General features: G+C 38.6%; 4 protein-coding genes across 4 annotated transcripts; 3 read left to right on the forward strand and 1 right to left on the reverse strand.

Moving 5' to 3' along the window:
* LOC109227754 (ammonium transporter 3 member 1-like) lies at window positions 24,344–29,195 on the forward strand. Its single transcript, XM_019392950.1, has 5 exons — window positions 24,344–24,626; window positions 25,551–25,918; window positions 26,839–27,124; window positions 28,020–28,268; window positions 28,906–29,195. The coding sequence occupies exons 1-5, from the start codon at window positions 24,344–24,346 to the stop codon at window positions 29,178–29,180; spliced, it is 1,461 nt and encodes a 486-aa protein (XP_019248495.1). The 3' UTR covers window positions 29,181–29,195.
* On the forward strand, window positions 38,061–73,290 carry LOC109226782 (translation factor GUF1 homolog, chloroplastic). Its single transcript, XM_019391635.1, has 22 exons — window positions 38,061–38,429; window positions 39,116–39,292; window positions 51,693–51,779; window positions 52,787–52,843; window positions 53,025–53,090; window positions 54,702–54,764; window positions 55,137–55,181; window positions 55,336–55,436; window positions 55,732–55,828; window positions 61,286–61,357; window positions 62,425–62,579; window positions 62,681–62,738; window positions 63,200–63,280; window positions 63,381–63,467; window positions 66,263–66,334; window positions 66,433–66,567; window positions 66,891–66,964; window positions 67,910–67,997; window positions 68,994–69,071; window positions 71,415–71,490; window positions 71,858–71,898; window positions 72,801–73,290. Exons 1-22 carry the CDS (start codon window positions 38,190–38,192, stop codon window positions 72,894–72,896), a joined length of 2,046 nt encoding a protein of 681 aa, XP_019247180.1. The 5' UTR covers window positions 38,061–38,189; the 3' UTR covers window positions 72,897–73,290.
* On the reverse strand, window positions 74,211–78,620 carry LOC109226783 (pentatricopeptide repeat-containing protein At4g31850, chloroplastic). The gene is made up of 2 exons (XM_019391637.1): window positions 74,953–78,620; window positions 74,211–74,670 (listed from the first exon to the last, which is right to left on the reverse strand). The coding sequence occupies exon 1, from the start codon at window positions 78,393–78,395 to the stop codon at window positions 75,027–75,029; it is 3,369 nt and encodes a 1,122-aa protein (XP_019247182.1). The 5' UTR covers window positions 78,396–78,620; the 3' UTR covers window positions 74,211–74,670; window positions 74,953–75,026.
* Window positions 113,530–116,992, forward strand: LOC109226784 (receptor protein kinase TMK1-like). Its single transcript, XM_019391638.1, has 2 exons — window positions 113,530–116,087; window positions 116,233–116,992. Exons 1-2 carry the CDS (start codon window positions 113,771–113,773, stop codon window positions 116,760–116,762), a joined length of 2,847 nt encoding a protein of 948 aa, XP_019247183.1. The 5' UTR covers window positions 113,530–113,770; the 3' UTR covers window positions 116,763–116,992.

Here is a 127,120-nt window from a genome sequence, read left to right on the forward strand (position 1 = left end):
ATGTTCACCACTTTTTTTAAGACAAGAAGGCAATACATACATCGCCTAGGCAAGCTTTAGGCCCAATAATAATAAAGATGATTGATTTTGTTTTACTAGTTTCAAGCTACTCAACCTTTTAACTTTCCCAACTCTTTTATCCGTCTCTCTGAAGTCCACTCTTTTACTGAAAATCTCTTTATCTGGAAACCTGTTTCGTATTTATATGCTCTCACTAATTTCCTGATTCGTGCTCTATTAAGCTTTTAAATTACTGGTACCTTTCCGCCCAGGATCACGTTATTTTGATACTTGTTTACTTAAACTATTGTATTTTCAAATCCTTTTTTTTTAAAAACGATGTTTTAACAGTTCCCTCACCTTTACTTACTTAACTATTTTCTTAGTTGTATTTCTGCAAGTCAAACACTCTTTGGATCACTCGGTTGTGGTTAAACCTTCTGCTAAAACTGATCTTTAAACTTGCATTCTTTTAAGACCTTAAATGTGTTTGAGACGTGCTAATTACATGTTTACTTGTGAGGGATATGTGAGCCTCTTATTTGCCTTTGTATGGTTCCTTTATGTGTAGTCCTACTTGTTATGTATGTCGCCTAGCATTTTGTCCTTTAAACCTAAGGGTTCAGCCTAGACCTTACCTTGTAGGAATAGTGGTCCTAAATACCCTCTAGGACTTATAGGACGGGACGGGTAATAGCACGCAATAAGCATTCGTGACCAATCCACACATTTAAATAACCTTTACAGGGTGGGAAGGGTAGAATACGAAGATGATGACCGATGCGCTAATATCACGTGCGACCCCTCTTTGAGGAGTGATTGCTGGGTATTGCATTGAAGTGATCCATATTAATCATAAACCTAGGATCCCTTTTCCTTTGTTTGTCTTTGTTGCTCTCTTTAGAATTGTTTAGACCTTTCAAATCTCTGCTCTCTTTCTACTTACTTTCACAAGTTTCAATTTAATTGCAAGTCCTTATTTGATCCTTGATTGATTATTTGTAAAGTCACAACATAGCATGGCCGGGAACCACACTAGTGGATCTTGAGGGGTGCCTAACACCTTCCTCTCAAGATAATTTCTAGCCCTTACCCGAACTCTGGTTTTCAAATTCAAAACCCTTAGTATCCTAATGCATTTATTATTAGGTGGCGACTCTTCAAATCCAAAAAACCAATTCCCAAACGGGAATAGAGTTGTCTTCCCGAATGTCGTAAACCCGATTTCGCCTTAGAAAAAGGGGGCGTAGACATATAGGATTGTTCTAATTCTGCATATTCCAAACTTCACCTAGAAACCATGCCTATAGGAATGTTTTAATTCGAGTTCTACATTAGATACCATGTCTATAAGGCTTAAAACAAGTCTGCATTTAGATATCATGTCTATAAGTCTCAAAACAAGCCTGCATTTAGATACCATGTCTATAAGGTTTTCTGCATCTCGACACCATCGGCTATAAGGTTTTAAAATTTGCAACGTGTAGAAAACATGCCTATAGGAGTTTCTAAATGAATCTGATTCGCTTCACTCAATGTTAGATGTAAAATCAGCAATAGTATACAGTATCACCTGCAGAACCTGTAATCAATTGGTTTAATTCTGCATCTCTGTCTCTTATTTGACAAAGTTTAGCAAGCATGCCTATAGGATATCAAATAATTCATTTCGAGCTTTTACTACCTTATTATCTTCAAAATTCAGTAGATACCATGCCAATAGGATCCCGTCTGAGCACTTAGGCAAGCCTTAGAGTAATAATTGAAAACTGAATCTGCTTCTATTAATTATTACAGCCAGCAGGCAGGCCTGATTCGGGCTTCTTATCTAAATTATGTAATAAACCAATCTGCCCCAACTCTTTTAAAACTCCCTCGTATTTAATTCTAATCAGACCTAAGCAGTACGTGCAAGACATGCTATTATGTGCTTTTCTGTTCAAGGAGGTATAATTGAGCCTTGTATGTTTATATGTCTCCCAAAATATGCAGTATGTATTTTGACTATCGCCGTAGAATTTTACCTTTGAAACCCCAAATAAGCCTAATATCCCTCCCTTTAGGATTAGTAGTCCTAAGTGCCTCCGGGACTGATAGGAGTGGGACGGATAATAGCATGCTATAGGTAATCGATACTAGTCCGCGCTTTAAATACCTTAACGGGGTGGGATGGGTAGATATGGATATGATGACCAGGCGATAATGTCACGTATAGCCCCTCATTGAGGAGTGATTACCGGAAATTGTGTGGAGTGATCCATATTATTAATAAACCTAGGACCCCCTCCCTTTATTCTTTATTTCTTTTCTTTAGCATTTTAACTCCTTTTAAAAAAAATCAGCTTTTCTAATTGCTCTTTCAAACCTTGTTTACTTTCAAACCTTTATGTGTTGAAATCCCCTCTTATTTGAGTCTTATCTGCCTATATGCTAATTGCATCTCAATTCACAATAATTGTCTGGCCGGGAACCACACTAGTGGATTCTGAGGGGTGCCTAACACCTTCCCCTTAGAATAATTTCAAGCCCTTACCCTATCTCTGGTTATTCAAATCAAATTCATTTGGTGTCCTAATACACCCTAATTATTAGGTAGCGACTCTTCAATTGTAAACCCAGTTCCCAAAAGGAATGAGTTGTCCCTCCAAATGTCATAAACCCGATTTTCGCGGAGGAAAAAGGGGACGCGACAAGCATCTCCTAACTCTATGGTCAGGACATCCTTATCATTAACAAGACTATAATATGCATCATTTAGAACATTTGCTAATGACATCAATTTCTTAGAAGAGTAGGACTTCATATTTCTTTGAATATCCCTGAAATTTGCCTCATCATCTTCACCTTCTTCATCATCATCAGACTGAGCCATCAGCGCGAACAGTGAGTCATACTTTGTCGCTTCAGTTTCCACTGCCATCATGGAACTGTTTTCTGCATCTGGTTCCCTTTCTGATTCACTGGAGGAGTCTCCCCAAGCGGCAAGAGCCTGCTTCACAATATTGTCGGGTGCACTTTTTTGACTGAATCATTTGTCTGGAACCAGGTTCCTTTTTGCTGCTTTGTCACGGTTTTGTTTGTATTTCTCCTGTTTCACAAGTGGACAGTCTTTGATGAAATGCCCTAGCTTTTCGCATCTGTGACAAAGATCATTGTTCCATGCCTACTTGAACTGCCCCTTTTTGGTATACCACCATTCCTTCGAACCATCTTTTGAAATCTTTTAGTAAGATAGGCCATATCACTATCTTCTTCACTTAAGTCACTGCTTTCAGCCTTGATTACCAGGTTTTTTTCCTTCTTTGGCTCTCTCCTTTCACTGTCTTTCTTTCTTTTCATCTCGTAAGTCTTCAGATTACCAATCAGCTCATCCATGGTTAGAGTTTGTAGATCTTTAGCTTCAGTGATGGCATTTACCTTACTTTCCCAAGAACCAGGTAGAACACTGAGGATTTTCCTTACAAGCTTGTTTCTGGGAATAACATCTCCAACTGAATGAAGCTCATTTATGATGGATGTGAATCTGGTGTGCATATCCTGTATAGACTCATCATCCTTCATCTTGAAGAGCTCATACTCGGTGGTGAGCATGTCAATCTTGGACTGTTTAACCTGAGTGGTTCCTTTATATGTCGTTTGCAAAGCTTCCCATATTTCCTTGGCAGAATGACATGCTGAGATTCTATTGTACTCATCAGGTCCTATACCACATACCAATATTTTCTTGGTACGAAAGTTCTTTTCTATAGCTTTTCTGTCAATATCACTGTACTCTTTTTTCTGTTTTTCGACACCATTGGTCTAGTTTCTCCCAGCTTCTTCATGGGAACATGTGGACCATCACAAATGACGTCCCACAGCTCTGAGTCTTCTTCCATTATAAAATCATGCATACGAGTTTTCCACCAGCCATAATACTGACCATTGAATCTAGGGGGTCTGTAGGTTGATTGTCCTTCCTCAAAGTTAGGTGGAGCAGCCATTGAGATCCTTTCTAGGTGTTAACATTTTAGAAAGAACCTGCTCTGATACCAATTGTTAGAAACTAAGCGTCCACCTGACTGTATAGAGAATCAGGTTCTATATGAGTTTCCACTGAAAATACTAATGAACCAAACTGTATATCGATCTGGTCCTATATCAGTTCCCACAGTGCTAACTACTGAACCAATATGTAAATGAGACACATGATAAGTTCCTACTGTATAGAGAACCAGATTCTCTATCAGCTCCCACTGTAAGCAACAGACTGTAAAACCAACCAGTATAGGGAATCAGGTTCTCTAATTGTTCCACAGTAGCTCGGCAGTAAGTAAAGAACACAGAGGATTTTTACGTGGAAAAATCCCAATTCAAGGGGACCAAAATCACGACCAACACTTGTAGGCTTTCAACTTCACTAACTTGTAAACACTTATTTCAAGCCACTTTGTAATGACTCTATTACAAAGGATTCAACTCAACAAACTTGTGGTACTCTCACCACAAGCCACTTTGTGACTCTCTAGTTACAAAGACTTTAACTAACTTGTGATATTCTCACCACAAGCCACTTTGTAATAACTCTACTACAAAGACTTCAATCACTCTAACTTGTAATAACACTATTACAAGCCACTTTGTAATAACTCTATTACAAAGGATTTACAACTCCATTAACTCTAGCCAAGACACAAACTTAGAGGGTTTGTGATTTTGGGTTTCCTAAAACACAGCTTCTAAGAAAGCAAGATAGGAGTTACAATTGAAGAACAAATAACAAAGACTCAACAAACCTAAGGACTTACGATATCTTCAATCTTGGATCCGGTCCTTGAGGTTGCAGTAGCTTTGTTCTTGAGAGAGGTTGTGGCAAGCACTTGAGAGAATATTTTCGTTTCAGATTTTGCAAGTGTTCAAAAATGATCAGATCCCTTGCACCAGGTTGTTATACAACAAAAGACATTACCATATTGATGTCAATTCACAATGGTGATGTCAAATCTTGGTTAGTACATGCTTTTTCTCAATGGAAAGTGACTGCTGCACTGTTGCATGTACAGTTGCAGGCAGTCACTTTCTGCAGTTGCTTTCCAGCTGTATAGTTGACCCATACTTCTGTCAAAGAACCCTAAGGAACCAGGTCCCTGTTGTGTTCCTCTTTGTACAGTTGCGAACAATCACTTTCTGCAGTTGCGTTCACTGCCCAGATTATCTTGAGTTGATTAACTTGAATGATTGTACCAGGCATGCTTCAGGTCTTTTATCTGGTTCTATGCAGAAAGTTTGTTAGAACATCAAAACATAGATTAAAATACCTTAAGCCCATCATCTGTTATTTCTTCTCAGCAGAAAAAATGAAAATAAAAAGTCTGTCTTTACAAAATAATATTTTCCCTCTATATATGGGCCAGCCCGTAACAGACTACAAAGACTAAAAAATAAATACATACAATGTGGGCTCAGGGCCCAATAGTAAAAGAAAGACAACCAACTAAGTAATGGCATTTTCTTGTATCTCAAAACCCCCCGGCAAGTTGGAGGGTGAGATAACCCCCAACTTGTGAAGATGCAGATAATGAAGAGCTCCTCCCAACGGCTTAGTAAACATATCAGCGAGCTGATTGGCACTGGAAGAATGAAGCAGCTGAAGCAAACCTTCATTCAACTTGGTGCGAACAAAGTGGCAATCCAGCTCAATGTGCTTTGTGCGCTCATGGAAAACAGGGTTCTTAGCAATGTGGAGGGCTGCCTGATTATCACAAACAGAGTAACAAGAGAAGAAGAAAGAATACCAAAATCAGAAAGAAGCATGCAAAGCTAAGTGATCTTAGCAGCGGCCTTACTCATGGACCTGTATTTAGCTTCTGCAGATGACAAAGATACCACAAATAGCTTCTTGGATTTCCATCCAACTAACCAACCCCCTAGAAAAATGCAAAACACACTGATGGACTTCCTACTGACCGGGTAAGAACCCCAATCACTATCACAACAGAAACTGAGGGACAAATCAGAAGAATTATTGTAGAAAACCCCAAAATCAAGAGTACCCCTGAGATACCTGAGTAAACGCAAGGCAGCTTACATGTGAGGAAGGCAAGGATGCTGTATAAATTGACTTAAATGCTGCACTGCAAAGCAAATATCAGGTCTAGTGTGGGTTAAGAAATTGAGTTTTCCCACTAAACACCTATAAGTCTCAGGATTGGGCAAAGGATCACCGTGATTAGCCTGTAGCTTGTCATGCATTTCAAGAGGGGATACAATTGAGGAGCAATAATAGGAATGAAACTCTTTGAGAAGATTATGCACAAACTTTTTCTGATGCAACAACACCCCTCCCTTAGAATACAGGACCTCAATGCCCAGAATGTAGTTAAGGTGGCCAAAATCCTTGATCTTAAATTGATCATGTAGGAAGTTTTTCACAGCATCAATCTCAGACACATCTATCCCAATGATGATGATATCATCAACATAGACCACTAAGAGTACTAAAGTATCACCAGAACCCTTAGTAAAGAGTGAATAATCATTGAAAGAGTGTGAATAACCTCTAGAGGACAAGGACTGAGACAACTTTGCATACCATTGCCTTGAAGCTTATCTGAAACCATACAAAGATTTTTTGAGTTTACAAACTAAAGTACTGGGAACAGAAGCAGTGAATGCAGTAGATACTGAAAGTCCAGGTGGGAGTTTCATAAAAACTTCTTCATCCAAATTCTCATGCAAGAAAGCATTATTAACATCTAATTGAAACATTGGCCAATTTCTTTTAACAGCTACAACAATTAAAGTTTTAAAAGTAGACATCTTAACCACAGGAGAGAAAGTTTCATGAAAATCTATGCCTTCAATTTGTGTATCACCCCTAACTACAAGTCTAGCTTTATATCTTTCTATACTCCCATCAGCTTTGTACTTGATTTTGTATACCCATCTGTAGCCAATTGGCTTATTGCCTTTGGGTAACTCAACTATGTCCCAAGTTCCATTAGTCTCCAATGCCTCAAACTCCTTTCTCATAACAATCTGCCACTCAGGGATAGCTGCTGCCTGAGAATAATTAGTAGGCTCAAATGCATGATGCTCACTAGAAGTAGACACAACAGTTGAATTAGCAGAATTGGAGCCAGGATTAGGTATTACAAACATAACTCTACAAATATGAAGGAAGATTGTGAGGTCTAGAAGATCTCCTTAAAGGAGAGGATCAGATTCAGAAGGAAGGGACAAAGGGAGATTAGAGTAAACATGAGAGTTGTTTAAAGATAGCTCAGGATCAGAAGAAACAGGGCTAGAAGGAGCAGGGGATGCAGCTGATGGTGCAGGGTAAAACAGATCATGGGACAATGAAGAATGTTGTTGAGTATTGTGATCAAAACATGCAAAAAATGGCAAATTTGACATGATATGGGAAGAAGATCCAGATTTAACAAATGGAAAAACATGCTCATGAAATATATCATCTCTGGAGACAAGACAAACTTTATTTTGTAAATCATACAGTTTATAGCCCTTCTTCCCAAATGGATAACCAATGAACACACAAGGAATGTCCCTAGGCTGTAGTTTGTCCCTATGAGGTTTTGGAACAGTAGAGCAACATAAACATCCAAAAGCTCTAAGATTTGAATATGTGGGATGTTTGTTATAGAGGATCTCATAGGGTCTTTTGTTCTTTAACACACTAGAAGGGAATCTATTTATCAAGTAAGTGGCTGTGAGTATGGAGTCTCCCCAAAATCTAAGACGAAGACCAAATTGGAAAAGAAGAGCTCTAGCAGTTTCCAAAAGATGTCTGTGTTTTCTTTCCACAACCCCATTGTGTTGTGGAGTGTGAGGACATGTTGTCTGATGCAATATCCCTTTCTCAGAAAAGAAGTTTGATCCAAGAATGCTGGACCCCAACTCTAAGGCGTTGTCACTTCTTACATGCTGGACTTTCAATTGAAATTGAGTTTCAGTCATGGCAACAAAAGCTTTTAGGAGGTCAAAAGCATTGCTTTTGGCTTCCATTAGGTGGGTCCAAGTGGCTCTTGAATAGTCATCAACAATGGTCATAAAGTATTTGGATCCAGAATAGGTAGGAGAATGATATGGACCCCAGGTGTCAATGTGGATCAGTTGAAAAGGTTTTATGGATTGTATGCTACTATCAGGAAATGGCAATCTTGTTTGTCTGGATAGTGGACATATTCGACATGAAAAAGACTGTTTAGAAGATAATTATGACCCAAGCATAGGGATATGTTTCATTCTAGAAAATGGGATATGTCCAAGTCTATAATGCCAAACCACATCCATTTTATTGATATTATTCAGAATTGCATCAGTATTTACAAGTGTTTCAACAACATCAGGAACATTTACATTCTTTGCATTTTCTTGTATCTCAGGAAAAACACAGACAGGGGAAATAATAGGGGGAACAACAGGGGAAAAACACTAGAAGAATAGCTGGATGCAGTACTGGGAGAAGAAATAGGAGGAAGTAGGAGCTTGTAAAGATTGTGGTCCAGTTTACCAAGAACCAGAGGCATCTTCAGAGAAGGGGCCTGTATAGCACAAAGAGTTCTGGTAAACAGAACAATCCCATTGTACTATTCTAACAACTAATGAACAGAAATAAGATTGTATTGAAAAGAAGGAACATACAAAACATGATGAATTGTGAAATTTTGAAACAAGTTTAAAGAACCTACTAAATGAACTTTTACTTTGTAACCATTTGGTAGAGAAAATAGACAAGGTATAGTTAGAGTCCGTAGATTAAAAAGTAAATCTTTATGAGAGGTCATATGGTCAGAAGCTCCAGAGTCTATTATCCAAACAAAACTATCTACTTGTGAAAGCATGCATGACTTAAGCAAAATACTTTCTGATAACAGCTTACCAGCAAAGTTAGCAGAAGCCATTAGAGTGGAAGTAGAGGAGGAATCAGCAGATACATAGGACTGTTGCTGTAACATCATCAGTTGGTTGAATTGATCTTGTGTTAAACCAGGAGCCATTGAAGCATTACTAGAGTCAGATGACTAGACAGAATTAGGAACCACATTAGAATCCACATTAACAGGAGTAGAAGTAGAGTTCACTTCAACATGAGCTGCAGTTTTCTTACTACCAGACCCTTTTGTGAATTTAAAGTTTGAAGGATACCCATGTAGCTTTTAGCACTTGTCAATATTATGACCTAGTTTCTTACAATATTTGCATGTAAGAGGTCTTTGACTTCAAAACTGACTCTGGAAGGAAACCCTTGCTTAGAGACCCCAACATTGAAAGATGCAGATGTAGGGAGAAACTGAGGAGAGGTAGAGACCTGCCTCTGCTTCTCATCTGACAGCAATATACTATAAATAGTGCTCACAGATGGAAAAGGTTTGATCATGAAAATATTGCTTCTAGTTTGCACATATACATCATTGAGACCCATCAAAAATTGATACACCTTTTGAACATCATCATCTTTCTGATAGTCAGATTTGAAACCACAGTTACTACAAGACCTGACTCTATTAATTGACAAGGCATCAATTTCATCCCACAATTGCTTGATTTTGTTGAAATATGAAGCAATATCAAGTGATCCTTGTGAGATGTGAGCAAGTTCTTTCTTAAGCTCAAATATCTTTGCAGCATCTTCTTGACCATATCTTTCCTCCAACTCACTCCAAATATCTTTGGCAAGTTCAGAGTACTCAACACTACGAGCAATGTCCTTGGACAAGGAGTTGGTTAACCAAGAGACAACCAAATCATTACACCTCTGACATTGTCTCGCCAAGGGAGAACTGACAGGAGGCTTAACTGAAGATCCATTAATGAAGTCCAGTTTATTTCTAACAGATAAAGCCACAAGGATGGTTCGTCTCCAACTCCCATACCCAGTACCATCAAAAAGTACAGAACTAAAGAGGACCTAAAACATCATATGGATGGACATAAAAAGGATGACATGGATGCGTATAATCATCCTCATGAAAAGCAGAACGGGAGACATGTGGAGTAGCAGTTGGTAACGCAGATGTAGAATCATCATTATTCGGCATTGTTCTACATAATTAATCAGGAAAAAATGCACACACAAAACAAAATAATGAGGAGATATAACTAGGGTTACCAAATTTTCTTCGCGGCCGGAAGGAACAACGGCCTTGTAACTAGTTGAATGAGCAAAAGCAGAAACCAGCCAAACCCTAGGTCGAAAGAAAACCTTCAGATAATACTAGAAGAAGATTGATGAAATCATCAGGAAAGCTGAAGTGCTACTAGGAAGGCACTCATCTCCGTCATTAACACCGGAAAAAAAAAACTTCAAAACACCGATGAAAACTCGCCGGAAAAACTCAAATAATCGAAGAGACGGCGGAACTTCAAAACTCCGATGAAACTGAATGAGGGTAACATCGTATGAGAGATAATTTCCCGTTCTATCTAGATCTGGACTCTGATACCATGATAAAACTCCATTGTTGAGCAAATCGAAGAAGATGAGATGGTGAGATAGAGAGAGAGAGAAAGAGAGACGGAAGTTTCCAGATCTGTTATTTCTTCTCAACAGAAAAAATAAAAATAAAAAGTCTGTCTTTACAAAATAATATTTTCCCTCTATATATGGGCCAGCCCATAACTCACTACAGTAAAAATAGCACGGTATAGCTAGTTTTCGGACTGGTTAATCAAAAATAGCCAGCGTTTACCAAGTCAATGAAAAATAGTCATCGTTTTGCCGTAATAGAGACCGGTCCAACATAATATACTGGAGTTCGGTGCACTTGTGTATGAACTCCAGCATATTATGCTGTACCGGTATACTTTGCTGGCTCCAATATAATATACTGGAGACTGGAGTACTGATGCTCCAAACTCCAGTATATTATACTGGACCATTATACTTGTTGGAACTCCAGTATATTATGCTGGAGTTCTAGTGTACTTATGCTGGAACTCCATCATATTATGCTGGAGTTCCAGCATACTATCCTGGAACTCCAGTATAATATGTTGGAGTTCAAGTATACTTATGCTGGAACTCCAGCATAATATACCGGAGTATTTTCCGGGTTTTGAACAGTGTTTTCGCTCAGATTTATCTTTACATAAAAAGTGGCTAAATTTCGATTACTTTTGAAATTGGGCTATTTTTGAACGACCAGTTGTAAATCTGGCTATTTTTAAAAATCTCCCCTCACTACAAAGACTAATAAATAAATACATACAATGTGGGCTTAGGGACCGATAGTAAAAGAAAGACAACCCAACTAAGTAATGGCATTTTCTTGTATCTCAACAATACAGCAGCCAAAAACGCCTAAAATCAAGACAGTCCAGCTCTATGCGCATGTATTCACATGTATTCATGCCATGTATTCATGAATACAACAGCAAAAAGCTCCTAAAATCAGGGCAGTCCAGTTGCACGCGCATGTATTCACATGTATTCGCGCTGCTATATTCATGAATACAGCAGTAAAAAGGTGCCTGAAGTCAGGGCAGTCAAGTTGTACACGCATGTATTCACATGTATTCGCGCCATGTATTCATGAATACAGCAGCAAAAAGCGCCTAAAATCAGGGCAGTCCAGCTGTACGCACATGTATTCACATGTATTCGCGCTGCTGTAATGAATACAGCAGTAAAAAGGCCTAAAAATCAGGACAGTCCAGTTATATGCGTATGTATTCACATGTATTCGCGTCATGTATTCATGAATACAGTAACGGCAATCACCTTAAAAATAGGTATGTCCAGCTGTCTAAGAGAGAGGAAAAACATAAATCGCATATTTAATGCCTTATTTCATGCCTCAATGGTAAGTATATACCCATAAATACTTATTTTGCTATAAAATATAAAAGGTAGATATAGAATATTAAATTTTAAAATGATTTTAATTTATAATAAATAGGGTGTATACCTTTGGTATATGAGGTAAAATTTCATTTATATTTCCCTTGTAAAACCTGGAATGCCTTGGGTTCGATCCATTTGAAGACATTGTTGTAATTGGCCCACTTACATTTCAGAGAAAGAGGCCCATTAAAATTACAAAGATAGAGGCCCATTTTCGTATCAGGGCTACATTTTGAAATACAAAGAAGCTGCACTCATTCCCCTAATTTCAAAGAAAAAGGCCCATTTAAAATAAAGAAAACTACCTCTCTATAGCCCCTCAAAATTTTAATAACCCATAATTTTGCCCATTGGCACAAAATGACCTTCTGGCCCAAACATATTACATCTAATAGCCCGAAATATCTATTTTGTATATTTTTTGTATAGTGACAGTCTATTTTGTATAGTGACAGTATATTTGTATTTTTTTGTATAGTGACAGTCTATTTACTATATTTTTTGTATAGTGACAGTCTATTTTGTATATATTTTGTATAGTGACAGTCTATTGTATATAAGTTGTATAGTGACAAGTCTATTTTTTATATTTTTTGTATAGTGACAGTCTATTTAGTATATTTTTCGTATAATGACAGTCTATTTCTGTATATATTTTGAATAGTGACTGCCTATTTTACATAATTTTTGTATAGTGACAGTCTATTTTGTATATATATTTTGTAATATACCAATATTCAAAAGAAATGTTCTCTAGTCTAATACATAATCTAAAATGACTTTTAAATATTAGCCTCATATTCAATTTTTTATGAAAAAATTGGTCCAAAAAAGAGATTGATAAAATATTCATGTTTGATATGCACGAGTAGCAACAGAGGATAGGGAGATTAAGGGATTAATAGTGCAAAATATTTTATTAGTTAACTGAATAATTTTGATTTTTAACCAAATAATAAACATTAATTTCGAACAGTATATTTCCCCTCTATTTGAAGCATTCTTGAAGAAGAAGAAATTTTTTGGGAACGCCCACTATTTATGTAAGCAAAGCGAAACAGTGGGCAGAGGTTCAATTATAGAAAAACAAAAAAGTGATATGACGACGGTCGTCAGGTGAAGGCGGTCCCGTCGGGAGTGGATCACGACGGAGGGCGCTGATTGGTGGTTCAATACGGAAGTTTGCTCTTTAAAATACAAAGATAGAGGCCCATTTTCGGATCAGGGCTACATTTTGAAATACAAACTGCACTCTTTCCCCTAATTTCAACATCCCATATACAATAATGCCGATATATACTAATTAAATTCTTAAAGTTGAGATTCAAAGAAACGACCTATTCTCATTATAGAATTACATCCACGTCATCTATTATGGGTGCTAAGCACCCATCGCTTTTTTTTTTGGTAATTAACTTTCTTTGTATTAATCACCAAAGTAAACCATTACAAAACTATAGTCAAGCATCACACTCTACTGACTATTTCAACTACATCACTGCAACAATAATCTACTTAAGAGGACTATACAAGCTACTACTCACTATACTAATAAGTATTTCTGTAATTGGATTCTAGCATTAGGCTCAACTCTAACATTACTAATATAGGCTATATCTCGTAGTAAACTTTCATAATTACGATATCTTTTTTCAAAGATACGATTATTCCTTTCCAGCCATAACACATAGGATGCTTCTGTGAATACCAATCTGAAGATGTTGGCATGGTTAGATTTCCCTTTTGCTTTCTTGATGATCCACTGAAGATGATGTTGCCAATTGTTGTTGTTTCCTTGATCTTCTTGAATCCATTTCCATATTCTACTCCATAATTCTGTTGCATATGAACAATGTAAAAATATATGATCTCTTGTTTCTAATTGTTCCTGGCATAATACACAACTCTGATCAATGTTCAGCCCCTAGCTTGCTACTCCATCCTTGGTAGGTAATCTCCCATGCAACATTAACCATAGACTGAAAATAGCCTTTGGTCGAGCAGAATTCTGAAATACCAAGCTCTTCCAATTCACTCTTGGTAAGTCTCCCAGTAGTTGTAGATACATATGTCTGATAGTCTCTTTGTCATCCCTTGTGCACTGAATTTGTTGTAGAACATCTCTGGAAGCTATTATTCTTCGAACCATCCAACTATCTTGCTTTGGAATAGGCATGGTCTGAATCTGTTGCTGCTTGATGTAGTAGGCATTGATCCATCTAATCCATAGTTTGTCTTCTTTATGAGCTAAATCCCAGCAGACTTTAGCAATTGCAGCCTTGTTCCAGAGCATCAGATTAATTATATTCATACCTCCAGTTGATTTTGAAGTACACATTTTGTCCCATGCCACATAGCTCTTTCTAGTAATAGTATTACTACCCAACCATATGTAGCTTCTACACATAGCATCTATCATCTTTAACACTTTCATAGGCAGAATAAACAAATGAGCCCAATAGGCTTGAATACCAAAAATAACAGATTTGACTAACTGTATTCGACCAGCTAAGAGAGCTTCTTTGCAGTCCAAGATAAAATCTTTTCTATGATTCTATCAATTAAGGGCTGACATTGGATCAATGCGATTTTCTTAGAAGATAGAGGAATGCCTAAGTATTTAAAAGGTAACTCCCCTAGTACAAATCCAAGATAGTTCAATATCTTCTGCTTAACTTCCTGTTTCACACCCCCAAAATACACTGAGCTTTTACCCATATTAGCTTGCAATCCAGATGCCTTTGAAAACTGAGAGAAGTATTGGTACAGGGTAGATATAGAAGTAAGATCACCTTTAGAAAAAAGAAGAAGATCGTCAGCAAAACTCAGGTGAGTTATGCCCAATTTTTTGCACCTAGGATGATATTGAAACAACTTGTCCTTTCCCATTTCAATGAATGATCTGCTCAAGTACTCCATGACAATAGCAAACAGGAAAGGTGAGATAGGATCTCCTTATCTAAGACCCTTAGCAGCTTCAAAAGGTTTAGTAGTTTCTCCATTAATAAGCACAGTGTAGCTGACTGATTTGATACATTCCATGATCCACTTTATAAATTTGTCAGGAAAACCAATCTCCTCCATCACCTGTTGTAAAAATATCTATTCTACTGAATCATATGCCTTTTGGAGGTCTATCTTAATCATGTATCTGGGAGATATTTGGGCTCTAGTGTAGGACTTTACTAGCTCATGGGCCAATATCACATTATCTGTAATTCTCCTACCAGGAACAAAACCAGCTTGGGATTTAGAGATTATATATGCCATGATCTTTTGAAGTCTAGCAGCTAGGACCTTTGAGATCACTTTATATAACACTATACAACATGCAAGTGGCCAATATTCTTTGATTGTGGCAGGTTTAGCAACTTTAGGTACTAGAGTGATAGTGGAACAATTGATTAGCTTATACATCTTAGAAGTTAGGAAGAATTCCCTAATAGCATCTGTAACTTGTTTACTGATAATGCTCCATGATTTCTTGAAGAAGACAATATTATAGCTATCGATACCAGGTGCTTTATCATCTCCTATAGCTTTGAGGCTCTCTAAAATTTCCTGATCAGTAACATCTGCACAGAGATCTCTTTTTTGTTGTTGAGTTAGTCTGGGACTATTTGACATGTACAATCTGTTTATGGCTGGAAGCGATCTTGTTGTTGATCCCATAAGAGACTTAAAGAAATTCAATATCTCTCCTTTAATACCTTCAGGATCAGTGACTCTACCTCCACACCTTGTAGTGATTTCATTGATATGTTTCCTTTGTGATCTATCTTTCATAACAGCTGTAAAATATTTGGTATTAGCATCTCCTAGTTGGATCCATTTAGCCCTTGCCTTCTGCTGTAGGATACTCTCTTCAATCATTGACCAGTTCTCTAAGTTAAGTAGAGTCTCCTTCTCCCTTTTCAACAGACTGTCTAAGTACTTACTTGAGAGTTGTTCTTGTATATCTTTAAGATCCATTCTAGCTGCTTCAGTTCTCAGATTAATTCCTTTAAACTCCTTAACATTCAAAGCTTTTAAGGGAGCTTTTAATGCTTTCAATTTATACCATATAGATTTCATAGTACCATTAGAGTTCTTTGTATTCCACACTTCAGCCACTATCTGAGTGAATTCCTGGTGATTAGTCCATACATTGAAGAATCGAAATGGAACTGTCCCAGCCCAAGATGAGCTTGCTAGAGTTAACACCATAGGGGCATGATCTAATATTTGAGGAAGATCATAGACTATCTCCACATGATTCCAATTCATCATCCATTCATAATTACCAAAAACTCTATCAATTCTGCTGCTAACCTTATCAACTCCAAGCTGCTTGTTTGTCCAAGTGTAATACTCACCCTGCCAAGGTAGTTCAGACAAAGTTGTATGTTGCAGACATGAGCTGAACTCTTGAGTTTCTGCAAAGCTAACAGGATTACAAGACAGTCGATCACTAGAATATAACACAACATTAAAATCACCTGCAACCAACCATGGACCAGTAACAGTTGTAGAAATTTGTTGAAGATTCTTCCACAATTCTCTTCTTTGTTTCAGCCCATTAGATCCATAGGCAATAGTCAGATAGCACTTAATATCCCCATTTCTACTTTGTACTAGAGAGTGAGGATTACATACCTCATACAAAGGCCAAGGAGTGAAGAATACTACATTATTTCCTTGGGCCAGTTAGATTCGTTCCACCGCCCCATGACCATAATCATAAGCTTGAATCAAAACTTGGGGTTCAATTCATAAGCTCGAGGTGGAGGCAAAAAGTGATTCGCATAATGCCGCGACGTTAAATCAATCGCTTGTTGGGAGGCAACCCGGCTTTATTGATTTCTTTTATTTATTTTTTAATTGTGTTATTTTTGTAGTGTAAATTATTTATTTTCTAGGAGCATGGAAAGCAAAGGTATTGGAAGGATGCAACAGCAAACCAAATGGTTGGAACTAAGTGTGAGGTACCCGCACGAAGGACCAAGCTTGGGAGAAGTCTGAGTACCCCATGAGCTGTTAGTGCTTCGGCCTTTGGCCTAGCAGGGAGTCTCTTTTACCCTTTTATTAGTTATGTTGTGCATTGGGGACACTGCACAATTTTAAATGTGGGGTGAGGAGATTGTCTGGGTGACTTTCTATGCTATTTTAGTTGTGTTAGTGTAATTGAATAATTTTTTTTAGAAAAGATTGGACTTTTCCCGACGATGGATCTATTAGACAATTTTCTTGAGGGATTTAAGTCTAAAGAAAAAATAAAATAAAAAGATTTTCTTTTGTTAGGTAGTGTAGCAATTCCCCCTTGGTTTTTCTTGGTGTCGCGGTTCTTTTCCAAGGATTTTGTTTGAACCGGGTGTAGTTAGTTTTTTTTGGGGAGTAGGAGCCATTGTGTTGTGTTTTGAATTGAAGCAATATCTCTTGACTTTGTTATGCCTTGAGAATAGTGAGTACTTTGGTTGTGACGCTTAGGCTCAGTTTTTTACTCTTGTATAAGTACCTTAAATTTTATGATCTTAAATTTGCTTAACTGCTTTGACTAGAGTGTCTTGATGAAACCAATCCTGAGTGAGTTATGTGCCATGTGTGTGTAAGGATTTGTTATATTCTGTGCATTGCATTTGATGCCTAGAACTTGCTCTGTGTGTTTGTGAAGCGAAATAGTAGTTTTGTTCAGTCTTAGAAGTGATATAGGCGTTTCTTTGTTGAGCCAGATATGTATATTTTACCCACCTAATTGTTATGTATCGTAGTTAACCCCTTTGAGCCTGTAATCTTGTTTCTTTGGCAACCACATTACAAACCTTACCCATTTGTTTGAATTAACCATCTATTTGAACCATTGTAACCTCTCATGAGCACTTGAATTATTTTGAACTGTATAAAAGTTAAAGTGTGGGGTGACTGGTTTGGCTTTTGAGTGCAACTAATGAAATAAGGAGAAAGGTGCACTGTTTTGAAAAAAGTAAGAGCCACTTGAATTGAAAAAAAAAAGAAAAAAAATAGTTCGATTATTGTGGAAAAAAAATATTCCTTGATAAGTGGTGGTTTTTGATGTAAGTGTGCTTAAAGAAGAATGGGGTAATATACATTGAAGGTGGGGTTTTGGTTTAACATAAGTATGGGTTGAATGTTAAAGTATATGTATTAAAGTGCTTAGGGAGGTCTGGTCACTCTTATCTAAATGTATCATACCCGTCCCGTAGCCTACATTATAACCAAATAAAGTCTTAATTGATCCTAGATTGAATGAGCTCGATTAGTGGAGTAGTACACTACGGGCAAGCTTATGGTGCATCTTTTGTGGCATATGAATGTTATTTCTGAGAGTGAGTGAATTCTTTCTATCTTGAGTTCCTAAGTGTTCTTAAATTTTATTGTGTGGAACTACTCTCTTTTATTGTGTGAGGGCACTTGATTCATGAAGGAAAGGTAATGTCAGTGACCTCTATGTTAGAGTAAGTGGGTGAGTTGTGAATAATGCGTGGTACTTGTGAGTCAAATCTTGAGGTGAAGATGTTACGCTTTTGTGCTTAGTCTATTTTAAATACTCTTGGTGTGATGAGTTAGGAGAATTGTTTAAAAAGGTCGTGTCTATAAAAAAAATTGTAGTTTGATTGCTCGAGAACGAGCAATGCTTTAAGTGTGGGGTGATGATGATAGGCTATAATTACGTATTTTAGTCGCTTATTACACTCAAATTTATTGCACTTTAATTGAGTTTGAGCTTTAATCACTAGTGTCTTGCACTAATTGTGTGTTTTATGCCTTGTAGGAGTGATTCCGAGCTTTGTAGATGTTATGGAATGAATTCAACTGATTTGGAGCTTTGAAGTCTGAGTAAAAGTCCAAGAAATTAAACCGGGATCGTATTCGGGGATCAACGGATGATAGAGCAACAAAACGAAGAATCGAGTAGGCATATTGCGCACTGTCTAGTAAAATGTACATAACTTTTCGCTTTAGAACTCCATTTGGGCTCCAAAATATATAGTTGGAAATTTAACTCAAAGGGCTACAACTTTCATGTTTTACGTTTTTCCAAATTCCAAACGGAACAGGGTGAAAAACGCGGTCGAAACCGCGACCGCGGACCTGAGGCGGGCTGAGGCAGTACACTTGCCAAATACCGCGGCCGCGACCGTCCAGACGTCAAAAATTGTCTTTTTTCGCGTAGGAGAAGGTATAATTATTTGGGCCCGACCCTACTTGGTATATATACATGGAAAATGGTATTTTTGAGAGAAGAGATCAATTTTTGACACAGATTCGATCTAAGGAGGCAGAGACACAATAGGAGCAAGGTGGGGAATTCTTCTACGAGTTTTTCCTTCCTCTTCCTATTTTTTCATCGTTGGTTATGACTTTTAGTATTGTAGTTTTACATACTATTATGAATAGCTAATTTGTTATCTAGGGTTTTGATAGAACCTTTTGTAGGATAAATTCTTGTTATGTTTTTATATAATCGAGCCGTTGGATTTCTCTACTTGTTCAACTACTTGTTTGTTGTTGTTGATTGAATGGTCATCAATTGACTGTGCCTATTTAGTGTGTAGCACTCGAGAGAGAGTACATATTTAGGTAGTTGTTGAACAACGTCACTCCTAACATATGTGAGAAATCAATACAATGGGTTTAAAGGCAGGTTTAGAAATAACAAGCCTTGACGTGGTCATAATGAGCGGTTAGATAAAGCCAACTAGCGTAGTTTGAGAGAATATGTCTAGTAAATTGTTGTAGTTGCTCGAGAGAGAATTACGACATATAAAGTGCTCACGATCAGTAGATAATACATTGGCAAAATTGTAGGGAACCTAGCTAGAAGGATTCCGACAATTGGGGAAATCATAACTCTAGACCTCCTTAATTTAGTCTTCAACCCTTTGTCTCGTTAGTTGATAATTTTACCGCTTTATAGTATTTGCTAGTTAATTAGTTAGAAATATAAATCTCAATCTTTATAATTTAGAAAATTGTTCAATCTTGTCTTCTTAGTGATATTAAACAGATACAGCTAAGCCTTAGTTCTCTGAGGGATTCAACTCCGGACTTATAGATCGGATTATATTTGCAGCTACCGCTTATCCTTTTTAGAACTAGAGTTGGGCGTGATCAAGTCATCACTGACTCTAGTAACCATCAGATGATTAGTATCCCATAACAGCCACACTTTACCATTCTTAGCTTCTTTGTAGTTAGTCAATATACCCCATCCAGACATAATATACTTCGATATTTTTTGACATTTTCTTCTTTAACCTTGGTTTCTGCTAGTGCTACCAACTTTATTTTATTGCTTCTAATGTATTTTCTAACTTCCTTTTGATTATATCTTTTATTTACACCCCTGATATTCCAGAATAATCACTTCATCAATGAGTACTTGTTCCACCTCTATCACTAGGTGGAATGTCATGTTTGCTATTAGACACTGGCTCAAATCTATTCCTAACAGGAATAGGTGTTAGTGGAGGAAAGTTTATGATGTTGAGCTCTGGACTCTGTATTGCTTTCCCTTTATCTTCCTGTCCTGCATCATTATGATCAGCCCTTGGTTGAGTCTTCTCCTTAGTCTTCTGAATTTCAGCTATCTTGGTACTAGTATCATGCTGAACTTCCTGCATTTGAATCTGTACAGACTCTACTTGAGTAGCAGGAGCTGGTACTTTAGTTCTCCATTCTTGAATAACTCTACCCTTCTTAGTAGGCACTTGGTTACCAATCGTTCTCTGAGTTGAACATCTGTGTCCCACTACTAAGCATTTCTCACAATAGGCAGGCTTCCAGTCATAGATTACACTCTGTAGAAACTTTTTCCCACTTGGATCCATCACCCACACTTCACTTGGTAGTTCCTTAGTAACATTAACCTCAATAAGCATCCTGGCATAGGAGATTCTAGTTTGTTTTGTTGTACACTCATCAGCAAAAATAGGCTTCTCAATCACACTTGCTATTCTTCTTAAGGACCCCACACCCCAACATGACATAGGTAATTTAGGGAATTTAGTCCACAATGGAATGGATGTAGGAAATTCCTCTGTAAAATCAAACTCCGGGGTCCATGGCTTCAGAATGATAGGTTTACTAGCTATGGAATAAGGTCCTGCACATAGGATTTCATGAGCATCATCCATATTCTTAAATCTAATTATATAGTAGCCTTCCTCATGGTAAAATAGGTCAGGTTCTGGAACATGAGACCAGTGAATACCAATATATCTTTTCATCGTATTATACCCCGCTCCATCTCCTAAGATATATGCAATCAAAGCACATTTCCATTTAGATTCTTCTTCTTCCACCTCTACCTTGTCTAATTGGACTACAGGTTCTCCATCTACTAATAATGGTGCTATGTATGAAAGTGACATACCATTAGAAGCAAACCTGTTCTTCTGGAAGAGTGTGTCCATGGAGGCTTAGCATCTTCCTTTCGATCATTCCTCACTACTGGTTCTTCCTCTTTATCAGCTAGGTCACTCTGCATCTGGATTGGAATCTGCATAGTTACTGTTCCATTGGATTGCACTTCCATCCCTTCTGAAACTATTCCTTTAGGAGCTGTAATTGTCAAATCTAGCCTCTTAGCTACGTTTGATTAACTTGAAGTTGATCCAATTGCACATGCAGCTGCTCCTTTACAGAGATCTGAATTTTGAGCTGAACTCTGAATTGAAGCTGGTGGAGTGGTTAATGAAGGAATTTTCTCCATTAATGGCTGATTCGTAGTTAGTATCGCTTCTAGTGCTGTTAATGGGTATTTCCGAGGTCTTCCCCTTCCCCTGCCTCTTCCTTTCGCCATGGTTATGAGCTCGGCGTACGTTTAACTAACGTGCGCCGAGAGCATTTTGGAAGAAAGAGTCCACCCATCACTTTTAAAAACCAGCATTATTACTCTATAGAAAAATTAGTAATTTATACAAATATATATTAATTAAGCACCCAGTCTAAGCATTAATTTTCAAATTAAGAACAATTCAGTGCCCGTAATTTAAAAATTTGGATATGCCACGAACATAACGTGCCACCATGTTGTAATATGTCAATTGAGAGAACAAGAAGATCGTTCAACTTTTATCTGATTTAGCGATGTCCAGTTTTTGTAGGTTAGTGGGAGAATTTAGTGACAGGAAATTAAAGAAAAAATTGTAGATATCCTTTTTTTCCCCAGCCATATGAATATGCCAAAAAAAGAAATGACAAAAAATAGCTTTGCTATATTCTTGACATTGGTGATACTGATAGGTTTTTATGGTATTGACTTTAATATTTGGAAATTCCATATTATTATATTCTCTCCGCTTGGACGTCCGATAATAACAAAGTTTTTCTTAGTTTTTCTAGTTATAGATCGTCTACAGATTAATTCATCACCTTTTTTTTTAAAAAAACTAAAAAATATAAATATTGTTTAAGAATACTTCAAAATAATAAAATTTCTGGTTAAAATACTTCCGAAAATATTAGGTTCAAGAAGTCTAAGAGCCCGTTTGGACATAAGATTTTTTTCACTTTTTTTCGAAATCAGTGTTTGGCGATAAAATTTCTAATTTTCACTTTAAGATGAATTTTGGAATTTTTCGAAAATTTTAAAAACTCCAAAAGGTTATTTTTCAAATTTTCACTCATATCACTCATAAAAATTCAAAAACAACCAAAAAAAATTATATTCATGTCCAAACACAACTCTAATTTTCAAATACCATTTTCACTTGAAAAATAATTTTACTTTTTTTTGGAATTTTACAATTCTTATATCCAAACGTCCACTAAGTTAACAATACTTTGATGCCACAATCAAGGAACGGACAAATATAACGCGAAATTGCTCTAAGCGAAAGAAAATAATTTGATGCCAGAATTGTGGAGTTAGATTCTTTCTGATTGGTCCAAACACGTAATTTTTTTTAATAAATTGAGATATGTAACATCAAAACTTGAATTATAACCCCAGCCTGCTCTAATACAATGTTAATATAATTTCTTTAACTTATATATAAGAGGACAACATACAATAAATTCTAATATGTATATGCAATTATGCATTAACAGAAAGAAAGAGATAATATGAAAGGAACACATAATAATAATAAAAAACTAAGGGGTCATTTGGTTGGAAAACAAGTTATCCTATGATTAATTATCCCGGAATTAGTTATCCCACCCCTCCCCTAGGATAAAAAAAAATACTACAATCCATAATTAATCCCGGGATTAGTTATACCATGATTTTATCTCAATCAAATATGAGATAAGCTCATCTCAAATTTAATCTCGAAATTAATTATCCCTTATCCCTCTTGCCAAACGAGTTAAGAAACAAAAACAAGTTTTGTCCATCTTTTATCCTCCAAACTCCAAATTAGTGCTATCAAGCCTGAGACAGTTTTATGGAATCTTCGAGAATCTCTACAAAATCATTTAATATTTTAATTATTTATATTTTTTCCTTGTTGCTACTATAAGTTCTCAAGGAAATATTATATTGTTTGCCATACTCTCTTGCTCAAGGTGCATGATCCTTAGCTTGACTTGCTAATTATATGTCTTTTCTAAACCATTCAGTATTCTAAACTCACTTGCACAATTGACACGTTAAAGAGAAAGCGCTTTCTACTAAAAAAAATTCTGTAGTGCTCATTTTTGACGTGTCAGATTTAGTGAAAACAAAGGGGAAAAATATAAATTCCCACAAATTCTTTTCCTGAAGGGTAGTCTTTGAGCAATGATAAATTAAAGTTGATTTTGTGTGACCTATAAATCACGGGTTATTCAAGCCGTGAAAGCAGCCATTAATGCTTGCATTAGGATAGGTTATCTACATCGCAAACCTTGGAGTGCGACCCTTCTTCGCACCATACGTGAATGCGGGATGCCCTTTTCCTTTGAATTAATCCCTTCCCTAACAAAATAAAAACCTAAATAATTATAGTAACATCCGAGAGAAAACCATAAGCAGACAATACAAATAAGTCTGTGATCTTCCTATATATACAAACAAAAGCTGGCCATAAAAACTTCACATCATTCTCTGTAGTTTCCAAAGAAAGTATTGTATACAATTTTCGCGGACAACTGTTATCTATATACATCAGATAATCAAATACTAAGGGCCCGTTTGGCTCATAAGAAATTTTTTTCTTTTTTCCAGAATCGGTGTTTGTCCATAAAAATTATTTCAAATTTCACTAGAAGTTGAATTTTGAAATTTTTCGGAAATTTGAAATACTCCAAAAAGCTGTTTTTCAAAATTTTCACATCAAATTACTCACAAAAATTCAAAAACAGCTTCAAATTATATTCATGTCCAAACACAACTCTAATTTTCAAATACCATTTTTACTTTTAAAAAAAATCACATTTTTTTTCTAAATTTTACAATTCTTATGCCCACTAAGTAAACTAGCTAGTCTCCCTTGTGTTGTATATATAAAAACAGCTCCTATGTCTCAACTGCCCAAAAAGAGTTATAAACAGATATACTGTGAATATACCAATATGGATACAGTAGTGCCACAGGCATATCTAAATAACACATCCACAGCACCAGATTGGTTGAACAAAGGAGACAATTCATGGCAATTGATTTCAGCCACTTTGGTTGGATTGCAGAGCGTGCCCGGGCTGGTAATATTGTATGGAAGTATAGTGAAGAAGAAATGGGCTGTTAACTCTGCTTTCATGGCTCTCTATGCCTTTGCTGCTGTGATCATTTGTTGGGTTGCATGGGCTTATAAGATGTCCTTTGGGGAACAGCTCCTTCCTTTTTGGGGCAAAGCAGGTCATAATCGGATTCAGAATTTGAATTTGATTTGTTCAAACCTTTAATGCTTTTAGTACTAAACTCGTCAAACATTTAATATTATGGTTCAAAGTTTAATATTTGTTGAACTTTAGTGAGTTTTCATGAAGGTGAGTCTTGGCGTAACTGAAAAAGTTGTTGCAATGTGACCAGGAGGTCACGGGTTCGAGCAGTGGAAATAGTCTCTTGCAAAAATATAGGATAAGGCTGCGTACAATAGACCCCTGTGGTCCGGCCCTTCCCTAAACTCCCCGCATAGCGGGAGCTTAGTGCACCGGACTGCCCTTTAATTTAGTGAATTTTCATGCGTATATCTAAGCTTCATATTCAAAAGGAGGATGTAATGCATAAGTACGGGTGTAGGACTTAGTATAAACCGTGGCCTCGAATATTGTAGATGCGTAAAAAGATTCACCAAATAAGTACAAATCATATAGAGCTTGGACCCAACAAATAGTGGGCTAGGTACAGTGAAATTGCGAATTCAAACTCATAATTTTCAAATTTTGGAACCGCCTTTATTCATGTTGAAAAATGTCGATTCAGCTGAACCTATTAGTCAAAAGGTCTATGTTCCACTAAAGCAAGTCCTATTAATTTATGTTATCATTTTATCTAAAAGCTTAACCGGTTAGACAAAATATACTTTTATTTACTTAATTATATTTTTGACACAATACCCTTCACGTGAGAGCTTAAAACTTCATGGGCCAATCGGATTTTTTTTTTTTTTGATATTTGGTGACAGTAAGACTTAAATCAAGAACTTGACAGTAAGATTTGAATCAATAGAACCCCTGCATGCACTAATCCTGTATTAAATTGTGCGATAATTTCATCTAAAAATTTAAATTGTCAGACATGAGACACTTTAATACTGTAACTTAATTATATCTTCAACAGGCCCGGCTTTAGGCCAGAAGTTCCTCATCAAACAAGCCGCCTTACCGGCCACTACCCACTACTTCAGTGACCACACAACAGTGGAAACAGCCATGGCGACGCCATTTTACCCAATGGCGTCCATGGTTTGGTTCCAGTGCGTGTTCGCGGCGATAGCGCTGATTCTGTTGGCTGGATCTTTGCTTGGGAGGATGAACATAAGGGCATGGATGATGTTTGTGCCTCTATGGCTGACTTTTTCCTACACAGTGGGTGCATTTAGCCTTTGGGGTGGTGGATTTTTGTATCATTGGGGTGTGATTGATTATTCTGGTGGTTATGTTATTCATCTTTCTTCTGGGATAGCTGGCATTACAGCTGCTTACTGGGTTAGTATCTTCTGCCTTCTTTTCTAATTAGTTGCTTTTTCCACAGTTTACTGAGGAAGACTCTCTCTAGACTAAGATTGATTGAATACGGAATTTAAGAAACACTAAGAGATAGAGAATTTTCTAAAGGGAAAATATACAAATATACCCCAAACATTTGTGATTTTTCTGAAATATGTTTTTCATTTATCTTTCGTGGAATCCCACGCTATCTTTCAGTCTCAAATATTTCCCTCCTACTAACGATTTTTCATCCATGACGGAGCCACATGCACTTAAAGAGTGTCAACCAACACCCCTTTATTGAAAAATTACACCGTATAATTAGGTAATTTTTTTATAATATATATATATATATATATACTATGTGTTGACACCCTTTGACTTCTTAGTGAGTTTATTTTTTTATATTTTGGCCCCCTTGATGAAAATTTTGGCTCCGCCACTATTTTTCATCGTGAAAAATTGACCAAGTCATATGTAGGAGTATATTTGGACCTCTATAATTGTTTATAAGTATATTAATTCTAATGTTTTCAATTGATCAGGGGTATACTTCAAATTATTGCACAAAGTATACGTAAACTAGTTTGATAATTTAGGGATAGGTTGGATTTTTGTTTGTATACGTAGCTCTACTAGGGCAAATATCAGGTCAAGCTAAATGATAGCTAAAAAAATATCCCGCGTTCATGAATGGTTGGAGAAAAATGCCGCATCTCTAGGGGTATGATGCAAACTGCCTACCCTAATGCAAGTATTAGTGGCTGCTTACGTGGTGCGAACCCGTGACTATAGGTCATATGGAGACAACTTTATCGTTGCTCCAAGGCTCCTCTTCAACGGTTAATTAAAGAAATGAGAGCAAATATAAGGCAAATCGAATATTCTTATTCATTTTCTTCTTCTTTGCCTTTCAGGTAGGTCCAAGGACAAAAAGTGACAGAGAAAGGTTTCCACCAAACAATATCTTATTGATGTTAGCAGGGGCAGGGCTACTGTGGATGGGTTGGGCTGGTTTTAATGGGGGAGATCCCTACAGTGCAAATATTGATTCCTCCATTGCTGTACTCAACACTAACATCTGTGCCGCAACAAGCTTACTGGTTTGGACTTGGCTTCATGTTATTTTCTTTGGAAAGCCTTCCGTCATTGGTGCTGTCCAAGGAATGATTACTGGCCTTGTTTGTATCACTCCTGGTGCAGGTAACCTCGACACCGACAATAATAACTGCGCTTCAATCCCCTATAGGTTGGGTTGACTCTATGAATTCTCAATAATAGCCTTAATACCAACAATAATAACGGCGCTTTAGTGGCGTATAAGTTGGGTTGACTCTATGAATTCTCAATGGTCGTCTCCGTCCTGTATAAGTTGGATTGACTCTATGAATTCTCAATAATAGCCTTAATACCAACAATAATAACGGCGCTTTAGTCCCGTATAAGTTGGGTTGGTTATCTGAATTCTAAATGGTCGTCTCTTCATTTAAATTCATGGGCAAACATTATACAAAAGAAAAATAAAAAGTACTAGAAATTCTTTCTATATTTTTTAGTGTTATAAAAATCCCTAATATGACGAAAAGGTTCCAGGAAAGCATAAGACTTAAAGTAAACATAATCATTAACATGACTAAAACATACTTTCCACTAATTGGTATAGCCTATCCGGGGCGAAACAAATGAAAAAGTTGTGGGTTCATCTGAATCTAGTAACTTCGGCTTAGGCCCTATATATAGGTTAAAATCGAGCTAAATAAGTGCAAAAATAGATTTTGAACCCATTAAATTAGACACGACGTTGTAGAATTTTGAAATTTGAACCCATAAAGTTTAAATCTTAGATACGCCTCAATCGCCTTATAAATCTTTTTCGTCCATTGTGCCTTATCTTTTGGTAAGATTGCATTGTCCATTGTGTTTAAGACACTTTGAATGTACTTTAGGTGTCTAACATGTTACAATCTCAATTATTGAAGTGTCTAAATGAAAAAAAAAGTGACAAATTTAAGGCACTAAATTATGTATTTGGCCTTACTTAAAAGCTACATCTAAATATTTGATTATCTGTCGGCTTACCCTGTTTTTACAATTATAGGTCTAGTTCAAGGATGGGCAGCTATAATAATGGGAATCCTATCAGGAAGCGTACCGTGGTTCACAATGATGATCGTTCACAAGAGGTGGCCATTGCTCCAGAAAATCGACGACACGCTCGGCGTCTTCCACACGCACGCCGTTGCCGGTTTACTTGGCGGCACGCTCACCGGACTCTTCGCCGAGCCGGTCCTCTGCAGCCTCTTTTTGCCCGTGACCAACACGAGGGGTGGCGTTTACGGCGGTTTAGGTGGTATCCAATTCTTAAGATAGTTTCCTGAAAGTGCCTTGCCTACAATACACACTTCATATTTTTCATAAAAAATCTTTTGCACGATTTGACAACAACAGTAATCTCACGAGTGGGGTCTGGGTAACGTAGTATTTGTGAACCTTACCCCTACCTTGAAACTTGAACGATTGCACTCTTTTAGATTATTTTCAATAGTTCTACAACACTGGTTGCATCTAATTCCTAAGATAGTTTTCTGATGGCGCCTTGCTTATCATCATTCCATATTTTTTTTATAAAAATTCTTTTGCGAAATTTCATTTTTTAGATAATTTTTTTCATTTTTCTACAACACGTGACATTCAATTCTTAATTTTTTTCTGCTTCATGAAAACGCCTTGTTTACATTCATTCAAATTTTTTCCATAAAACCCTTGCTCATCCTCATTCCATATTTTTTTTTCTAAAAAATTCTTTTGCACAATTTCACTCTTTTAGATAATTTTTTCAGTTTTCTACAACACAGGTGACATATAATTCTTAAATCTTTTTCTTCCTGAAAACGCCTTGTTTATATTCATTCCATATTTCTCATAAAAAAATTCTTGCACAATTTAACTTGTTTAGATTATTTTTCGATATTTCTACAATACAGGCGGCGTCCAATTTATGAAACAAATTGTGGGTGGCGGATTTATTATCGGATGGAACGTCGTTGTGACTTCAATCATTTGCTATTTGATAAGCTTGTTAATGCCATTGCGCATGTCGGAGGAGCAGCTGAAGATAGGAGATGATGCAGTGCATGGCGAAGAAGCTTATGCTTTGTGGGGAGATGGAGAGGTTTATGATCCAACTAAGCATGGATTTTCATCTCCAGATAAAACTACACATGGAAAATTAGCCAGAGGGACTACAGAATTGATATAAGAAAAAAAAGGAAAATTGGATATTTAAGTATATGCATGGTCGAGTGAAAAACTTATGCATCGACGTTTACACCAAAATAAAGAATGCAAAACATGTCTTTTTTATATACACATTGTTCAGATTAAATTACTTGATTTAGTGGGAACACTAAGTACGGGTAAGTTGTACCGAGCTTTTATTACTGGTTATATTTATTGTTTTTCTATTTATTTTTGGGCTCTTAGGACGTTGTTATTATTTTTCTGCCTTTTGTTATTGCTAGTTATCTATTGTCTCTTTTCGTATTCTTTAGCGGAGGATCTACCGGAAATAACCTCTTATAAAATTTCACTACCCTTCCCAGGTTCACTTGTAAAATTTCAATGAGTTTGTTGTTATTGTTGTACTAAGTACGAGTAGGTATATTTAGGACAAAGGGTGTGTTCAATTTGCATTCTGTAACAAGCAAACAGTCTAAACTGCATGCAATTAATGTCTTGTAATAGGTTCGTTTTCTGCAGGTGATAATGGTGTATGCTCATGTATCATATCCCAAAACCTTTATAGATGCATGGAAATTAAAGGGGTTAATACATTAATTTCCGTTTTAGCTTGTTCAGAATTTTAAGTGACGCTTGTATTATGTACTTATAAAATAGGCAAAATACATAAACAGACGTTTAAAGTTGGTCTCAACTGGCAGTGAATATTTTAACATTCTCAATAATCATCTAGACACTCCAACTTAACACAAGTATGTCTTGTGGACATCCCGAGCTGACATGGCAAAATGAGTGTTTCACACTTGAGTGCGTGAAATCTCTAACAATTATATTTTTCTCCCCCCTAAATTAACATCCTCCTACTTTCCACCAACATCTTTAATTACGATTAAAAGAAAAAATTTCAAATAGACCAAGATTTAATTTCAGGTTCAAAAGATTATCTTTCTATCTCTTGCATCTTCATCTTTTCAAAAAGCTCAAATAATTTATTTTTGGAAAATCAAATTTTCGGCTTAAAATATACAAATGATTTGAAGATAATACACATAATGATCATTAAATTTAACATTTTGGTAATTTATATTTTTGAAACAGTTCACATATATATTGGTCACAATAAAAAATAATTGTACAACATTTATATTTTCTAAACAATTCACACATATATTATTAGGTTTGATTTACTCATTTACTTTCGGATATTATCTACATTTAACCTCTGTTATACTATTCTCCCAAATTTACCTCTGCGGTTTACTATTCGACCAAATTTACCCCTACCATTAAAAATTATCTCTCAGTCCGTTAAGTAACCCAAAATCTTCCAAATTCATTTTATTTAAATCACTTGTTCTTCATCTTGATCCACTATTTTTAAAAATTATTATTAATGTGAATGCTAAAGGTACTAAACTATACAAATTATTTATGGATTTTTTTAGTTACCATTGCACCCACCACTCTTCTTGTGATAATGGTTTTGAAATCAATTTAATATTTTTATAATTTTTCAAATATACACACAGTAAAATTCTATGGGTCCATTTGTTATGTATTATATGCGCCTACTCCATATATATTCGAATAAATTTTGTAATTGTCTAATTAATATAGAGTTTGGTCGACTAACTTAAGAGTGTACAACGTGTAGGCATTTGATTAAAGCAAAGTTGAATTCGGCAACGCAAAATCTCCAAGGAACTTCAACTTCTATCACTAATTCTTGTAAAGTCTTCATACCATATTTGGTGGAACGAATTCATTAAAGCTGGGGTATTATAAATACTTTTGAAAATTTGAAAATAGTGGATCAAGAAAAAGAATAAGTGACTTAAAATAAAATAATTTGAGAGATTTTGGATCACCTGACGGGCTGAAGGGTAATTTTTAAAAGTTTATTGATGGTAAGGATAAATTTGGTCGGATAGTATAGTGGTAGGGGTGAATTTGGCCAAATAATATAACGGAGGTTAAATGAGGACAATATTCAAAAGTAAAGAGGTATATTTGAACCTTTTCCCTAAAAAATAACTTTATAATTGTACGACTATAGTGGGTAAAATTGTCATACCAAAAAACAGAAAAGGGTCATATATGCCAGTGAACTATGCGAATTAGGACAGATATGCCCGTCGTTAATAGTTTGACACAGATATGCCCATTCCGTCCAATACTTGCTCATTCATGCCCTTAGTTTAACGGAATCACTATTTTGTCTTTCTTAAGTAATTAATAACCGCCCGAACCAAAATCTGCTGACTCGATCCGTTAGGACCAGACCCACCCTTATTTCAAAGATATTTTTTGATATATTATTTTGTTTGATTGAGAAATTGTGTGACAATCATATTTATTTATTTGAGTAATTTGATAATCGATTTTTTTTTTTGTTACACGTCATTTCGGGAAGTAATCCTACTAAAAGTAGTAATTGATATTTATTTATTATTTTAAAAATAGAATATTCGAATTAGTTTGTGTTTTCTTCAATTATTTTACCATCAATCGATACCCTTTGCCAACAAATTACATTGTGTAGCTAGGTTAATTTTTTTTATATATGTTAACACACTATATGTTAAATTTCCTTAACTTCTTCTTTACTTCTTTATATTTTGATACCCTTAATGAAATTCCTAGTTCCGTTACTAATATTAGGCATAAACTAATACAGAAGTGATGTATTAAATTATATCAGGATTAGCGATACAAGTTTCAGAAAATAGAAACCAAACACTGGAAAAAAGCAATCCCAAATTTTACACCCTATCCTCCACTTTTACAACTACCATATGTCAGCTACCTTTATACACAACTAGACATTGAAAAAATCTGTGAATTCCAAAGTAAACCATTTCTCAAAGTACAAAATATTTTCTATGGAAAAGGTTCCAAATTTTCTTATAAAACAATAATGAATTAATTTTATCTAAAGTTCATCCAATTATATGGAAAAAAGAAATTCCGAGTGACAAAGACTAAAAAATAGTAATAATAAAAAGGAGAAAGGAAAGACCTTTGAAGATTATCGTTTAAGGTTGGAACTAGCTAATTTGAAGATTATAGATGGTAAAATGATTGAAGAAATTATATTATTAAAATAATAAATAAATATCAATTACTATTTTTAGTAGAATTACTTTCCGAAATAATGTATAACAAAAAAAATAGATTATAAAATTACTTAAATAAATAAATAAATATGATTATCACACAATTTCTCAATCAAACAAAAATAATATATCAAAAAATATCTTTGAAATAAGGGTGAGTCGGGTCCTAACGGATCGGGCCAATAGATTTTGGTTGGGTTCGGTTATTAATCTATACTATATTAAAAGTACGAAGGCCATTAGCGAAATGTCGTTCGCCTTTTTTATTCTTTAAAAATATATTTCACATTAGACAAAATCGTAATTTAGTTATTTTCCTAATATTTAGAACTTTAAAATCAATTAGAATTTGGTTATTGAATCTTTCCTTCTTTACCTTNATTTGGGCCTTGTGCCAAGCTGTTTGGACCCTTAGGGGACTTTTCGTATTATTTCCTCACTGTTTTAACTTAAGGTTTGTAATCAGTCATGCTATATTTTACTGATTTCATAACTCAGTCTTTATTACTCCGTTTTGATGCATAAAATGATATTTTGGGCTGAGCACCCTATTTTACTGATAGCCCGAGTGGCTTGAGAGATTTCTGACTGAGTGAGGCCGAGGGCTTGTGCCTTCTCTAACCAATCTTGCATGGAAACTCTTGACCAACACCAATGCCCCATTGTCCAGAACTCTAATTCAAAAATATGCAACAAATACTCCCCAAAAATACAATTCCTTTGTTTGGAAAAGCATTCTCAAGGGATGGTCTATTTGTTCCAAATGCATCACATGGAATCCATGCAAAAACTCTAAACTAAATATTTGGACCACCAACTGGATTCCCAATTGTACATCCCTAAGACAATTAATACAAGGTCCTCTCAGAAGAGAAGAGACTACCTTAACTATTAAAGATATCCTCCTCCGTAACCACTGGAACTTGGCAAAAATATCATTCTCTATTCCTAAGGAGGTAAAAATTAACATCAAAAAAGTTCCCATGCCTTTAAATAATAGAGAGGAGACTCCTATTTGGTCCCTTACCTCCAATGGCTGTTTCACATCCAAATCATGCTCCAACCTATTACAAGAAACTACACCCCATCAACACAACTTCATGTGGATCTGGAAGCTTAATTGCCCTAATAAAATTAGGTTTTTTCTATGGCAATTTCTTCACAACAGAATACCTTGTCGCCAATACCTGCATCACATTGGCATTAATATTGATAACAGCTGTGCCATGTGCCATAACGAAGAGGAATCACTAAGGCACATTTTTCTGACATGCACCATCGTTCAAAATTATGGAATGATCTAGGAGTAAATGTGTCCTCCCTAACAAACCAACACTGGCTGCTTGAAATAAAAAACCTTACAACAAACTTCAAGAACGCCTTCATTAACTGGCAACAATTTTTTCCGTTCTTAATATGGGAAATTTGGTTAAACAGAAATAGTAATAACATTAACAATACTACTCTGAGCCCCTCTATCCAAAAATTCACAAATCACGCCTTAGAATTTCACTTCATGACCTTTACAAATCATCTTTTTAATAATATGAGGACCATCAACATTAAATGGCATGCCCCCCCAAAAGGGATGGATAAAACTTAACATTGATGGTGCTTATGAGAATCTAAAAAGTGATCTAGGCAGAATATTCAGATAACAAGGGGAACTGGATAATTGGATTCCAAAAATTCAGTAATGCTCTTTGTCCACTTCACATTGAATTACAAGCACTCTATGAAGGTCTCCAGCTAGCTCAAAGATTCAATCTATTTCCCTTAGAAATAGAAACGGACTCCAAAGATGTGATCAAGGCTATTACAAACGGACACGCCATACTAAACAACTTAATTCATGCTTGTAGGTCATTAATGCACCAGGAGAAGGGCCTCCTAGTGAGCATAATTTTAGGCAAGGGAATGAAGTTGCGGATGCGCTAGCAAAGGATGCAAAAAATCACAAAAGCAACCAATACCTGCATGGAGAAGTTAAGATATTTGCTACACCGCCGTTTTTTGTGAAAAATATGCTTACCATGGATATGAGCGGAAAATATAATTTATCTAAGAAGCTACCTATTAATGTATGTAATATGCTATCATCTCTAGGTAACCAAAACATTGTTAGTGACAGTGTCCTTTTGAATATAGGGTCTACGCACCCGTTCCCTACCCAAATATCACCCCAGGTGACCCCCTATGTAATAGGCAAAACTCTGTTTATGTAAGTAATATAAATATTCCTATTACTGATAAAAAAAAAAATTAAAGATGGACTTGACTTTGAACAAGAACCGAGGTTGAATTCCAATGAGAGACGATACTAAGGGAATTCTCACTTAAAATTTCAGCGTTAAAGCAATAAGAGTTGTGATGGAGTGATAATTACTCATTCATATTTAACCGAATGTCTCAGATTCGAGCTTTGGGTATAGAGTCGCCTTTATTAGGAAACACTTTACCCTCAATGTAGGACTTCTTGGTAAGAATCTAGATTTAGTTGCGCTCCAACGCGAGTATCAGTGCCAGATGGGAAACCCAAAAAGAAAAAGGTTGCACGTTAAGTTAACTAGGACAACATTATTATCTATATCTATACTATATTAAAAGTACGAAGGCCATTAGCGAAATGTCGTTCGCCTTTTTTACCCTTTAAAAATAGATTTCACATTAGACAAAATCGCAATTTAATTATTTTCCTAATATTTAGAACTTTAAAATCAATTAGAATTTGGTTATTGAATCTTTCCTTATTTAAATTATATAGAAAGTATATTTAAGACTTTAAAATAAATATTATTTGGGAGAAGTAAGAGTATTACATCCTCTTTTCCTTATACTTGCTCACGGCGATTTCCATATGAAATATGTTTGACGTTCATTGTTCTTATAGGGCAGGCATAATGCCGGGGAAAAGCTTCTATATATTTCTACTATATATTAAAAGAGAGAGGTATGTAATTAATTAAATATTTTTCTTAACCGTTGAATGTAATTTTCAATATTATACAAAAATCGATGAAAAGAAAATGTTGTTTGATTAGGAAGGCGTTCAAAAATATCTATATTTTTTATATTCCCAACACAAAAATAAATAATTAGTCTTTGAATTAAATAATTAGCAAAAGAATTCAACTCAAATCGTTTTCGAGATCATTATGTGAGTAAAATTATTTTTTCAACTTGATAAAACTCCTTAGGTTCATAAATTTGTTTTCGCATGAAGAGTATTGGTTGTGAAAGAAATAAGAAAATAAAGAAAAATTGATTATTTATTATAGTATTAATTTAATTTGTTACTTGTTTTCAATATTAAGTAACAGTTGACCAAAAAAATTATATTAAGTAACAAAAATAACAATAATTTTCATAAAAAAGTTTTCACAGAAACTCTAAGAAATCACAATAAGTCATATGAGAACTTTTGTGATGCGGATTCTTTTATTCAGTACTCTACTAGTGGTTCGGCTTGGTCTCGCTCCCTTCCCGCACTATTCCTCCCCACTAAAAATACTAGTTAAATTGGATCAATATTCATTATATTTAGGAACTTATATCTTTTTCTTTAATTTTTGTTCAAACACGAACACATTAATTTAATAATAGCTATGTAATCTTTTAAAATTATATATTCATTGATAGAGTACACGCGCAAAGCGCGTACCCTAAGACTAGTTTTTTAAGAAAGACAAAATAATGGTTTCGTTAAACTAAGGGCATGAATGAGCAAGTATTGGACGGATTGGGCATATCTGTGCCAAACTATTAACGACTGGCACATGTATCCTAATTCGCATAGTTCACTGGCATATATGACTCTTTTCCGCCAAAAATTAACCGGATTAATTGAGATGATAATTAATACTACGGAAAAGGGTCAAATGACTATCAAAAATTAGTTATTAGTACCCTCCGTTATACTATCCTTCACTATCTGCCCCTAGTGTTACCCATTTTAATATTTCTATCCCCACATCTAACAGACTCTTTCTTTAAGGCACGTGGCACGATCTTAAACAATCTAACCATCTACCCTTTTACCCTACCCGTTCAGCCTCGACCCGATATCCAAACCCACCCCAAAAGAACCTGAAATTTAATCCATTCATATGGTTCTTCTCCATGGTTTATATGGAGGAAACTGTTTCAGCCCATTTAAGGCTGCTGGATTCAAAAAAAGAAAAGAAAAAGAAATCAGATAATCTTTAGCTTCGGTATTTGGGGAAATCCGTTGTAGAAATTTTAAGTTTGAGTTTTAAGAGTTGGTTGTGTTTCAAATCGGGAGCTGAAAACTTAAACTCAAAATGTGGCTCATTGTTTGGACGATTTGGTATTCGAACACTTGAATAACTTTCAAGTTCTCTGTGATGATAATAGTTTGAGTTTGTGCGAAAATTTTAGATCCACCATTGATGAACAAACTTTGAATTTTAGAAGTGGGTTTGATGTTTAAACTTGAAAAAGACGAACTGGGTATTTTAATTTCGTTGATGTTTGTTCGAATTGGCTCTTTCTATTGTAATTAGTATTGTTTATCAAGCTTCAATTGTTAGTACATTGTTGAAATTTGGATTGAAGAAGAAGAATCTTATTGCTAAAATTTCGAGAGCTATTGGTTCACAAAATTTAAAGAAGTGCCATTGTTGAACCTTGAAGGTCTTGGGATTGAACTAGATTAGATGGTTGTCTGAGACAAATTTGAACTAGATTTGGTCGACATTTGAGAGCTGAAAATACAACAATTGTTTATCTTCAAGAACTTTGCATAATTCTGAAAATTGCTGCAATTTTACAATTGCAGTTTAATGTGTTCTAACTTCATTTCTTTGTTTACTCATGGCTAGATTAGCTTAGCATTAATACATATTAATTAAAATTCAGTTTTTACTTTCTTAAATTGTCTGTGCTAAGTTTGATCGCACTAGATTAGCTTAGGCCGGTGAAAAATATTTGTTTTCAAGGAGAGAGAATTTTGTAAAAGAAAGACCTAATGCAAAGAAATAGTTCACTGGTAATGTAAGTGGGTCTGGAGTTACGGGTATGGATACTAGGTTGAAATGGAAAATGTGTCTGAACACTTAAAAAACTGCCACGTGTACGCAGGGCACAACTTCTTTGGGGCAGAAATATTAAAATGGGTAACGGCAGGGATAGATAGTGAAGGATATTATAACAAGGGTACTACGTAATAATTATTTTTCGATAGTATAGGGACATAGAGGGTGTTTGGATGGGCTTAAAAGCTGGTCAAACCAGCTTTTAAGCACTTTTTTAGTTTTTGGAGTGTTTGATAACAAAAAAAGCTGCTTAAAAAAAGCTAAAAAGTGCTTAAAAAAAGCCAAAAGCAACAAGTTGGCTGACTCCAACTTTTTTGATTTTGGCTTAAAAGCCATTTTAGTTTGACCAATAAAATTACTCTCTTGCCCTTATAAGTTTTTATAATACCAAAATTACCCTCTTCTTTCCTCTTCCTCTTCAGTTTTCTGTACTTTTCTTCAAGCAATTGCCCTTATATTTTTGTCTTTTTAATAAGAAAAAGTGCTTACCATCACTTGTTTGCCAAACACTTCAACAGTTTTTTTAAGCTTCAGCACTTTTATCCAAATATGTAACTGCTTATTTATAAAATAAGCTCCAACACTTAAAAGTTGCTTTTAAACACTTGTGCTTAAAAGCCACTTTTTTGTAAGTCAATCCAAACGGGCTCATAGCCCTTTTCTGTTAATACTAATCCAATGGTCCAAAGGAAGAAAAACCAGTAAATTAACTACCCATTACGCGCGTGAAGAGCAGAGCAAAATTTTTCACGCCTATCGTTTCATCCAGTGGCTGAAAAGCCAGCGAATTTCCCCAATAACAGAAAAGAGGATATAGCCTCTCCTCCTGTACAATTTCTAAGAGTGCGCCATTCGAAAATGGCCACTACGAATTTTTGCCGCCCCAAATTCATTCAATACCCAAACGCTAAAATTCAGCAGCAGCACCACAATTGCTTCCACCTTGCCTCAAGACTCTACTTCAGTCCCAACTTGAAAAGCAAACGCAGTGGAGTTCAGTCTATACGACGGCGGCGTAGTAGCTTGCGTGTGCATTGCCAAGCAGCTGCAACTGAGCTCGAGATCGCTGCCCGCGCCGGCAAAGACCGTCTATTGAAGGTCTGTTTATTTCGCCTTTTTTTTTTTTTTTAATTTAAGTTCTATGCACCGGTTATTAAGTAAAAAATATGATTACTTATTAAGTAATTATAGGTAATTGACCTGGTTAGGAAATTAAAACTAAGCATTCTATGATTATTTGATAAAAACGGTAATTAACCTGATATCAGATGTTCAAATCCATTTTACCGATTAGGTAATTATAGGTAAATCTTTTGATAAGTATGACATTACAACAACAACAAACTCGGTGAGAATCCCACGAGTCGGGTCTGGGAAGGGTAGGATTTAAGCATACCTTAGTGAAGTTAGACAGGTTGTTTCCGATAGACCCTCGGCACAAAGAATATGAAGAAGAAGCAGTAGCAGCTAAAGTAACCAGCTATCACATATTTAAATTTGAAATTAGTAACTAACCTGATATGATATCACATGTTAAAATTCATTGATAGTGTAAAAGAATCTTAAACTGTCCGTGTATATAACTTAAATCCTTTTTTTTTGGTGGATGAAAAGTCTGTTTCATCTTTTGTTTTTTAGTTTAATTTATGCACTGAAGGTACAATAAATATTTACACGATGAGTTCACTTATTAAGTAGTTATAGTTAAATCTTTTGGGTTTTCATTGTTTTATGCTATTTTGTTAGGTGGATGAATTGGCGTTTGCTATTTTGTATTTGTGTAGGTGCCCATCTCGAATATAAGGAATTTCTGCATAATAGCACATATTGATCATGGAAAATCAACATTGGCAGATAAGTTACTGCAGATGACGGGGACTGTAGAGAGCCGAGAAATGAAGGAACAGTTTCTGGATAATATGGATTTGGAGAGAGAAAGAGGCATCACTATCAAATTACAGGTGCACATTATTTATTAATCCAGAACCAACAAGAAACAAAAATGTTCTATTTGGTTTACGCGTGAGTTTTGAGTAAGATTTCCGGTGTAGTTGCGGTAATTTGATAGTACATATAATATGTGTGCAGTTATACAATATTAGTCAAGACCAGAAATGGTTGCAGGTAGCAGACATAGAGGATAAATGAGAGAATATATTTTGAGACAGTTTGTCATGTACTGCATAGACCTCCAAATGCACTCATTTGTAGGCGTGGAACCAGGATGCTCGAATGTGTTAAAAAGAAGATTGAGGTATGCCTAAAATAACATAAGAGGAAGTTTTAAAGACCTAAAATCTCTTAGAATCCATGCAAATTTAGTGAAAATAGAACATTATGGAAGCAAAAGATTCGTAGATGATACCAATTAAAAGGTTTAGACATGTTGGTATGTTACATTAGGTCCAATATTTATTAGGAGTCTTTTTAGTTTGTTTAGAAATTTGCATGTCAGTAGAAAATGTAGAGAATCTTTCGACTTCAAATAAGGATAATCAATTACGGAAAGACATAACATGTGACAATAACTTCAATTAAGGATAATCAACTACGAAAGAGATAACATGTAACAGTAAAGAGGCAACAATTATAATTAAAGCATGTAAGAGTATATTTGGCAACAAAAGATAGGACATGAACCAACAACTTCAAATAAGGCACAAGAGTGAATCTAACAATGGAGGACATAACATGATAAAACAACTCCAATTTAGTATGCATAAGAACCCTAAGAGTCTAACATGGTAAAACTTCCACATATAAAGCACAGTATAAGGAACAGAGCAAGAGATTCCAAGAAAGCAAACTAAATCACAGATACGAAAGTTTCCCTACAAAGGAGCTGGCTTCAACAACCCGTTAGGGACGGCTTGTCAAGCTACACAAATAGTTAATTTGCTTATAGTCGCAAAAGTTTTCCTACAAAGGGGCTGACTTCATCAACCCATAAGGGACGACTTGCCAAGCTACACAACTCAGAAAACTTTTGTACTATAACCAACGTTAGATGTTTATAACTCTGAAAACTTTCGTACTACAATAAGCTAACTTTCTTAGAGTATTCTTACTATATTTTCATACATGGACTGGCCTTTCCATCCATTCGAAAGAAAGAACAAGCGGAAAATTTAGAAAGCACTCATATGTAATATATCACAAAAGATTTACAAAGGTTACAAGATCATCTTACAACTACTGCAAGGCCTCCTCTATATAGGACTAGGAGGTTAGTACAAGACAAACTTACATTATAAAATAAACATATCTTACATGGCAAACTTATCTACAAGTGGGTCCTTCTTGGCATGTGAAGGACTTTAGGCAAACAACTAAAAAGCTCCTGAAAACATGTGATAGGGGTGAAATATACATGGTATAGCATATGAAAGTATGCGGGAGCATGTGATGGCATGTGAAAGTAGGGTGTTGCATGTGACGAAGCATGTGGAAACATGTGAAAGCATGTGGAAGTGGGGCCTGGATAGTATGGAAAGATGTGAAAATTTGTCTTGGCATGGATAGATGATTTTTGAGTGTTTTTTGGTAGGTAATGTAGGATTATGGTGGGATTAGCACGGATTTAGATATTATCCTTCATTGATTCTAGGGTTGTCTTCTAGGCATCTTTTCAAAGACCTAGTGTAGTAACGCTTGGAACTTGACGGTCCTTCTTCGCTGTATTCTTTCTCCTTTGGATTGAGAGATGTAATCTGCAACCTTAATCTAGAGATGTCGTGAGTGATCTTTTCTCGAATGACATCGTATGGGGTTTGATATTCTTTTGCTGCTTCCGAACTCTTTCCCAGTAAGGATGAGTGCTGGTATAATTCCAGCTTGCCCAATCTTTGGGCCATATTTCTTTCGGGATGCACCTGTTTTGCTGGAAGATAATTCTTTGTGCTTCACTGTATTCTTCTTCCATGGATAAAATGGACATGGGAAATTTCCATCAGAATGACGCTTCTGCTTGTGCCTGGACTTTTCCATTAATAATCTTCACTGGCATATGAAACATGAATACCTTTGCTTTGTAGGAATTGTTGAAACGTTTTATCCAATATCTTCTAGGATTGAACCATAGTAAAACACTTTAAGAGCTGGTTCAATGATGTCAAAATCTTTGAAGACGTTGCACTTGAATTCCATGAAAATGTAGTACTGATGGCACAGGTTCCAGAAAAACCATAATAGTTCTTGTGGAAAATACTTAGCTTGAGCTATGAATATATGGCAAAACGGATATTCTGGATTGATCCCATATGGCTTGAGAATGGATCCTGCATGTTGCCGGAAAACTTGGAGCTCATAAAAAGTTCTTCTTTCCATAATAATTGATGGATCAAAGGGATCCATGAGGTTGAACAACTCCGGTGGATGATCTGTTAGCTTCAATGAACTTGTTCCTGGGTTTTCCTCTTATCTGCTCAGCTCTTTTATTGACATAAAATGCTTCGCATGCCCATTATGAATCTGATGGCTCTATTAGGTCAATTCCAAAAGTTCTTCGCATTCTTTCTTTGCAAGCTGAAGATGGTCTGGATTCATGCCTGAATGACTGGATTTTGTTGGATTGATTTTCATTCTTCTTGAAAGGGAGCTTGATAAAAAACTCTTCGTTTTTCCATAACGGGCTTTTCCCTTTCTTCATTAAATCCTTGTGGGATTCAGCATATGAATGCTCAATGAAATTTTGCTCAATCTCTTTGATTTGTTCGTCGTTCGTGATTTGGAATAGCTTTGGAATCTCAGAATAAGGTTTGAACTGCTTCTTAAAAGCTATCCCGTTAGCCTTAATCTAGACTTGATCTCTAAGTTGTCTGTAAATGTCGAATCCAACAATAAGATCTTTTCCTGGTACATCTGACCCTATCAGCTTGGTTCTGTTCTTCAATCCTGGAAAGAACTCAATTGTGACCGGATGCTTTGTGATGACAGTGGTAGTCTAGATTCCATTTGATGTAGTGTTAAAATCCTTAAAGTGTGGCACCCATTGATCTTCAGGGAGAACAACAGGATTTATGAGTGAGGAAGCAGCTCCAGTGTCGATGAACGCAATAACTCGAGTTGGTTTATCCCATTTGGATGAATAGACTTTGAGTCCTACTTGAGGAACGACTACGAGAGCGTTGATCTCCTTTCGGGCTTCGATCACTGGTTCTGAAATTTGGTAGTGATCATTGCCTTGATCTTCATAGATATCAAGAGAGAATAAAGTTTCTTCACTAGGTTCATCATCCACGGAGAATATGGATTCAAGGTCCTCCTCTTTTCCGAGATGTATGCCACTGTAATCTTCAATCTCTTCAAGGAGTTTGATAGATCTTCTTGATTGGGGATAGTTTTTCGCGAAATGTCCAATCTTGTGGCAAATAAAGCATCTGTTTTTCTTGTGAAAATTTCTGGCCTTCTACGTCTGAAATATTTTGTGCGTCTCTTGGACCTTGATTTTTCATCTGGAATTATTGGCCATCTAAACCTCCTGAATCCTTTCTGTCGCCTAGATGTGTGGCAGGAACATCCTGCTCTGGTGATCAGATCGGATCTGCGACATGCTTTTTCAAGCGCTGGATTGTGTTGGATAATTTGTTTCAGGGCTGAGTGCTTTGTAGAAATGTCCTCCAATGCTACAAAAGTAGCTTGCCTGATGTACCCGACTTGTGGGACTGTTATTGATTGAAACTTTTCTTGAATGATGGTCATGGTTCGGCTTGCCAACAACTTTGGAAGGGAAGAGACAAAGGCTTGCTTCAGGTTGATGTCTCCACCGATTTCAAAGTATATCTTTGCCATTTTATGAAAATGCCTGTCAATGTCCTTTCTGTCGAATGACACACATTTCATCTCGAAGAGGTGTCTTCGCATTTTCTTCTGTCTTTGGCCAGTATCTCCGCAGAAAACTTCATGTAGGATCTTGATGTTAAAGGCAAAATCCTTGGATGTAAGAAAAGTATTTTTGTCTTGAATCCCAAGTGAGTTCCACCAATCTCTGAGGATTCCTGAGAACCGTGAAGTTAGTTATGACAGGATGATATACTTTTCTTGTTCCACCAAATTTTTGGTCACCATCCAAGTATAGAAGTCTTGGATCCTTTGAGGCCATTTTGAAACCTTGACTTCATCTAAGGTGAAAGAGTGGAAGCCAGTTCCAACTGGTTTTGACGCCATGGGTTCATATCTTCTTTCTGGAATTGGTTCATCCGTCATGCCTTCTTGATCCTCCTCTACTTCAAATATTTCTGGGTCTCTTGGTTGGCTCACAAATATTGGGGGATCGTCTTCTTCGGAAGAGTTTGTTGTGGAATCATTGCTTGATTGAGAGCCATCTTCCATTGTATCATCGTCCGATGAATTTAGAGATTCTGACCATGTGGTATCTCCTTCTGACATGTTTCTTGGCTGGGAGACATAAAGGTCCGGAGTCTTTTGATCAGAAATCATCAGACTTTCGGGGTTGGACACTTTTGAACTTTCTCCTTGGTCTCGCCTTTTCTTGGTTTGTTTCTTGGCCGCAAGAGCATCTTTCTTTTCCCAAACCATTTTTGTAATATCGAATTCAGGTTCTTCTATTAAGGGTTGGGTGAAAGAGATACGATTCTGTAAGGTAGTAGGAAAGGTAGAAAAGGTGTTGTCCAATTTTGGTGGGGAATATGCTTGTGTTGACATGGGATAGAAGGTAGATTTTGAAGGGATAACTGGGGTTTTTTGTGACTCAAAGCGGTCATTTCTCAAAAGTTGGATTTGTTCCTTGATTGAAATCGTCTCCTTTTGTTGTTGTTGGAAGAACTGGAAAAATGAAGTTCCTGGCGGACAAATCTCATATTGTAAATTTGCTAATCTTAGTTCTAGGCTTTGATTAGTCTTGCATGCTGAGACGATGTTTGCTCCACCTTTTTCTCAATTGTTTCCACGTTGCTCATTAACTTGTTTTGTGCATGGGCCACGTTTTTTATGGTGTTGCCAATATTGTTGAGCACGTTGTTTTGGCAGATGGAATTTTCTGATTGCCAGTTCATTGTTGCTTTGATGTCACTCGTTGGGGGTTTTTCTCCAGAAGGTAGCACTATGTTTTTCTTGGAGATTTTTGGAGCATGGCTGATATCCTCTTTTTCAAAAGGTTGAAGTGGAGGAAAATCTTGGGAATGGCTGGAACTTGAAGGGCTCAACATGAATATTTGTGGGTGTGTGGACTTTTGGGTTGATGGAGTTTTAGGTTCAGGTGGCTTTTTGGATTCTGGGTTACGAGATGATGGTGGTTTGGGTTTTGGGGTGGTTTCACTATCTTCCCAGCTTGAAGTGGATTTTTCTGGTAATTTTGGCCATTCATGGGGTTTGTAACTGACAAGAAATTCATATTTACCTGGGCGGCTCAATGAGCCAATTGAAGGGTCTTTATTTTCATATTTGGCTCGCAATTGCTTTTCAGTGGTTTTCCCTTTTTTCTTGGATTTTGGTTTGGTCTTGTTAAGGCCAAATCTTTCCCAATGACGCAGATGATGTTCATAATATTCTCCAATTGGGTCTTCCAAACAGTCTTGGCAGTCGCAACCAAGATCCCAAGGGCAATATCCCGTAAAGGGGCATTTGAACCACCACTCTTTTTCCTTCTTTGTCAAAATGTTGACACCAGTCATGTTCTTCCATGATGCTTTGTATATTCCAGAAGAATTTCCGTCAGGTTCAGGGTATGTATCTGTTGTATCTTTGGGTTAGATCATTTGGCAAGAGAAGATGGTTTTATTGGGTTTTTGAGATGGGAATGGTCAAAGCTTATGCAAACGCTTTTGTCATTTCTTTTGGTAAAAGTTGGTTCACCAGATTGCAGAGATTCTTCTGGTTCCCTTAGCTTTTCGTAATTTGTGATCCAGGAAGCAGGAAGAATTTTGACAAAATCTCTGGAAATTTGTCTGGGTATTTGGGTGCACATGGTGTTTCCTTTGGTAGCATCAATATTCAAGAGTAAAGCATTTTCTCCTCCGGGAAGGCAGAGATCCATGGCATGATTTTGGACCCGCCACGCCATTTGGTGATAAAGAGTGGCTTGGATAGAATCTTTGGCTTGTGGGGCACCTTGGATTTGGACTTGGATTTTTAGTGCTTCGGTTAAGTATGGGTCATAAAGAGACATGTTAAAATTTGGAAAGATAGTTATGAAGACAGTCCCTGGATTAAGGTAACTTCTGCAGTACCCAAATTTGCATGTTGGTACTCCAAGTATCTTGTATCTAGAAGAGAAAGTCGAGCTACAATAGGTTGACCTTTTCTTCTGTAATATGTTAAAGCAATTCCAGAAAGAAGATATGAACCCATGGCGTCAAAACCAGTTGGAACTGGCTTCAACTCTTTCACCTTAGATGACGTCAAAGTTTCAAAATGTCCTCAAAGGATCCAAGACTTATTTACTTGGATGGTGACCAAAAATTTGGTGGAACGAGAAAAGTATATCATCCTGTCATAACTAACTTCACAGTTCTCAGGAATCCTCAGAGATTGGTGGAACTCACTTGGGATTCAAGACAAAAATACTTTTCTTACATCCAAGGATTTTGCCTTCAACATCAAGATCCTACATGAAGTTTTGTGTGGAGATACTGGCCAAAGACAGGAGAAAATGGGAAGACAACTCTTCGAGATGAAGTGTGTGTCATTCGACAGAAATGACATTGACATGCATTTTCAAAAAATGGCAAAGATATACTTCGAAATCGGCGGAGACATCAACCTGAAGTAAGCCTTTGTCTCTTCCCTTCCAAAGTTGTTGGCAAGCCGAACCATGACCATCATTGAAGAAAAGTTTCAATCAATAACACTCCCACAAGTCGGCTACATCAGGCAAGCTATTTTCGTAGCATTGGAGGACATTTCTACAAAGCGCTCAGCCCTAATACAAATTATCCGGCACAATCAGGCGCTTGACAAAGCATGTCGCAGATCCAATCTGATCACCGGAGCAGGATGTTCCTGCCACACATCTAGGCGACAGAAAGGATTCAGGAGGTTTAGATGGCCAAGAATTCCAGATGGAAAATCAAGGTCCAAGAGACGCACAAAATATTTCAGACGTAGAAGGCCAAGAAATTTTCACAAGAAAAACAGATGCTTTATTTGCTACAAGATTGGACATTTCACGAAAAACTATCCCCAATCAAGAAGATCTGTCAAACTCCTTGAAGAGATTGAAGATTACACTGGCATACATCTCGGAAAAGAGGAGGACCTTGAATCCATATTCTCTGTGGATGATGAACCTAGTGAAGAAACTTTATTCTCTCTTAATATCTATGAAGATCAAGGCAATGATCACTACCAAATTTCAGAACCAGTGATCGAAGCACGAGAGGAGATCAACGCTCCCGTAGTCGTTCCTCAAGTAGAACTCAAACTCTATTCATCCAAATGGGATAAACCAACTCGAGTTATTGCGTTCATTGACACTTGAGCTGCGTCCTCACTCATAAATCCTGCTGTTCTCCCTGAAGATCAATGGGTGCCACACTTTAAGGATTTTAATACTGCATCAAATGAAATCTTGACTACCATCGTCATCACAAAGCACCCGGTCACAATTGAGTTCTTTCCAGGATTGAAGTACAGAACCAAGCTGATAGGGTTTGATGTACCAGGAAAGATCTTATTGTTGGATTCAACATTTACAGACAACTTAGAGATCAACTCCAGATCAAGGCTAACGGGATAGCTTCTAAGAAGCAGTTCAAACCTTATTCTGAGATTCCAAGGCTATTCCAAATCACCACCGACAAATAAATCAAAGAGATTGAGCAAAATTTCATTGAGCATTCATGTGCTGAATCCCACAAGGATTTCATGAAGAAAGGGAAAAACTCGTTATGGAAAAACGAAGAGTTTTTTATCAAGCTCCCTTTCAAGAAGAATGAAAACATCAATCCAACAAAAGCCAGTCATTCAGGCATGAATCCAGATCATCTTCAGCTTGCAAAGAAAGAATGCAAAGAACTTTTGGAATTTGATCTAATAGAGCCATCAGATTCACAATGGGCATGCGAAGCATTTATGTCAATAAAAGAGCTGAGCAGATAAGAGTAAAACTCAGGTTAGTCATTAAGTACCAGCCACTTAACCATTTCCTCCAAGATGATAAATTCCCTATCCCAAATAAACTCACTCTTTTCTCCCACTTAGCCAAGGCCAAATATTTTTCCAAGTTTGATTTAAAATCTGAATTTTGGCAATTGGGAATCCACCCTGAAGAAAGACCCAAAACGGGATTTTGCATCCCTGATCATTATTTTCAATGGAAAGTCATGCCCTTCGGGTTGAAAACTGCACCCTCCTTGTTCCAAAAAGCCATGATAAAAATATTCCAGCCCATCCTCCATACCTCTTTAGTTTACGTTGATGACATCCTGTTATTTAGTGATACATTGGAGGAACATGTCAACTTGCTTCGTTAGTTTGAGGCATTGATAACACACTATGGGATCATGCTTTCAGCAAAAAAGATGGTTCTTGCCCAAAAGGAGATTGATTTTCTTGGAATGCATTTTGTCCAAGGTGCATACAGTCCAGGACCACATATATGTCAAGAACTACTCAAATTTCCAGATACCAGCCTTACAACAAAACAGATCCAACAGTTCTTGGGTATAGTAAATTATGTAAGAGATCTTACATTTCATCCCAAATATCTCTACATACATTTCTCCACTCACAGAGATGCTCAAGAAAAATGCTCCATCATGGGGAAAGAAGCAAGATGAAGCAGTCAGGGAAATAAAGGAGATTTCTAAAAATGTCAAGTTCCTCTATATCCCTTCAGACGGTAAGAAGATTCTGCAAACTGATGCCAGTAATGAATATTGGAGTGTTGTTCTATTTAAAGAAAAAGATGGCCAGAGAAAAATATGCGGATATGCCAGCGAAAAATTCAAAGAGGCCGAGCAACAGTACCACTCCACCTTCAAGGAAATCCTTGCAGTAAAGAATGGGATCAAGAAATTCAATTTTTTCCTGATTCACACAGAATTTCTGATAGAAATGGATATGAAGGCCTTCCCAAAGATGATCCAGATAAATGCAAAAATTATTTCCAATCCTCAAATTCTCAGATGAGCCCAATGGTTCTCTCCATACAAGTTTTAAGTCAGGCACCTGAAAGGAAAGGATAATGTTCTTGCAGATTTTCTGTCTCGACCGGAAGAATTCTCAAAGAGATTTTCCCCGGCAAAACTGAAGTTAAAGCAAAAGCTAATCAGCCACCTCTTCATGCTTTCGAATATACCAGGAACAAGTTCATTGAAGCCAACAGATCATCCATCGGAGTTGTTCAACCTCATGGATCACTTTGATCCATCAATTATTATGGAAAGAAGAACTTTTTATGAGCTCCAAGTTTCCGACAACATGGAGGATCCATTCTCAAGCCATATGGGGTCAATCCAGAATATCCGTTTTGCCATATATTCATAGCTCAAGCTAAAGATTTTCCACAAGAACTATTATGGTTTTTCTGCTACCTGTGCCATCAGTACTATATTTTCATGGAATTCAAGTGCAACGTCTTCAAAGATTTTGACAACATTGAACCAGCTCTTAAAGTGTTTTTACTATGGTTCAAGCCTAGAAGATATTGGATAAAATGTTTCAATGATTCCTACAAAGCAAAGGTATTCATGTTTCATAGGCTAGTGAAGATTATTAATGGAAAAGTCCAGGCACAAGCAGAAGCGTCATTCTGATGGAAATTTCCCGTGTCCATTTTTTCCATGGAAGAAGAATACAGTGAAGCACAAAGAATTATCTTCCAGCAAAACAGGTGCATCCCGAAAGAAATATGGCCAAAAGATTGGGCAAGTTGGAATTATACCAACACTCATCCTCACTGGGAAAGAGTCCGGGAAGCAGCAAAAGAATATCAAACCCCATAAGAAGTCATTCGAGAAAAGATCACTCACGACATCTCCAGATTAAGGTTGCGGATTACATCTCTCAATCCAAAGGATAAACAACACAGCGAAGAAGAACCGTCAAGTTCCAAGCGTTACTACACTAGGTCTTTGAAAAGATGCCTAGAAGACAACCCTAGAATCAATGAAGGATAATTATTTAAATCCCTGCTAATCCCACCATAATCCTACATTACCTACCAAAAAACACTCAAAAATCTTCTATCCATGCCAAGACAAATTTCCACATCTTTCCATACTATCCGGGCCCCACTTCCACTTGCTTTCACATGCTTCGTCACATGCAACACCCTACTTTCACATGCCGTCACATGCTCCCGTATACTTTCATATGTTATACCATGTATATTCACCCCTTTCACATGTTTTCAGGAGCTTTTTAGTTGTTTTGACTAAAGTCCTTCACATGCCAAGAAGGAACCACTTGTAGATAAGTTTGCCATGTAAGATATGTTTATTTTATAATGTAAGTTTGTCTTGTATTAACCTCCTAGTCCTATATAAAGGAGGCCTTGTAGTAGTTGTAAGATGATCTTGTAACCTTTGTAAATCTTTTGTGATATATTACATATGAGTGCCTTTTAAATTTCCCTCTGTTCTTTCTTTCGAATGGATGGAAAGGCCGGTCCATGTATGAAAATAGAGTAAGAATACTCTAAGAAAGTTAGCTTGTTGTAGTACGAAAGTTCTGAGTTATAAACAGCTAACGTTGGTTATAGTACAAAAGTTTTCTGAGTTGTGTAGCTTGGCAAGCCGTCCCTTATGGGTTGATGAAGCCAGTCTCTTTGTAGGAAAACTTTTGCGACTATAAGCAAATTAACTGTTTGTGTAGCTTGGCAAACCGTCCCTAATGGGTTGTTGAAGCCATCCCCTTTGTAGGGGAACTTTCATATCAATGATTTAGTTTGCTTTCTTGGAGTCTCTTGCTATTAAATATTTGGATAAAATGGAGCGGAATCGATAGTGACGATTCATATTGCCAACTCCAGTAGCTTGGGATAGAGACATAGTAGTAGTTGGTTTCTTTGATCTCTAATAAAATGGACTGGCTTCAAAAGGATTTCTTGCGGGATGGATGTGGGGGAAAGCAAATGGTCTTATATTAAAGGAGGAAGCCTGCATTATTCGCTTGCATGTGGCTGTTAGGTTTGTTTCTTGAGAATTGTGTCAATGAGAAATGCTACCGTTGAGAGAGATAAGTGGATGCAGTATACACGAAAGGGGGTGAGGAACAAACCAAAATCTTTGGGTCGTGTGGAGTAATGTTGTGGAGACATATGAGATGATATTTATGGACACATTGAATTCGAAGTGGGGAGATAGCACTAGTGTATGTTTTTGGAGAGAAGATAGGGGCGAGACCTTTGTATGATGGGCTACAGTAATATCACTTCCCAAAAAAAATAAAAAATAATCATGGTTAGGATATCAAGGGTACCGGAAGCGAAAACTGTCTAGGACCTTCATTTAGGAGAAACTCGCAACACTAGAAGGTTGAGTTTTAGAGTTTGGCGTGAACTTTATACTGGCAAAATATCTTAGGTGGTGTTTGTTTCTGGATATCTTTTTCCAGTTTTTGCCACTAGTAAAAAGTTTTTCAGTTTTTGCAAAAAATGTAAACTTTTCTTTGATGGTATTTGGTCGGAAAAATATTTTCGGAAATCGAAAAGTTATTTCGAAAAAAATTTCAACGCTTTTTGAAAGTCCATCTATATGGGAGGGATAGAGAGATGGTCTCTTCGTAATAAGATTATGCTATCGAAGTTCTACGAGAAGAGAAGGAAGGGACATCCTAATTATTCAGTGTGAATTCCAAGAGCACCTATGTTTCTTTGCATGGCTAGCAGCAGGCGAGGCTGTCCTGATGCCGGAGAACTTGGGGAAAAGCAAGTATACATCTGGGTGTTTCATGTGCAAGAAGGAATGTGGGGATATCATTTTCTACTCCACTTCCCAGTTGCAGATGGGCTATGATTCCTAGTTTGGAAGATGGGTGGAGTTGAGGGGGTAATGCCTACCAACACAAAGGAAATTCTAAAAGGATGGTAAGTCTGGAGGAAAAGCAATGAAGTGTAGCACGGGAGGTAGCCCATGTGGTGCTATTGTTGATTGTGCAGAGACAAAACATTTGAATGGGTTGAAATACTTTGTTCACTTAACAGTAACATTCTTGTCTTTTGTGAATTTTTGGAGCACCCATGTGATACCAGTTAGCATTAAGTCTCTCGCAGTTCCTGCAAAATGTATTGTAACCTTCACTACTTTAGCCTATTCACTTTTGCTCGAGGAAGAAAGCAATGTTGAGCATAGCTCTTATTTGCAGTCTGTGTTTCGAGGAAGTTTTATATGCTTTCGAAACCTTTCTTTGTCTCAGTATTGATCATTCTGATGAGGAAATTCATGTAACTTTTTGTTGCAGGCTGCTCGAATGCGTTTCGTTTATGAAAATGAGCCATATTGCCTCAATCTGATTGACACTCCAGGTCATGTAGATTTCTCATATGAGGTATGTGGCAGGAATGGTCTTAACATGAAAGTGTTGTGTTAACCCTCAATTTTGGTTGGTTTACAGTATACCAACCATCCTGATCTTATAACGTAGAGCTCTGTATGCATATGGTTGTTGTTTTCATGGTTTATATTCCAGGATAAGTGGGCAAGATGTTAATTTTGTCAAAAAAGCAAGGAATTTGTGTTGCATTCATGTGAAATTTCTGAACATGTGGAATGAATGCATCGGCATCTCATATTGAAGACTTCATGTCACAAAGCTGTATTTGGCCATAACTTGAACAATTTCATATTTTATATAACAATTTCTTTTGGTTTGGGTGATTAATTTCTCATCAAGGGTATTGTAAGTTGTTTTCGCCATAACATATGTCACTTATTAGTGGTTGTTGCTAATTTGGCCCATTCGAAAAGATTCAACTAAAGCAAAAGAGATTGGAGAAGTTAAGCCTACTATGATGTACAGCTCTTATTGATTGAAGGCGATTGGAGACCAACAATTTGATACTGCTTTAGCATTTATCTAATATAAGATAAAATGTCCTCCAAATCCTTACTTGGTCACATAATTCGATATATGCCTGATCTTTTCTTAAAATTTCATTTTTGAGTTGGGTGGTAGGGGGTGATCGAGTGAGTTTGGGTCCAAATATACGTTGGTCCGACTGTAAAATACGCCACTCCTTGGCGATTCTTATAATTTGGATTTGGAAATGTTCAAATATATACAAGCTTTATTGACATGACCTGTTGGCTATTAAAATTGGTATTGGATATGTAAAATTATGCAGTTTTACTTAGATATAGCTGTTTGTTTTCTAGTGACTATTCAAGCACTAACTTACTGTAATCACCCAATATGCTATAAATTAGCAGACCAAAGTCACCAAAATGCACAATGCATTCATAGTGTGGCGAAGGTGGTTTATTTGTAGAATTATTTCCTGTGAAACACTAAACAGATTTCCATTTTATGCCATATTAATTCTTCATTAATATCAGGTCTCTCGGTCTCTTGCTGCCTGCGAAGGTGCACTGCTTGTTGTTGATGCATCCCAGGTTTAAAGACATTTACCTCCTGTATATTTCAGAATATATTCGTAAAATACATGTAACGATTCTAAGTTGCAGTTCTAATTAGTTGATATGACAATGAATATGAACTGTCATATTTTATGCCTATTACAATAGATGGAGTTTTTTGCAGTGTCCGATTTTGAATTGAGTTCTTATGTTATAGGGTGTAGAGGCGCAAACACTGGCTAATGTGTATTTAGCATTGGAAAACAATCTTGAGATCATTCCGGTACGTTTGTTGGAATGCTACTGTGTATCATTGGTATATTCATGAATTACATACTAAGCGCATAATTATATCAGACATTTCAACTTTGGCAAATATCAACAGCTCTTTTCTGGTGTTACAAGATGTTCTTATTTTATTAGTTTAAAGCAATTCCTGATGATTTTGACATCTGATAGGTTATAGCGTCCTCTTTCTAAAATGATCTATGTTTTTGAAAATTTTGAAATTGGCTTAATTTATGCTTTCAAAACTATTGAAAGTCGAGAGAAATTACGATGTTATATATTAAAATGTGTCTGCATTCACTACATGCCTAAGTTTATTGAACTTGAGTAGAGAATCTTAGGAAGAAAGTTCCGTAGGATATACTATATTCAGTTTGTAGGAATTAATTACTTACCTTATTGTACATATACTAAGAATTGATTTTTGAGGTTCACGAAGAATTTTCACGACTGGCAAATGGCAGAATTTCGAAACCTAGTCGGTTTGCTTAACAAACATGGAACACCACAGGATAACTACAATGTATGGAGGTGGAGGGCGGGGAACAATGGAGTGTTTTCTGCTAAGTCATACTATGAGTAGCTCCTGGTTATGGAGGAGGTTGAATTTCCACATAGATCTAGTTGGATCCCTAAGGTACCAAGAAAAGTGTGCTCCTTCACTTGTTTAGCAACAGGAGGGGTGATAATGATGGCCAAATCTGAGGAAGAGGAAGGTTACATACAATAGTTGGTGCTTCATGTATAGGTGCTCGGTTGAAGATGTTGACTATCTCCTCCTTGGTTGTCGGGTAGCCTCGAGATTATGGTGGGAAATCCTGTGTTGGTCTGGAATATCTTGGGTGAAGCCAGGCACTGTGAAGAGCTAATGTTCAATTGGAATTGTGGTCGGAGAATGGGAAGATGTAGGGCATGGACTGTTGCTCCACTAGCACTTATGTGGGTTGTTTGGAGAGAGAAATATGAGAGCTTTTGAAAATATAGAGTTGAACTTTGTACAATTGAGGAATAGCCTCTTATTCCTTATTTTCTCTTGGTGCACCCATGAGGTTCCTTTATGTATAGAAGATTGGGTTTGTTCGTAGAAGATCATATCTTTTTGTAGGTTTTCTACTTTTTGGTATACTCACTATATATGAGCATTTTTGTGCCCAAACATATGACATTAAGTTAGTACTTTATCAACAACAAAAAAACGTATACTAAGAATCTTATATAAGGAGCCCCTCTTGTATATAATCAACAAGCAAATTCCTTACGAGCTTTTTCTCTTTTCTTTGCTCTCCTTTTACATGTCACTGGAGCTTCTAATTGCTATTGTCCGTGAAAGGTTCCTAAGGGGTTTATAATGCCCTGCGCCACTCTATCCATTGCCTTAAGGTTTTAGGTTGGGTGCACAGATTCTTTCAAAGCTATGACGCACTAGTTTACTGTTTTTTTTTTATTGTGCTCTATATCATGCTAGGGATGCAGGAGCATTTTTGCTCTTGTCATTTCTCTATCAGTCATGATGCCCTAGCCTTTTGTCATCATTGTCTTCAAATCATGTTGTTTCATATTTATTGATTATGTATTTGCTGACAAGAGTGATGATTCTTCTCTTCAGGTTTTGAACAAGATTGATCTTCCGGGGGCTGAGCCAAGTCGTGTTGCTCAAGAGATAGAAGAGGTTGGTTTGTTGAGATCAATACAGTTAGGAATTTTCTATCTGTTAGAGGTATAGCTACTATTAGTGGTGCCATTGTGATTGTCTGCAACATTAATGAATAAGCTATGGCTATTATTCCTGCTATGGCTTTTGTTGTCATTCTCACTATTACTAATGCTGTTGTGACCAGTATTACTTTCTTTATATGATTTTTGCAAATTTTCTCTAAGGTTAGATGATCACTAAAACTCCTTTATTGATAAGTCATGTTTTTACATGCTGTGGTGTCAATGGTTTGCCGTATAGCTGTCTGGATATGAATGAAGGAAAAAGATACTTGAAGCTTCTGTAACTTCACAATTAACCATAGAATCAACTCATCTTGTTGTATAGATTGTTGGCCTGGACTGTAGCAATGCAATACACGCCTCAGCAAAGGTAATTTCTTTTATAATTCTCATTTTCCATTCTTTCTGTTCAAAGAATACATGACAGATTATACTTTTAACCAAATAGAAGAAAATGTGAAGTAGTGGTTGAATAAATGAGCCTACTACATCTTGCGGAATTTGATGTGTGTTTTCCTCATTAGGAAGGAATAGGTATTACGGAAATTCTAAACGCGATTGTTCAGAAGATTCCACCACCAGGTGATACTGCTGGAAGGCCTCTGAGGGCTCTTATATTTGACAGGTTTATCTGATTGACAGCCCTTTGAATATATTCGTGTTAGTTCTACTATCTACAGATGTTTGAAAGCTTATGCATGGAAATACTCATTGGAAATTTGATCCAATATCAAGAAATTGGTTACTAATCTCAATATTACTGATGTTATCTATTTTTACTTTTGAAAATGTTACACATATTAGCAAGAGAAATACCAACGTTATGAAAGTAATTTAAAAGCTGCGAACATGCATTGATGAAAAACCTGGGATAGCACATCATAACTAACTGAAATTGTTCCCTTTATCTCTTTATGCAGTTATTATGATCCATATCGGGGTGTTATTGTCTATTTTCGAGTCATTGATGGGACTATTAAAAAAGGTGATAGAGTGCTTTTTATGGCCAGTGGGAAGGTATGGTTTCTTAATCATATACTTTACCTTTTCTTTTGTCCCAGTAATTGTTTGGAAAATCATCATCTAGCATTCCGTGATATAGTTGCTGATTCTAGGTGCTCTATTGTTGAGAATAATAGTGTGTACTTTTTGTTACGAAAAGTAACGTACCTTATTTGTTGCCCGAAGGAGAATGACAAGGACAANTTTCATTGTTTCTTGAGCCGAGGGTCTATCGGAAACAGCCTCTCTATCTCTATGAGGTAGGGGTAAGGTCTGCGTACACACTACCCTCCCCAGACCCCATTTATGGGATCAAACTGGGTTTGTTGTTGTTGTTGTTCACATATTTGACTTCCTAAAGATCCTTAAATGTAGTTTATATTGTTAATTGAGTACCAAGCGCGTCATGGACTATGAAGCCAGCAGTTTGTCAAGCAACAAATATTATTCAGTTACCTTCCAAAGCGTGCAGCCCAATGCAGGGCAGTCCAGCCATTAATATCACGGAAGTTAACACTTACTCCAGCATCTAGAATTGGGTGCAAGGCCCACTCGAACCCCAGGACAGCAACCATGTGTATTATCCCTTGTTCTTTCCTGGAGAAGGAATAACCCATTTGGTTATTTTGTACTTGCAATTTGGATGAAAGCCACTGCTGCAACTTGTCCTTCAAAAGCTCTTGAAGAAGCCAATCAACGGTTACCATTGATGTTGAAGTTCCAAATAAAAGAGATTCAATAACTTGGCTCCATGAATCTTCGCTCGCCTTGGAGTTTTCCAAGATATCATTGCTTGATCCAGAACCATCTCCTTTCTGCACTGATGAGTCAGACAGAAGCATCTGTACAAATCTGACAAGGTGCAACAGTTCCTCTGAACTCTTACAAGCTCCTCCTACTTCAGCTAAATTATTTTGACCATGATCCTCAAACTTAGCCCGGTATTCAAACTCCCTTACTTCACTGCACGATACCCTATTGCCAGTAGTAACACAGAGTGTGACTTTACCTGGCAAGTGAGGAGGCGCCTGGCAACGGATGGCACCTTCCTTGATGATCTGAACAGGAACTTCAATATCACCAAACATACAAGTCCATGTGTACTCTGATGGATTGCAGAGAAACGATCCAACTATAATTACCTGCACTAAATAGATGAAGTTCAAGTAACTGGATATTGAAACATCTCAATGAACATATAAATATCATGATATCCTACGATGGAGCATCTGACACTCCAAGATTTTCAGAATATGCCTTCACCAAAAAGCAAACTACAAACATGCCAGATTATTTGATGATGGTGAAAATTCATTTACAATGTTTTAACTCCACAGATGAAGTCAAAGATCACGTAGCATGAGAATGCACATCTCCAAGGTTGGCAAATCATACTTGCTTAGTCGTTGTGAGTTGGTTAGTGGATCTGGTTAAATCATTTTTCCAATTAACCTTTTTTTTTCATTCCGAAGTTTACCCCGGGGTTTTTTTTTTTTTTTTTGGGGGGGGGGGGGGGGGGGGGGAACAAAAATTAGGGGTAGGGGAAGTCGGACTAACGTGTTAGTTGGTTTAGTTCGTTCCGAAACTTCGTAACGGCCTCGTAAGTACCGTGGTACCTAAAGTAGTACCTAAAGTTTAAACTGGTAAACCTAGTAAACCTGGTTAACGTTTCTTTTACCACGTAATAAAACGTTTNTTAACCTAAACGTTCCGTAAAGTACGTAAAAGTATAAGTGTAAAACGAAGGTTACGTGTTTTCGGGACTAGGTGTATATTGGGTTACTTAACGGTGTCGTAGACGGGTAAACTAACCTCCGTTTCCAACCCGTTGTAAACCGGTGTTAGTTTCGTTTACGTTTGGTAACGACGTAAACTAAANGTTCTTATGTTATAGGGTGTAGAGGCGCAAACACTGGCTAATGTGTATTTAGCATTGGAAAACAATCTTGAGATCATTCCGGTACGTTTGTTGGAATGCTACTGTGTATCATTGGTATATTCATGAATTACATACTAAGCGCATAATTATATCAGACATTTCAACTTTGGCAAATATCAACAGCTCTTTTCTGGTGTTACAAGATGTTCTTATTTTATTAGTTTAAAGCAATTCCTGATGATTTTGACATCTGATAGGTTATAGCGTCCTCTTTCTAAAATGATCTATGTTTTTGAAAATTTTGAAATTGGCTTAATTTATGCTTTCAAAACTATTGAAAGTCGAGAGAAATTACGATGTTATATATTAAAATGTGTCTGCATTCACTACATGCCTAAGTTTATTGAACTTGAGTAGAGAATCTTAGGAAGAAAGTTCCGTAGGATATACTATATTCAGTTTGTAGGAATTAATTACTTACCTTATTGTACATATACTAAGAATTGATTTTTGAGGTTCACGAAGAATTTTCACGACTGGCAAATGGCAGAATTTCGAAACCTAGTCGGTTTGCTTAACAAACATGGAACACCACAGGATAACTACAATGTATGGAGGTGGAGGGCGGGGAACAATGGAGTGTTTTCTGCTAAGTCATACTATGAGTAGCTCCTGGTTATGGAGGAGGTTGAATTTCCACATAGATCTAGTTGGATCCCTAAGGTACCAAGAAAAGTGTGCTCCTTCACTTGTTTAGCAACAGGAGGGGTGATAATGATGGCCAAATCTGAGGAAGAGGAAGGTTACATACAATAGTTGGTGCTTCATGTATAGGTGCTCGGTTGAAGATGTTGACTATCTCCTCCTTGGTTGTCGGGTAGCCTCGAGATTATGGTGGGAAATCCTGTGTTGGTCTGGAATATCTTGGGTGAAGCCAGGCACTGTGAAGAGCTAATGTTCAATTGGAATTGTGGTCGGAGAATGGGAAGATGTAGGGCATGGACTGTTGCTCCACTAGCACTTATGTGGGTTGTTTGGAGAGAGAAATATGAGAGCTTTTGAAAATATAGAGTTGAACTTTGTACAATTGAGGAATAGCCTCTTATTCCTTATTTTCTCTTGGTGCACCCATGAGGTTCCTTTATGTATAGAAGATTGGGTTTGTTCGTAGAAGATCATATCTTTTTGTAGGTTTTCTACTTTTTGGTATACTCACTATATATGAGCATTTTTGTGCCCAAACATATGACATTAAGTTAGTACTTTATCAACAACAAAAAAACGTATACTAAGAATCTTATATAAGGAGCCCCTCTTGTATATAATCAACAAGCAAATTCCTTACGAGCTTTTTCTCTTTTCTTTGCTCTCCTTTTACATGTCACTGGAGCTTCTAATTGCTATTGTCCGTGAAAGGTTCCTAAGGGGTTTATAATGCCCTGCGCCACTCTATCCATTGCCTTAAGGTTTTAGGTTGGGTGCACAGATTCTTTCAAAGCTATGACGCACTAGTTTACTGTTTTTTTTTTATTGTGCTCTATATCATGCTAGGGATGCAGGAGCATTTTTGCTCTTGTCATTTCTCTATCAGTCATGATGCCCTAGCCTTTTGTCATCATTGTCTTCAAATCATGTTGTTTCATATTTATTGATTATGTATTTGCTGACAAGAGTGATGATTCTTCTCTTCAGGTTTTGAACAAGATTGATCTTCCGGGGGCTGAGCCAAGTCGTGTTGCTCAAGAGATAGAAGAGGTTGGTTTGTTGAGATCAATACAGTTAGGAATTTTCTATCTGTTAGAGGTATAGCTACTATTAGTGGTGCCATTGTGATTGTCTGCAACATTAATGAATAAGCTATGGCTATTATTCCTGCTATGGCTTTTGTTGTCATTCTCACTATTACTAATGCTGTTGTGACCAGTATTACTTTCTTTATATGATTTTTGCAAATTTTCTCTAAGGTTAGATGATCACTAAAACTCCTTTATTGATAAGTCATGTTTTTACATGCTGTGGTGTCAATGGTTTGCCGTATAGCTGTCTGGATATGAATGAAGGAAAAAGATACTTGAAGCTTCTGTAACTTCACAATTAACCATAGAATCAACTCATCTTGTTGTATAGATTGTTGGCCTGGACTGTAGCAATGCAATACACGCCTCAGCAAAGGTAATTTCTTTTATAATTCTCATTTTCCATTCTTTCTGTTCAAAGAATACATGACAGATTATACTTTTAACCAAATAGAAGAAAATGTGAAGTAGTGGTTGAATAAATGAGCCTACTACATCTTGCGGAATTTGATGTGTGTTTTCCTCATTAGGAAGGAATAGGTATTACGGAAATTCTAAACGCGATTGTTCAGAAGATTCCACCACCAGGTGATACTGCTGGAAGGCCTCTGAGGGCTCTTATATTTGACAGGTTTATCTGATTGACAGCCCTTTGAATATATTCGTGTTAGTTCTACTATCTACAGATGTTTGAAAGCTTATGCATGGAAATACTCATTGGAAATTTGATCCAATATCAAGAAATTGGTTACTAATCTCAATATTACTGATGTTATCTATTTTTACTTTTGAAAATGTTACACATATTAGCAAGAGAAATACCAACGTTATGAAAGTAATTTAAAAGCTGCGAACATGCATTGATGAAAAACCTGGGATAGCACATCATAACTAACTGAAATTGTTCCCTTTATCTCTTTATGCAGTTATTATGATCCATATCGGGGTGTTATTGTCTATTTTCGAGTCATTGATGGGACTATTAAAAAAGGTGATAGAGTGCTTTTTATGGCCAGTGGGAAGGTATGGTTTCTTAATCATATACTTTACCTTTTCTTTTGTCCCAGTAATTGTTTGGAAAATCATCATCTAGCATTCCGTGATATAGTTGCTGATTCTAGGTGCTCTATTGTTGAGAATAATAGTGTGACTTTTTGTTCGAAAAGAAAGACCTTATTTGTTGCCCAAGGAGAATGCAAGGCAAGAATATTACGTGGGCAGTCAACAACTTCAGCCTTTGTGTGTGAAAAACCAATCTTTTAAAGATCATAAGACTTATTGTTCGAAAAGAAAGACCTTATTTGTTGCCCAAGGAGAATGTAAGGCAAGAATATTATGTGGGCAGTCAACAACTTCAGCCTTTGTGTGAAAAATTAATCTTGTAAAGATCATAAGCTTCTGTTCATACAATTAGGGGTTCCATGCTAGATTTACTATTATGTGTTAAAAGAAATCTTTTACCGGAAATAGTATGCTTCAACCCATAGAATTAGGAGTCCATTGCTAGAACCTTCAATATCCCTTGATCTGATAAAATGATGTCATTGACCTCCTGATATCTTAAAAAATTATGCCTATTCTATGTGTTAAATTTTGAAGGCATCTTGTTCGGGAGTGCTGTGCAGATCTCTACTTCAATCCTTCTTTCTTATATACAAGATTTTTTTTCATTATTTACCTATCTACAAGAGATGACCTTCTCAATTTTCTGAATTTTTCTCTTTTCTCTTTTCTCTTATTTGGTTGAGGGATAGATCAAAATACCTGTTGGCTTATTCTTAACTACAACAAATGCAGGATTATTATGCTGATGAATTAGGAGTTTTATCTCCTAACCAGTTGCAAGTTGATCAGTTATACGCCGGAGAGGTAGAATATCTTATCTGACTAATTTAATTCTAATACCTCTCTTCTTATTTATCAGAAGAAAAAAAATCTACCTCTTGTCAAAAGCATAATAAGCAATTATTTACCACTTCTCGTTGAGAGTTCCCAGTCTGCTACATCCTTGATGACCAAGATAGATGGATTTGATTCTACAGTTAATTATTGAGAAATGGCTCAGCAGAGACAATAATACTAGGTGATTTCTTCCCATCTGCCTAAGCCTTGGTGGGCAAAATTACCCAATACTGTGCTAGTGAGAGTAGGGGCGAAGCTATGTTGGTCCAAGGGTGGTCAACTGAACACCCTTCGCCGAAAAATTATACTACGTATAAGGTAAAATATTACTTGTTATTGATTGAAAAATAGACTTTGAACACCCTTGCATAGCCCACTTTTTTTCTTTTTTTTTCTTTTTTTGATAAGGTAAAGGTTTTATTGATAAAAGTACCAAGATGGTACATAAGATTACACCAGGATCACACAACACCTATAATAGCATACTATGCATACTATCAATTACAAGTTGCTTAACACATCCAAAAACTCCATATATTGATCTAGACTTTCAACTAAACATTTCTTACACCAAAAAATAAATTTTGAAGACAAGTATTTTTTATTCTAGCAATGTGATTCCTCTTGTCCTCAAAGCAAACATTGTTCCTTTCTTCCCAGATGGTCCAGAAAATGGCATAGAGGGATGGTCCACCATAGTTGCTTCTGATTCCTTGATAACTTCTGCCCTTGCCGGCTGACCAATAAAGATCTTATGTATTGAATTTTCTGGCTTAGCCACTGAGTGAGAGGTAGCAAGTACCTCGTGGAATAGCCGAGGTGCTTGCAAGCTGGAGCAGACACCGCTTATATAAAAAATTATGAAGAAATCATAGTGTCAAATTATTGCAAATCATGGAAAAATGAAAAATAAACTAATACAACTGATGTGATAAACAACGACAAATTATGATGGGGTACCTTCAGATGTTCATTTAAATAGGTCAATTTGCTTTAAGTGATGAGATTGTAAGGTTTTCAGTTTATCATTTCAGGTGGGCTTTCTTTCAGCTTCCATAAGATCAGTAGCTGATGCTAGGGTGGGTGACACTATAACACACTTCAATAGAAAAGCAGAACAGTCATTACCAGGATACAAGGAGGCTACTCCAATGGTGTTTTGTGGCTTATTCCCAGTTGATGCCGACCAGTATATCTCTATTCTCATACTTTAAATATCTATCTATCTCTCTCTATATATATGAATGCATATAGATTTGCCACTGTAAATGGTTGTCAACATTTCTGCAGGTTTAGTGAGCTTCGTGATGCGTTGGAGAAGTTGCAACTTAATGATGCTGCATTGAAGGTAAAAATAATGCTCGCAATGTAAATACTTGTGGTTTTTCGATGAGTTCCTGAACTTTCTCATTGCAATGCTTTTGAAAACTTGTCAAGCATTATTTTTGTAGTCAGTGTTCAGAATCTTGTGTATCATGTGTCCTTTGTTCTACTCTGGCTTTTATGATATACTCCCCATGTTTCAATTATGTGGCATAGTTTGAACAGACACATAGATTAAGAAAGAAATATTTAGTTGTTCAAATTTATGTGTTTGCATGTAGTCGACCCCATTATAATCCTTTGACCAATATTACTTGATGAATGTGCAGATTATGCATATTTTTGTGTAGTAACCATTTTATCTTCCTTTTATACTTATAATTTGTTAGAAATAACCGGAGATGTGGCAATTATCATGGATATTGTTCATAAACTTTGAAGTTGCAAATTTACATAAGATTTTCTCTCATAATTCCAAATTTGCAGTTTGAGCCAGAGACTTCAAGTGCTATGGGTTTTGGATTTCGATGTGGGTTTTTGGGTCTTCTTCACATGGAAATTGTTCAGGTCAGAATAATGTTCATGTTAACTTCCTGCTAGTAACTTGATTATTTTTCACCCTGACGGCTGTGCTTGTCATGTGCTCTAATATACTTTTGTTTCACAGGAAAGGCTCGAGCGCGAGTACGATTTGTCTCTAATAACTACAGCCCCGAGTGTCGTTTACCGAGTCAATTGCATAGACGGTGAAATTGTAACATCTCTTGTCCTGCACTCAAGCTTTTTATTCTGAGTTCTGCCTCTTTATACAATGAAATTGTCAGAGATTAGCTCTAAATGCTGACTTTTTCAAGGGTATCATAAATGGGATAATGTATTTCTGATGTGGGGAATTGACTGGCATTCTTTAAAATTATATGGCTTTAGACAAACCTGGTGAAATATCTGCTTGCATTCGTAAAACCATAGGATTTTATATTCTCTCTACTTCAGATAGCATAAAAGGAAATATGATAGCTTTTACCAGTAGAGCAACAACAACAACAACAACATACCAGTATTATCCCACACTGTGGGGTCTGGGGAGGGTAGTGTGTACGCAAACCTTATCCCTACCTTGTGAGAATAGAGAGGCTGTTTCCAATAGACCCTCGATTCAGGAAAGCATAAGCACCACATTAATGAAAATATAGACACGAAGGGACAGTACCATATAAAAGCAGAATAAAAACAACAAGATAGTAAGGTGATCAACAATGAAAGAAAATAACGGTTAGTCATAAAAACCTACTACCAACAGAAAGCGAGACTGCGTGCCAATATTACTGTTATGAACACTCTAGACTACCTACTCTACTACCCTTATCCTCGACCTCCATATCTTTCTATCAAGGGTCATGTCCTTAGTCAGCTGAAGCTGCGCCATGTCTTGCCTAATCACCTCTCCCCACCTTTCTTTGGCCTACCTCTACCTCTCCGTAGGCCCTCCAATGTCAACCTCTCACACCTCCTCACCGGGGCATCTCTGCTCCTCCTCCTCACGTGACTAACCCACCCAGGCCGCGCTTCCCGCATCTTGTCCTCAATATGGGCCACACCCACCTTATCGCGAATAACCTCATTTCTGATCCTATCTAACCTGGTGTGCCCGCACATCCATCTCAACATCCTCATCTCTGCTACCTTTATCTTCTGGATATGAGCGATCTTGACTGGCCAACACTCAGCCCCATACAACATCGTAGGTCTGACCACCACTCTGTAGAACTTACCCTTAAGTTTCGGTACCTTCTTGTCACACAAGACAAAACACCGGAAGCGAGTCTCCATTTCATCCATCCCGCCCCAATACGATGTGTTACATCTTCATCAATCTCCCCATCCCCCTGAATAATAGACCCAAGGTACTTAAAACTACCTTTCCTAGGGATGACCTGTGAGTCCAGCCTCACCTCCCCTTCCCCTCCTCGAGTCTCGCCAGTGAACTTACACTCCAAGTATTCTGTCTTGGTCCTGCTCAACTTGAAACCTTTAGATTCTAGGATCTGCCTCCATACGTCTAATTTTGCGTTCACACCGTCTCGTGTCTCGTCAATCAATACAATATTATCTGCTAATAGCATGCACCACGGCACCTCTCCTTGGATGTGGTACGTCAGTACGTCCGTCGTCAGAGCAAACAAAAAAGGGCTGAGTGCCGATCCCTTGATGCAACCCCATCATAACCGGAAAATGGTCTGTGTCCCCACCCACCGTCCTCACTCAGGTCCTTACTTCATCATACATGTCCTTAATCAACCTAACATATGCAACAGGTACACCTTTAGCCTCCAAACATCTCCACAAAATCTCCCTCGAAACTTTATCGTACATCTTTTCTAAGTCAATGAACACCATATGCAAGTCCTTCTTTTTCTCCCTATACTGCTCCATCAATCTCCTAACAAGGTGGATGGCTTCTGTTGTCGAACGCCCCGGCATAAACCCAAACTGGTCTTGGAAATAGACACACTCCTCCTCACCCTTAGCTCTACCACTCTCTCCCAGACTTTCATAGTATGGCTAAGCAGCTTTTACCAGTAGAGCAGTTACAAGAATCTCTTCCTTATTTAACCGCTAGTGAAAGGACTATCAGATTTTTGATGTTGTCCTCTGGAGACAGATAAATGGGTTAATTAATAGAAAAAAATTCTGCTGCTTTAAGCATTCTTTACTCTATGTCTAGTTGCATCCTTTTGCAAATTTATCGTGGTTGTCAGGTTAATGAGCTAGTATTTGTACTTGTTATCTACTAAGAACAGGTTGCTAGGAAGTGTTTAACCCTGGGGTTGATTGTGTCAAGCCATTAATACCCATTGTAGTTTACTGCAGTTGCTAGTATAATTATCCACTTTTAGTTAAATGTGTGATTCCGCGGACCTCCCCATAGGTTAACTGTTCCGTGCTGTTTTTGTCTTTCTTCCAGTGTACTTTCTTTTGACCTTAATATTGTTGCTGTGTAACATCGACTGTCCTGCTGCTTTGTTCTTTCTGTACAAAATATCTATTTGCACCTCACTCCTGACTTAAAGAAAAGAAGAACTACAAATTTAAACAACAAGATAATATCTATCAGGATAACAGTATCATCCTTACTGTTACCATTTTTTTTTAAAATAAAAAAGACAGTATCGTCCTAAAAGCGCCATCAGGATTAACTGATTTCTTTACTAGAATATTTCACTATGCTTCTTGCTCACAAAGTTTTATTTCAAGAATAAAAGACTGATTTCATATTGAGATTGTTTGGGACATACAGGGATACTTTGAGGTCATCACTGTTAGACAAGACTAGAGAGGTTGTATAATTTAATACTTACAAGGGGAACACTAGAAAGAGAGGTCATTCTAATTGACAAAACTTTATCTTTGATAACTCAATGTTACTTTTCATCTTTTAAGTTTTTCATCCTTTGAAGTATTCTATGTTCATCTTCCAGTATTGTAGTTTTTATTGGAGCCCGTCTTTCCATGTTATGGTCTTATATGCATGCATCTGATCTGATCCAGGTTGAGTGTTCAAATCCATCTTTGCTTCCTGAACCTGGAAAAAGACGGTCAATTGAGGAGCCGTTTGTTAAGGTTGCTCTCTGAATTCATGACTATTTTCTAATTTGTCTTTCCTATGCAGTCTCACTTCTAACTAGTTGGACATCTGCCTGTGATTCTTCTCCATGCAGATTGAGCTTCTCACTCCAAAAGATTATATTGGTGCTCTTATGGAACTTGCTCAAGATCGAAGAGGAATATTCAAAGAGATGAAATATATTACCGAGAATAGAGCATCACTCATATACGAATTGCCACTTGCTGAGGTAACTAGTTAACCAGTGCCCTGATGTAGAGCTCTTGTGGATTGGAAAAGGGTTAGGGTACAAAAAATACATGTCTGGAGGATGTAAAATATGGGTGGCTGTCGTTTTGCTTACTAATTGTTTTTTGGTACTTCACAATGTATGTTGTGTATTCATTTTTCTTAAGGATTCCATGTGGAATTTTGTTTTCTTTTGTTTCTTCCTTTTTTTTTGATCAAGTAAGAAATAATATCAATTTTCTTTTCTTTTTCTGTGAGCCCGTCTACCAATGTTGAGCTGGGTCTTTCTTTGTCCAGTCATGATGTGTCAATTTTCTTCATCAGATGGTTGGAGATTTCTTTGATCAGCTAAAGTCAAGAAGCAAAGGTTATGCAAGCATGGAATACTCCTTCATTGGGTAAGACAACATATCATGCAGTGTCAAATCTGTTTCCAATGATTTGATCTCCTAATATTCTGGAACTTACACACGCTTTTTTAATTTTTACTACATCTCATGTTCTCAATTTAAATTGTCTTAGTAAACAAAGGGAAATAATGCTTGTAGTACGATTGAATTGATTCAGGTGATGGAAGTTGGTTCGTTTTCTTGTTCCAAGCTAAGGGAGACAATTCTGTATTCACGTTTTCTTGTACCTATGCTCTTCCTCTTATGTCTGAGGAATAGGAGTAGTTCTAAATGTTAAATGAGAATATATGAAATCTCTTTCCACATAAAATGCCTATGTAACTTCTTTTTCTTTTGCAGAAAGATTGTTAATTTGTACAAAATGATCAGAAGAACCCTATTTGTGTCCCATGAACAACTTGTAAAAAGTTGTTAGGTAGATATTCTAAAGTTATGAACCCTTTTACTGTGGCCCTCCATGGATATCTATCTGAAGAGAGTTCATACTATTTCTGCTGCACATGTCAAAGGCAAACCTTTAGCTTGATATTCTGAATCAGGCATACAGTTGGTAGGATTGTCATGAGTGCTCACTGTTAAATAAAATTTAGCTTGATGCACTGCTAAAATAATGGAGTATCTGGATGCGTAAAAAGATCTTTACACTGATATCAATTGTAAGATGTAATTGGAACCTAGTTAATGTGTTCTTTGCTTTCCAATCTTTTACGGAAGTACCAATTCTCTAGCTTGAAAAAAAGGTTCTCTAGCTTGATGATTGTTTGTTAAATCTCATTTCTATTTGCATTTACTTATTAGTGGATTTCTTTCCATATTTAAGAAAGGGAAAAACTTTTTGAAATGTCTAATTGGCGTCCGAAGATTGGTGTTGAACTTCAAAAAATTGCAGATAACTTGCTAATGAGATCTATTCACTCTGATTATGCCTGCCAGGTATACAGAAAGTGATCTGATAAAGCTTGATATTCTCATTAATGGTGATCGTGTCGAACCTTTGGCAACAATCGTACATAAAGACAAGGTAACAAAGGGTCTAATGACATGTATATGTAAAGCAAATTCATGTGAGAGAAAAGAACCTACTGCATAAAATTCTTCTGCTGCACTTTTGCTTGACATCTGTGACAGTGTTGGGATACTTCTTTTTTCCCTGTTAGCATTGTGTTTTCTTCGTGACAAGAGTTTGGAGCTTTTTCTCATGGACGTGATGTAAAAACTAAAGCGCTTTCATCCAATGTCAGCCACATTATGCTGCACTTAACTCGGAAGAACTTCACAAGTATTATAGTTGATGCCTCGTGAATATAGGTGAACAGAATAGAATTTTTGTCTTCCATGTGTAGTCTTGAAGGATTTTTCAAGTCACAAGCATTCGCTAGCTGCCTGAAAATAGACTGGCAGGCATTATCTATTGCGGGTGTAGGTGTGGGATCCCACCTTGTATATAGAAATTTCTATGTCAGTCCTTTTCCTTTTATCTCCTTCTAGGATTTTCCTCTTGATCAATGTTTTTTGTAAGTTTTCCACATAATATCTCATAATTTAGACATATTTTTGTAATTCTATTTTTAGATATTTTTGAATTTCCGTCTTCCTGAGCCGAGGGTCTATCGGAAACAGCCTCTCTACCCCATCGGGGTAGGGGTAAAGTCTGCGTACACACTACCCTCCCCAGATCCCACTTTGTGAGATTTTACTGGGTCGTTATTGTTGTTGTGTATTTTTAGCCAAATCCTTGCACCCATATACCTTCCTGGATACGTATGCCCGAATCTTATAATTTAGATCATGAAAGATCTGACCTCTAGATCAGCACCCGTATCAGATACCTGCACCCGAGCTGAGCAAATGAAAATCTTCATAGATTGTGCAAAAATAAAAACATTTATTTATTGAGTCTACTGTTTGCTGGTATCTTGCCCTTCTCCTTCATTTACCAATGTGAAAGGTATTCCATCTTATCTGGTACAAATGATTACCTTTGCATAGATTTGAAGTAACACTTGCATCTTTTCAGGCATATTCTGTGGGAAGGGCTTTAACCCAAAAGCTAAAAGAACTAATACCCAGACAAATGTTTAAAGTGCCAATTCAGGTACGGCATCTCTTTCTTTACTTGGTCATCTTTTATGTTGTTTGTGATAATGGTAATTCCTTAAGTGCTTTCATATTTCACATTGTTTTTCTTCATTACAAGAGGAAAATGTTTTCTCGTTTATTCTTGGAGTTCACATTCATTGATATATAGTGTTGGTATCATCGCTATACTTCTCATGCTCTTATTCTTCTTAGGGAGAAAGTCTTAGTTACTCTGGTTAGTCTCCTACTACTATCCAAAGTGCCTATATCGGTGGCCATCCATTTGGAAGACTCCGGTGCACGGATTGCACAATGTTTTCCTTCATTATATGACAAGAATTCAGTTATTTTTTGATTTCATGTTTCTCTTTGCTGGCTGTTTCATGAAGTATTAAAGCGAATTCGAAGAGTAGTGCATCATCAATTAGTATGAGTTCTGCACTAGAGTAATGCGTCATTATTTGGTATGTATTTCACATCAATCTGATTTCAGGGGTGTCTTCATTCTTCTGAGGTAAGAGTTTTGTATAGGCTACAAACTCTTTTTCTTTTTCCTTTTTGAGTTTTACGTTGAATTGTATACTTGACTTTAAGTCGATGCAATCTTTGATGACATTATCCTGGAGTCTAAATAACAAGTCCATTTCTTCCTCTCCACTCCCGTTTTGTTGTGTCGCTTAGAGAGCAGTCAAATTGTCTCTGAACTTCGAGTGCTGAATTAATTTTTCAGACTTTTATATTGATTTATTTGTCACAAAGGGTATGTGCTTGTTTGTATGTGTACTTTCAGAAAGCATATGATTAATCCACTGAGACTTTTGTACGAGCAGCAGACTTTATAAAAAGAGACGCGGTGTGCTACTTATAAGCCAAAAGATATTTTACAAATGGACACATGTATGCACGTTATAGTGTAAAGCTATCAGTAATTTAAACAACGTTTTATGGTGTGTTTAAGTATCTCGTAGGCATGGATTCAAGGTGAAGCAATGTTGTACATGTTGATCGGGCTGTACTTACTCATCCGATTAGAGCATGACTGTTTCTGCCTTATATTGAACAAATCATGGTGTTAGATGCTGCTTCTTTCACATTTGAATATCACTTTTTCTTTTCTACTCCCAGAGACAAAAAATAACTTGTGGCATCCCACCTTCCTCTATCATATAGTAACCATTTACATTTTGAACTCACCTTTAATTGTCCTGCAAAGACAAATCAAGACATTCAAAATGGAATAGAACGAGAAGTTGTTTTCTCTCAAGTGCAATATAGCGGTAGGAATTTTGCTTTTACCTCATGAATACTATTAGAACAATAGAATGCAGGAACTTCTTAAACCAGTGTGTCCCTTCAATTTGATTTCTGGTTAGTGGTTGCTTCACTGTTGAAAAAGCTGGGTGTCCAGCCAAAACCTATTGATAAGGGAAAAGTAGTTAAGGATTTTACAAGATATTTTTGAACCTTTTACTTAATTAATGCTGGTAAAAAGGCTAGTTTAGAACTAGAGCTTTCATGCGATTTGGACTTCTATTGCTGTAACAAGATATGAGAAAAGTTCAACATGGAGAACCCAAATTATGATTCCCAAAACACATAGCCGCTTGAATAAACCAATGGCTAAGTGTAACATGTAGTAATATCGTGGATATGACAGGAGCTAATGTAGTAAATGCATGGAAGCTTTAATTTGCAAGGAGTTGACATGATACACATGATACAAGAAGCAAGACTGCATGTGCATCATTTGGTAAAGAATGAGAGTGTCCCAACACAAAGTTTTATGGTTTTAGTTGATGATTTTACCTAGTTCCTTGGGACTAGTTTATTTTCACTCTCTATTGAATCAATGTCGGCAAATGATCCCTATCGGCTAAAGCAACTAGTCTGTTTCATAAATTAACTTCCTTTAGTGAACAATGATATTGGATAGTACCTTATCAAAATTTTAAGAAAAAGGAGATGGAAAAGTAAAACAATGATATTATAGCATTGCTTTTGTTGATTACTAGTTTTTTCTTGTGGTTTTCTGGTCTGGAAGACTTAGGTCCCATATTGGACTCTTTCCAAAATCATTGTTTCTGTTTTATAAATGAATACCACATAAATTATCCATAGAAAGGAATTAGTTATCGAGATATTCACTTATTAAATCATTACATGATGCTTTTGCATTGTTCTCTGTAGTTAGTTGAGTTAAGGAAATCTGTATCTGAATAAATTGATAGTGCTATTCTTTTCTGCTAATGAGTTCAAGCACTAAATAGGAAGTCGTCACTTAAATTCTGTAAAACTGTCTTGATCTTTCATACTATTCCTTGCATATTAGTTTTAGTGAATGCTTTATGTGTCATGACAGGCAACCATTGGCTCAAAAGTTATTGCCAGCGAGGCTATATCTGCTATCAGGAAGGATGTTCTCGCTAAGTGCTATGGTAAGATTACAAGATGAGTCCAACAGTATGATAATCTACAGTTTAAGAGTTGCATTGAACTGTTTCACATGCCAATGAAGTGCCTTTTATGTTATAGCTGTTTAGGTCTCTTAGTATGTTTTCCATGTTTTGAAATGAAAGCTTTCCAGAGTATCCTGATTATCTCTTATTCTTTATGTCTTTATTTTATCTTAATGATCTGTTTCTTAGAATGATATAAATATCAAAGTTCCTTGTAAGAATTTTCATTCCGCTTCTGCAGAGAATCTAGAATTGATGATGTTTCCTGCAGCATCTTAAACTCTCTTAAAACTTAAGATATGTATGATCTCATAATTTGTTTTACATTCCATCTTTGTTCGTGTAGGTGGTGACATCTCAAGAAAAAAGAAATTGCTCAAGAAACAGGTACCTTGCACCCCTCTCCTGGGAAACAAATGCCTTATGTAATATCATTGTTAGTTACAATTACTCGTGATGGATGTTTAGGCTGTATTCCATTTACAAAAATATTTGCATATGCTGTTGTTAGTTTCATGCTTAGCTGTGCAAGAAAATTAAATCTAGTTACAACAGGATGCTCTTCACATTTTGGATATTCAGACCATAGAATCTGGCAAGTCCCTTTCTGTTTCTGGATATTCAGATCAATCTCGGGGCATATTCCGGAATCTACAGAGTTGATTCGGTCCTACTTCTCTTTTTCCCCCATTCACTTTTCTTTCCTTTACCTCTCTCTCTTCTGCCTTCTGGTGCTACATCATCATTTAGCTCCCTTTTTTTATGACTGAGAAATCCGTTTGGGGCCAACCGCGCCTTCGAAACTCCGGGATAATGGGCTCGCCCCTCTACCCTTCTCCACTTAAATACCAGGCTTAGTTCACATGGCTCAGGGCTTGAACCAGTGACCTAAGTCACAAATCCCTCAACCTTTGCCACTTGAACTAAGCCCTGGGGGCCATCATCGTTTAGCTTTTGTTTCTTATATTATTTTTTCTTTAGCAAATAGCCTGGTCATCCTTTCCAATTATCATTGGGCCTTCAGTTATGATTTATTCAATTAGTTACTTGAGAATCTTTAATCTGGAGGAAAGAGTTGATGTCCTAGGCGCAAGACTATTTATCAACAGGTTATATTAATATGAGACGGTAATCAGAGCTTACTCTTCAATATATTTCTTGTGAAATTCTTGCTGGTAAACTATGCTTGCGTACTCCTGTCATTTCTTATGGTGGTTTTGTTTATTTGTTGTATGTAAACCAGGGTCACAGTTTATGCATTATGATTCATTTCTCTATCTTTTTATCAGGCTGAAGGAAAGAAAAGAATGAAAGCTATTGGTAAAGTTGATGTACCTCAGGAAGCATTCATGGCTGTATTAAAACTTGAAAAAGAGGTCTTATGATTCATTTTCAGTAAAGATTTTTGGCAGTTGGAAAGTGCAATTAAGAAAGTGATGACTACATTGTCACAAATTGTGATACAAATATCATGTGAATAGCCATGGGTTCTGGAATTTTGAGCGATTTGCATTTTGTCAAAACAGAGTTACAATCAACGAAAAGCAATTCAGATTGAGAAGTTCTCATTGTAGTGACATTGTAAATAGAGGAACAATTTCTTTTGTTAATTACAGTTAATTTTGGTATCTATACCAGTGTAATTAGCAACAGACTGCTACTATTTTACAAGGTAATTTTACAGTACCAAGCAGTGATGAAGAATTATTTGTAAGATGCCGCTGATAATTCAAATAATTGATATATTCTCATTATGAGCTGCTGAATAAATTTTGAATTTACTGTTTATTTGTTTGGTTGAATTCTTTTAGCCCCCAAGTTCTCAGCCATTTCTGCTTTTTCTTGGATTTTTATATCTACAGTCAAATCTCTCTATAACAGTCTCGTTTGTTCCAGATATTTTTGGATGTTATAGCGAATTGCTGCTATAGAAAACATAAATATCATAACAAAACATGAAATTTGGTATGTTATAGAGGTCTGATTATACTTAGGTTAGTGATTTGACTGAGAGCTTTTGGTGGCACAGTAGATAACAATGTATACACACACACACATTTTCGTGTGAATGCACCATTAACCTAATCAGCACGTTTCTTCCTTTTCTTTTTAAGACTACAATGCCCTAATCATCACTAATTTGTCGAACAACAAAAAAGGTAAAATGATATATGAGATACTCAGCAATTGGAAGGGGAAAAAACGATGTGTGAGATCTGCTATAGTGCTTACTGAGAACTGCTAAGCTCCTGCTAGCACGAGATTCGAAGAAGGGCCAGATAATAAGTATTTTTATCAGGAGCCTACCATTAATGTCGGGGGCATAGCCAGGTTCAGGCAAGAGAAGTCAATTAATTCCTTGCCGGGAAAAAAAAATTGTCGTACATAAATTGTTGAATTCCCTTAACATGAGTTCAAAAAACATGACATGTGTCTAACCCACATAACGAGCATTGTGGTTACTGGGGTGCTAGTTATGCACCATTCTTCCTATTAACTATTTGCCTTTTGTAATCCAAGAGCAAATACTGTTTGTATTAGATACAGTGGTAATATTTCTTTATCTTCATTTCACTTCTGGAGGTCCGACTAAGGAAATCAACAGTCAAATTTCAAAAGGAAATGTTGAAGGCTCAAGAAAGTTGCAAATGCAGAAGCGATATGGAAAGCATAAACGGATTCAAAATAAAGCTTGTAAGTTGAATCGAAAAACTGAATTCAATCGATGATAAGAGATATATTGGAACAGCAGTTGGTACACTTTACAACACAATGTAAGGAGATCTCTACATTTCTTGGCAAGACTAACATTGCAAATCGAAGAACGAATCAAAACTTTAGTAAGAGTTTTCCCTCCACATTGGCTGGTTATCTACAGTTTGGAACCATGTATTCTGACCAAGCATAAGAGATGCTACAGTTATTGCTAAGACTGTCGACTATTCTTACAAGATGCACAGGGATAAACCTACAACAATCAAATATTGACACTTTATATAGACATTTTGGAATTTACAGAGCGCCTTACAAATGAATTCCGAAGCCTTTGAGGTGCGCAGCAGAGCCTAACAAACCTGGCACACATGTAAGAGCTGCAAACAAGTGAATAAACTCTACCTCTCTTTTTAAATAACAACGTCCGATCAGCAGAAGTAAGCCCTGCAGAAAAGAAAAGGGAATTAAGGTTAACAGTTTAGCCAAGCTAACTATCATTTTTGACAAGATAATATCTTCTAGCTTGTACGCGTTGTTGTTCTGTTAATGAAAAAGGAAACACCATAAATTGGAGAGGAGGGTACGCGATGATTTGAGGAACAAGAAAATATAGCAATTATGCCTTGAAAAACTTCTTTTGGCAAGCATATTTTGAATATTTAGCATGCACAGAAATAATTTAAATTCCTCAGCAGGCTCGCCTGGAGTGGTGGAATAAGTATATACCTTAGCAGCCCGAGGCGGAGTTTAGGAACTCAAATCTCAGAAGCTTCACTTTGAAAGAAGAACCTAAAGAAGCTTTAATTAGGTAGCTGAGCAAAAGTCCCAGTATTTGGGCTACAACCCCCAACCATCATCTTCTCATAAACGGCATATGCACCATCCGGATCACCGGACTTGCTGTACCCTCTAATAAGAGCATTATATGTAAAAACATTGGGTTCAAGTCCCAGCCGCTGAAGTTCTTCATACATCTTTCCGGCCTCCTCCAACATTCCAGCAATCCCAAGATTGAGTATTAAGGAATTATAGGTATAAAGGTTTGGGGTAACTCCTCTGCTTTGCATCTCATCAAGAAGATACAATGCTTCCTTCATTTTACCAGACTTCCCGACTCCGTTGATCATAAGGTTGTAAGAAATCAAATCAGGATCAAGGCCAGCTGACTTCAGTTCCTCAAAGTAGTGCAGAGCATCGTCCACCTTCCCTGCAGTGCATAGGCAATCTACAAGAATGGTGTAAGTCTTTAAATCCGGTCTAACTCCTTCTTTCTTCATTCTGTTAAAGAGGTCACAAGCGGCTTCAAGATCACCTGCTTTCCCAAACCCATTTATAAGAATGTTGTAGATAGCACAATTAGGTCTGCATCCATAGTCCACCATTTCCTCAAAGAAGTCCTTTGCTTTGTCGAAATTTTCAACCTTCAATAGCCCATCTATGAGAGGACCATATGTACAAGGAGTAGGTGTAACGCCTAGACTTACAAGATCATAGTATAAATCTATTGCTCTCTCTACTTTATTAGACTTCACCAAACCAGAAATGAGAATATTGTAAGTTATCGTGAACGGCTTACATCCTCTGTGGAGCATTTCCTCGTACAGCTCAAAAAGTTCATCAACCTTCCCCGACTTACCAAGTTCATCAAGAAATAAATTATAGGTATAAACATCGGGAGAACAACCAGCATCTTTCATCTCCTTGAAAAGATTCCACGCCAATTCTTTAAGACGAACATCCAGAAGTCCTTCAACTAAGGGATAATATGATCTTAGTGTTGGACGAATTCCGAATTCATTCTTGAACTTAACAAAAAGTGCATGAGCATCAAGGGCTTTCTTCTGCTTGCACAGAACTCTTATAACTGGTACTATTATTAAATCATTTGTGCAAAGACGATTAGATGCAAGTCTTTCTGCAAAAGAAATGGAATGATCTAAGTCAGCTTCTCCCAAAACACCTTCCATCAAGTGTAGCCAAAAGGATCTCTCCGACCTATTCAAACCTCGGTTAACGAAACCCTCCACAATCTTAACAGCATCCTCAATTGAACCATCTTTCACAAGAGTAGGAAGAAGAGCATACACAGTTACACAGTCGGGATATAGTTTCTTCTTCATCTGATGGTAAAGAAAAAATGCTTCGGTTACCCTTTTTTCTTTAGCCAACCCAAAAATGACAGTGTTATAAGTGAAAACATCCGGAGAGCAATTTGGTCCAGACATTTGATAAAGCAGCGTCAAGGCTTTATCAACCTCACCGTTCTTGCAAAGACTATCTAAAAGCGTATTATAAGTGATTGTGTTTGGAGGACACCCCTGAAAAGTCATGCTATCAAATAATTCATTGGCCTCTCGAATTTTTCCCTCTTTTCCTAATCCGGCCAGTAGAGTGTTGTAGGTCACAACACTAGGAGCCAGTTTCATATCCTTCATTCTGTGAAACATTGCCCATGCCTCACTAGCCCGACCATCCTTATAAAGTATATCAATCAATGAATTGACTACAATCACATCAGGATCACAGCCACTTTCTATCATCTCAGAGAGTAATTTAATAGCTTCATCAACTTTCCCGGCATTACTATAGCATTTCATCATCATATTGTAGGTGATAGAATTTGGAACATATCCACTCTCTCTAATTCCATCAAATATACTTTTCGCCTCTCCAAGCCTTCCCATTTCTGCTATACTATACAAAGATGCATTGCAAGCAACAATGTTAGGCACAATTCCATGAACTTTCATCTTCTCAAATGTTTCAAGTGCTTTATCAGGCTCGCCTGACTTCCCATAATGGTCAATAAACAGGATATATGTGTAAGCTGTAAGCTTAATTCCAAGAGATTCCATGCTATCAAACAGCTCTAATGCTTCATCGACTCTGTTAGTTCTTAGCAGGCCCCTAATCAAAGAATTATAAGTATGAAGATTAGGTAAAATCCCTTTTCCCCTCATTACATCTAATGTAGCAAACGCTTCATTGACCTTTCCTACTTTGCACAAAGCATCAACAAGTATGGTGAAAGAAACGACATCCGCCTTATAACCATCAGCCTCCATCCTGTCCAAGAAGTCCCTTACAGAGTCCAAGTCTCCACGATCGCTAAACCTGTCGAGCAAAGTGATGTAAGTTACTCGATCAGGTTTATGACACCCAGATTTCATCTTGACAAAGACTTCTTTAGCAACATCCAACTTGCCAGCAATGCAAAGAGCATCAATGAGAACCGTGTAAGTAACAACGTCCGGTGCACAACCTTCATCATCCATTCTCTTCAATATAGCACAAGCATCGTCAATTTTTCCGGCCCTTCCAAGCACTCTAATACAAATGGTAAAAGTATAAATATTCGGCCTTAATCCCAGACCATCCATCTCGCTTAACAATGTCATGACCGTCTCAGTATCCCTTCTTTTACCACACGCGACCATTAATGCAGAATACGTTTTAAGACTCGGCTTAAGCTCTTCCGAAACCATCCTCCTATAAACCTTTAAACCTTCCTTCCAAAACCCCGCTTGAAGGACCAAATGTATCAACCCATTATACGAGTAGGCATTCAACACAAACCCCGCCTTTCTCATCCTTTCTAGAGCAAAAGGAGCTTCTCGTATACCTCCCCTAATATTCAAACCCTTAAATATAATCAAATAAGTATCCAAACTCCTATATATTATCTGTTTTTGCATCAAATCAAACACTTGAGCCATATCATTAATCCTCTCATGAACCCTCAAATACTCCAACATGTAATTACATGTCTCTGTAGTATGCACAACCCTAGGCATTTCCCCTACAGATTTAAACAAACACAAAGCTTCATTCGGGTTCGAAATCGATTTCAAGTCCCTCAATACCTCCTCAGCAGAGATGTTGTTTCTAGGTTTTTTCCCATTCACTAACAAAACATCATTTTTGGAACTTTTTATGACAAATCTTGAGGACCCCACATTTCTTTTCCTAATTTTCTTGCAGTTAATCACATACCCACAAGGAAAAAAATCCAAGACTCTGGAACATGTTCCTCCTCTAACTAACCCACTATAACCAATTGATAAATGTAGTGTACTACTACTATTAGTAGATTGTCTAGTCTCAGTTAAAGATATACAATTGAAATTGTTGCAGCAAATTGTTGAGGAGCTAAGTACAATTACAGCCATGGATAAAAAATAATAATAAGAATAATCAGTGAAATTTACATGCCTTTAACAATTCCTAGATAAGGAATTGTATAATCATGAGGAAAGAAAATGCTTTTTCTGCTGAATCTTCAAGCGAGGCGTTTAAGAGTTGGTTATGGAGTTGAGCTGAAATTTAACTGTGGGTTAGGATTTTAGGATTTGAGGATGACTAGAGATATTTTAAAATGGTTTGTGTGGGATGAAATGAAATGCAGGTAGAAAATAAATTTAAAAAATAAAAAGAGGAAAGGATGGGAAAATTAAGGTTGGGTTTGAGGAAGACGTAGATATTTTAAAGTTGGGAATTTTTTCTCTTTAAAAAAAAAAAAAAAAGGCTAGAAGTTTGGTGATTGAAAATAATTATTTTACTCAAATACTATTCCCTCTGGTCTACTTTAATTAATTTTTTAATGTTTTAACGCATTCATTATTTAGCATTAATTAACAATAAAATTGACCATATTAACCTTAATTTGTTCAATGAAAATATAATAATGCTCTAAGGCTCTTTGCTCCAAGGGCAACTTTGAAAAAAAGAAGTTAATTTCTTTTTTATATCTGAAAAAATTAAATATTATGGACCACAAAAAAAAAGGCAAAAAAATAAATAAAGTAAACCGAAAAGAGTATATTTTACCGGTAGTTCTAGTAATGAAGTTCAATATTCACAACAGATCTTTTATTAATAAACATTGAATTATTTGCAAATAATAAATAACTATTGATGCAAATTTACCCCAACATACTTTCTCGTTTAAATTTATGTATTTTAATTTGATTAACTCAAAGTTTTAAAAAGTAATAAAGACTTTCAAATCTTGTGGTCTTAAAAAAAAAATATAAGAATGTACCAAAATGTCCTTGGATCTTGTGATCTTAAATATATCATGTTCTTCCTCCGCCTCAAATTATTTCTCGTTTTTTTCTTTTACACGCTCCTTGTGAGCACGTGATTTTTGCCCGACGAAAAATACTATTACAATACACAAAAAATAGACTTTTTCTAATTATTTTTAATTTTTATAGAATTTTTAGGATGATTGTTTGCATTTATTTGAATTTAGTTGCATTCATGCATATTTAGAAATATTTTTAAAAATCCTAAAAAATCATCAATTTTTTTTTATCTTTTACTTGTTGCATTTTAGATTAAATTGCATTGTTAAAATATAAAAATCACAAATTACATTTTAGCTACTCTTCTTTTCTTTTTACATTTGTAGTTAATTAGTCAATTAGTTAATTCAATATGTTAATTAGCTTAATCTTGAATTAAAACAAATGAATAGGTTAATTTTGCAAATTAGGTTTGATATAAGATTTAATTAAGAGTGACCATTTAAAAAACAAGGTGAAGGCAAGAAATTGAAAGAAGCACTCTGCTGGGCCAAATGGCCCAAAAATTACTCAAATCCGCCCAGCCCAAACCCCAGAGCTGTCCGGCCCCACCCCTTGAGCCAAACGACCCCGTTTTACCCAACCTAATTCCAGCCCTTCATCATACTCGCTCCAACGGCCAGGAATTGATCACTCCATAACCTTATAACTATCCGAAATTAGAAACCCCCCCCCCCCAAACCCTAGACTACCCATAACTCATCTTTCACCTCTCTCTCAAAGATCCGTCGCTGGCCACCGCCGGAAATAGCCTATGGTGACGGCGTTACTCCAAATCCCCTCAAATTCACACCTGTACTTCTCTCTCCATCCTCTCTAGCCTTCCCCCCTCCCCCCTTTTTTATTTTCCTTCTAAATTTGGGGTCGCATCAGTTGTTGGCTCGTGTTAGGAGTTACCAAATGTTGGTTTCATGACATTTCTCAACTGTCTGTTTGGGTTACTCAACCTCGCTGGCCGGCCATGGTCATTATTGCTTTGTGTAGCGTTGGTTCTGCTTTTCAAGCATGAATCAATGCTCACACATCGTATCGATCATTGGTCGGATTTCTTAAAGTCTGGTTGTGTTCATTAGTAGGTGCTTCCTCTTTTCAATCCTTCATGTTTTCTTTGTTTTAATTGCATAACTCAATGTTACTGTTTTTGTGTGTTGATTGCATTTAGTGACTTAAGAACATTTAGTTCGATTAGGTTAGCTAAGGTTTCAGTAATTTAGTGTTGATTATTATTGTGATTTAGCATGTTAAGAAATTATTTGTTTAGTTGCTAATTCACTCATAATTATGTGCTTGATCAGTATTTATTTAGGATTGTTTGTCGTTGTTTTAGTTAGTTTATTGCTTCTGTTCAGTCTCGGCTTAATTAATTCAAGTTTGTTTGTTTAAGAATTTTGAATTGAATATCAAGGAAAGGTTAAGAGATAATAGTAATTGAGGGCAAGATAAAGGGAGGGGTAATTACAGAAGGTTGGGAGGGCAATGTAGTCTTTGAATTTGAAAGAATCTTAGGCTATAATTGTTTGAGAAAGTTCTAGAATAGAGACAAGGGACTAAAATATAATAAAACAACTGAGTTAGATCAGATTTTGGGGTTAAAGGGGATAAAAGGGCAGAAAAACTATGAGTAAATATCTGAATGGACAGATGTCCCAATAGCTGTTCATTTTCTGTTAAAAAGATATTTTTTTCCCCTAAATTTTAGGGACTGCATTTGTCAGATTATTCCCTCACCCTTTGCTTATAAAAGAGACCTCCCCCCCCCCCTTTCACATTCTGAGACAGATTTTTTACACGAGAAACCCTTAGAAATTCAGAGACTCATTCTCTTCATTGCCTTTCTGATTTTCTTTCTCTTTAGGTTTAAAGCTAGAAAACAGAAAACAAAAACAAAAAAGAGATTTCCAGGCTGATTTTCCTTTCCATTTCATTTTGTTTTCTCTCATGCTGCAAGGACCTCTGATTTGAGTTTGAAGATATTTTTGGTGTTTGGTTTTCTGCTATTGGTTGTTGTGTTGGCAAGCTGTTACTGAATCTGATTTCTAGGTGCATTTTTAAAGTCGGAGATTTATTTTCTTTTCTTGCTTTGCCGCTTCAAGGTACTGTTTCAATCTCTTTGATGTATTAGCTGTTTAAATGTTATAATGTCAAGAAACCTGCAATCATAGGTTACTTATGTGTTTGATAAATGCTCCCTTTAGTGATTAATCATTTCTGTTCGAACCAATGCCCTTTTCTGTTCGAGTTTATAGATGGACTTTGTGTTAATCATGTTGAATTCATATCTGATTTTCCTAGACCTAGTTTGTGTGATTCTCACCTCATTTGGTTGTTTTATTCTTGATAAACCTCCTTTTTGCTACTAGTATGCCTTCTATTAGATGTTCAACTTGTCAGTTACTTAGTGATTACATCAAAGTGAATTGAATTCTATTTTGCCTTCTTGAAAACTAACTAAGAATTGATTTGGAATCATATGGGTATTTGTATTAGGAGTTGTGCTTTTGCAGACTCGGTTATAACTCGGGCAGTTTGGTCCTTTTCGTTTAGCAAGAAGATGATTCACATAGTATTGAGGATGCCTAAATTGGTGAATATGACCACCAGTTGGTCATATCCATCTATGAGGGATATCAGGCTTACAAGATCCTCATAAGAATTTAAACAAGTAATTTAGTGTATGTTTGTCCTATCAATATGAAGCAGTAGTATAGGTGCTCGTTAGAATCTCTATAACTTGTATAGTTGACCGTAAACAATGACTGTAATTGAAAAGGTTAGTTTCTTCAATGTAACGGGTTCAATTTATTCTTGTTATGGGCTTTCCAGTGTTCCCAACTAATTATAACTTAGTATAGTATTTGATTAATTTTGGAATTTGTCCAGAGTAATTATATGTTTTGATTTGAAAGCTTCAATTATTTGGGTATATGGGATTTGTGGTTTTAATTTTGGTCCTGATAGGCCAGCAAGCCCAATTTGGCTTTTTCACTGGGTGATTTTTAAAAATAGACAGATTTATAATTGGTCGTTCAAAAATAGCCCAATTTTAAAAGTAATCGAAATTTAACCACTTTTTATGTAAAGATACATCTGAGCGAAAAACACTGTTCAAAACCCGAAAAATACTCCAGTATATTATGCTGGAGTTCCAGCATAAGTATACTTGAACTCCAGCATATTATACTGGAGTTCCAGGATAGTATGCTGGAACTCCATCATAATATGATGGAGTTCCAGCATAAATACACTAGAACTCCAGCATATATACTGGAGTTCTAGCAAGTATAATGGTCCAGTATAATATACTGGAGTTTGGAGCACCAGTGCTCCAGTCTCCAGTATATTATACTGGAGCCAGCAAAGTATACCGGTCCAGCATAATATGCTGGAGTTCATACACAAGTGCACCGAACTCCAGTATATTATGCTGGACCGGTCTCTATTGTAGCAAAACGGTGGCTATTTTTCATTAACTTGGTAAACGCTGGCTATTTTTGATTGACCAGTCCGAAAACTGGCTATACCGTAAAATTTTGGCTTTTTCACTAGTACATGGAGCATTTGGGCTTCGTTATAGCATTTTCACTAAGAGCTTGGCCGGCTGTAGTCTGCCAGGCCTAAACCCCCATGAGGATTTCAATTAGGGGCCTCATATGGGCTATAGTAATAGAGCATAATAGGTGTGAATTCAATTTATATTTTTTCCGTGCTCTTCTGTTGAAAAGATTATCAAAACTGTGAATAATTTGGACTTGGAGTTGTCTTAATTTTCTTCCCTTATGTATTCTGTAATAATCGAATAAAACTAAATCATGTGTCTGCTTTAAGACTTTGCAATTGAAGAATGATGTCCTCGCGTAATCTAAGTAAACATTTCAGCTTTCGAATAAGACATCTGAAATGTCTAGACCTCTCTGCCAGTAACTCAAATTCTAGGAACATTAAACAACTTATGGATCTCCGTAGAAATGCTTCTTAGGCACGCACTTAATCAAATTATCGTGATTATGTACACGTTCGCGTGACACGATTACGATTTTTAAAAATTGAATATCCGTAGCAATGTTTTTAGGCGCGCATTTAATCTACTATCGTAATTGTGTACACGTTCGCGTGATATAATTATGATTTTCCACAAATAAATCAAGGTACACGTTCGCTTGACATTGTCCAAACAATCTTAACATTAATAAAGCATGATCAATTGTGTATACGTACGCGTGACATGATTTTAGCGCCCCCAAATAAAGCGGACTTACACACATGTAGTTAGTTTCAAAGATTAAATCCATAAACGCCATATTTAAAAGCCGTAAAAAGGTTAAATGTACATAGGTTCTAAAACGAGTAATTAAACAATTTAATTAAGCCAAGTATGATTAAAGCAATCGTGCTAAAATCACGGAACTCGGGAGTGCCAAACACCTTCTCCCGGGTTGACGGAATTCGTTACCCGGTCTTCTGTGTTCACAGACTTTAAAACGGAGTCAATTTCCTCGATTTGGGATTTTAAAATAAATCGGTGACTTGGGACACCAAAACAATTATTCCAAGTGGCGACTCTAAAAGTAAATAAATAATCCCATTTCGATTAGTGTCACTTTAATTGGAAAAACTCCCTATCCCCTCGGGAAAAAGGAGGTGTGACACTCCTTAAAAAAAATCTTAATTAAGAGTAATTTTTGACTATTTTTTCCTTATTTATGTATTAGTATATAATCTCTCAACATTGACTATTTACTCTATAATTGAGAATTAGTCTTCCAGAACAATTGCTACTATTAAGGATAAAATAGAGGAAAAATAATTATTATTTTTTTAACTTCTAAAACGACAAATAATTTGAGACAACTATTTTCAGAAAAATACGATAAATAATTTGAGACGAAGGGAGTAAAAAGTTAAAGTTAGAGAGCTGCTAAATACTCCATCTGTTTCAATTTAGATGATGTAGTTTGACTTCGCACAATTTTTTTTTTAATTTTTAAAAGAAGACTTTTTGAAATATATGGCTCTAAAAGCTTAAGGGGCAAAAGCTTTGTAGGTGTATGGGTCAAATCTGACTTAAGGGAACCCGGTACAAGGATAAATTACTAAGAGGCGAATAGGCAGAGGTCGTACACATGATTAAAAGAACTTATTGGCGAGTTGTTAATCAGGGTCGAGGTCGAATGTTCAGGCCAGCAATAACGACTAGTTTTGTAATAAGATATTCATGAGAATATTCCATTGAATATTCTTTATACTTGTACTTTAGGTTAGGTTAGGGGCATGTCCCATATAAATAGAAAGGTAGAGAGAAGAAAAGAGGCATGTAGTATTCTAAATGATAAGAACTCTCTTGAAAAGTTGACTCTCTAGTTAAATACAAACAATACCTTTCCAAAGAGATTCGATTTGTTGTTTATTCCACATTTCTCACATCAGATCCGAGAAAGCTTCCTATATTCTCATATTCATTTGTCTTACATCATTGTTAGAGAGAGAAATCATCCACCTCACTCAATATTGGGTGAATTGTTCTCTCTATTTATATTTAGTGCCATTTAATGTATATATTGCTTATCATTATTCCCCTCTCATTCATAACCGTATCATTTAATATACATCGAATTAAATCTATTTCAACGCAATCCCACATTATCCACATAAACACATTTTAGATCTAGAAGTTATTATCTTTAACTAGGATTTATCTGTTATCTTCTTATTTAATTAGTTTAACAAAAAGTTTTATACTTTTTGGCCAAACAATTTGGCGCCGTCTGTGGGGATTTTCTAGTTACAATTTTAGTTTATTCTAGTTATAAAAAAAAAGCAAAAAACCCGACACCTCCTTGTGTGCACAAATCTAACATGGCAGGCAACAGAGAGGAAAAGAGGGAAGCGATAGCCGACCTCACCACCAATCTCCTTCACACTATCAACGAAGTCGATGAAACGGAGGGTGAAGACGTAACACCAAATACCTCTCCCAGGTGAAACAGCTCGCCCCCTCTTCACGGCAGCATCGTGACCTCACATGGTAAAGGGGCCTCTACATCCACAACGGAAGAGGCACCACCGGCAGTGAAAAAGCTGCTCGAGGCGTGCTTGACAAACACGCTAACCAGCTTTCTCGACAAGACCGCTCAAAGGCCGAATAGAGAAGATGCAATGGTTTGCGATGAATCAGCAGTAGGCGATCAGCACACCCCTCCCATAACAGGTATTACTCACAATGTTAGTGATGCAGGCAACGACACCCTCACAGCCATTCTGAAGAAAATAGAAGAGATGGAGAACGAGAACAAAACACTCTGCGGCCAAATGAAAGAGCATCAAGAAAGGGTGGACAAAATACTAGGCGCCTCGAAACTCCTACCAAAAAGGGACGCCGGTCGGTTTGTCGAGCAGCCATATAGCGATGAAGCTGCACCACACGCAATACCCAAAACCTTCAAAATGCCGTCGTACCAAAAAATATACGACGGCACAATGTTCCCGTAAGATCATGTGACTCATTACGTCACCGCAGTAAAGGTCAATGATCTCGCTAAAGAGAAAGTATCCTCCATATTGTTGAAGAAGTTCGGAGAAACCCTCACCGGGGGCGCGTTGACTTGGTATTCACAGTTGCTTGCACGCTCGATAGAAACATTCGAAGAGATGGCTGACAAGTTTGTAACAGCACATGCCGGAGCAAAAAAGGCGGAGGCAAGAGTAAACGACATATTTGCCATCAAACAATCACCTGGAGAGGGACTAAGGGACTTCCTTGCTCGATTTAACGAAGTAAGGATGACCTTACCAAACGTATCGGAAGGGATGGCCGTGGCAGCCTTCCAAAATGGGCTGAACAGAAGTGGTTCGAGGGAGACCAGAAAGCTACTGAGCCGCTCATGAAATATCCCCCGACCACTTGGGATGAGATACACAATGCTTATTGCGCCGAGGTTCGATCCGACGAAGATGATCTAAATGGGCCGATCCAACGGCTAACTTCGGTACAAGCAGAGTCCGGGAAGGACCGGAGAAATGACAACAGGAGAGATCTAGCGGGACCCCGACCTAATCGGGAAAGACATCAGCCTTACGTCAGAGGCACCCTCATGCCGCCTCCACGCCATGACGAAGGCCCATCCAAGCCACGAACGGGAACTCACCGAAGTGAGAGAGGTATGCCCCCTTTATTATCTGCTCACAATTTCTATGTTTTCCCCTCAGAAATAGTCTACGCACTGGAGAAGCTCGGCCCAAAAGTGAAGTGGCCACAGAAGATGAGGTCCGCCCCGAGCACTAGAAAGTCAAATGCCCTCTGCGAATTCCACCAGGAGCGGGGTTACAAAACCGAGGACTGTATCGCCCTAAGATAAGAGGTCGTGAACATGCTTCACCAAGGGCACTTGAAAGAGCTGATGAGCGACCGAGGGAGAGCCAACTTCGCCCGAGGACGTGAATAGCACCAGGGACCGCCCAAACCACCTTCCCTAGCTCGAACCATTCAAATGATCATCGGAGGGAGCGATGATGCATCAATCAACAACGTGAAGTTAACCACCACCCACAAACTCAAACGGTCAATCACTCATGAATGATATGACGAACTCGAAGAAAGTATCATCTTCAATAAGTCAGACACCTACAGTTTGGTTTTTCCTGACTATGATGCCCTTATCATTACTTTATGCATCTTAGATACTGATGTAAACGTATTATGGTTGATGATGGGAGTGGCGAGTGCATCATCCACCCTCGAATTCTCGCACAAATGAAGCTCAAGGATAGGATAGTGCCACGCTGCATCACACTAATGGGTTTTAACAATGAAGTTGAGCGGACATCTGGAAAAATCATGCTACTTGTCCTAGGAGGCGGAGTCACTTTAGAAACAATGTTCCACATCATGGACCAGGATACGACGTACAACGCCATCATAGTTCGGCCTTGGATACACGCCATGAAAGCCGTCCCCTCCAGCTTATATCAGGTCATCAAATTTCCTACCCCCTAGGGGTATTAAGCATCCGAGGGGAGCAACTGCTTAAGAATGCTACCGCATCGCCCAAGACTGCACATACACCCAACAACTGAAGGGCGAAGACGAGGAAGCATAGCAATTAACGAGGTCGGGGTCAGGTGGTGGTGAAGGGAAAGACGTTATCAGGGACCCCGAAATCATAGAAGCCACAAGGTCGACGGTAGAGGATCTCGACCCCGTCCAACTCGATGATAACAACCACCACAAGAAAGCTTTTATCGGCCACAAGCTCCAAGAACCAGGTAAATTCTGCCAGTTCTTAAAAAATAACGGACATGTTTGCTTTTTCCCATGTAGATATGCCGGGTATCCCAAAGGAGATAGCAACACATAAGTTGAACATCAACCCATTCCACCCCCCAGTGAGAAAAATCAGACGGAAGTTCAATGCCGCCATAAACGATACAGTTCGCAAAGAGGTAGAGAAGTTGTTGGAAGACGGCTCCATCAGGGAGTCAAAATATCCTCAATGGGTCGCCAACGTGGTCATGGTGAAAAAGAAGAACGAGAAGTGGCGGATGTGCGTGGACTTCACAGACCTAAACAAAACCTGCCCGAAAGATTCGTTCCCGCTTCCTCATATCGACCAACTCATCGCGCTACGACCGGGCACGAGCTGCTTAGCTTCCTAGACGCGTATTCAGGCTATAACCAGATCCTTATGGAAGAGGAAGACCAGGAAAACACCACCTTCATCACTCATTAGGGAACATACTGCTACAGAGTAATGCCTTTCAGACTGAAAAACGCGGTGGCGACGTACCAGAGGTTGGTGACAAAAATGTTCAAAGACCAGCTCGGTAAAACCATGGAAGTCTAATCGATGACATGTTGGTCAAATCAAAAAGGAAGGAGGATCACATCGACCACTTAAAAGAGGCCTTCGACATACTAAGACGATATGGTATGAAATTAAACCCTGAGAAGTGTGCCTTCGGAGTAACCTCGGGAAAGTTCCTCGACTTCTTAGTATCACAACGAGGCATCGAGGTCAACCCTAACCAATCAAAGCTACAAAACGAATACCAGAGAACCCGACTAGTAAGAAACAGGTCCAAAAACTGACCGGTCGCATAGCCGCCCTGTCGAGGTTTGTCTCAAGATCCTCCGATAGGTGCCATAAATTTTTCGACGTACTCAAGAAAGATAACGGACTCCTATGGAATTCCAAGTGCGTCAAAGCCTTGAAGGAATTAAAGGCGTACCTATCTTCACCCCCACTACTCGCCAAGGCGAAACTTGGCGAGCGCTTCCTCGTCTGCATGGTCGTGTTTGATGTGGCCGTAAGTGCAGTCTTGGTCCGAGAAAACAAAGGTACGCAATCTCCCATTTATTATATTAGCAAAACTCTGGTTGATGCCAAAACGAGGTACCTACACCCCGAGAAGCTAGCCCAGGCGTTGGTCGTAGCTTCACGGAAGCTTAGACCCTATTTACAGTGCCACCCCATCTCGGTGGTCACGACCTTTCCCCTAAGGAGTATTCTGCACAAACCCGAACTGTTGGACAGATAGGCCAAATGGGCCATAGAATTGAGCGACAACGATATAACCTATCAACCGCAAACCGTGGTAAAGTCGCAAGTGCTCGCCGACTTCGTTGCCGACTTCTGCACAAAAATAATGTCTGAAGTCGAAAAGGTAGCCACCAGTACGTCCCCCAAAATGCAAGACCTGTGGGTATTATACGGTGCCTCTAACGCATCGGGGTCGGGAATGGGACTCGTGCTCGAAGTCCCGACTGGCGAAGTAATTCGCCAGTCCATAAGATGCCCAGATATGACTAACAATGAGGCCTAGTATGAGGCTGTGATTGCAGGACTAAAGTTAGCACTTAAGTATGGAGAAAATCGAGTCGTCCTACGCTGCGACTCTCAGTTCGTAGTCAATCAAGTCACAGGGACTTTCCAAATCAAGGAACAAAGACTGCAAAAATATCAGGCTGAGATCTGCAAATTGTTACCCGAGTTCGATGAATGCCAGCTCGACCAAATCCCTCGAGCCCAAAATATCGAAGCAGATGGCCTCGCCAAATTAGCAGCGGCCACTAAAAGCATAACCGGAGGAAGTAACGTGGTCACTCTCCTCCACTAGTCGGTCGATAAAATTGAGGTACGAACTATAAACCTAACTTGGGACTGGCGCAACCGTACTGTCACATATTTGCAGGACGGCATGCTCCCAGACGACAAAAGAGAAGCTAAAAAGCTTCGAATGCAAATGACCAGGTACAGCTTCATCAACAACGACTTGTACAAGAGAACCTATGGCGGCCCCTAGAGAAATGCTTAGGCCCAAACCAGACACGACGTGTTCTGGAGGAGGTCCACGAGGTTTGCTGCGGAGCCCATACCGGCAATCGAGCCCTAGTAAGATGCCTCATACGAGTAGGCAACTACTAGCCCACAATAAAGAAAGAGGCTGCCGACTTCGTGAAAAATGCGAACAATGCCAAAGATACGCACCCATGATCCATCAAGCAGGTGAGCACCTCCACTCAGTCACTTCGCCTTGGACTTTCATCAAATGGGGGATGGACATCATCGGCCCCCTCCCAGCAGGACGAGGTAATGTACGATTTCTTTTAGTTTTAACTGACTATTTATCAAAGTGGGTGGAAGCAGGTGCATTCGCCCAAATACGCGAGCAAGAAGTGATCACCTTCATATGGAGGAATATCGTATGCCGCTTTGGCCTCCTCAAAGAAATCAGTTGTGACAACGGGCCCCAATTCACTGGAAAAAAAAATCGTCGAGTTCTTCGAAAAATGGCACATCAAAAGAATACTCTTCACGCCATATCGTCCCGCGGGCAATGGACAGGCGGAGTCCTCCAACAAGTCAATATTGAACATCATGAAGAAAAAGCTCGAGAACGCTAAGAGACTGTGGCCGGAATTGCTACCAGAAGTGCTATGGGCATACCGCACAACGCCAAAAACGAGCATAGGAGAAACACCATACTCGCTAGTCTATGGGACTGATGCAACTGTCACACCCCAAACTTGAAGAGGCGTGGCCGGCACCCGGTGCCATACTCGGCCTGAGCGTACCACTCTGTAACTATAAACTCTAGAGGGGTAACCCTCAACTTAGGCCGAAGAGGCCATATTCTGAATCGTATGAAAATAACGCCTCTCTCATCTATGGGGTAAACATACCCAAAAAGCTAATATATATAACTATGCAGGCCGACGAAGCCGCCATGAACATCTAATGATATACAAAATATACAAGACTCGTCTGCAAGCCTCTAGAGATAACTGAACTGTACCATGGTCGGGACAGGGCCTCGACCTACCCATCAAACCTGTATATATAAAATGGACTCCAAAGTCTAGGCTTGGTAACTCCGAGGAAGTGGAGCTTACCAACCAAGCTGAAGTTTGACTTTGTATACTAGGAAGTTCTATCCCGCTGTCTATCAGGACCTGCAGGCATGAAATGTCGCGTCTCCGGCAAAAGGGATGTCAGTACGAAATAATGTACCGAGTATGTAGGTAACAAAATAACTTAAAGCTGAAACTGAACTGATAATATAATAACTGAAAGTAACTGGGAATCAAAGATAATCTGAAGATATACTTACCTGCTGATACTGACTCAACTCTCTCAATAAAGTAAGTAAAATAGTTGTCCGACCTTATAAGACTCGGTATGTTTAACTGCTTTGCCGTAGTAGGCTCGCTCATAGGCGCTCGGCCATACTAGGCTCTGTATCTCGGTCATTCTGGCCTCGCTCATAGGCGCTCGTCCATAGTAGGCTTGGTATATAATTCACCATCTGATCGGAGGTTGCCCAATAGGGGTCTGCCCATCGATTATAGCTCGATGGTGATGAAAACACTGTTATTTATATATATATATATATATATATATACACACACACTCTCTGCTCTCTTTGCTGACAGAAGACAAATATAAACTGAATATGAAGTCCCGATAAGGGAGAATGCCGTAACTTATGAGACTAGGAAAATGTACATAAATTCAGGAATATGAACTTCTCTTTATGTCTCGTTATCAAACACATGTAGTTACTGGATCATGCCAAAATGAAAGAAAAGTTTAGCCTTAACATACCTTAACTCCGTTTAGTCCTTAATACCTTCCAAGCAATTCTTCAAACAACTCAACTCAATCTACCACAACATAAGGAGGTTCAAAATCAGTGCTGAGTAAAGGCTAAGTCCGCAACTTAAACTTAACTCGTTTATGTAAATTTAGGCAGCAGCTTCCCTGTAACAAGGCACTCCTCGAATACTATATACCAACAACAACAAGAACACAACAATAACAACATGTATGCATCATTTTCCAGCCATATCTCCATCACAATATACCACAAAACAACCCACACACCCTAATCACTTCATACATAAAACGATAACAAAAGTAGTGTCAAACAACCTAAAAATGTAACGACGAACGACCAGCCCACCATTACGTCATTATGTGGTGTTTCTCCGCACCTTTTCTCCTCCAAAACTCCATAAAACATAAGCACAAGAGACCAACACGAGTGGACTACAAAACAGTCCATTAAAAGTGAAATAAATCGAACTCACGGCTTTCGATCACCGTCCCATGAGTTCTAACTATTAGGAAACGAATTTATCAACTTTCCTAGACATTTTAAATCTTAAATACAGAAAGTAGGCATTTTCTTAACTATGAAGTACCTTCCAAAACTCTAACTACAAAGAAAAAGAGAGGCGATATAGCGATACTTACGTTGTAGGGATCGTTCTGATGTTATCTCTTCTTGATTTCGTATCCGGGATGTTAATATTCTTTAGAACCCTTGTAGAGAGCTTAAGGGTAAGTTTTTGGGGGTTCTCTAGTCGTTTTCTATGAAAAATGAAGAGAAAGACGATTTAAAATCCTATATATATCAACTTTTGAAAGGTCAAAGAGGTGCTAGCTTGGCACCCTATCATTGACCCTTCTTCCGACACTTATATCTTTTTATCCAGATGTCGTACTAACAGTTAAGAGAGTTAGAATCTAAATTCCAATAAATTTGGTATATAATATGTCCCAATAACCTCATATGACAGACGAAATGTATTGCTCAAAAAGCTTCAACGACACACCTACTTGTCACCTACGCAGTCTCGCGAAGCTGCACATATCTCTCTACTATGATGTTGTATCGATGAAAGATTTAATGAGTTAGAAACTAGACTCGTAGATCCTCAATTTGATATGTGGATTATCCCATAATTCCAAGTAATATGGGAGAAATGCTTAGCTACATTTGACCTAATTTTCAGCATATTTATGAAGGTAACTTGTAATGATCTTTGCCAACTTTTTGTTCCAAAACTCGCTTGACTTTAAAACATAACACACGACTATCATAAGACAAAAATAACTCATAGAATAACCTCCTTATCATTTTGGGCACCCTAGTCTCACCCCAAAAGTACATGTTATAACATTCCCTACTTGTCGACTTTCGACGAAACTTATTTTCTTCAATTAGTTTAGCTTCTAAGCCTTCCAACCCTCTTGGTACTTCCAGTCCATGATCTTAAATATTTGTAACCTCCAAGTTAACATGATTAACTTACTTTATATACTTTCAAAGATGATCTCATTTCAAAGCTTACATCAATTGACTCACGATGTACGAAACTATGGGGTGTAACAACAATAATACTGGTCGAGGTCGAAGAGCCATTTTTGAGGTACTCACACGAGAGCGGGCCGACTAACAACGTGATTAGGAGGCAAGACCTTGATGGGGTCGAAGAACGAAGAGACATGGCTTACATAAGGATGTTAGCTCAGAAACAACAGGCAGAGCGATACTACAACAAAAAAGCCAAGGTCAGACTGCTCAAAGTCGGGGACTACGTGCTCAAAGCCAAAACACAGGCGAGCAAGGACCCACGAGAAGGAAAAATATGGACTAATTGGGGCGGACTGTTCAAAATTACGGTGGCAGCAAGCAAAGGGTCGTTCCAACTGGAAACAATGGAAGGAAAACTACTGCCAAGCAACTGGAACATCGCTCACCTCAAGTACTTTAACTTCTAAGGAAAAATATTCTCCGAACTGTACTTTTTTCCTCACCTGTGTTTTGTCCCAATTGGATTTTCTTAGGAAGGTTTTTAATGAGGCGACAAGGAGAACGTTTCAAGTTAAAATATGTTGATGGTGCAGACGGATATATTCATTGCCCGACCTCTCAATACTTCTCCAGGTCGCCCAATGAAGGGACTAGAAAAACTGGGACTGGAATGCCAGCCTGAGAAATTAGACTGGGACTAGAATGCCTGTCTAAAAACATGTAAATTTCTCCAAGTTTATAGAAGAAAAACAAGAGTACATGAAATTCGCTTGTGTTCACTGAAGCAACAATGTAACTCACGTTCGACCTTGTTCGAAATAATTAAAGTGACATTCATACTCGCTCGAATTAACTCACATCCGACCTCGTTCGAGTTAATTAAAGTGACATTCGACCTCGCTCGAATTAACTCAAATTCGACCTTGTTCGAATTAATTGAAGTGACATTCGACCTCGCTTGAATTAACTCACACTCGACCTCGTTCGAATTAATTAAGTGACATTTGACCTCGCTCGAATTAACTCACGTTCGACCTCGTTCGAATTAATTAATGTGACATTCGACCTCGCTCGAATTAACTCACAATCGACCTCGTTCGAATCAATTAAAGTGACATTCGACCTCGCTCGAATTAACTACATTTGACCTTGTTCGAATTAATTAAGGTGACATTCGACCTTGCTCGAATTAACTCACATTCGACCTTGTTCGAATTAATTAAAGTGACATTCAACCTCGCTCGAATTAATTCACATTCAACCTTGTTCGAATTAATTAAAGTGACATTCAACCTCGCTCGAATTAACTTGCAATCGACTTCGTTCAGATTAATATGTCCGCCTCGGCCATGGCCAAAATCGAAATCATTACGACTAAAAGCGACCAAACGATAGAAACACAACCAAACACGATTCAAAGACGAACAAGCAAGAAAATACTTCATACTTCGAAAAGAAAAAACATACCCTTTACAAGGTCTAAACAGACGCCCACAAAACATACACAAAATTAAAAAAAAAAAAGAAATCGTTCACCACCCGGCCCAACAACGCCGTCTCCGCCATCGCCTTGAGGATATTCATCTTCATACCAAGCATCCTGCTCAAGACCACCAAATTTTTCCTCCTCCTCGCCGGTCCCGGAGTAACTGGGTGATAACCACAAGCAATCCTAGCTGCACGCGCCTTGACACGAGCATCCTCAAAATCGTTCTCAGGCTTCCCTGCTGTCATCAAGTTCTTTAAAATGTCCAGCTAAGCCTCCCGCATGGATCCACATCTCTTATATGTGTCACGAAACGTCGGGAAAACAGAAGTATAAGAAGAGGATGGCCGGGCCAACAGTTGCGTCTTCTCGGCCTCAAGAGCAGCAACTTTATCACTAAGGCTTGAAACCTCGCTCTCGAGCCCCTGATTAGGTCGCAGCGGACTCAACCTTAGGAAGAGTGGGCGCTAACACTTTTACCCAATAGTGGTATCGGGGTCAATTTCCACAGGGAGCTAGAAAGGGAGTTGGATATTTGTTTAGCCTAGAAATGCGTGTTTGCTTCTAATTGATCTTCTAACATTTTTGGGTTTTTGTGATTATCAACTACAATTTAACAACTACTAATTATAGCTAAATTATGCTAAGAGATTAAATCTAGATTGTATGCAAGATAGAGAAAGGCACTAGGGTCGTGGCATTTACCTAGGTGGTCAACTAACGGGTAGAGATTGCTAATACGAGAATGATGGTTATGGGGCTTATGATATAACCGTTGCACGATTGCACTCACTCGCACACCTCTCGGTAGAAAGAGTGATTTTGCCCAATTGACTCTCTCGAGACCAATTGGGTAGGCTAACAAACCAAGCAACTTATGGTTCAAGTTGGGTAATTACTCTCTCGAGGTTTTACCCGTTAATTGGGACTACCATTCTCATGGGTCCATCCCAATTTCTTGTTGGGTTAACTTTGGAGTCATAGACACTCTTTCTCAAGAAGAGTCAAGACTCACTAAGTTAGACTTAGTGTTTGCAACCACCAAATCCTAGTTAAAACATAAAATCAACCCAAATATCAAACACCCAACATCATTCAAGCACTAAACAATCACACCCATTAATTACCCACACTAGGGTTGAGCCACAACCCTAGCTAATGGGTTTAGCTAGCCATAATAGCAACAGAAATTAAAGAAGAAGTAGATAAAATCAACATAATAAATAACTAGGAAGTTAATCTAAAAAAATCCACGTTAAAACAAGATTAAAATGCCCAAAATAGGCTGAAACTTGAGTCTCACGAGTGCTGCTGCTATCTGATGTCTAAAACTTAACCTAGAAATAATAAAATATTTTATTTATACTATGCTAGAAAAATCGAACAAAAATACCCCTGCGGGGCTGGCGCGGACCGCGCAGAAATGCAGCGCGGCCGCGTAGGGGTCTTGGCCTTCGATCATTCACTTCTGGAGCTGGGGACGCGGACCGCACAAAGACGTAGCGCGACCGCGCAGGCTAATGGGCGCGGACCGCACAACACTGAAGCGCGACCGCGTAGAAACCAGCGGTGAACGCGTAGATATGAGCGCTGACCGCGCTTGGAGACTCCTGAAATGGGTGCTCTCTGAATCTCCTAGCGCGGCCGCGCAACAAATCAGTGCGGTCCGCGCTAGGTCCTCCTGTCCCTACTTCAATGATTTTTGATACTTGAGCAGGTTTCACTCCGTTTCGAGCTGATTCTTGACTTTCGTCATCTTGTCGCTCAAACCTGCAATCAAGCGAACTTTGTAAGCATTCTGGGTCTATTTTATGACAATTCATACATAAGGCATAGGCAAGTATGGGCATAAAACATGTTAAAATCACAGTTATCAACTCCCCCAAACTTAAACCTTTGCTTGTCCTCAAGCAAATAAAAGAAGACCCACCCCTAAAAAGGAAACATCCAAGTAATTCCAACTTATCCTAAGGAAGCCTCATCACGCATCAATTGGGACTAACAATTGCCCTCAATACGAATGCATCATTAACACATTTTTAGTCTTTTAAGAACTATGGATCGAATGCGACACGAGAGCATCAAGGGTTGACTCATTTCATCAAGGCGCTTTTCTCAAATACCTTGGTCTTTGTGGAATCCAAACTCACACATCCTCAACTCTCCCTAAGCGAACCTCACTTTTTAGAGTAATGACACACAACCTGAGGTTGATGGATTTTTGTTTTCACTCATTTCTCTCACAAAGAAGGTCATAAGTCCAGCCTTAGGTACCATATGCTTGCCCCTTATGTAAGTATCCACTAATGTAGGCTTCCCTCAACTCAAGATCATATAGGGCTTTTAAGGAGTCTTTATGAAGGTTTTTGGGTGAAGGTAGGATATGTTTTTGTTCATTTAGGTTCAATCTTCCCTTTAGCACTTCTTTTGATTCATTATGGCATACTTTTTGACTCATTTGAGTATTTCACTTCTTTCACTTCTTTCAAGGGGTTAGAGAGACACATTATCACTCTTTCTTTTGCAATTCAAACCTTTCTCCTTTTTCTACTTTTACACAACCTTTTTCACTTTGTTTTCTTTGAATCCCCTTTTCCGGTTCTTATTCACTTTTGCTCTTTTTCTCTTTTTCATTGCCTCCCTTTTCTTTTGCTTTTGTGCCTCTTTACCGCATTGAATCCTTTCTTGTCTCAACCCCCCAAACTTAGGTATTTGTCATCGCTCAAGGGAAGATTTGGGTGCCAAGAGAGGGTCTCATTGAGAACGGGTATAGGCTTGTAGCTTTGGTTCATGAAAGAAGAAGGTTAAGGCTCAAAAGGGTTGAACTAGGGATCATTTCATTGGTAGGTTATGGAAATTGTTCAAATTTGGAAGTTCGGATCAAGGAGGGCCTATATTCACTTCTCAAGTCAAGTTTCGCCTATGATTTCGCCTCAACAAACATTCAGGGCAAGTTCTAGACTGTCGGCTTGGAGCTTAGACTCATAATTCAACTTCTCACCACACACACACTCAGGGTTTGCTAAAGACATCGAGTTGAGAGCCCACAACGACCTTAGTTCCAATTCAAGCGCACAATGGCCCCACACGACCATATGATGATTGTTTGGTCAACACAAGAGTCTCAAGGCCACAATTTTCACCATCCTAAACACAACATTATGTCTTTGACCATGGGATCAAAGGCAAATGTGTTAGGCCCAAGTGAAGCTTGCCTGAGGTCCTCTTAACTACAAGATATTGAAAATCAAAAAGAAGAAAAATCAAAAACGGACTCAAACCCTTAAGAAGGTTGTCACGCCATCTATCATTGGGAAGAGCCACCCGGTTCGCACAACACACTACCCTTGGAAAGAACTGTGGCATTAAGAAAACCAAGGGCTTATTGAAAACATAAAAACCGAAATAAAAGGCTACGAGCCTCACTACTAGGCTAAAAAAACGAAAAATTTGAACGAAAATTAGAAAAACCGAATGAATATGTACAGTGGGGAGTAGAATATACAACGGGATGAATATATACATAGGAGTCTAAAAGTAGCCAAAGTTAAAAGTTATATATAGGCCAACACAATCCAAAACATAGACTATAAATGAAATAAATATATACAGTCATCCAATGTATCAGAATCAAAATAGTAGGGCGCACCCCCACGAATAAAAGCTGGCATTGTCCCCAATGCCAACTACCAAGATAGCTCAAACATAGTAAAAGGATATAGAGAGGCCCCTCGAGCCTAGTCCACATGCGTGGGGTCTCCTGTCGTCAATGGATCCTCTGTAGTAGCCGGGACCTCAGACTGGTCTCCGACCTGCTGCTGCTGTGCTGCTGGGACATGAGCTGGATCAAGAACAGGCTGAACCACCGGTGGGACACTGGATGTACCCTCATGAACCTGGGCCACCTCTATCACAACTCCCTCAGTGCTAGGGAGTTTCCTCTTCTTCCTTGGCCTGGGGGTCTCCTCCTGCTATGGCTGAACTGCTGCTGGATCAACAGTTGGCTCCCCGAAAAGCAAGTCAAGTGGCATCTGATCCACCAAAAGCTTATCCACATCCTCCCTCAACTTCATCACTGACTCCTTGGAGGCCTTCTGCTTCCTCAATTTCCTGTGCTCCCTAGCAAGTTTACCCGGTGTTGTGCTGTGTGCTCCAACTGCCTTAGCCAAGGCATTCTGTGTCTCCATCATCTTTTCCTGATTGGCCAGGATCTTCTTCAGTGTCTCCTCAATAGAAGGAGGGATCTCAACTGTGGAAGGGGTTGACTGTGTCTGAACTACAGTGGCCAAGTTTGACAACTTAGATGTCGCAGTTGACATCCAGTTGTTCAAACTGGCTGCCTGAGGCTTTTTGGACCTCTTTGGGTTGTCGGGACCCAACTGACTGTACCATGAGTAGGGGGCCACTGGATCTACCTGAACATCAAATTTCTTCTTCTTTACCTTCAACTCTCTGAAGTACAGGGAAAGAGTGTTTGGGAAGGGGTAGTTTGTGTTTGTCTCCTACCCTACCGTAGAAATCACTCTTGACGTGATGTTGCCCACATTCAAAGGAAAACCAGCCATAATGGAAGCTACTAACACTGCACGAGGAATAGGAACTGTGTGATCGTGATTTGATGGATCAAGCCTACTACACACGAAGGTCAACCACCCCTTTGCTTCAAAACTGAACGTGTTTCTATGAATTTTCTCTCCTGCCTTCAACCAAACTGGGACAGTGCCCGGAGCTGCCAAGTGCTGGGCCAACCACGGGCGAACCTCTTCTTTCATTGCCAGCTTTTCTAAGTATTGGGTTTCGTCTTCATCATTGAACCCCAAAAATTCGTTCAGAGACTTCCCATCAAACATCACCACCTTGTCCCTCACTTTTGTCACCTTTGAATCTCTCACCACATGATAGACATTACAGTAAAACTCTTTCACCATATGTTCATTTGCAACTATGCAACGTTCCTTGAAGAACCCCCAACCCTCTCTAGTTCGGAATTGTGCTTGCACATGTGGGTTTAGAGGAAGAAGATCAGAATCAATAAATTGCCTCTCCAGAATCAACTTTCTTTTGGGCCACCACTCTCGAAATCTGTGGAAGGCTATTTCACTGACAAATCTATCAGCCCATGCTTCTGATTTTCTTGTTCTCTCAATACCACCAACTTGGGGCTCACCCCCCTCGCCGTATCCTGCACTCTCCCCAGACAATGAAGCTGTGGGGGAGGTGGAGTATTGTGCCTCACTTCTATCCTCGGACTCATCAGACAAGTCCAAAACTACATTCACCGGTTTCTTGAGGCTTTTATCAGTTGGTCCCTTGGAAGTAGGTGAAGCTGAGGGAGAGTCATGCAATTGAAGCGAAAGAGATATGTGAGTTGGAGCAGATTCAGAAGTAATACTCCGGGATGGGGCGTACTCACTCCCCGAAGAATGGGAGGCAGCTCTATCAGCTTCCCGTATTATCTTGCGGGTCTTTTTGATATTCTCCCGAGTCTGGGGAGTGAGTTTAACAACCCGCTTCCCTTTTCCCCCTCGGGAGGAGCCACCCCTCCCGGGTTGTTGTTCTTTTCGTCCACGTTGCTTTACCATGATCTGCAAAGAAAAGTCTAACATTGTTAGTTGAGGCATATGCAGTGAATTGTATGGTACAGTTGAAAGCATGGGTGAACAACAGGAATGCAGAATAGAAGAGGCGCGGACCGCGCAAAAGAGTCACGCGGACGCGCTGGACTGGCGCGGACCGCGTAAAACTGGAGCGCGGACCGCGGTCAAGAAGCACTAGAGACACCACTCTCTGAATCTCAGTGACGCGGTCCGCACTGTTTTGGTGCGCGGCCGCGCTAGACTGGCGCGGACCGCGTAGAAATGATGCGCGGCCGCGTAGGGCAAAAACTGAACTGAGGACAGGGATTTTCATGTAAGTCCAATTTATTTGCTCAAATTATGGGTCCTAGTTGTCCCTACTCAGTTACTAATCAAGAAATCATACCCATTGTTTCACATAAACACACAAAATCTACCCTAACAGGTAAAACTAAGAGAGAAAGAAGAAAATAAGAAGTTATACTAACAAGAAGCAAAATAAAATAAACTAAACTAAACTATGAATGAGATTAGTGAGGAATGTTACCAGGGGTTGTGAGAATTTTAACTACTTGAAGCACGTTGTTGTTTTGGTGCACAGTGAAAAATTGAGAGCTCAGGTAGAAAATTGGCGAAAAGGTTAAAATGAAGCCTAGGGTCTCTATTTATAGAAAACAATCTGGGCCCCACTACTTACCCACCAGCGCGGCCGCGCAGAAATGGCCGCGGACCGCGCTGGATTTCCAGCACTCTTAGTTGCCTGAACAACCCACGCGGACCGCACTGTTTTGATGCGCGGCCGCGTGGGAAACTTCAGAGAGTATGCATTTTGACCTTCTCACGCGCGGACCGCACAAAAATGTCACGCGGACCACGCAGAGAACTTCAGAGACTCAACTTCCATTGCACCAGCCTGCGCGGACCGCACTGTTTTGGTGCGCGGCCGCGCAGGCAAACTTCAGAGACCTTATGATTTTTTGCTACTTTTGCCCTGCACTGGTCCAACCTCAACCCTGCAACATCTCACAAACCATGAGTTGAAAAATCCTAATCTACAACGGAAAAGTAAAAAGAAAGAAAAAGACATGGGTTGCCTCCCAAGAAGCGCCTGATTTAACGTCGCGGCACGACGCATTTTACCACAATATCACTTCAAATGAAGGAGCGCCACCACGTGGCTGTCATCAATCTTTCCCAAGTAATGCTTCACACGATGCCCATTGACTCGGAAAACTTCATCACTTTTGTTCTTTAGATCAATAGCACCAAATGGGGTCACCCCAACAACTTCAAATGGACCACTCCACCTAGACTTGAGCTTTCCCGGGAATAACCTCAACCGGGAGTTGAAGAGAAGAACCATGTCACCCACCTTGAACTCTTTACCTCGAGCATACTTGTCATGGAGGTACTTCATCTTGTCCTTGTACAAAGACGAGCTGGAGTAAGCATGAAATCTAAACTCATCAAGCTCATTCAATTGCTCCACTCGGAGATTTGCTGCAACATCCCATTCCAAGTTCAACTTACTCAATGCCCACATAGCCTTGTGTTCAAGTTCCACTGGAAGATGGCAAGCTTTATCAAACACCAACCGATACGGAGACATACCAATTGGAGTCTTGTAAGCCGTCCGATAAGCCCAAAGAGCATCATCCAATTTCTTCGACCAATCGGTCCTATTCGCATTCACCGTTTTGGACAGAATACTCTTTATCTCTCGATTTGAGACTTCCACTTGTCCACTAGCTTGTGGATGATAGGGGGTGGTTACTTTGTGATTAACTCCATACTTAGCAAGCAATGAATCAAAAGCCTTGTTGCAAAAATGGGACCCCCCATCACTAATAATGGCCCGGGGAGTACCAAATCTCGTAAAGATACTCTTCTTCAAAAATGCTACAACACTTCGGGCTTCATTGTTGGGAAGAGCCACGGCTTCCACCCATTTTGAAACATAGTCCACCGCCACGAGAATGTAAGTATTACCACAGGAGCTCACGAACGGACCCATGAAATCGATGCCCCAAACATCAAAAATATCCACCTCAAGAATTGTATTGAGGGGCATCTCATCCTTCTTGGAAATACCGCCGGCTCTCTGACATGCATCACAACTCTTCACTAAGTCACTAGCATCCTTGAACAACGTAGGCCAATAGAAACCACAACTCAAAACTTTTGAGGTTGTCCTCACCCCCCTGTGATGACCACTATAGGGAGAGGAGTGACAAGCCTCCAATATGCTTATTTGTTCACTTTCCGGCACACATCTCCTTATCACTCCATCCGTGCAAATTTTAACCAAATACGGATCATCCCAATAAAAATCCAAACTATCCCGCTTGAGTTTCTTCTTTTGGTTGGAAGAGAGCTCGCACGGGATGTTACCAGTCACAATGAAGTTGGCGATGTCTGCGAACCATGGCATCTCACACATAGAAACGGAAAGAAGCTGCTCGTCAGGGAACCTATCATTGATCTCAATACCATCACTTGGTCTCCCATCTTCATCTAATCGGGACAAATGGTTGGCAACTTGATTCTCGCTTCCCTTTCTATCCACAATCTCTACATCAAATTCCTGAAGGAGTAGCACCCATCTCATCAATCTTGCTTTCGAGTCCTTCTTAGTCATCAAATACCGAAGGGCTGCATGGTCCGTGTGTATGATCACCTTTGCCCCCATAAGGTAAGGTCTAAATTTCTCCATCGCGAACACAATAGCCAATAGCTCCTTTTTTGTCACTGTGTAGTTTCTCTGGGCCTCATTCATAGTCTTGCTAGCATAATACACAGGATGGAACATTTTGTTGATTCTTTGGCCTAGCACCGCCCCAACCGCTACATCACTCGCATCACACATAAGTTCAAAAGGTAAGTCCCAATTAGGAGCAGTGATTATAGGGGTTGTTGTCAACTTGTGTTTCAGTAACTCAAAAGACTCCATCCATTTCTCATCAAAAATAAACTTGACATCCTTCTCTAACAACTTGCAAAGCGGGTTCACAATTTTGGAAAAATCTTTAATGAACCGCCGGTAGAAACCGGCATGACCAAGAAAACTCCTCACCCCTTTGACAGAGGTAGGGGGAGGGAGTCTTGAGATAACCTCTATTTTTGCCTTATCAACTTCAATTCCTTGCCTTGAGATTTTGTGGCCCAATACAATTCCCTCTTGCACCATAAAGTGACATTTCTCCCAGTTGAGCACAAGGTTGGTTTCTTCACATCTTGCCAAAACCCTATCCAAGTTCACCAAACATTCTTCAAATGAATCTCCCACCACACTGAAGTCGTCCATGAATACCTCTAAGATATCTTCCACCATGTCGGTGAAGATTGCCATCATGCATCTTTGAAAGGTCGCTGGGGCATTACATAATCCGAATGGCATTCTCGAGAACGCGAACGTGCCATAAGGACATGTAAAGGTTGTCTTCTCCTGATCCTCTGGGGCAATGAGAATTTGATTATACCCCGAGTAGCCATCTAGGAAACAATAAAAGGCCCGGCCCGCAAGACGATCAAGCATTTGGTCCAAGAATGGTAGTGGGAAATGATCTTTTCTTGTCACCTTGTTCAGCTTTCTATAGTCAATACACACTCTCCAACCCGTAACTGTCCGAGTAGGAATCAACTCATTGTTGGCATTGGTCACTACCGTCATTCCACCCTTCTTTGGCACACATTGGACCGGAGAGGTCCATGAACTGTCCGAGATCGGGTAAACCACACCGGCGTCAAGCCACTTGATAACCTCTTTCTTTACCACTTCTTGCATCACCTCGTTGAGTCTCCTTTGATGTTCAAGAGATGGCCGTGCATCCTCCTCCAAAATGATCTTATGCATGCAAAATGCGGGGCTTATTCCCCTGATGTCTGCCAAAGTCCATCCTATTGCCCTTTTTCGCTTTTGGAGCACCTCCATAGTGGCCTCAACCTGCAAGTTAGTAAGGCAAGAAGAGAGAATAACTAGAAGAGTAGAATTAGAGCCCAAGAATTCATACCTGAGGTGTGGAGGAAGTGGTTTCAACTCCAACACCGGTGGCTCCTCAATTGATGGCTTGGTTGGCGGAGTTTTGCGATTTTCAAGATCCAAAGATAGTTTCCTAGGCTCATATGAATATGAACCCATTCCATGCAATGCATTCACGCACTCCACTCTACCGGCATCAATTGGCATCCATGTTAAGAAGCACGACTTCAAGAGGATCTTCAACATTAATCAAGGCACTTGTGTCATCCACTATCACCGCCGTGATAATGTCCACAAATGAACACACCTAACTTGCACACATGAAATACCACCTTCTCATCTCCCACACGGAATGTTAATTCCCCTGCTTCCACATCAACCAATGCCTTCCCTGTAGCTAGGAAAGGTCTTCCAAGAATAATAGGCACTTCGAAATCCACTTCGCAATCCAATATGACAAAGTCGGCCGGCAATATGAATTTGTCCACCCGGACAAGCACATCGTCGATTATACCTAAAGGCCTCTTCATCGACCGGTCCGCCATTTGAAGTCTCATTGAGGTTGGCCTAGGTTGCCCAATTCCCAAAGTCTTGAAGACTGAGTACGGCATCAGATTAATGCTAGCCCCCAAGTCACATAGGGCCTTAGCAAAGTCCGCACTTCCGATAGTGCAAGGAATAGTGAAAGCTCCAGGGTCTTCTAGTTTCGGGGCCATAGAATGCACAATCGCACTAACTTGGTGCGTCATCTTTATTGTTTCACACTCCATAGAACGCTTCTTGGTGACTAAATCCTTCATAAATTTTGCGTACCCAGGCATTTGTTCAAGTGCCTCCACTAAAGGAACATTGATTGTGAGGCTCTTCATCATGTCTATGAATTTCTTGAACTGATTGTCGTTCTTTTGCTTTGCTAACCGCTGAGGATATGGTGGAGGTGGTCTAGGCAAGGGTGCCTTGGCCTTGGGCACCGCCGGCTCGGGTATATCAATAATGTGTTCCCTAGACGGGTTCACGGTATCTTGAGTCTCTACCCCGGCCTCATCATCAATATCAATCCGCACATCATTTGTCACTATTGGTTCAACCACATTGTCAACATTCAAAGGTGCATCATCATCATGCAACTCAATTTCATCATTCACAACTTGATTCTCAACCGAGGCATGCACATCACCGCCTCTTCCACTCCTAGTTGTAACCGCCATCACATGATTGTTACCCCCCTTCGGGTTCACTACCGTATCACTTGGTAGCGCACCTTTTGGTCGGGTATTTAAAGCTTGAGAGATTTGTCCTATTTGCACCTCTAGGTTCCGGATAGATGTGTTATGCGAAGCCAATTGTGCGTCAGAATCTTGGTTCTTTTTCATCATCTGCTCGAACATCATTTCTATCCGTCCCATATCACTTCCAGAAGAACTAGGCCCTTGTGACTGAAAGGGGGGTGGATTGTTTGGTTGTTGGAACATGGGGGGCCTTTGAAAGCCTTGCCCCCTACCACCATTATTCCACCCTCCTTGATTGCTATTGTTGTTGTTCCAATTGTTGTTGTTCCCGTTCCAATTGCCTTGGTTATTACCTTGATTACCCCAATTGTTGTTCTGATTGTTATTGTTCCAATTGTTACCACCTTGTTGTTGATTATTGTTATTCCAATTGCCGCCTCCTTGTTGATTGCCCCAATTGCCTTGGGGGCGCCATTGTTGATTCCCTTGATTTCCTCTATTTCCTTGGTAGTTATTGACATATTGGCATTCCTCACTTTGATCATCAAAACACTCGTTCGAATAACCACCACCATCATTGTTGTTGTCAAACTGCTCACCATTACCTTGAGGTTGTTGTTGCCCTCTTTGCCTCCTTTTTAGCATAGAAACATTCTCCATTGCATTGACTTGGCGCGGGTTTTGTACTTGTTGCAATTGCGCCTTCGCCAACTGATTCATTGTTGTTGTAAGTTCGGCAATAGCTTGGCCATGATCACTCAACTCCTTGTGCAAATGGATGACCGTGGGGTCACCTTGGGGTACATTCGCTCGGCTTTGCCATGCCGAAGAGGTGTCCGCCATTTCATCAAGTACATCACATGCCTCTTGGTAAGAAAGTTTCATAAAGTTCCCACCGGCCAATTGGTTCACAATGCATTGATTTGTGGTGTTGATGCCCCTATAGAAAGTCTGTTGGATCATCGCCTCAGTCATGTCGTTGTTAGGGCATTCCTTCACCATTGTTCTATATCGCTCCCAGATCTCATGCAATGGTTCCGTTGGCATTTGCTTAAAGGCTAGAATCTCGTCCCGAAGAGCCGCCATATGACTTGGAGAAAAGAACTTGGCAATAAATTTGTCCGCCAATTCATCCCATGTGGTGATAGAATGATTTGGTAACCTTTCTAACCAGTCCAACGCTTTGCCCCGAAGAGAAAACGGGAAAAGCCTCAATCTCAACGCATCCTCTGACACGTTTGTTTGTTTGCTGCCCCAGCAAGTATCTACGAACCCCTTCAAGTGCTTGTATGCATTTTGGTCGGAGGCGCCCGTAAAATATCCCCTTTGCTCGAGCAAGGTCAACATGACATTTGTGATTTGAAAGTTCCCCGCCCGGATTCGGGGAGGAACGATGGCACTCGCGTACCCTTGATTAGGAAGAACTCTTGGGACCGCTCTTGGCGGTGGCGGAGGAGGGTCTGGAATAGGATTGTTGTCATGTACATTAGCATTGGCATTTCTACCTCTCCGTGGTACTTGAGGTACCGGAAGCTCATCTTGCTCAACATCTTCAACCTCCTCCCCCGCCAAGGCATTGCCAAGAGGGTCATTTCCGTTTAGAGCCATGTGTACCTGATGGATCAACACAAATAAAGTTAGTAAAAAGAAGGAAAGAGAAGCAAAACACAAAACTAGCTACACAAATAGTCAACACCGTAAGCTCCCCGGCAACAACGCCAAAAAGTGAATCTCGCAGCGGACTCAACCTTAGGAAGAGTGGGCGCTAATACTTTTACCCAATAGTGGTATCGGGGTCAATTTCCACAGGGAGCTAGAAAGGGAGTTGGATATTTGCTTAGCCTAGAAATGCGTGTTTGCTTCTAATTGATCTTCTATCATTTTTGGGTTTTTATGATTATCAACTACAATTTAACAACTACTAATTATAACTAAATTATGCTAAGATATTAAGTCTAGGTTGTATGCAAGATAGAGAAAGGCACTAGGGTCGTGGCATTTACCTAGGTGGTCAACTAACGGGTAGAGATTCCTAATACAAGAATGATGATTATGGGGCTTATGCTATAACCATTGCACGATTGCACTCACTCGCACACCTCTCGGTAGAAAGAGTGATTTTGCCCAATTGACTCTCTCGAGACCAATTGGGTAGGCTAACAAACCAAGCAACTTATGGTTCAAGTTGGGTAATTACTCTCTCGAGGTTTTACCCGTTAATTGGGACTACCATTCTCATGGGTCCATCCCAATTTCTTGTTGGGTTAACTTTGGAGTCATAGACACTCTTTCTCAAGAAGAGTCAAGACTCACTAAGTTAGACTTAGTGTTTGCAACCACCAAATCCTAGTTAAAACATAAAATCAACCCAAATATCAAACACCCAACATCATTCAAGCACTAAACAATCACACCCATTAATTACCCACACTAGGGTTGAGCCACAACCCTAGCTAATGGGTTTAGCTAGCCATAATAGCAACAGATATTAAAGAAGAAGTAGATAAAATCAACATAATAATTAACTAGGAAGTTAATCTACACGAATCCACGTTAAAACAAGATTAAAATGCCCAAAATAGGCTGAAACTTGAGTCTCACGAGTGCTGCTGCTATCTGATGTCTAAAACTTAACCTAGAAATAATAAAATATTCTATTTATACTATGCTAGAAAAATCGGTCAAAAATACCCCTGCGGGGCTGGCGCGGACCGCGCAGAAATGCAGCGCGACCGCGTAGGGGTCTTGGCCTTCGATCATTCACTTCTGGAGCTGGGGACGCGGACCGCACAAAGACGTAGCGCGACCGCACAGGCTAATGGGCGCAGACCGCACAACACTGAAGCGCGACCGCGTAGAAACCAGCGTTGACCGCGTAGATATGAGCGCTGACCGCGCTTGGAGACTCCTGAAATGGGTGCTCTCTGAATCTCCTAGTGCGGCCGCGCAACAAATCAGTGCGGTCCGCGCTAGGTCCTCTTGTCCCTACTTTAATGATTTTTGATACTTGAGCAGGTTTCACTCCGTTTCGAGCTGATTCTCTACTTTCGTCATCTTGTCGCTCAAACCTGCAATCAAGCGCACTTTGTAAGCATTCTGGGTCTATTTTATGACAATTCATACATAAGGCATAGGCAAGTATGGGCATAAAACGTGCTAAATCACAGTTATCAGCCCCCCAATTCGCTCATCAAGCCGTGCCTCCCTGAGCATGGGCGTTTTTGCTTCACTCGCTCGTTTAGATCTGAGGACGTGAATGACCTCCTCCAATGCCGCCGCCTTCGCCAAAGCCGCCGTCCTGGCCTCCTCGGCCCTCTCCAATTCAGTCGTCTTTCCAGGCAATGCATCACTCAGGTAATTGGTCCTGGTCGAGCTCTGCTCAAGCTCAGCCCGCATGGATGCTACTTGAGATTGAAGATCGACGCACTCGTCTGAAACCCCCCTACTCACCTCGAGCTCACCATCCTTGGCCCTAAGCGCTCCCTCGAGCTTGCTACATCTGCCGAGGACTCTCACGAGCTCATCGTCCTTCTGCTTCAGCTCATCTCTGAGAGACTAGAATTTACCATCCGCGCCGAATCGGTGGCACAACTCCCGATGCTTGACACGATACTCTTTGTACTTAGACTCCATCCTTTTGAACAAAACCCTCTTCTTCTTTTCTCAGCAGGCGTACTCAATCTCCAAAATGAGGGTCTGATGAACAGGCGAAAAGCAGAAAGTAGTCAACAAAAACAAACAATGAAAAGGAAAGGAGAAAAAGGTACGAAAACTTGAAAAGTCAAAAACTTACCTTCAAAGCCATTCCGGATATGCCTAACGATAGATCGGCATCCTTGAACGTATGTAAGGTCCTGTTCTCACTCTAGTGCAAAGAGGAAGCAAAGAAGGAATTAAGCTCTCTGTGTTAGTCAACAAGTTGCAGTCCAAGGGAATGACGATAGCACGAGTAGATCCTTCCGTTCTCACCTCTACCCGAGTCAACCCCTCATCAAACATCCGTATCTCTTCGGGGTCGATGTCAGAACCGGACTCGTCACTATCTACGGTCACATTTCCCCCCCTCTCTTCGGTAGATGAAGGTATGTCGGCCCACTCTGACGTTGACAGATCACTCATTGGAATGACCTCAGCTGCCTGATCGCCCTCCTCCTTCTACGCCAGCCTCTGGCAAGGAAGCAATATCCACATTCGAATGGAGCGCAGTCTCTGCGTCCAAAGCCACGCCGTTCGCAGGTACGGCCGTGGACTGCTCGGGATCGCCCCCCGTTGGCTCTTCCTTCGCTATCGCCTCGTCGCCAACCTCTACTCTTCGCCTTTATACCGGAACCGCTTCTTCCTCGCCCGGTGACAACTCGTCCACTAAATGCAATATTGGAGAAGTCAGAGTCTCCGCTGATAGGGCAGTTGCCCGACGGCTAGGCACCAAGAAGAAATGATAATCTGATTGGACTCGCCCACAGTCACAGCGAGCAGAGACCAGTCAAGGCACCCGATTGATGAAAAGCGGGGGTAGGAGCCCTCGCCCTCCGACCTATAAACCAAGAAAGACTTAAGTGAAAAAGAAGACGTTATGAAGGTCGAAGAACCTAAAGATCGAAACGAGTTGACTCACCGGTCGGAGAAGGTTTACGTCCAAACTTCTCGTTAAACTGCAACCACTCACGGATCCCCACCGTGTGCGGTAAAATTTGGCTCACCCAGTCGAATATCGACGACCAACGTAGGAGGCTCACTCTCGGCTGCATAATAAAGGAAGAACAATTTTGTCACCAAAGAGAAACAACATACAACCAGTTAGCAAGAACACTTCCGAGCGAAGTTCCACTCCTCGGGGAATCTGTTGGGGTTCGCCACCACGTGCTCCGTCCAAATGTAGAAAAAATTAAACCACAATAGACGATTCATCTTGTCGTCCATCTTCACCACCAATCCCTTGGTCCCGCGATGTCGGAGGTGTATCATCGTACCCCTATAAAAGCTTGGGGCGAAGAGGTGTAGCAGATGGCGGATAGAGATCCCGCGGTTGGCCAGCTCCGCGTACTTTATCAACATAAGGAAAAGTTTATAGATATACAAGGAGAGCTGGGGCGGACAGACACCATAATAGCGACAGAAGTCCTCTGCCAATGAAGGAAGAGGAAGCGAATAACCCACGACGAATGGATATGCATAGAATGCGCAGTATCCAGGGCGATGAATTTGTACCACATCGTCACCGGCTGGGATAAGGTCGATATGGTTTGGGATTCGGAATTTAGCCCTAAGTTCAACAAGGGCCGCCGCATCCATCTCGGAGATAACAGGCTCAAGATCATCTTCAGGCCGCTTTGAGAAGTCCGACCTGGCCCTCCCTGAGCGTGGAATTATTTCATCCACAGCGGGGAAGCTCTCTTCTTCTGCAGCAATGGCTCCTCCTTCATCGTGAGAAGGCACGTCCATCGTCAATGGAACCGGATCAGAAGTTCCCTCAAGGTTAGAAGATGCACTAGCCATCTTTTGTCACGTGTACAGGGAGGAATTGCAAATACAAAAGGGGTGATAATGGCAGAGAGTGCTAAAAGAAGGGGGAAATAAGATGCAGAAGTCTGAGGAGAAGAAGGGAAAGCTTGAAGATTCAAACGCTTGGAAATGCAACAAACCAAATGGGGAGTTCCCATCCCTATTTACAAGTATACAAGCACCCTAATCAAGGATACAAAGCGCCACCACATTAATTTCAAAACGAAAGGAGTGCGGGAAATAACGTAACGTATCGGGAACATGCACCATAATGATACATGATGTTATGATGCCAATTCAAACTGATGTAACAGTCGGATGTGGCTCTCGAAGCGCCACGTTGTCACCTCACCATAAAAATGTTACTACTCGACCTACACACCCAAATTTCTCAAGTTGCAACTAGCGAAGTCCGCCCATCGAGCTCGTCCAAATACAACCTCGACAAGCAGAGTGACTAACTGTATGGATCAAATCTGACTCAAGGGAACCCGGTACAAGGATAAATTACTAAGAGGCGAATAGGCCGAGGTCGTACACATGATTAAAAGAACTTATTGGCGAGCTGTTAATCAGGGCCGGGGTCGAATGTTCAGGCCAGCAATAACGACTAGTTTTGTAATAAGATATTCAGGAGAATATTCCATTGAATATTCTCTGTACTTGTACTTTATGTTAGGTTAGGGGTATGTCTCATATAAATAGAAAGGTAACTAGAAGAAAAGGGGCATGTAATATTCTATATGATAAGAACTCTCTTGAAACGTTGACTCTCTAGTAAAATACAAATATTGCCTTTTCAAAGAGATTCGATTTGCTGTTTATTCCACATTTCTCGCATCAGATCCGAGAAAGCTTATTATATTCTCATATTCATTTGTCTTACATCATTGTCAGAGAGAGGAATCATCCACCTTATTCAATATTGGATGAATTACTCTCTCTATTTATATTTAGTGCCATTTAATATATTTATTGCTTATCATTTTTCCCCTCTCATTCGTAACCGTATCATTTAATATACATCGCATTAAATCTGTTTCAACGCAATCCCACGTTATCCACATAAACACATTTCAGATCTAGAAGTTATTATCTTTAACTAGGATTTACCCGTTATCTTCTTATTTAATTTGTTTAACAAAAGGTTTTATACTTTTTGGTCAAACATTGGGGTTATGATATTTGTGTGGCTATAAAAACTTCTCATTAGGAATAAAATGGGTAAAATAAAAAGTTTACAGTTAAATTATTTTCAAATATTGAAATATATCTCTTGAAACGAACTAATAAGGAAAATGTATCATTTAAATTGAAACGGTGGGAGTATAAAAAGAGACATTGATTACTAAAAAGCAAAGTAAGACGTACTATATTTTAGTAGGAATATGCACATATATTTTTTTTAATTTTGGTTTAAGGGATAACTATTCTATGAAGTTAAGGCGTAGTAGTACGGGAGCATTAAAAAGCGTAGATACTAACCTAAGGGGGCGACCCGGTAGTGGGTCGCTACAAAGGGGGGGATCTAGGGGAATTACTACTACTATTAACATTCATATTTTTGAAATTACAAACAGGTTGTCTAAGAGGAGTTTGTGAACAGGTTGTGTGTTGTAGAGCTGATGGTGCAATCCTTCTGACAAAAAGTATGCCCAAGCGATCTTCCTCCAAAGCTAGTTGTATTGCACATGTAGTTACTCTTTTGCTTTTACTAATTTAGGGGTCGTTTGGCAGGAAGCATTAGAGAAAATAATGGACGTATTAGCTTTTGATATTACTAATCTCATATTTGGTACACTTTTCAACTAATATATTATGCAAGTACTAGTTATACAACCTATTTGGTATCATACTATGTATATCTAATACATAGCAAATTATGGTATTAGCAATACCAAGACTATTAATATATGCATTAGCATGGTTAAAGATAAAATTGTCCTTAAAGTCCCTTACAACTAAAGAATATGAAGGGCATTTTCGTAAACGACTAATATTCTTAAAAATTGCGCAATACATTTTAATTTAATACACCACATCAAACAGTGGATACAAAATAATCTCTGTATAACTAATGCTTGTATTACTAACCTATACATTACTAATCCCTCTATTATTAATGCACCTTATTTAGCACTATTCTTATAATCCCTACCAAACGAAGGCTTGGTAGCTGGTTAGGAGAAAAGTTATCCATGTATTGGGGGCAACATAACTTATACAATGTTTGGTAGCCATTAGTTATTTTGTACAAAATTCAGCATAACTAATACCATGTTTGGCTGTCATTTTACATTCTACATAAATAATACATGTATAAGTTATGAGCCAATTTGTGTATTATTTTATGTGGGGTAGAAGATGAAATAACTAATACATGTATAAAATATTAAAATGACAAATTTACCTTTATCACTTCACATAAAGGCTTCCTTCGATAGATTGATCGGTATCAAAACCATTTGGAGAGCATTGATGCCACACTGCTCGGCTCTTCCTCTTCTCAATCTATTAGAGACAAAATTAGTAAATAAGTATTTAACCTTAAAATTTATGTAATGTATATCAATTTCTAATACAACAAGCCAAATATACAAAAAAAAAAATCCCTGCGTAATTAATTCATGTACAACTAATATTTGCATAACTAATCTCTATATTATTTATTCCCGCATAATTAATATATGTATAATTAATATCTGTATAACTCTAACCGCAACCAAATAACCCCTTAGTGTAAATGGGTAAATTTTTGTAATAATTAATTATTTATGGCCAAACATGAAATAACTTGCAAGTTGTCCTTATATGGCCTGGGACCATGTTCCCAAGCAAGAATCATCCAACTTTTGTAATTACTCTTCTTGCCAGCTCCCCCCATTTATAGCTTTCAGTCAACTTTTGCTACTCTCAAAGCTTTGCTTACTCTTTACTGTTTCCCTCCTTACCTGCAAAAACCCCACATTCCTTAAATGCTCCTCTAAATTAAATCTTGAAAAAACCCCTTCTTCCAAATTTGCTAAAAAAAACAAGATCCTTGAGTTTTCGTACAGAAAAAAGCTTAAAGTTTCTATCTTTTTTTGTTTAAGATGAAAAAAACCCATCTTGTGTTAAAGTTTGTAGCTTTTCTGGTTCTTGGTTTTTTTTCTGCATTTTTTCCTGGTGTAAAATCTCAAGAAAATGATGCCACAGTGATGTTGGCTTTGAAAAAGAGCCTAAATCCACCTCAAGAAATGGGCTGGTTGGATCCGGATCCATGCAAATGGAACCATGTGGGTTGTTCAGTGGACAAACGGGTCACCCGGATCCAAATTGGGCACCAGAATCTTGAAGGTACTTTGCCACAAGAACTGTCTAAACTTACTGCACTTGAGCATTTAGAGCTCCAATGGAATAAAATTTCTGGCTCTTTGCCTAGTTTAAATGGATTAAGTTCATTACAAGTGTTAATTATTAGTAATAATCAGTTTAGTTCAATCCCTGTTGATTTCTTTAGTCGTATGACTTCATTAATATCAGTTAATATTGATAATAATCCATTTGCTAGTTGGAGTATACCTGAGAGCCTTAAAAATGCTTCAGTACTTCAAGATTTTTCAGCAAATTCAGCTAATATTACTGGAAAAATTCCTGAGTTTTTAGGAGCTGATGAGTTTCCTGGATTAGTGAGCTTGCATTTGGCTCTTAATAACTTGGAAGGTGAATTGCCTTCTAGTTTTTCGGGTTCGCTGATTGAGTCTTTGTGGTTAAATGGACAGAATCTTAGTGGAGGAATTGATGTTTTACAGAACATGACATTCTTGAGGGAGGTTTGGTTAAATGACAATGGATTTTCAGGCCCTTTACCCGACTTTTCGGGGTTAAAGTCTTTGGAGACATTGAGTGTTAGAGATAATTCTTTTACTGGACCAGTGCCAACTTCTTTGGTGAATCAAGAATCTTTGAAAGTTGTTAACTTGACTAATAATTTGTTTCAAGGACCGGTTCCCAAGTTCAAAGATTCAGTTTCCATGGATTTGATAAAAGATACCAATAGTTTTTGTTTACCAGTACCCGGTGACTGTGATCCGAGAGTCAATACATTGCTTTCAATTGCGAAATCAATGAATTATCCGAGGAAGTTTGCAGAGAATTGGAAGGGAAATGATCCTTGTGTGGACTGGTTTGGGATAACTTGTAATAACGGGAACATTACCATCGTAAATTTCCAGAATATGGGGCTTTCAGGAATAATATCTCCTGAATTTGCTTCATTGAAGTCACTGCAAAGATTAGTTCTTGCAGATAATAATCTAACGGGTTCAATTCCCGAGGAACTCACTACCTTGGCAGGTCTTGCAGAGTTAGATGTTTCAAACAACCAAATATATGGTAAATTGCCCTCTTTTAGGAATAATGTGATCTTGAAAACCGGTGGAAATCCTGATTTGGGGAAGGACAGGACTAATGCAACTTCCCAAGGCACTACTTCTCCCGGTATATCAGGTTCACCGGGCTCACGTTCTGGCGGTGACATAAGTGCACAGTCTACTCATGCAAAGTCCAAAAGCTGGATACAAATTGTAGTGTTTTCTGTAATTGGGGGCATCTTTGTGCTTTGTTTGATCGGGATAGCAGCTTTCTATCTGTACAGAAGCAAACAAAAGCGTTTTACTCGAGTGCAGAGTCCTAATGCAATGGTCATCCATCCACGCCATTCTGGTTCCGACGACAATGATAACGTAAAGGTCACAGTTGCAGGATCTAGTGTCACTGTCAGTGCAGTTGGTGAGACTCATACTGTTTCTATTAGTGAAACAAGTGACCTTCCAATGGCCGAAGGTGGAAATATGGTGATTTCCATTCAAGTCCTGAGGACTGTGACCAATAATTTTAGTGAAGATAACATACTAGGTCGGGGAGGTTTTGGCACAGTCTACAAAGGGGAGTTGCACGACGGGACGAAGATTGCCGTCAAGAGAATGGAAGGTGGAGTTATCACTGGGAAGGGACTCAATGAATTCAAATCTGAGATTGCGGTTTTGACCAAGGTTAGGCATAGACATCTCGTTGCTCTACTCGGGTACTGTCTTGACGGGAATGAAAAACTTCTTGTTTATGAATACATGCCTCAAGGGACACTAAGCAGCCATCTTTTTAACTGGGCGGAGGAAGGGCTGAAACCGCTGGAATGGACAAATAGGTTGACAATTGCATTAGATGTTGCTAGGGGAGTAGAATACCTCCACAGTTTAGCCCACCAGAGTTTCATTCACAGGGATCTTAAGCCGTCCAATATTCTTCTAGGTGATGATATGAGGGCTAAGGTTGCAGATTTTGGCCTTGTTCGACTTGCTCCAGAAGGAAAAGGATCTATAGAGACAAGGATTGCTGGGACATTTGGATATCTGGCACCAGAATATGCAGGTATATCGTCTTCCGCTTTCTTTTGCGTCCTTTATGTTAAATTCCTGTTGTAGTTTTTACGCTGCTTGTGGTTAGATATAAATGAGTTCCCCAAAATTTGGTTAAGGCATAAACTATACCTGGATTTTTTTCATCTGTTTGCCAGTGACTGGAAGAGTAACGACGAAGGTGGATGTGTTTAGTTTTGGTGTGATTTTGATGGAGCTCATAACAGGAAGAAGGGCTCTTGACGAAAGCCAACCCGAGGAGAGCATGCATCTAGTAACGTGGTTCCGAAGAATGCACATTAATAAGGACACATTCCAAAAGGCAATTGACCCCACAATTGACCTCAATGAGGAAACGCTTGCCAGCATTAACACTGTAGCCGAGCTAGCCGGACACTGTTGTGCAAGGGAACCATATCAAAGACCCGACATGGGTCATGCTGTCAATGTTCTTTCATCTCTAGTGGAGCTATGGAGACCGTCCGATCAAAGCTCAGAGGACATGTATGGTATTGATCTCGACATGTCACTACCTCAGGCTCTTAAGAGGTGGCAAGCTTATGAAGGTAGAAGTCACATGGATTCATCTTCTTCGGCGTACCTTCCAAGTTTGGACAACACTCAAACTAGTATACCAACCCGTCCCTCTGGCTTCGCTGACTCTTTCACATCTTCCGATGGCAGATAAATCGAAGCTTTTTTTGTCCGACGTTTCTATGTTCATTCTATCTGCTTCTTGCTCTTTGCTGTAACTCAAAGCAAACCTTGTTTTGCCTCCATTTTATATTATCTTACTTTCTCTTTTTCTCTTTTTCTTAGTCTTAACTCCAGTCAGTTAATGTAGTCTAGAATTTGGGAATGGTTAATCATTCTTAAATTTGGATGTGGTGAATAGGAGTTTAAAATTTTTCTGTTGCCTTTTGACTCTCCTTTTCTCTTCTTGAACTTTGTGCAAATGATAAAGTTTGCTGTTTCTTATAGTGTGCATTTTCAGTCAAACTTTAAGTTTTGCATATGATCACAGATTCACATATCAACTGCATATTACAGTCAGACATTTCTATAACAGTCATCATTTATAACAAGATATGTTTTTATTGGGTATAATTTCCTTCTTGATTTAGGTTATTCATCGAATTCTTTGCATTTGATTTTTTACTCAAACTTGGGGTTTGATGTCTTTGAAAGGTTTAAATCTCTTTTTAAAATAGTTAACATTTACTTTAGTTTTTTTTTTTTTTTGTTGAGCACTAAAGATACTTATATATTATAAATTAGATATTGTTCATCATATTACAACCCATAGTCCTCGCTGAGTGATGGATACTAGTAGCATCATATACCATGTTCTGGTTTCCTAATGACCTAAGCATATTACATAAGGAAGTGGAAATTTTCTTTAAGCATAGACTATCCGCACTCATATCTTTCTTCAAAAGTTCTTGTACGCAAAATGGCGGTTCTGCTAACATCCTGGTCCTTCCTTTATTATAGTTACTTGCTTTAATCTTTTTTGCTTCCTTAGCTAGGGCGTCTGCGACAACATTCCCTTCTCTAAAGTTATGCTGAAGTTGGAGGCCCTTCTCCTGGTGCATTAATGACCTGCAAGAGAGAACTAGGTTAGTCAGGACTGCATTGCCATCTTTTATTACGTTGATTACCTCTGTTGAGCCCGTTTCCACTTCAAGAGGATATAGATTGTATTTTTTGGCCAGTAGAAGTCCTTCCAAGAGCGCCTGTAGTTCTGTATGGAGTGGGAATAGAGCATAGATTTTCTTTTGGAATCCTAGTATCCATTTTCCCATGCTATTTCTGAAGACACCCCCTATTCCACCTTCAGGATTCGTCCATGCACCATCTATATTAAGTTTATACCATCCATTTTGTGGGGCGTACCATTTTACAGGAATTATCATAGTGTCTTGGATAAAGGGGTAGTTGTTGTTATAGAAATGGTATTCGATAGCATAGTTGTATATGGATTTGAGACAAGGCTTCCTGTTGAGGTTGTTAATGTTATTGTGATTACGATTGGTCCAGATACCCCGGATTAGAAAGGGAAAGAGTTGTTGCCATTCTAAATGGGGAGTTTTGTTTGAAGGTGATAAGTTGATAGTGGTAATGAGCCAGTGTTGGCTGTGAGTTATCTGGTGAATGGAGATACCAAGTGTTAGCCAAAGAGAATGAACTAAGGGACATTTGATAAAAATGTGCTCTATAGATTCCTCATCCGTTTTGTAGGCAGGGCAATCTTTATTAATATTAGTCCCTATGTGGTTTAGATATTTCCTACATGGAAGGCTGTTATAAGATATTGCCAGAGAAGGTATTTCATTTTATTAGGGCATTTGAGTTTCCAAATCCACATGAACTCGTATTGATGCCTTGAGTGGGGTTTGATGATATTGAGGCAAGATTTGCTGGTGTATTGGCCACTAGAGTTTCTGTTCCATATGGGGGTGTCTTTGTAGTTGTGGAGTGGCATGGGGATTTTGAGGATATTATTTATTATAGTGGAGGGTAGTTGGATGGAGAGTTTGGAGAGGTCCCATTGCCCGCTGGTACTAATATCTCTTATTTTTAAGAAAGGATTATTTTGATTTAGAGGTCTATCAACAGTTTCCCTTATGGGGAGGACATTGGGAATCCAATTGGTTGACCAAAGGTTAAGGGTTGAATTTTTGCATGGTTGCCAAGTGATGCCTTTAGAGCATATAGACCAACCCTTTAAGATACTCTTCCAAATGAAGGAGGTTGTGTATGGAGTTTTACTCCTAGTGAATTTTTGAATGATAATTTTGCACCAAAGGGCTGTGGGATTTGAAATAATTCTCCAAGCAAGATTACTAAGGGCAAGAAGGTTTTTGGTGGTGGCATCTTTAAGAGCAAGTCCTCCTTCTTCTTTGCTTTTAGTCACCGTATTCCAATTTACATAATGTACTTTTTTATGATCATTCGTGGTGCCCCAGATGAAATTTCGTTGGATGCGGTCAATTAGTTTGAGTGTTTTAGTGGGGAGAAGAGTATATTGCATTACATGACTCGGGATGGCATTGAGAGTGGAAGATGCAAGAGTGGTACGTCCTGCTATATTTAGAAAGTTGGTTTTCACGGAAGATAGTTTTTTATGCATATTATCAATAATGAATTGGTAGTCATTTGATTTTGGACTATTTTGAAGGATAGGGAAACCGAGGTATTTCCCAAAGGATTTGCTTACAGTAAGATTGAAATCTTTTGCAACCTCTTTTGTTATGGGGATGGGACAATTGTTGGAGAAGATTATTTTAGATTTGAAGTAATTGATGTTTTGGCCAGATAATGAGCAAAAGAAGGAGATACTTCTCTTAATGGTAGTGCAACATTTTTTGTTGACTTTGGCCATGAGTGTGAGGTCATCTGCAAAGAATAAATGAGAGATACCCTGATTGTTAGGGTTTAGATAGATTGGATCCCAATTGTGTGTATCAACTTGGTGACAGATAAGCTTTGAGAACATTTCCATACACAGGATATATAAGTAAGGGGAGAGGGGGCACCCTTGCCTGATACCTCTACTTGGACTAAAAAGGGGTGTGACTGATCCATTGACTAGGACTGCAATTTTGCTTGTAGTTACACAATGGATAATTAATGAAGATATAGTGGGAGGGAATTTGAAGAATTTAAGCATTCGATAGATGAATGACCATTTTAGGCGATCAAATGCATTTTCTAAGTCGATCTTGAGCATCATGTTATATTTCTTACCTTTACTTTTTTTGAATTGGTTCATTATTTCTTGAATTATAATAGCATTTTCACAAGTCTTCCTTCCTTTGATAAAACTTGATTGAAAAGGACTGATTAGATCATTAAGAAAAGGCTTTAATCTATTGGCAAAAATTTTGGTAATAATTTTATAGATAGTGTTGCATAAACCAATAGGCCTAAAGTTTTTTAGATTATTGGCATTATCAAATTTAGGAATTAGACATATATAAGTGTTATTAGTATCCTTTGGGAGAGTGTTGGTACGAAAAACCTGTAGACAAAGTTGTATGACTGAGGGACCAACAGTTTTCCAGTATTTGTGGTAGAAAAAGGGGTGGATACCATCTGGCCCCGGAGATTTGAAGGAAAAAATGGCATTTGTTATCTCATGGGGCATAAGAGGGTTATCAAGGGAATCTAAGTTAACATTACTAAAGGTAGTTGCACAAGAAGTAATATCCAGCCAATTGGTATGAAGATGAGAGGTAGTGAATGCCTTGAGAAAGAAGTCATAGGTGTGGTTGATGATTTCCAAAGGATCATTTATCCAATTTCCTTCCTCATTTTTAAAGTAGGTTATTTTGTTTCTCCTTTTTTTATTGGTTGCCATAATGTGGACAAAATTTAGTATTAGCATCACCGTCCTGGACCCAAGAGATTCTAGCTCTTAATTTCCAATAGTCGTCCTCAATTCTTAGGTAATTATTATACTCCGCTTGAAGAGATTTTTCAAGGTTTTGAAGGAAGATACTATGGGGATAATGTTTGGAATTTTAGATACCATTAAGTCTAGCCAGGATTCCTTTTTTCTTCCTAAAAATATCCCCAAAAACATTATGTTTCCAATCCTTGACATTCCTAAGGAAGGAGTCTGCAACTTGGGGGTAGTTTGTACCCACCCAAGTTTTTGTGACTAATGAATTGAAATCCGGGTGTCTACACCAGAACGTTTCAAGTCTAAAAGGTTTTGGAAGGATCAAATTAGCTTTTGGAATTATCTCGAGTAAAAGAGGGTTATGGTCTGAGTGGGCCTTGGGTAGATGAGTAACGGACGCGTTAGGGAGCATATTAATCCATTCACTATTGGCGTAAATTTTATCGAGCCTTTCCATAATAAGATTATTTTTCTTTCTACGGTTACTCCATGTGTACTTGCACCCTTTATACCCAAGATCTAGTAGGCCACATGTATTAATACAATTCCAGAGGTAGTTTGCCCGATTTCTATTAATAGCATTCCCCCCAAATTTTTCACTCGTGCATAAAATATCATTAAAGTCGCCGCCTACCAGCCAAGAACCTTTAGTAGAATCATGCAGATTAATAAGGTTATCCCATAGAGAATTTCTGTTATTAATATTAGTGCTAGCGTAGATAGAGGAAAAAAGCCAAGATTTATGAGTTTGAATTACCTCGATAGTGGCACTGATTTCTTGGTTTCTACGGACAAAGCTATGAACATTGACTAGAGTATGGCTCCACAGGATGACCATACCACCTGATTGACCTTCGGAGGGAATTTCAATCATATCAGTAAACCCAAATGGATTAAGGAGAGACATATGATTGTCCATCCTTGTTTCCAGAAGTGTAACCATGCAAGGGTGGTGAGAATCAACCAACTCCCTGAAATTTAACCTAAAGTTGTCGTTGTTACCACCTCTAATGTTCCATATTACGAAATTAATGGGCCTATTCATCATAAGATTCCAGTTGTGAAGATCCCCGTTCTCCAACACTCTTGGTGCATGAATTGGGTTCCTTCTCTGGAAGGGAACCAAAATCATTGCATGTTGTCCAATCGTCGGATCTGCTGGTGGCCTGATGTCCATAGTGCATTTGTATAAAGCCATTGGACACTTGAGAGTCTGCCTCTGCTCTTGCATCTCCATGAAGATGAACACTTTTATTTCGTCGAGATTTGAATCCTCTAGTAGTGGCTCTAGGGGTAAGTTGGGATCCTCTACCTGTGTCATTGCCTCTGGGAGAGGAACGTTTTGAGGGATATTTTGTTGCGGACGAGTGTGTGATGGACCTGGTTGTTGGGATTGATTTGCATGATGAGCATTTTGAGTTTGATTCTGGGATGCATGCACATCCCATGGAGTGAAGACTGGGTTGATGGAGGTCATCATTTTCGTAGTGAAGAATGGTAGATCCATCAGATATTGGGCTGCATTTTGGATTGGGATGAAGTGTAGAGGGAGGTTCCACTGTCCCATCATTGCCTGGGTGACATCTGGTGGAATATTTGGGGCTACTGGGTTGATGATATTGTTCACCCATACGTGATTCATGAAGTTGGTCATGGCCATTCGAATTCCTTCCGAGATTAGCTGGGCTAAGTAGTGGGAGTTGTGGATGACTATTATCGTTTCCCTGCCATTTAGAACTATGTTGAAAGATATGGCGTGGCCCAGTAGGCCCAGCTCCACCCATGACATAGGTTGGTGGTTCTGAGGCATTGGAGGTTGAATGAAAATTATGGGAGTGTCGGTAGGAGGGTTGTTTTTGGGAGGTTGGTTCTCTATTGGTAAGGGTCTCTGACGAAGAAGTTGTATTAGACGATATCGACGTCTGCTTGGGAAAGGGATTCTTGGCATTTTTTGATGGTGTGGTACTGTTTATATTATGAATTTCTGTTACTTCTGGTGTGCAAGATTGGGGAGTATCTTTGGCAATGATTGCCAGAATTGTTTGCATGGCGTTTGGGAGGGAAAGCGTAAGAGATTTATCAAGGAAGGGAGGGGATTGAGCTTGGTTTACGTGTCTGGAGGCATTGGCCATTTGGAGCAGGTGAGTCTGCTTTTCAGACACGTGTATTATGTTATTAGCTTCATGCATGGTAGTTTTATTAAGATTAATAGGTTGGTTAGGGGAGATATTAGTGTTAGTGAAAGAGTTATTGTTAATAGGGGTATTACTAATAGTTGTAGTCGACACTTGTCTTTCTGATGTGTCACTTAGAGTGTGGGTGTTGGACATTTGGGCAGTGTCAGGTTCATTCCCCTTTTGTGGACTAGTGGTTTTGTCCAAAACCCGGTTCTCCTCCATTAGAGCAGTAAATGAGTTAGTAGTTTGGATATTTTTATTACTGGTTAAATTCTTGCCATTGAGCACAGGTTTCTCCGTTAAAACGTTGGTAGATTTTTGGTTTATAACGCGAGATTTGTAATTAAAAACTTGATTAGTTAGAAATTTACCTGTATTGGCATCAAAGATATTGACATTGATACCTGATCCACTGGGTAAACCAGTGCTGTTTGAGGGAGTAGTGTTGGCCTTCCTTCTTTGTTTAAATGAAATTGTTTGCCATTCTTCGTTCTTCTTTGATGGTTGAGGTGGGTTTTGACAACTCTCATCTTTGTCTTCTGTATAATTCATGGAAGCTTTGGTAGTTGACTCCTTTAGGATGGTGTTGCATTGCCTTACAGTGTGTCCCAAGCAGCCACAGTTCTTACATAGAAGGTTTTCACCCTCGTATTGAATTTGTTGTTTGTGATTGCCTATCCATAGATTGGATTTCACGGGCTTGCCTAGAGGGAGTTCAATGCACAATCTAGCATAGCGGCCCCTTAAGGCTGCTGATGTACATGCATCTATTTTAAGAAGCCTGCCTATGGAGTTTCCTACTTTTCCCAAAATCTCAAGATCGTAAAACTCTGTGGGAAGATTAGGTAGACGAATCCAAATGGCCGTTAAAACTTGTTTGGCCATTGCAGGAACAAAGTTTGGCTCCCAACGTTGAACCGAAAGGAAATGACCAAAGACAAACCAAGGCCCGTTTTGTAATACATTTTCTAGGTTTTCTTCTTTATTAAATTTAACAATGAAGTATTGTTCACCTAGGTCAATTAGAGGGAACGGTTCAGATGGTGTCCAAAGGGCAGTAAGTTTTCATTTTAGGACTTGGTGGAGGATTTTTTTCCCCATTAGTTTGATAATGATTGAGAACCTCCAGGGGTAATAAATACGTTGTTTATCTTCCCTACTTATTGGGAATTTAATTTCCTCCTTTGGATTCTCACAGAATTTTTCATCTTCCATTTCATTTATGTCCATATCTGTAGAAGGGAGATATGACAGAGTCGAGGATATAGAGAGAATTTTATTGACTTCATTTGCTAATAGTTTGTCTTTAAAGGAGTCAGAGTGAATATTCTTAGCATGTGGAGTAGTTTTATCTGGTGGTTTTGGTGGGATGCCATCTTGGCAGTGTTGTTGTTGCATTGGATTGGTGAAAGGGAGAGTAGGAACAAAGTAAGGTTGCTGATGGAGTTTTTAGAGAGAAGTTGGAGAGTTTTCTCTCACTAAGTGCGCACAACAAATCGGCTTTACTTTAGTTTTAATTGTCTGTCTTTGCTTATTTTTATCCTTGAGATCATCTCACTTTTGAAATTTTCTACCAAAAAAAAAAAGAAGATAACAATTGCATATCAAAATTTAAATAGAAATTATCATAGTTGATGTGGAAGATTCAAACCTCATTAATTGTGTAGCCATCCCATTCTCCTTTCCCCACTTCTCTTCCTCAGTATGAAAAAAAAAACTCTCACTAAAATTTCTTTTTTCTTTTAATCTTTTTGTTATTTAAAATAGCGATTCAGTTAAAAAAAATTAACATTGATTTGCTCAAGGACTAAAAATGACACATTTAGGTTAGTTAAAAATCAAACGGAAATACGTAATATCAAAAATGTCTTCTATTTTCTCTCGGCGCATGTTAAGTGCTTCTAACCTGCGCCTCGTTGGAAAATGGGAGGAAGATGACGACCTAGGAAGAATACTAGCAAATTCACTGATGTCAGTGTTAAGGAACAAGGAAAGCAATCAGCAAAAGCCAAAGAGAAAGCGAATGAGGAAGACGATCTAGATCTAGAAAGTGACAATGAACTGAATTGGCCAGATCTAGTAGTGCTCAACTGAAATTGGCAACGCCGGCGAAGACAGTAACCAGTGTGACACCAATGATGAGTTCTGGAACAAAAAACACACATGCGGGGAAGATCGGAAATGAATTTAGGTTAACTTCGGTCAACATTTGGGTAAACGGACCCGGACCCGGACCCGTGATTTGACGGCCCCGGAGGGTCCGTAGGAAAATATGGGACTTGGACGTATGCCCGAAATCGAATTCCGAGGTCCCAAGCCCGAGGAATGAATTTTTAAAGAAAATTATTTTCTGGAATATATATGAGTTTTTGGAAATGAAATATGTTTGAATTTGATGGTATCGGGCCCGTATTTTGATTTCGGAGCCCGGTACAAGTTTGAAATAATAATTTGGTGGAATCTGTAAAATTTGGCAAAGATCGGAATTGGTTTGGTATAAAACGGACTTAAAGTTGAGAAATTGGGAATTTTGGTGTTCTTGGATGATTTCATGAAAATGGGGTCTAATTCACAGTTATTGGCGTTATTTCGATGATTTGATAGCACGAGCAAGTCCGTATGATGTTTTTGGACTCGCATGCATGTTTGATCTGGATCCCCGAGGGATCGAGTGAGTTTTGGATAGGCCACGGAGTGAAATTGGACTTAGGATCAAGTGCTGGTATCTGGTATTTTTGCCCAGGCCTCTGATCTCGCAATTGCGAGACCAGGCTTCGCAATTGCGAAGTTCTCAGGCTTGGTAATTGCGACCCAGGCTTCGCATTTGCAAACCAAGCCTGGGCAGGAAGGCCCTTTTCGCAAATGCGAGAAAATGGTGGGAATTGCGAAGCCCATCTTTCGCAAATGCGACATGGTCCTTCGTAAATGCGAAGTTGACCGGATTGCTTCATGGTCGCAAATGCGACATGTTCTTCGCATTTGCAAAGATAGCAGACCATGAAGGGGTTCACAATTGTGAACCCTGGTCGCAATTGCGACATCTGCAACCTGCAAAATCATAACTTAGACGCATTTTCAACCATTTTTCAAAACCTAAACCTCTTGGGCGATTTTCAAAGACAAGTACTCTTCCAAATCAATTGTAAGTCATTTCTAACTCGTTTTTATTAATCTTTAACATCTTTTCTCATGATTTCAACTCAAAATCAAAGGTTTTCATGGGGAAAATTGGGTGTTTTAGGTAGAACTTAGGTTTTTCAAATTTTGGGGATTTGGACCTCGATTTGAAGCCGATTTCAAAATAAATTATATATTTGAGTTCATGGGTGAATGGGTAATTGGATTTTGGTTCGAACCTCGGGTTTTGACCATGTGGGCCCGGGGTCAATTTTTTACTTTTGGAAAAAACCTTAGAAAATCTATTTTCATGCATTAGAATTGATTCATTTAGCATTTATTGATATAGTTAAGTAACTTGTGGCTAGATACGAGCAAATTGGTGGTGGAATCAAGAGGTAAAGCAGTAGTTGAGGCTTGAATTGTGTTCGTGGCATCGAGGTAAGTGTTCGGTCTAACCTTAGCTTGAGGGATTAGGAGTTGTGTCGTATTTGCTATGTGTTAATTGTGGAGTACGACGTATAGGCATGGTGACGAGTATCTATACGTCGGTGGCAAGCATGCCCGTGAGTCTAGTATTGTAATTGTTGTGACTCCGTTGTGATTTATCCATGTCTAATATGATGATTATCATTGTTGGTTCCCTTGCCGGGATGTTATTGTTTATGATATTGTCTCACTTGCCGGGATGTTGTTGTTATACTCTTGTTCCCTTGCCGGGATGTTGTTGTTATATTATTGTTCCCTTGCCGGGATGTTGTTGTTGTTGTATTATTGTTCCCTTGCCGGGATTCTTCTATGATTGGTGTTGATATATGAAATGGGAGCGGGTTGCACGCCTGCAACGGTAATATATGAAATGGGAGCGGGTTGCAAGCCTGCAATGGTAATATATTAAATGGGAGCGGGTTGCACGCCTGCAACGGTAATATATGAAATGGGAGCGGGTTGCATGCCTGCAACGGTAATATATGAAATAGGAGCGGGTTGCACGCCTGCAACGGTAATATATGAAATGGGAGCGGGTTGCACGCCTGCAACGAGATATATGAAATGGGAGCGGGTTGCATGCCTGCAACGAGAAAGAAATGAAAGTGAATACTGTGTTTGTTTTCCTCATTATTGTTGGCAACTAAATTATGGTTTCTTTACATTCCTCTTTGGTATTTTGTTGTTATCTGATACTCCCCGTAGCATGCCTTCCCCTCCCCACCTTTAACTATGAATATCAGCTTTTATTTTCCGCTATATATGATTTAACTGCACAGGTTTATTTGGAGTCTGGTCCTAGCCTCGTCACTACTTCGCCGAGGTTAGGCTAGGCACTTACCAGCACATGGGGTC

This window comes from Nicotiana attenuata, chromosome 6, assembly GCF_001879085.1.
Source record: "Nicotiana attenuata strain UT chromosome 6, NIATTr2, whole genome shotgun sequence".
NCBI lineage: Eukaryota > Viridiplantae > Streptophyta > Magnoliopsida > Solanales > Solanaceae > Nicotiana > Nicotiana attenuata.

What these genes read in the sequence shown, in the direction of transcription:
- LOC109226782 (XM_019391635.1), top strand. Translation starts at nt 38,190, where the DNA reads ATGGCCACTACGAATTTTTGCCGCCCCAAATTCATTCAATACCCAAAC. An exon ending in ATGTAGATTTCTCATATGAG is followed by an intron (nt 51,780 to 52,786) that starts GTATGTGGCAGG and finishes CATTAATATCAG; the next exon opens with GTCTCTCGGTCTCTTGCTGC. An exon ending in TGTTTAAAGTGCCAATTCAG is followed by an intron (nt 69,072 to 71,414) that starts GTACGGCATCTC and finishes GTGTCATGACAG; the next exon opens with GCAACCATTGGCTCAAAAGT.
- LOC109226784 (XM_019391638.1), top strand. Translation starts at nt 113,771, where the DNA reads ATGAAAAAAACCCATCTTGTGTTAAAGTTTGTAGCTTTTCTGGTTCTT. An exon ending in TCTGGCACCAGAATATGCAG is followed by an intron (nt 116,088 to 116,232) that starts GTATATCGTCTT and finishes TCTGTTTGCCAG; the next exon opens with TGACTGGAAGAGTAACGACG.
- LOC109226783 (XM_019391637.1), bottom strand. Translation starts at nt 78,395, where the DNA reads ATGGCTGTAATTGTACTTAGCTCCTCAACAATTTGCTGCAACAATTTC.
- LOC109227754 (XM_019392950.1), top strand. Translation starts at nt 24,344, where the DNA reads ATGGATACAGTAGTGCCACAGGCATATCTAAATAACACATCCACAGCA. An exon ending in TCCTTTTTGGGGCAAAGCAG is followed by an intron (nt 24,627 to 25,550) that starts GTCATAATCGGA and finishes TATCTTCAACAG; the next exon opens with GCCCGGCTTTAGGCCAGAAG. An exon ending in TTGTATCACTCCTGGTGCAG is followed by an intron (nt 27,125 to 28,019) that starts GTAACCTCGACA and finishes TTACAATTATAG; the next exon opens with GTCTAGTTCAAGGATGGGCA.